This window comes from Callorhinchus milii, unplaced genomic scaffold (assembly GCF_018977255.1).
Source record: "Callorhinchus milii isolate IMCB2004 unplaced genomic scaffold, IMCB_Cmil_1.0 Scaffold5, whole genome shotgun sequence".
Classification (NCBI taxonomy): domain Eukaryota; kingdom Metazoa; phylum Chordata; class Chondrichthyes; order Chimaeriformes; family Callorhinchidae; genus Callorhinchus; species Callorhinchus milii.
In genome coordinates, this window is record NW_024704746.1 from 26,300,637 (window position 1) to 26,444,815 (window position 144,179).

The 144,179-nt window shown below is 42.3% G+C and overlaps 4 protein-coding genes and 1 non-coding gene across 6 annotated transcripts in view; 2 read left to right on the plus strand and 3 right to left on the minus strand.

Moving 5' to 3' along the window:
• Window positions 1-15,303: 15,303 nt before the first annotated feature.
• itpr2 (inositol 1,4,5-trisphosphate receptor, type 2) lies at window positions 15,304-86,654 on the plus strand. Its single transcript, XM_042335022.1, has 57 exons — window positions 15,304-15,317; window positions 16,433-16,503; window positions 19,995-20,107; window positions 21,061-21,147; window positions 21,741-21,899; window positions 23,111-23,209; window positions 23,294-23,377; window positions 23,709-23,855; window positions 24,235-24,330; window positions 26,061-26,105; window positions 28,698-28,849; window positions 30,806-30,905; window positions 31,613-31,773; window positions 32,270-32,411; window positions 32,899-33,060; window positions 33,236-33,408; window positions 34,217-34,336; window positions 34,658-34,843; window positions 35,205-35,456; window positions 35,749-35,893; window positions 36,169-36,319; window positions 37,347-37,549; window positions 37,978-38,095; window positions 38,515-38,566; window positions 39,109-39,274; window positions 41,967-42,134; window positions 42,355-42,444; window positions 42,611-42,736; window positions 43,056-43,178; window positions 43,649-43,849; window positions 44,391-44,642; window positions 45,270-45,395; window positions 45,590-45,718; window positions 46,961-47,081; window positions 47,588-47,778; window positions 48,188-48,330; window positions 48,975-49,083; window positions 54,012-54,147; window positions 55,956-56,140; window positions 56,660-56,843; window positions 57,214-57,470; window positions 57,816-58,016; window positions 59,727-59,837; window positions 60,498-60,593; window positions 62,684-62,803; window positions 64,934-65,044; window positions 66,460-66,652; window positions 67,285-67,401; window positions 70,039-70,214; window positions 71,565-71,729; window positions 72,432-72,630; window positions 73,254-73,340; window positions 74,831-74,946; window positions 76,917-77,082; window positions 81,467-81,627; window positions 84,267-84,428; window positions 85,695-86,654. The coding sequence occupies exons 1-57, from the start codon at window positions 15,304-15,306 to the stop codon at window positions 85,779-85,781; spliced, it is 8,007 nt and encodes a 2,668-aa protein (XP_042190956.1). The 3' UTR covers window positions 85,782-86,654.
• Window positions 86,655-93,325: 6,671 nt separating this feature from the next.
• On the minus strand, window positions 93,326-101,752 carry sspn (sarcospan (Kras oncogene-associated gene)). Its single transcript, XM_007909022.2, has 3 exons — window positions 101,168-101,752; window positions 99,900-99,986; window positions 93,326-93,955 (listed from the first exon to the last, which is right to left on the minus strand). Exons 1-3 carry the CDS (start codon window positions 101,468-101,470, stop codon window positions 93,590-93,592), a joined length of 756 nt encoding a protein of 251 aa, XP_007907213.1. The 5' UTR covers window positions 101,471-101,752; the 3' UTR covers window positions 93,326-93,589.
• Window positions 98,753-98,824, minus strand: trnal-caa. The gene has a single exon. It is a non-coding gene; the product is annotated as a tRNA-Leu (tRNA).
• A 6,711-nt stretch (window positions 101,753-108,463) lies between the features above and the next one.
• On the plus strand, window positions 108,464-111,661 carry bhlhe41 (basic helix-loop-helix family, member e41). The gene is made up of 5 exons (XM_007909016.2): window positions 108,464-108,543; window positions 108,880-108,943; window positions 109,360-109,467; window positions 109,872-109,983; window positions 110,564-111,661. The coding sequence occupies exons 1-5, from the start codon at window positions 108,464-108,466 to the stop codon at window positions 111,532-111,534; spliced, it is 1,335 nt and encodes a 444-aa protein (XP_007907207.2). The 3' UTR covers window positions 111,535-111,661.
• A 9,129-nt stretch (window positions 111,662-120,790) lies between these two features.
• rassf8b (Ras association domain family member 8b) overlaps window positions 120,791-144,179 on the minus strand; it is a 30,780-nt gene continuing 7,391 nt past the window's right edge. Inside the window, exons 1-5 of one of the 2 annotated variants that reach the window (XM_007909026.2) lie at window positions 134,806-134,934; window positions 124,208-124,399; window positions 122,784-123,670; window positions 122,089-122,230; window positions 120,791-121,271 (exon numbers count right to left, since the gene is read on the minus strand). In XM_007909026.2, coding sequence (XP_007907217.2) covers window positions 121,150-121,271; window positions 122,089-122,230; window positions 122,784-123,670; window positions 124,208-124,313 — 1,257 coding nt within the window. In that variant the 5' untranslated portion in view covers window positions 124,314-124,399; window positions 134,806-134,934 and the 3' untranslated portion in view covers window positions 120,791-121,149. Of the gene's footprint in view, window positions 121,272-122,088; window positions 122,231-122,783; window positions 123,671-124,207; window positions 124,400-134,805; window positions 134,935-144,179 lie in introns of those variants that run through there. The other variant, XM_007909024.2, reaches the window with a different exon arrangement.

A 144,179-nucleotide genomic window follows, 5' to 3' on the forward strand; every position in this document is an offset into this window, starting at 1 on the left:
GCATGTGTTTCGCCCACAAGAATGTGCGGTCACTACACTGTACAGTATATTCTGTGAAGCGCTTTGAGACGTCTCGATGACATGATACGACGCTGTAACAAATGCAAGGATTATTATTATTATAGCTATTTGGCAGGAAAGACAGCCACAAAAGCTCACTCTGCAGAAGAGTTTTATTTCGTTATTCCAGGGAGGAGGAAACATCTCACCGACTGACTCCACTAACTTTGGAAAAAGGCCACTAGGCCACTAATTCCTTTAATCACCCAAACCACCCACCCACCCACCCACCCAGATCACAGGCTTGTCACCCACCTCCCAACAATGCAGTCATCCACATTTAATCAAGAAACAAACAAAAAGGTGCAATAAAAGGTTTACAACCGGAAATTTCTAAGAATACACGAGTCACAACGTTGCTCGTTTCTGTGTTGTAGGTGTTGCATAGAATTTGACTGTGTTAAGTGCTGTTTAAACTTGTTTGTATGAGTGTGTGTGTGTTTCTCTCTCTCTCTATCTATATATATATACACATATCTATATAATTATTAAAATACCCGTTCTCATCCAGAACCAAAATGACACGGTCATAGATTCCTTTGACTGGGGAAAGACAAGTTATATTTGTAGATATAAGTATTTGTGAAAAGGCAACGTTATAGATTTGAGCAATGTTGTCTATTTTTGGGAGAGAAGGAGGTGGTGGAGGAAGGAACGATAGAGAGATCCAAACATTCGCATTAACACGAGGTGTGAGTGAGTGAGTGTGTTGTGAGTGAAGGTGAGTGTGTGTGTGAGTGAGTGAGTGAGTGTGAGCCGCACACAATGTAAAATGGGGACTATTGAGAACAAGAATTGTCCAGGATATGAAGTAAGAGCATTCTTACCTCCTGTCATGACTGTATCATTTGCATAAAGGCCCCTAATCCTCTCGTATTGCACCACCGCAGAGACGAGCACAAACCATGAATCAAATCTAGTTTGATGTCTGTTGATTCCTGTTTCCCCTCATCCACTCACAGAGATTATTATTCCGTTGGCCTGGATGCTTTTTGGCACTCTAAGGATTTATTTGCTGGAGTTGCGAGACGTTTTGCTAACTTTATTGTACGTCTTGATGCGTTTTATTTCTCAGTGGCCCACCTGCTATAGTGGAATTATTGTCGTTGATAATAATGTTATGGTGTAGTGTACAGAGTTATTATCAGTTAAATACTGCCTGAAACTGTCTTGTTTCATATTCAGATCTTAAATATTATTTTAATAATAATAATCCTTGCCTTTGAATCAGAGGCTTATCACGTCGTTGAGACGTCTTAAAGTGCTTCACAGAATATACTGTAAAGTGGAGTGACTGTGTAGTTTGTGGGCGAAACACGGCAGCCAATTGCACACAGTAATACTCGTGGATTGAGTGACTAAATTATGTGATAAGGCGCTATATCAAATGCAAATACCATTGTTATTATTAATATTGCTATTATTGCTTGGCAGTATTCTTTGGAAGGGAAACACAAAATTATTGGTTATGGGGCCTGCAGACGTTTCTCAAATAGGGAATCTGGCCAAAAGGTTGGACCATCCTGATTATAAGCCATTAAGTCAGTGTTTTTAGTGTTGGTTATTGTTATTTTCAGGCAATTACATTTTATTTTTAGTTTCCAAACTTTGCCAACGTGTATCCTGTGAAGAATTATAGTTACAATTGGCGAGATCAGATAGGACTAATTTTAAAAGTAATGTGGGACGTTGTTTTTTTGTGTCTTAAGTCACTGTTTGTAAACTTGGAAAAAAACTGTCGTGTGTGTGTGTGTGTGTGTGTGTGAGGGGCCTTTCTATTATCGGAACAGGGTTAGGCATGATTGATGGAGAGGTACAGAAAACAGTTGAATTCTAAATAGACAGATTGATGTACTAATGTATGTTCCCACAGCCCTGCAGCGAGAAGGAGTTTTTTTGCCAGGGGAATTTATTGCTGTTGACTTTGTCTCTTGACTCATTGATGCACTAAACAGATCACTATCCCTTATCCCCAAAAAAGTGGTCACTCAAATCACGGCCGTTTGTGGGACGCTGCTGTGCGCAATTGGCTGCCGCGTTTCGCCCACAAAATGCACAATTGCAGTATATTCTGTGAAGCGCTTTGAGACGTCTTGAAGATGTGCTAAGGCACTGTATCAAACTCGAGCATTATTTATGTTGAGTTGAGTGGCCACAAAAAACATCCACAACACATTTGTAAACAAAACATCTTTTTAGCGAGTAATTGGCTGCCGCGTTTCACACACAAAATACACAGTCACAACATTTTACAATATATTATTAATAGGCATTAGGGAGTTTGGGACATATGTGCACCGACCACCAGGAAGGTGGAAGGCAAACTAGATGGACCTTGGTCTTTTTTCATGTATCATTTCTTATGTTATTATTAGCTGTAGCCATCATATGCCGCACTTATCAAAAAGGTGTTTAAAGAAACGCAGTGTATCATTGATATATCTACTCGCTGACTAAAGTGATAATATTACGTTTTATGCTCTGTGTGTGTGAATATATAGAGAGAGAGAGATTATAGTATTTACAGTTTAGTGTGAGAGAGTATCGGGTTTACACTGTTTTCAATCAAATATGTAACAACTTGAATTGCCAGGACACACTTGAAAACTGTATTCTTGAGAAGTCTCGAAGAGGTGATAATAATAATAATAATCCCTGGATTTGATACAGCACCTGATCACGTCTTTGAGACGTCTCAAAGCGCTTCACAGGATACCCTGTAAAGTGAATTGACTGTATACTTTGTGGGCGAAACGCAACAGCCAATTGCACACAGCAGCGTCCCCACACACAGTTGTGAATTGAGTGACCTTATTATTATTATTTTGTATTTTATTTATGCTGTATTTTTATATATATATGTATAATATATATGAGAAGGAGAATGCTAACATCCCCAAATGTCCTGTATCAGGTGCTCAATGTAACCTTAAGCAATAAATAGCACATCAGCTTGAGAATGTGGTTTAAAAACTCAATCTGCTTTGTTCTGACCTCAAAAGGGTGTCTCCACTGTCGATTGTCATTTTCCACGTGCGAAACAGACTGACCTTTCTGGGTGAGAATAGTGCTTCAGTGGAAAATTAAAGAGATTGTTTTGTGTTTTGGACCCACTTTAATTCAATAGGAATTGGCTCGAGACCCAACCTGTTATCACATCATATCCAGTATCTAGTGGATTGAACCCTCCTGTCAGTCTGATCAGTAGTAATCCTAAACTGTAGTGTAAGCCTGTAATATCTCAAAAGGCTTCCTGTAGCTCAGTGATTAAAGCACTCGCCTCGCAAGCGAGAGGACCTGGGTTCGATTCCCGGGCAGCACAAAACCTTCGGGAAGTTTCCTTACTCCACACACCTCTGATTATCGAACAGTCAGTAGGAACCAGTCGACTGGCAGATTGCTTTCCGGGGGTAATAATCCCTTCAGAAAAAATAATAATTTGGTAATGATAATAATGATGGATTAGCTAGAAATTGCTGTGGTTTAATCTGTACAAGAGGACCCTTCCCCTCACCAGATTTTGCTAGCCCTTTATTAATTCTCTATGAAGTTAAAATATTCATATCGATACAAGAATGTGAGTGCATTGTTTAACTGAGACCATTCCAAGACGATGTTTCATTCATAAAATAAATATTTAGCCCACAATCATATGCTTTTTAACGCTAAAACGTTTTGCCCACAAAATATACAGTCAATTCACTGTACGGTATATTCTGTGAAGTGCTTTGAGATGTCGCAAAAATGTGATAAGGCGCTGTATAAAATGCAAGGATTATTATTATTTATTATTAAACTGTCGGCAACTTCAGGGATAATTTTTTTGTTCCAACCATCAGATGAAACACCATTCTGAAGAATCTACCAATTTGATTGTAATATTTTGTGCCCTGACTCACTGCCTCACCCCTCAGGCTGCCGAAACCCTCACCCACACATTCGTCACATCAAGACTGGATTACGGGAACTCTCTCCTCATCGGCCTTCCCAACTCTTCCCTTCACAAGCTGCAGATCATCCCAAACTCTGCAGCTCGTGTACTCTCACGCACCAGGCTCCGTGACCCCATCACTCCCACCCTCGCCCTACTCCACTGGCTCCCCATCCCCCAGAGGATCGAGCTGAAGATCCTCGGCCTCACCTTTAAGGCCATCCATGGCTTTGCCACCTCCTACCTCTCTGACCTGCTGACTCCCTACCAACCTGCCCCCTCCCTCCGTCCAGCGGGCTCCGGCTGCTCCGTGTCTCCCGCCCGACCCGCCCTACCATCGGTGGCCGGGCTTTCAGCCTCTCTGCCCCCACACTCTGGAACTCCATCCCACAGTCCCTTCACCTCGCTCCCTCCCTCGCCTCCTTCTATCTCAGACCCTCCTCTTTGATAGTGCCTTCGGTCGCCCTCCCACCGCTCTGCCTTCTCTCACCCCTACCCCACTCCCCCCCATGCTCGGGTCCTGACCCCTGACTGTCCAGCACCTCGGGACATCCTCCCGACATGAAAGGCGCTCTATAGATGTCATTGTGTTGTTGTTGTGCTGATTCGCAGTTGCGAGTCACTGTGTAATGTGCCAAAATATGCACTTTTAACAGCAAAGCAATATTTTTGCACATTTTACTTTTCTTTTCAATATTCTCAACTTTGAAATGTTTATGGAGGTGAACTGAGGCCCTTAAGCGAACCTTTGGAATACTTTTTGTATCGGGCAAGCAATTGGACATAATAATAATCTGTGCATTGATAATCGCGCCTTATCACGTCTTCGAGACGACTCAAAGCGCTTCACAGAATATACTGTAAAGTGAAATGGGCGAAGCGCGGCAGCCAGTTGCGCACAGCAGCGTCCCACAAACAGCCGTGGGTTGAGTGACCAATTTGAGTGACACTCTATCTGCTTGAGGGAGAAGCTGCCACGTGTTAAAATGGGTCATCGTGTCGGCAACGCTCAGCTGTTGAAAGTAAGATGTACAAAGTGAAAGAAAGCTCTGATCTTAGCCATCAGGGTATGAACACAGGGATCGACCCAATGGTCTGAGAACTAAGTTATGTCAACAAACATTATGTCAACAATGAGTAGCATTGTTTGTTGACATAATCTGTTTTCTATTATGCATTAAGAGCTCTGGAGATAATAATAAATCTTGCATTTGATGTAGCGCCTTTCACATCGGGAGGGCATGTAATAATAATAATAATAATCCTTCAACCTTATCACGTCGTTGAGACGTCTCAAAGCGCTTCACAGAATATAGTGGAATCCAGTGGAATGAATCCTTTTGAGGCTATTAATTAGGCAGCTTCCTGCAGCAGTTACCACAGAGTTACATTGATCCGAACAGCTCAGGTCATTGGTGCTTCGGTGCTGCAGTGCCCTGAAACTCAGCTCAATGTAAAGTTTGATCATCAACTGACAGTTCTTAATAATCCTGGCACTTGGTACAGCGCCTGATCAAGTCGTTCAGACTTCTCAAAGGGCTTCATGGAATATACTGTAAAGTGAGTTGACTGTATATTTAGTGGGTGAAACACGGCAGCCAATTGCACACAGCAGTCGTGGATTGAGTGACCAAATTATTATTGTTTTATTTATTTTTTGGAAGGGATTATTAGCCCCCAGAAAGCGATCTATCAATTACAAACAACTGGATTCTTATTGCTAGGTAAACAACAACAACAAGGTTACATTTGTGTAGCGCCTTTTGGTGTGTGGAGTGAGGAAACTTCTAATGTTTTGCTCCCCAGAGGAATGGACAAAGCGAAGGACAGATTTTCCTGATTTGGTAGAAGGATGAACAGCTTCAAGTGGCTGCTGAACCCGAGTGCCAGTAAAGTGCTTTGCATTGCTACTGCACTGGTCTTCTCCAGAGATTAGCGACTATATAAGACCTGAGTGTCAGCCAGATGCCTCAGCCTATTTCATAACCAGTTCTCTAGTAGCCCTGAAGCTAAATATATTGTTGTTGATGGATATTCCACAAGGAACATTTAAATTTCTTTATTCTAAATAATAATTATAATCCTTGCATTTGATACAGCGCCTGATCCCGTCGTTGAGACGTCTCAAAGCCCTTCACAGAATATACTGTAAAGTGGGTTGACTGTATTTTGTGGGCAAAACGCGGCAGCCAATTCCGCACAGCAGCGTCCCACAAACAGTCGTGGATTGACCATAGGTCATTGAGTGAACAATTTAAAAAAATGATAATTTGGTCACTCAATCCACGACTGTTTGTGGGACGCTGCTGTGCGCAATTGGCTGCTTTGTTTCGCCCACGAAATTTACAGTCAATTCACTTTACAGTGTATCCTGTGAAGCGCTTTGAGATGTCTCAACAATGTGATAAGGTACTAAATCCAACGCAAGGATTATTATTTGCTAGTTTAGTTGTGCAATGCCATGATTTGACTAGTGTGCATAGCAAGATAAATTGCTGAGATAAATTTCGGCAGGATAGATGCAATCCAGAAAGATTTTCCCTTTTAACGACTTAATAGCTTAATTAGTAGATTGACTGTAGTTTGCATAGGAGGAATTCCACTAATAACATAGATATAAAGCAAATGCAAGGACAATTGTAATAAATCTGGCTCAGCCAGTGGTACTTTCACCTCTGAATCAGAAGGTTGTGGGTTCAAGCCCCTTTTGGTACTTTTGACACTCAATGCAATGTTGGAGGTGTTGTCCTTTGGATGAAATGTTGAAACTGGGGCCCCATTTGCTTGTTCAGGTGGATAGTTCGGCCACAAATCATACAGTTACTACACTTTACAGTATATTCCATGAAGCACTTTGAGATGCCTCGATGACGTGATAAGGCATTATGTCAATTGCAAGGATTATTATCATGTTTAAGGTCCCGTATTGCAAGACTTTATATCCCTCGTCTCTCTGTCAGGCTGCAAGGAGAGAATATCATTTGGTGAGACATTGTATAATTTCCAGATATGAAAGCCAATTGTAGAGCTTTTAGCAACCGTTTCCCAGTTGGAATTTAAATCTTGTCTTGGCGTGCTTGTGTAAGACGTTTATTTCTTACACTAATAATTAAACATTAATTTGCAATCCCCCAATGTGGCAGGAAACTATGTTAATAAACTGTACTGTTATTAGTGGGAGATAAATACACTATTTAACATGTTGATAATTTGGCAGTTCTTTAGACTTTAAACTGTCACATTTGCTGATACTTAATAATAATCCTTGCCTTTGATACAGCGCCTTATCACGTCGTTGAGACTTTTCAAAGCGCTTCACAGAATAGACTGTAAAGTGAATTGTCTGTATTTTGTGGGTGAAAATTTGGGTCAAAGAAAGGGTTTGTGTAACTACTTCCTGCCAAGCGGGAGTCATCAGAGAGAGTCAGGAGACATTCTGCTGGTACAGGAGCCATTGCTTAGGGCCGTGTATCCAGTGGAATGAATCCTTTTGAGGCTATTAATTAGGCAGCTTCCTGCAGCAGTTACCACAGAGTTACATTGATCCGAACAGCTCAGGTCATTGGTGCTTCGGTGCTGCAGTGCCCTGAAACTCAGCTCAATGTAAAGTTTGATCATCAACTGACAGTTCTTAATAATCCTGGCACTTGGTACAGCGCCTGATCAAGTCGTTCAGACTTCTCAAAGGGCTTCATGGAATATACTGTAAAGTGAGTTGACTGTATATTTTGTGGTGAAACCGGCAGCCAATTGCGCACGACAAGGGTTCCTACTTACTGCTGGTAAACAGAAGCGTGTGTGTGGAGTAAGGAAACTTGCCTAAGGTTTCGTCCTGCCCGGGAATCAAACCCAGTTCCTCTCGCTTCATAGGCGAGGGCTCTAACCACTGAGCTATGGGACTCCACAAATGCAACTGGTCCTCATACTTTAACACTCTCCCAAGTCACTAAAACGAGAATGTGCTCCCCATAGTGCAGACTTATCAGCTGTGTGTGTGTGTGTCGCAATACTTATCGATGTCTTACCAGCTGAACAATCACATTGGTGAATATGACCAATTTAATTAAAGGCTTCAAATAAAGCTTCAAATCAGGTACACAGCCAGCACTGCGCAGGGCGGTGTGGAGGGTGTGGTAATCAGTGAGGTGGTTGATGAATGTAAAGGTTTGAGCAGTTTGGCTCGGGTTGTTACCTACAGCAGTAAAGAGATTGTTGATTGATGGCTTTGTTGGCTTTGCTTGATGGGTCCAATGTTGAATGCTTTAAAAAGAGAAATTTCTGGGAATGAACTTGTCATTTGTTCCAGGCAGTTTAGTTCTAGACAGTGCTGATAAAACAGTGGCTTGTATAAACTTTACATTTTATTTACAGTATATTCTGCGAAGCGCTTTGAGACGTTGCACCATAGGAACAGGAGGAGGCCAATCTATAAGATCATGGCTGATCTGCATCTCAACTCCAATTAGCTTAACTTGCCCTTGCCCCAAAGTTGGCAAAGTTGCGACTTGTTTTTCTGCCAAAGGATGTGAATTGCTGCTTAAACCTACACTGGAAGAATCACACGGTAATGTAGGCCAAATAGCCGGTGTAAAGTGCAGCAGAGCTTCAGGTAGTCAGTGTCAACTACAGCAACACACAACAAATTGTATTCATACATCACCTTTTACAGCGGGAGGAGTTTTTTTTATACCCCACAGTTTCAGTGCTGCAGTAATATTTTTGTTATAATAATAATAATTATCCTTGCATTTGATACAGCGCCTTATCACGTCTTTGAGACGTCTCAAAGCGCTTCACGGGATATACTCTAAAGTGGAGTGACTGTATATTTTGTGGGCAAAACATTTTTCTACGAAATTAAAGATAAAATGAGTACCTTTTTGATTTATTCAGAAAATGCTGGGAATTAGAAACATAGGCACAGGAGTTGGCCATTCAGCTTGTCGAACCAGTTCTGGTATTTAATTAGATCACGACAAAGCTTTTCATCTCACTGAGAAATATTTAATAAGAGTATTGCAGTGCCACAGTGGAGAGAGCATCCAAACCAATTAATGACAACAGCACATCTCTGCTTTCATTTGCAAGTCGAGGATCTTAAACTCTATCCAATTCACAGCATTTTCTGTGAGGTATAGTGACTGTGCGTTTGTAGGCAGCCAATTTGCGCAAAGCAACGCTCCTCAAGCAGCTGTGGAATGAGTGACCAATTTTATTTGGGGGATTGTTGGCCAGGTTACCAGGAAAAACTTGTGTATTTTTAAACAATACCTCTGGAGCTTTGGCATCCACCTGAACAGTCAGGTGGGACCTTGTTTTAACGTCTATTTGGAGGATGGCACCTCCAACAATAATAATAATGATACCTGCATTTGATATAGCGCCTTATCACGTCATTGAGAATATACTTTGAAGTGAATTGACTCCTATGTTGTGGGCGAAACACCGCAGCCAATTGCGCACAACAATGTCCCAGAAACATTCATGGATTGAGCGACCAAATAATTAAATTTTTTTTTAGAAGCTTGCCTAAGGTTTTGCCTTGCCCGGGAGTTGAACCCAGGTCCTCTCGCTTGCTCCAACTACTGAGCTACAGGACATGGGGATCTGACTCGGAGACGAGAGTGTTACCTACTGAGCTCGGCAAGCAGCCGACGCTGGAGAATCCTGCTTGACTGGGTTCTGTGGGTCGGTGTAACGCAATCGAAAACCAGTTCCCCATTTAAAATGCCTTCTGACAAAGGGTCGTGGACCCGAAATGTTGACTCACTTTCCTTTCTCCAGAGGTACGGCCTGACCCGGCCTGACCTGCTCAGTGTTCCCGGCCACTTCCGTTTTTGTCCCCATTTAAAAATTCGACACATGATATTTTCAGCTGTTTTGTGGGACTTTTGTTCAGGTTTTATTGTATTCGCTCACCACTTGTGGAGTTTCCTCGTGGGTATTTTAATCCTGGTGATCAGCAATAATTTGAGATTTGCTCTCCAGAAGGTGGAAATTGAGCAAGAAATGTGTTTCCTTTTTTNGTTGAAAAAAAGAACATCACCAGAGGAAGGCTGGAGCGAGAAAGAGGAATTTGAGTTTCTAATGTTTGTTTGATGTTGTTACATCGTTAATGAGACCCCCAAACGAAGAATTATCAAAGCTGTATTTTGGCCCAGGTTTAGTCGAGGATTGTTTGCCGAGTGTTTGTTTTCGTGCGTGCAGTAATTCGGTGTGGAGTTCTGCAGCTTAGTGGTTAGAACACTCGCCTCGCAAGTGAGAGGAACCGGGTTCGGTTCCTGGGCGAGGCGAAGCCTTACTCCACACCCCGCTGTTTACATTTAGCAGTAAGTAGGAACCCGGTTATTAGTCGATTGGCGGATCGCTTTCCCGGGGCTAATATTCCCTTTTTAAAAAAATTGTTTGATCATCCCAACCCACGGCTGTTTGTGGGACGCTGCTGTGCACAATTGGCTGCCGCGGTTCGCCCACAAAATATACAGTCAATTCACTTCACAGTATATTCTGTTAAGCACTTTGAGACGGCTTGAAGAAATAATGAGGTGTATTATCAAATGCAAGGATTATATATATAGTATTGTATTCTGTTAGTGCAATTAGTGATATAACATTTGTATGCGCAAATTTATTGTAATATTAACTGACCAACTCTTAATATATTAGCAATACCTGCTATTTGCAGTTTCTGCCGGTTTTAAAATGGTTTCTTCCTAAATGCTGCTTGAAGCTCTTTAGAGAGAACCTCAATGTTTAACATACTAACCAATTTCTGGAACCCTGTTGGGAATATCACCAATTCACCTACTGACCTTGTACAAGCCTAAAGGGCCGATTGCTAATGTGAAACAGACCACTGATCTCAAATAGTTCTCAAAACTGCTTGCAAATGGAGTTGTTAAAAAAAAACTCCAGTAACTCCAATGCCTAAAGCGATTCACTGCCTATAAAGTGAGCGTTTTTATTAGAATTCAATGAGCGCAGTGTAAACACAGGACTATCATCAGTACAACCATTATCTATAGTAATAATAAATCTTGCATTTGATATAGCGACTGTTTGTGGGACGCTGCTGTGCGCAATTGACTGCCGCGTTTTGCCCACAAAATACAGTCAATTCACTTTGAGTACATTCTGCGAAGCGCTTTGAGATGTCCTAATGATGTGATAAGGCGCTGTATCAAATGCAAGTATTATTATTATTATTATTATTATCATTATAAACAAATCACCCACTGTTCCTACTCTGGCTGCGCTCACTGCTTGAAATGCATGTAGTTTAGCAGTTTCTAAACACCACAATAGAAAAAAATGGTTTCCCTTCTCTTTGTTACCCACGTGCAACTCTTTGCCCTACAATCTAAAGCGGTTCATCTGGTCTTAAAACTTGCGTCATTCGTCTGATTATTTGCTGAACTGTCACAAAGTAGGCATCCCGGAGGCTGGGTGTGTTTGATCATGTCCTCTGTTAAGCATGTTGTGTCAGGAATCGAACATGCAATATTTTTTTGGCCGAAACTTCATGAATAACTTCTCTTTTCTGACACTCGTTTCCTTTCCGTAACTGTCGCTGTTGATGTAAAACTCGAAATTCCACCTCGTCCTTGTCTTGTCAGAATGTTTTTGATCTGAACAGTATATATGATTATTTTGCAGTATAATTTGTGAAGCGCTTTGCGACGTCTCAACAAAGTGGTTTGATATAAGCGCCTTTGATAGGAGAGCACAAAAAACATACAATTTGGACGAACTTAAGAGGTTTGAACGTTAAGCTTTATGAAGAGAAACAAGACAGGTATTTGACAAAACATGTCCACAAACTGTTGAGCACATGCTTTTCAAAATTAAAGTATTAAGTTTCAAACATTCTGACTCATAATCTCCTTCAAATAATCGCTCCAAAAATATTTGGTCACTCAATCTCAATCACTCAATAATATAATATTATTATTATTATTATGTGTTTTTGTTTTGGAGGGATTATTACCCCGGAAAGCGATCTGCCAATCGACTAACAACTGTGCTCAATTGGCTGCCGTGTTTCACCCACAACAACTTGCACTTATATTTCATTTCAAATAATAATAATCCTTGCATTTGACATAGTGGCTAATCACGTCTTCGAGACGTCTCAAAGCGCTTCACAGAATACATTGTAAAATAATAATAAATGATAATCCTTGCATTTGATATGGCGCTTTTCACGTCTTCTCGACGTCTCAAAGCGCTTCATAGAATATGCTGTAAAGTGAATTGACCGTATATTTGTGGGTGAAAAGTGATGGACTGTATAATTTGTGGGTGAAATGCAGCAGCCAATTTTGCACAGAGGTGTCCCACAGTCGTAGATTGAGTGACCATTTTTTTTGGAGGGATTATTACCCCTGAAAAGTGATCCACCAATTGACTAACAACCAGGTTCCTACTGACTGCTGGTAAACACTGAATACAGGTCAATTTCTGTACCTGTATTCAGTGTGAAAAATGACAGATATTCTGAAATGCATAACGACGCATTTTAAAAACTTAAAAAAGGACATTATGTTCTTAAACGATTAACGTAATTGACATTCCATTTGTTGTGGTCAACTACAACCTAATGACGACATTCTGAAGGTTGTTAAGGAGAACAGCCCATGACTTCTGAATAGCACAACAGAAATATAAACTTTCCAATCTATCGTAAAATAACCTCATCATAAAAGCAAGTCACTTTCCTTTGAACTTTGCACCTACATTTAGTCAAAAAGCTGCAGTTAAACATCAAATGGTTGCTTTTCATTGTACAGAGATAAGGGCCAAGGTCCATATAGAGTATTTATAGTACAAGTAGGTCTTAGAATTCAGCAGTGTTGGCTCCCAGGATAGCAATGTGCTCAGCTAATGTTCTGTGAAGGTCACAATACTCACAAGCCCTACTGTGTAAAAACAAAGGCAGACTGTTCACCTGCAATTCTACTCAAACCAGAACCAATGTAGGGCAACCCAGTTACCATGCAGTGGTTTGGATCCATAAACCAAGTCCCGACCCCCTCCCCCCACTACAAGGGTGTCCTGTAGCTCAGTGGTTAGATCTGGGTTTGATTCCTGAACAGAGTGAAACCATGGCAAGTGTCCTTACTCCACACGCATCTGTTTATCTAGTAGTAAGTAGGAACCCGGTTTTAAGTTGATTGGTGGATCGCTTTCTGGGGCTAATAATCCCTTTGAAAAATACAAGCAAAAACAATTGGGCACTCAATCCACAAGTGTGGGACACTGCTATGTACACTAGGCTACAAAATATACAGTCAATTCACTTTATAGTATATTCTGTGAAGCGCTTTGAGACATTTAGAAGACATGAAAAGCGCCATATCAAATGCAAGGATTATTATTATATTAAATCAGCCATCCACGGATTTTAGATCATGTTTTTGGCTTCAGAAACTTTGACGATAAATTTAGGCTTGAATGGGTTAAGCAACAAATGAAAAAATGTGGTAAATTATCTGTTAAACTAGTCAGTTGTGCTGCTAACATGGAAACTTGGAACTGAAAGAGTGACTGAGTGACTGACCAATTATAGTTTGGCTGGATAAGAAATGACATTACTTTCTGCTTCAGTGGAATTTAAGGATTTATGTGGGGTGAAAGATTGACGAGGCTTTGGGATACCATTGTTTGAAGTATTAATTGCAATGCTGTATGTATCTCGCGAGTTTCCTAGTTTCGTTCAGCAAAAGACACAATCTTTCTGTCATTCTGTCTGGCTGCTTAAATGGAGCTCACTTGATGAACACGAAAAATAAAGTGTATTGTCTCCGTCACCTCCTCCCCACCCCCAGTCCATTTAACATTCTGCTCTATCTTCACAACCATCCCTAAGCAACGTTGGCCTACAAAGTGCACAGTTACTGCACTTCACAGCCAAAATCCTGTGAAGCACCGCGTGCCATCTTCCCAATGTGAAAGGACTATATCAAATGCAAAGATTATTATATTGTTAAGAAAGTGATAGGCAGATTATTTATCTTCTGGAGTTCACCCAAATACCTTTGCTGTGTAAACGACTTTGAGATGTCTCTCCCACAATGTAAATAGAAATCATATTGTATAAGATGGTGCTTTAGTTAGTCACAAAGATGATTTTCAAATATTCCCTCCATCGTTGGGGAATCTATAATAATAATCCTTGCACTTGATGCAGCGCCTCACCACATCTTCGAGACGTCTCAAAGCGCTTCACAGAACATACTGTAAAGTGAATTGACTGTAGATTTTGTTGGTAAAATTCAGAGCGAATATAATTTCTTAACCACTGAAGTGAACATTGCTAAACTCAAGCTAAACGGGTAACAATCAACATGATTTCAACAAAGGCTTTTGATTTGCTGCCCTAAATCCTATTTCAACAGGGATTTTTTTGTTAATGGTCCTTATTAAATTGCATCCATTGTGGGACAGTTTCTAAATGCAGCGCACACACATTCACTAGCAGTCTGTAGGAACATAAGAACGGAGAGGCATTTCAATCTGTCAAACCTGTTCTGTAATTTATTCAACTGTAGCACTCCTCATTTCCCCACCTTTTCTCCATTATCCTTAATACCTTTTTCCTCTTGTGAGATAAGATCAACAACAACAACAAAATTATATTTATAGAGCATCTTTCACGTCGGGAGGACGTCTCAAGACCCCGGAGTCAGGACCCGAGCATGGGGGAGGGGTGGGGTAGGGCTGAGGGAAGGCAAAGAGGTGGGAGGGAGACCGAAGGCACGATCGAAGAGGAGAGTCTTCAGACCGGCCTTGAAGGAGGCGAGGGAGGAAGCGAGGCGAAGGGACCGTGGGATCATCGTTCATGTATTCATCACCACCCACAGCAGACAGGATTCAATCTCCACACTCAATGTTCATTTAGTTTCCTTATTGATCCGCCTGCTAATCACCCACAACATATACAGTCAATTCTCTGTAGAGTACAGTATATTCTGTGAAGCGCTCTGAGACGCTAGTCTGCGTGGATGAAGCAACTCATTTCACATGGTGCAGTCTTTTTGGAAAATAATGCCAAATTGAACCTATCATGTATTCTGCTTTAAAATGTGACCTGTTTTGAAGTATGTCTTAAGAGCAAACACAGCTCCATATTATTAACTGATTTGCAAGCCGTGTTGCTCTTAAAAAAAATTACCCACAAATATACACAGTCACTGCAGTATATTCTGCGAAGCGCTTTGACGATGTGATAAGATTCTGTATCAAATGCAAGGATTATTATTATTACAACACACATTTTCCGAGGACTGATAGCTTGACCGACCTCCTGATAAATGGGATGTCTTGGGTGAGTTAGGAATCGAAGCAGTTAAAAGGGAATTAATTAGTTTGTTCATTTTCTTATGGAGTTTTCAGTTAGAGGCTGTTAGCAATGTGTTTCAGGACTGTTTATACACTGTTGACTTATGGGCCTGGTCTGGACCAACGTGACTTAAGGTTACTTTCTTTTCCATTGTATTTTCCGGTTGTCACCAATCGTATATCAATCAAGGTACACAACGATCTTTTATTGTGTGACTTTTTGTTCTGTTGAGTTCACCTAAGGTGCATTATTGCTAAAAGGACAAATTTTCACCCACAAAATACGCAGTCAGTTCACTTTACAGTATATCCTGTGAAGCGCTTTGAGACGTCTCGATGACCTAATAAGGCACTCTATGAAATGCAAGGATTATTATTATAATTAACTAGAGGGAATTAACTGTTATTCTCTGTAAAATAGATGGTTAATAACTGGAGCATATTTAATTTAGTGTAATATTGATCATATGCGCTTTTCTGCCTAGTTCCGCTATGTATTGTTTTTCCCACAAAGTCTTTGATGATTAAAGTCCATTTTTCCTGTGGTTCTTCCAATCCTATATTCTATAGGAACCCAAATAGAAAATAAGCACGTGCTTTATGGAGCTGATATTATCAACTATTATAATATAATGCAATTATTCTGGAGGATAGAGTTCAAAATTCTTGTCCTTGCCTTCAGAGAAGCCCTCCACGGCCTTACTCCTTCCTACCTCTGTGCCCTGCTAACTCCATAACACCCTAACTCCCTCCATTCCATGTACCCCCGCCTGGCCCCCCCACCATCGGCGGTCAGGCCTTCAGCCTCTCTACCCCCACCCTTTGGAACTCCATCCCGCAGTCCCTTCCCCTCGCTCCCTCCCTCGTCCTCTTCAAGGTCCATCTCAAGACCTTTCTGTTTGACCGCACCCAAGCCAGCCTCCTACCCCCACCCTCCCCGCCCTCCCCCCCTCCTGATCCCAACCCCACAACTCGGGTCCAAAAAACCCCTGACTATCCAGCGCCTTGGGATGTCCGCCTGACGTGAAAGGCACTGTGTAAATGTTACCTCTTGTTGTTGTTTTGTTGCTGTGAACACTAACGACAGTGTGTTTGTCACAGGTTAGTGGACGACCGATGTGTGGTTCAGCCAGAAGCTGGAGATCTGGCCAACCCTCCAAAGAAATTCAGAGGTTAGTGCTTGTAGCTGGCGATTGTCTCAAGTTATTTTTTTGTATTACCTTCTATACTGGGATAATGGGAAAAAAAGATCAGTTTGTTCATCTTGGGTGATATATATTTTGATACTATAATCCCCCCCCGAAAAAAATTTGGACACTCAATCTACGATTTTTGTGGGACGCTGCTGTGCGCAATTGGCTGCTCCCCACAAAATACACCGTCACTTCACTTTACAGTATATTCCGTGAAGCGCTTTGAGACGTCTCGTTTCTCTCTGTATCGTGCAAGGATTACTGTTAGAACTTGCATTTATATACTTCCCCGTCCCGCGGTGTAGCGTCCCAGAGCGCTCAACAGTAACGGAGCACGATGCGAGCTGGGGGGAGAGGGGAGGTGACTGTAAAACTAACATGACTGAAATAATTCCTTCTACATTAAGAAGCAAAACTGGTTGATTTAAAAAAAAAGTACTTTTGTTTTCTCTTCCTTCCTGCCAACAAACAGTTTGGATCTGCTTGCAGCTGCATAGTCTGTTAATAATAAAACTCTGCAAATTTAGTACAATAGGGGGTGGATTTGCATGTGGTTAGATGGAGATGCACTGTTGGATCAACTTTGATGTACACAGAGGTTTCAGAAAGAGTTTGAGAAAATATGTCTTTATGAGGGCAAAGTAATAATAATAAGCTCTGGGACACTACCCTGCGTGAGCGGCACTATATATAAATACAAGTTATTGTTGGAATAATAATCCTTGCGTTTGATACAGCGCCTGATCACGTCTTCGAGACGTCTCAAAATGCTTCATAGAATATACCGTAAAGTCAATTGACTGCGTATTTTGTGGGCGAAACGCGGCAGCCAATTGCGCACCGCAGCGTCCGTCCCACAAACAGCCGTGGATTGAAGTGTCCAAATTATTATTTTTCAAAAAAAAATGTAATTTTAAGTCGATGTGAAAAAAAAATTTGGGAGATGCGTAAGTTTGCATTCAGCTGCGATGTTTCTTTATAGATTTTCTTTTATTTATATTAAAATAAAGACACCTCTCACCATTGTAATCTAACACTGACACTTATGCCAGTTGATGTGCTACTGAAACCACCTTCTCTCAGCGTGGTTGAAATATGAGTCTCCAATACAGATTGTTTCAGAATGTGTTGCTGAACTCCTTTATGTTTTGCAAAACACTTGTTGCAGTGAACCCTTTCTCTCTGGGCTTTTGCATTTAGTACCTCTGTATAAATACAGGTTTTCTAACAATTGATAGTAGACTTACAATTGCAAACCGTTGAGTCCTGTAGCATAGTTGTTAGCATGCTCGCCTTGCAAGCCAGAGGACCCGGGTTTGATTCCTGGGCAGGGCTAAACATTATCCAGGTTTCCTTAGTCCACAGGCCTCAGTTTACTTGGCAGTAAGTAGGAATCTGATTGAGGGTAATAATCCCTTAAAAAAATTACAATAATAATTTGGTCACTCAATCCACGACTGTTTGTCTGACATGGCTGTATACAATTGGCTGCCACGTTTCACCCACAAAAATATACGGTCAATTCACTTTACGGTATGTTCTTTGACACGTCACACTGAGGTTGATGAGGTGCTATATTAAATGCAAGGATTATTATTACACATTTTAATTCAAACGCAAAGATCATCATTTCGTCGCTTCAATACTGTTTATTAACGTCAGTGGATCTTTTATTTTTCACTCAGCATTTTTGTTGATAAACTTCAGTGTGAAGTTTCACTGCAGAAGTGGATCTTCTGTAATTTCTGAATGAAATGGAACAACTTGGATATTTTACAGAAGTAAGAGAGCTGCCTATATTGTTGGTTCACTGATCAATACTTTACATGGAACGCCAGCACTTATTGAATAGTTCAGGCCTTCCTTACTCCACACGCCTCTGTTTGCCTCGCATCATAATTTCGCCCCCAATCCACGACTGTGTGTGGGACGCTTCTGTGCGCAATTGGCTGCCACGTTTCACCCACAAAATATACAGTCATTCCACTTTTCTGTATATTCTGTGAAGTGCTTTGAGACGTCTCAAAGTTGTGATAAGACGCTATAACAAATGCAAGGATTATTATTAATGTCAGTCTTTTCTCTCAACCTCCTGTTAGTATTACTCGTCAATTATTGATTTACTTCCCTCTTAAACACTTCCTACTGACTCTGCATGAGCTTTCCTGTGAGGAAGTGAATTCTACAAAGCCACAACTTTTGAGCGCTGAAATATCTTCAGATTTAGGCACTGACAGGCCGAACTCTCATTTGAAGGTTCTGCCCCTCTTGTTTCGGATCAGTTGGACCGTAACTGGTTTTGCAAAAAATTCTATCTAAAGTCAGTATTCAAATACAAGAGCAAAAAGCGTGTGTTCATTAATCTCCTCAGAAATAATGACTGCGGGTTTCATTTCGGTGAGGTTTGAAAGTCGACTGTTAATGTCGTGCTGTAATGCTGGCCAGCCAAGAGGAGGAAGGATGGTGGATTTTTACATGGAGGCTTGTTAGACTGTGAAATGTTTTACCCCAAAAGGGCTGCGTTTAAAAAGGGAAACTTGTATAAAAATAATCGTATTTAAAAGGAAAACTTGGCGCCCTGTGAGACACTTTCATAGGAACAGGAGTAGGCCATTCAGTCTGCTCTCTCCGCCATTCCATGAGATCACGACTGATCTGTACCTTGACTTCAATTACCCGCCTTTAGCTTAGTGGTGAGGCGAGTGCTCTAACCACTAAGCTATAGGACTTTGAGACTACAGGAATTTGCTGGAGTTTCACTCTAAGCTGTTTTTTTTCCCTGATGTTTTAAACCTAAAAGTGACATGAAAGTCTTATTTTAGGGAAAGCATGAATGCTGGGTTGAGAAGCAGAGTTAGAAACAAAGGCAAGGGTTTGTCTGCCTTTCCTCTCAGGCAGGGTGCAGTGGGTGGAAGGGAGGAAACTGATAAAAATGCATAAAATAAATGTTATTTTCTAGCTATTTTGCTTCCCAGAGAATACGCCCAAACAGTTATTTATTCCATGACAATAATCGGAGTCCTGTATCATAGTGGTTAGAGCACTCACGTCGCAAGCGAGAGGAACCAGCTTTGATTCCTGGGCAGGGCGAAACCTTCGGCAAGTTTCCTTATTCCACACGCCTCTATTTATCTAGCAGTTAGTAGGAACCTCATTGTCGATTGGAGGATTCCGGGTAATAATCCCTTCCCCCCAAAAAAATAATTTGGTCATTCAATCCACAACTGTTTGTGGAACGCTGCTGTGCGCAATTGGCTGCCACGTTTTGCCCACAAAATGCACAGTCGATTCACTTTTCAGTATATTCTGCGAAGAACTTTGAGACGTCTCAACGACGTGATAAGGCGCTGTATCAAACGCAAGGATTATTTATTATTATGCCAAAGAAAAAAAGAATGCTTCCTCCAATTTTTGTCTAGTGTTTTGAGAAAGAAATGTTGCATCTTGATTTTTTTTTTTTGGGATGACAGATTGCCTTTTCAAAGTATGTCCCATGAACCGGTATTCAGCGCAGAAGCAATACTGGAAAGCAAAGCAGTCAAAACAAGAGAACACAGAAGCCACTTTGCTGAAAAAGCTACAGGTACCTGTACATCCACTTGTCATCCAACTGTTACCCAATGAGTTCTTATCTGATTGGAAACACAATCTGGAACAGCCATCGGTCCATTTATATCCTGTGAAGCACTTTTCAGACGTCTCAATGATGTGATAATGCAACAAAAACAACAACAAAATTACATTTGTATAGCGGCTTTTGTTGTTGTTGTTTCATGTCGGGAGGTCATCCCAATGCACTATATCAAAAGAAAGGATTATTATTATTCTGATGATTCAGAATAGTTTTAAGATGACTTCCATTTCAGCTAAAAACTTGACCTCTAAATAAAGTGAGGTTTGCATATGTCTTATACAGTAAACCTTACATAAGTGGTATCAGTTTAATTTAATACGACTTGTGCAAAGTATGAGTTATGTTAAACTTGCATAGAATATAAACTCTTGACCTGGATTTGGGCAGATGTATGATTTAGCGATCATACGATTTATACAGATCAGATTTATGCGGGTTTTACTGGATTTACAAAACAGCCCTGTTGTCAGTTTAGCTTCTTAAAGATAATTTGTTTGAAATTAAATAAATGTCAGTAATCATTCTTCTGAGTTCTTATACACACAATGCTGTGTCCAAATGCTGATTATCTTGGGTTACTTATAACTCGAAGCTGGGGGCAACTTTGAAAAATGTAAAAAATGTCAAATGAATGCTTAACATCAGGGATCCAAACAGAAAATGGTACAAATACAGCAAATTATAGGAACAGGAGTAGGCCATCTGTACCTCAACTCCAATTACCCGCCTTTTCCCCATATCCCTTGATACCCTGACCTAACAAACATCTGCACCTCAGTCTGGACAATGTAAATGGATCCAGTCATAATTCACAGCCTTTTGGGGAGACTTGATGAGCATATGAAAGAGAATCTGGGATCAACGTTTTATGTGACGTGGTAACTTTGAATGTTTGATTGCAGCATGCGGCAGAACTGGAACAGAAGCAAAATGAGTCTGAGAACAGGAAACTGCTGGGAGAGGTAGTGAAATACAGCAACGTCATTCAGGTACAGTTGTGTGTCGTCTATGAACATTTCTTTGGCATATTTTGTATGTGTAATGCCAGCACTCATAGCTCAGTGGTTAGAGCACTCGCCTCGCAAGCGAAAGACCTGGGTTCGATTCCCGGCAGGGCGAAACCTTGGGCAAGTTTCCTTACTCCACACTTCTGATAATAATCCCTCAAAAGAAAAAAAACAATAATAAAATTGGTCACTTCAATCCACGACTGTTTGTGGGACACTGCTGTGCGCAATTGGCTGCCGCGTTCACCCACAAATATACAGTCAATTCACTTTACAGTGTGTTCTGTGAAGCGCTTTGGGACGTCCTCCTGACGTGAAAAGCGCTATGTCAAATGCAAGGATTATTATTATTCTGTGAAGCGCTTTGAGATGTCTAGCAGACGTGAAAAGCACTATATCAAATGCAAGGATTATCATTACACCTGGATAGGGAATAACAACGACACAATACATTTACGCAGTGCATATCATGTCGGGAGGACGTCCCAAGGCAGACAGTCAGGTGGAGGGCAGATCTGAATGATTCGCAGCTGAGTGTTTTAAACGTGAATGTTTGTGTTTAATCTTCACTACAGTTACTGCACATAAAAAGCAACAAGTACCTGACAGTGAATAAGCGACTCCCGGCTCTGCTTGAGAAGAATGCGATGAGAGTGTCTCTGGACGCAGCTGGCAATGAGGGCTCGTGGTTCTACATCCACCCTTTCTGGAAACTCCGGAGTGAAGGCGACAACGTATGTTCGACTCACACCTACCATATAATGCACACAAGGTGCTAAACAGACTCTTGGATTGAAACCACATTTACACATGCAGCCAGTGTGGAGACCGGGCCATTCACTCCATACTGTGGGTTGGTTATATGAGGCGGGGTGGGCTAACTGTCTGGCCCTGGGGCTGATTTCATCCAGCCCTTGAACCATTTCACCAACCAGTCAAAACTTGCCTTGGAAAATGACTGTTAAAATGATGAAGTGACATTCCCATGGCACTGCGTGATGAATTTCCAGGGTTCCTTGAAATCACAATTTAAATTTGACTCGATTGTGATGGTGCTATCCTTCAGAACTTTTAGTTAGCTCCTCCACGCAATCCTGTTTATCAGGGCGGGAGTATTTGATCTGCATTGGATAAGCTATAATGTATAATAAATAATGGTTTGGGCGTTGTGTGCAATAAGTGTGTTTCTGGAGCTCTGGTTTGGGTGTGAGACTGAGAGACTGTTGATGACTTGCCAAGGGCAACAGTGACTTACACCCAACCAATCTATTGATCAAAACATGTTTGTTCTTCATAGGGGCTTGCATGGGATGCTGTAAATCTTTCACCAGTTCTTGGAGTTGTGGAAAAATGGGCACCATAAACAAAACAAGCAGCGATTACTCTGGTTGCTAAGCTTTTGTTCATTGAGTATGAACAATGCCAGAGACAAACGGTTAAATAAATTAAAAGTTTACTTCTTTCTATAGGACTTTGGAAAACACTTCGGTGACTTTTAAACTCTACAGATCAACAACAACAAATGACATTTGCACAGAGCCTTTCACATCGGGAGGATGTCCAAAAGGCGCTGGACAGTCAGGGATTTGGACCCGAGCTGGGGGTTGGGATCAGGAGGGTGGGGAGGGTGGGGGTTGGAAGGTGACCAAAGGCCCGGTCGAAGAGGAGGGTCTTGAGACGGGCCTTGAAGGAGGTGAGGGACTGTGGGATGGAGCTCCAAAGGGTGGGGGCAGAGAGGCTGAAGGCCTGCTGAGCAGAGGGAGGGGATAGGCCAGTATGGAGTTAGGAAGGTCGGGAGGAGCAAGGCTGTGGATCTACAGTTCCATTGCAATTGCTCAAAACAAGTCTTGGTCCAATCTAACACAATATGTTTTGTGAACTTGATGTTTTTTGTTTGAGCTAATAAATCACAAAACCTCCCTTACCTATTGTTCTCCTACTGTAGGTGGTTGTGGGAGATAAGGTGGTTTTGAATCCTGTTAACGCTGGACAGCCATTACATGCCAGTAACCACGAGTTATTAGACAATCCTGGCTGCAAGGAGGTAAGTCAATATCAGCAAAAATGTCTTGAGTTCTCTACTGTTCAAGTCCTGTAAAGAAACTAATTGGAACTCTTCCCTAACCAGGTCAATGCTGTGAATTGCAACACGAGTTGGAAGATAGCGCTGTTTATGAAACACAGTGATTACAGGGATGACGTCCTTAAGGGGGTCAGTATGTGTGTGTGCGTTTTTGTTTTGTACTTGGAGGCTATTTATCTCATATATTAATTGTTGTAGAGTCCTGTAGCGCAGTGGTGAGAGCGCTCACCTCGCAAGCGAGAGGACCTGGGTTCAATTCCCAAACAGGGCAAATCCTTGGTGACTCAATCCATGATTGTTTGTGGGATGCTGCTGTGCACATAAAACATACAGTCAATTGACTTCACAGTATATTCTATGAAGCACTTTGAGACGTCTCGAAGATGTGATAAGGCGCTGTATCAAATGCAGGGATTATTATTATTATTATAATGTGACCCATTTGCTTGCTACTCTGCAGGGTGACGTAGTAAGACTTTTCCACGCTGAGCAAGAAAAATTCCTAACCTGTGATGAATATAAAAAACAACAGCATATTTTTCTGAGAACGACCTTACGTCAGTCAGCGACTTCAGCTACGAGTTCAAAAGCACTCTGGGAAATAGAGGTAATAGATAGTTGAAAACCCATGTGGATTACATAATGACATTAGAATTTGTTGGACGAAAGAAGACCGAGGTCCACCTAGTTCGCATTCCACCATCCTGGCAGTCGCTTGCACATGTTGTGTCCGATTCTACACTGTATCCCATGATAAGATTTCCTAAAATAAATGTATCTCATTTGCTTTTGGAAGCTTTGGTTCTTGGCTTCCCCATTCTATTCTAGTATAAGCTCTGGCCCGGGCTGGCTGGGTCGAGGGCCTTGCTTCCGTGCTGTACGTCATTTGTAGCCTTTGCTGAATATCCATGTTGTAGTTGAACATCCTTGTGTTCTAGTGTTTGATGGTATTTGGAGTTTATTCCTTTAATCTCCTTCTCTGGCAGGTGGTACATCATGACCCGTGTCGAGGTGGTGCCGGCCACTGGAACAGTCTCTTCAGGTTCAAACATCTGGCTACAGGGAACTACTTGGCTGCGGAGGTGAGAATACTGTTTGATACCAACAACAACAACAACTTGCCCCTCACGCAGGGCCGAGTCCCAGAGCGCTGGACAGTGGCGGAGCATGCCACCGGGCGGGGGGGGGGGTGGAGGTGACCGTAGGCATGATCGAAGAGGAAGGTCTTCAAGTACAACCTGAAGATGAGGATGGAGAGAGCAAGGCAGATGGATAGAGGAAGAGAGTTCCAGAGTTTGGGGGTGGAGTGGCTGAAAGCGCAGCCACTGATGGTAGAACGGAGGGTACGAAGGATAAGCTGGAGGCCGGAGCCAGTCGAGTGGAGGCAGCGGGTAGTGGGTTGGGGAGTGAGCAGGTCATTTCAGTTGAACAGACCTGTTCAGTATGGGGAGGAATCCTAGAGGAAGGCACTTGAAGCACTTTGCCCACGAGACAAGAATCTTGGAATGGAGCAAATTGGAGTAACTATGTGAGGTTATGTCAGCTGATCTGGTTTTACCTTTATGATCTGTGTCGACTTACCAAATACTACTACAATTGGCTGCCGAGTTTCGCCCACAAAACACACACCAATTCACGCAGCTGAATGCAGAAGCATCTCTACATAAAAGAAAATAAATTAATTTACTTTAAAATATATTTTTTTAAATAATAATTTGGTGACTCAATCCATGACTGTTTGTGGAACACTGCTGTGGTAATTGGCTGCCACGTTTTGCCCACAAGTACACAGTTAATCCAGTTTACAGAATATTCTGTGAAGCGCTTTGAGTCATCTCAACGACTTGATAATGCCCTGTATCCAATGCAAGGATTATTATTATTATAAATACCATGACTTTAAAAAAATTATAACCGTATCGGAGAATGTGGTGAAAATAACTTTTGAACAGCCAGCTTTTCTCTTACAAGATCCTGATTCACACTTATTTTGCTCGGCTATTGGGTAACGTTGTAGAGAAATGACGCCTGTTTCTCTTTGTGTTTTGTTGAGCTTTGTTCATGCTGCATATTTGGCAGTGAATAAACAGACTGAGTATCAGAGGAAGTGGTTTCACAATAGTGTAAATTGTTCTGGGCTTGCTCGCCTGTGATCTGTTGAAAGTTCTTGAGCAGCCCAGCTTTCAACAGGGGCATTGGTTTGCATTTATGTTGTAATGGGCCTACAGTACAAGCATTTCTTTAATAACGTGGACAAAAACTATCGCCTGAATTCAGACTTGATTGTAAAACTGGGACTTTTGTGGAGTCCTGTAGCTCAGTGGTTAGAGCACTCACCTCACAAGCGAGAGGACCTGGGTTTGATTTCCGGTCAGGGCGAAACGTTTCCTTACCCCACACGCCTCTGTTTACCAGCAGTAAGTAGGAACCTGGTTGGTTGTTTGTCGGTTCGTGGATCACTTTTCTGGGGGTAATAATCCCTTTTTAACAAAAATTGGTCACTCAGTCCACAACTGTTTGTGGGACGCTGCTGTGCGCAATTGGCTGCCGCGTTTCACCCACAAATATACAGTCAATTCACTTTACAGTATATTCTGTGAAGCACTTTGAGACGTCTCAACGACGTGAGAAAGCGCTGTATCAAATGCAAGGATTATTATATAACCAAATACTGTGGAAGCATAGATTGAGAGGGAGAAAACTTTTGACCTTTTTCAAAAAGTTTTGAATGCTGAATAATTATACTCGTGGCACTGTTTAATACAGTATTTGTGTATCATTTAATTCTACAATATGTATTCACTGTATTTAGATGAACCCACATTATCGAGATGAGCATTTAGAAACAAAGAGAATGGTAAGTGAAAATCTTACATTGGAGAGACAAGTTTACATCTTTGGATATTATGAAACGACTGAGTAGTTGTGGAATCCTGTAGCTTAATGGTTAGAGCACTCGCCTCACAAGCAACAAGACCCGGGTTCGATTCCCGGGCAGGATAAGTTTTCTTACTCTACACGCCTCTGTTTGCCTAGCAGTAAGTAGGAACCCGCTTGTTAGTCAATTAGTGGACTGCTTTTTCAGGGGTAATAATCACTTCAAAAAATAACAATAATAATAATCATTTGGTCACTCAATCCACGACTGTGTGTGGGACGCTGATGTGCCCAATTGGTTGCCGCGTTTCGTCCACAAAATACACAGTCAATTCACTCTACAGTATATTGTGTGAAGTGCTTTGAGACGTCTCAAGGACATAAGGCACTATATCAAATGCAAGGATTATTATTATTATTATTACAATGTCCTCTTATCGATACACACGTCCCTCTACACAAAAAGCTAATCTATGAAAGAGCCAAGCAAGGTGAGAAAAATTGACATATCTGACACATTCCTACCTTCTGTTGATGCTGGGTTGATTGGCAGTGAACTAGGCCAACATTCCCTGGCTGAGTGACATTGGATAAAATCATGAGCCGTGAACGAAACTTAATGCTTGATGTGGCTGGTTGTCAAATGACTGATCAGGATGTGTCCAATTACTTAGAGAATCCAATAAACCAGATGAAACTGGCCTTGTGACGGAGCTGCATTGCACTATTGTAGGGATGAATATATTTTATATTACTACAGACGCATTTCTCTACTAATAATATATCTGTACTGTCTGGGCATAAATATGTGCAGTTCTGTAGCATATTGGTTAGAGCAGTTGCCTCGCAAGCGAGAGGACCTGAGTTCGATTCTCGGGCGGGGTGATATGTCAGGCAAGTTTCCTTACTCCACATACACGCTTCTGTTTGCCTAGCAGTAAATAGGAACCCGGATGTTATTTGATTGGTGGATCGCTTTCCCGGGGTAATCATCCCTTCAAATTTTTACAAAAAAATAATAATTTGGTCACTCAATCCATGACTGTTTGTGGGACGCTGCTGTGCACAATCGGCTGCCGCGTTTCGCCCACAGAATATACAGTCAATTCACTTTACAGTATATTCTGTGAAGCCTTTTGAGACTTCTCGAAGACGTGATAAGGCGCTGTATCAAATGCAAGGATTATTATTATTATAGAAAAGTCAACCCTCCACTTTGTGGGTCCTCCATATCCTTTGATATCCTTTGTGTTAGGTCAGGGTATCAAGGGATATGGAGTAAAGGTGAATAATTAGTACAGATCAGCCATGAACTAATAGAATGGTGGAACGGGCTCGAGGGGCTGAATGGCCTCCTCCTGTTCCTATGTTCCTACATTCAGGATTCAGAAAGTAGACATTTTCTCGAACAGACGAAAAGGAAAAACATTATTGCTCAACACCTAAAAATGCTGGAAATGCGCAGTTAGCAATTCGTCACTTAAAGAGTGCGTGCTTGACTCTTAATCAAAAACAGGTTCACTTTAGATGAAAGGCGTTTCTCATGAGGAATTGCACCTGAAGCAAAAAGCATTTATTTTCTTTAAAGACGCTGACTTGCTGAGTGTCGGTGCCAATGTTTTCTGTTCGTACAATTCCCTCCAGCTATTCCCATCCTGGGCCAGATACAATGGGGCGGGGCGGGGTGGGGCGGGGCGGGGGGGGAAATGAAATCAGCCCACGGGCTGCCAGTTGGACAATCCTGTTCTAGGCAAACTATGGTGTTCCCCTGCCAGATAGTCAACGTAACCTTGACCATGTTAATGAAACTGGAACCAGGCAACAAAGATACCCATAGCAGCTGAGTGGTTGAGAGCGTCACCTATAGGCCAACCCAAATGATTGCTGCTCACTCAATGGCAGAAAACTTACTGTGTAACATTTAACTCAAAAAATATTCACAGTTGTTGGTTGCTATGGACTCCGAGGGGAGACGAGGAGAAATGTTTTTTTACCCAGAGAGTTGTTACGGTCGGGAATGCGCGGCCTGAAAGGCTGGTGGAAGCAGATTCGATAGTCGCTTTCAAAAGGGAACTGGATAGGGACTTGAAAAGGAAAATATGTGGGGCTTTGGGGTAAGAGCGGGGGAGTGGGATTAGTTATAATAATAATAATAATCCTTGCATTTGACCTAGCGCCTCATCACGTCTTCAACATGTTTCAAAGCGCTTCACAGAATATACTGTAAAGTAAATTGACTGTATATTCTGTGGGTAAAGTGCAGCAGCCAATTGCACACAGCAGCCGTGGATTGAGTGACCAAATTCGTCTTATTATTTATTTGTTTGTTTGTTTGTTTGTTTGAAGGGATGATTACCCCTGGAAAAGTTATCCGCCAATTGACTAACAACTGGGTTCCTACTTACTGCTGCGTAAACAGGCATGCGGAGTAACGAAACTCGCCCAATGTTTCCCCGGCCCGGCAATCAAACCCGGGTCCTCTCGCTTGCGAGGCGAGTGCTCTAACCACTGAGCTACAGGACTCCACATTTTCAGTGCTAATTGAACTTTGATCATTTTGTTGCATTTTTAGACTGAAGGAGATATGCCACCAGCCAAAAACAAACGTCAACAGACCGAGAAGATTGTGTTCACCCTGGTATCAGTGCCACATGGCAATGACATAGCATCTCTGTTTGAACTCGACACAACTACTCTACAGAGAGCTGATTCGTTAGTGCCGAGGTAACTGCTACCTTTGGAACAATAATTGACAATGTTTTCATATCAACTCATTGCCTAATCTTGAATCTGATATTGTGGATGGTAACATTATAAAACAGAAAGTCTTTTAGTCTTTCAGGGGAATGAATACAGTAAAACCCACACAAGTCTGATCTACAAATCGTATTATCCCCCAAGTCGTATATCTGCCCAAGTCTCGTTCACGAGTTTATATTCTACGCAGGTTTGACATAACTCATTCTTTGCTTAAGTCATATTACATGTATAACCCCAACTGATACGACTTAGGGTGAGATTTTCTGTACTGAACAATGTTTTAGGCTTAATGCTGCCACAATGATATTGTACTTGAACCAATGAATATAACTGCAGGTTTTAGTAAGTTTTGAGTAAAGTTTTCACGGATTGTCCTGATTGTCAAACCTGATGTTTTGTCTAAAGCACTGAGGAGCATGTGGAGAAGTTACTACAGCCTCCAACTCCCACCTTATCTTTACAATGCTTTGATAAATGTTCTCCTTCTTTGGATTAGTTTCTTTCTGGTCAGCCGGGTGTCTGACACGCACAGAAACCTGTCACCGTTGCTTAAGAATCTCCAAACCAGCTGAGATTTCCATGCATCCCGCCTACACATGGAAATCCCAGAGAGAGATTGTTGGACTGGAATGCTCTCTCTCTCTCCCCCCGGAGGGACACATCCTGTTTACCCAATTCCGGAAAGTATTAGGCGCAGGTTGTCAAGCGCCAAGGCTTGGGGGGAGCCCAGAGTTGCGTTGGGGAAACTGCTGGAGTCTGACCAGCTAAAACCTCATAGCTTGCCATTGATATCACTGTCTGGCCAGCTTTCCCACTGCTTGTCCAGCTGGGACCAATTGGATTAGTCATGTCCAAATTGAAACAAAGGGGAATAGATTACTGAAAAAGCACGAGCGAGCATTCATAAACTTGTTCCCAGGGAAACAATATAATGTGTTTTGTTTACCAAAGCCTTATTTAGAAAATAGTTTTTCAAAAGCTCCTCAGTTTGAAATGGCCTGTGACGAGATGTTGATCACATGTTAGAAGGCTGCAAACCAGACACAAGAAGGGTTCAATATTAGATTCCCCCGGACTTGCTGCCAAAGCTGTCGAGCTTCATAGAAACTTAGTGAATGAGCAGTTGTTACCGAATTGAAGTCATAACAACCTATTGTTTAGTTGCCAGTTTGAATTTGGACCTCACACACAATTGGCATCAGTTGGGGCCATACATTTAATATGACTTCTGTAAAGTAGGAGTTATGTCAAACCCGTATAGAATATAAGCTCTTGATCGGCACTTGGGCAGATGTACGACTTAGCGATTATACGATTGATACAGATCAGACTTGTGCCAGTTTTTCTGTAATTGCAACTCCAATCCCCTGGCGAACGTTTAGAAGAACATTCATCAATATATTTGGGAGTCTTGGATGGGGAATGGTAATGTGAGCTTGTGAGAACATGCCCCTCTATTGGTGAGCTCTACATATAATCTTTTCAGAACAAGCAAATATTGGACCATGTTAAAAAGCTTCTTGTCCAATTAGATTATCTATACAAGATACCACTTACCATCTTCAACAGTGACCTGCTGAGTACTGTTTGCTTCACTGACGATGAAGCTCTTTAGAGGGTGAACTGTATGATAAATACCACCGATAGAGTATTTTATGGAACCAAAGTTCTCTCTTTTCACCCACAAAATACGCAGTCAATTCACTTTACAGTGTATTCCGTGAAGCGCTTTGAGACGTCTCGATGACGTGATAAGACTCTATATCCAATGCAAAGATTATTATTATTTGCTAAATTCATGCTTAACCTCTCATTTCTAGCACGAGTTACCATATCAGCCAGTTGTGTCATATCAAGGCAGGCAGATGACTTTTATTGTTGGTTTTTTTACTATTTTATATGACTGTTGATTTTCTTTAGGAACTCCTATGTTAGATTAAGACATCTTTGCACAAACACGTGGGTTACCAGCAGTAACATTCCTATAGATGAAGAAGAGGAGAGGCCAGTTATGTTGAAGGTAAAATACATATCTTGACAACTAATCTTTCTGAATATTGTTGCTAAAAGATAGACGCCCAAGTTGTATTACTATTTCCTGTTTTTTTCTGTTATTTATTGTGAAATAGTCTTATTGCAGTGATACCAAGACAGCTCTAGATAACTTCCGCACAAATAAATGCTATTGTTACCAAATGCTTCTTTAGGGCTGCATTAAAATAAGTATTCAGTAGATGAATTGTATGATTTCGCCACCAAAATATGAATTGTATTGTTTCACCCACAAATATACAGTTTATTAATTTTACAGTATATTCTGTGAAGCGCTTTGAGATGTCTCGAGACGTGATAAGGCGCTATATAAAATTCAAGTATTACTATTATTACTATCCTGTCCACATTCAACATCCATTCAAGGCTACTGGCTGGAATGGGAGACATACCTGTTTTTCCTGCTATTTCCTTTCTTGGTTACACCCTTAAAAATGGATTTCCTATGGATTAAATGTGTGTAAAAAAGAAATAAAATAATAAAATAATAACGTAGTGTTTCAGTAGCATTCAGTCACTATAAATGTAGACTTTCATAACATAAAGTTATAACTTTATAACATAACATAACATAACATGAAGTGTTGGACTTTCATAACATTTTCTCATCTTGCTAGTAACCAAGAAACAAGTCCTAATAATTTGTCGATTATTATCTCTTAATTGTTTTTAAAGATTGGAACGTGTCATTCCAAAGAGGATAAGGAAGCCTTTGCCATTGTGTCCGTCCCGCTTTCTGAAGTGCGAGACTTGGACTTTGCCAACGATGCCAGTAAAGTGCTTTCAGCGGCAGTGTTAACATTGGAAGACGGTACCATCACACAGAACGAGAGGAGGTCTGGGGAGCAAAGCTTTCAAATTGTGTTGGAAATAAATAATCATCCTCACATTTGCATTTACCAGAATATTTCATGTGTTTTTGTTGAGTGTAAGGAAAGTCGTTTCACTTGTGGTACAGCCACAGTGCTGTGATATTCTCTAAGCCGGGGGTGGGGACAACCTTCTGGCTGCTGAGGGCCGGATGCCGTATTTGAGAAACGTCTGTGGGAAGCATAAGCAATATTTTTGTGTTTCTCTTCCAGAAACATAATGTAACATTTACGGCTTATGGGGGTGGTGGGCTGGATGTGGGCGCCAGTTGGACCACTCAGCTCTAAGCTATGAAATCCATTCTTGGTGCTGTCGCTAACTGATTGCTGACATAGGATTAAATGTGCTCACTGGAAAATATCATCCTGAACTTGCCCACAGTTCGCTGGAGGGATGGAGTGTGGCTAAACTGGAAGCTAAAATAACATTCAGTGGAGATGTAATACATTAATTTACCAACAGGTTTGTCACCAAACTGCTTGAGGACCTTGTGTTCTTTGTCGCTGATGTCCCCAACAACGGCCAAGAGGTTCTGGATGTAGTCATTGCCAAACCAAATCGAGAGAGACAAAAGTTGATGAGAGAGCAAAATATTTTGAAGCAGGTAAGATAACTTTCCTAATATGTGGAATTCTAACACAGCTGAAATGGGGGAGTGGGGCGGGGGGTGGGGGAATAATGAATGGGGTACCTCAAGGGTCTGTGACCCCTATCATGTCTGTAACCTTTCTGGTGTTGTAGGGTGCTGTTTTGTGTACAGAAGAGGGCTTTAAAGGCCTCGTTTCCGGGCTCCATGAGATGTTTAATGAAATGTGGACTGAAATAGCGTTTATGAAGCTACGTTTGAGTTTCACAGACTAGCAATAGAAAGATCACCTTGAGCTATTGACCCTTAACTAACTAACAACCAGTGAGCTCTGTTATAAGACAGTATTTTGGGGCCTGTAACATCTTAACCAGTGGTATAGCAGGAGATGATCGCAGGTCAGAACTTCTGTTAATAAAGTTGCAGTTTATTTTGTGGCTAAAAACTGGTCCTTACTTTATATGTAATTATTCACATTAGGTGACCTGTTTCTTATTTCTGATAGATCTTTGGGATTTTGAAAGCTCCTTTCAAAGACAAAGAGGGAGATGGTCCAATGTTGAGACTGGAAGATCTAGGAGATCAGAGATATGCTCCCTATAGATACATCCTGAGGCTATGTTATAGGGTTCTCCGGCATTCACAACAGGACTATAGGAAGAATCAGGTGGGAATGTTTCATTGCTATCAGAATGTTTCATTGCTATCTATTGTATAGTTTGGTACATGACATGTCAAGCGACTGCCGGGATGGTGAAAGACGAATTGGATGGACCTTGGTCTTCTTTTCCGAACACAAAATTCTACTTCAGCTTTTCCTAACAAGTGAGCATCTATTTCAGGAATACATTGCCAAGATGTTTGGCATTATGCAGTCGCAGATTGGATATGATGTACTGGCAGAAGACACCATTACGGCTTTGTTACATAACAATAGGAAACTGCTGGAGAAACATATCACAGCCAAGGAAATAGAGACATTTGTAAAGCTACTGAGGAGGAACAGGGAGCCAAGGTGGGATTGTGTTTTTTTTATGTAATATTTATCACAATAAATGTAAACATGGAGTCTTGTAACTCAGTGGTTAGAGCACTCGCCTCACAATCGAGAGGACCTGGGTTTGATTCCCGGGCAGGCAGAGCGAAACGTTAGGCAAGTTTTCTTACTCCACACACACACGCTCTGTTTACCAGCAGTAAGTAGGAACCTGGTTGTAGTCAATTGGCGGATTGCTTTTCCAGGGGTAGTAATCCCTTCAAAAAAAAAGTAAAAGAAATAGTAATAATTTGGTCAATCAATCCTTGACTGTTTGTGGGACACTGCTGTGGGCAATTGTCTGCTGAGTTTCTTCCACAAAACATACAGTCACTACACTTTACAGTATATTCTGCGAAGCACTTTGAAATGTCTCGACGACGTGATAAGGCGCTATGTCAAATGCCAGGATTATGATAGGATTATCATGAGTAACTACTAATCTTTGGAAGATCACAGATTTAAGTCACGCTCAGATAGGCTTACCTTGCACTGGATTTGTGGAATAACGTTCGTGGAGATTACTGTCCTACCTCAGAGCCTGAGGAGAATGTTTGTGGTACAGTCTGCCAGGCTACTCAATAAAAAGGGATAAACAGTTCTGCAAAATAAAATGCCAAAATTGCAGCTCCCAAGAAAAAGCAATAATAAAAAATATGCTAAACATATTATGTAAATTTAACACAGTCGGCACTTACTGTAGAAATGCATTTTCCAAGGGATACAGTGGGTTGGTGGTGAAATTGATCCAAAAATGTAAGTTATTCTGACATTTATTTCCTTGCAGGTTTCTGGATTACTTATCCGATCTTTGTGTGTCGAATAACATTGCTATCCCAATTACTCAGGAATTGATCTGCAAATTTATGCTGAATGCCACTAATGCTGACATTCTCCTTCAAACCAAGTAAGCAACTCTTTGTAATCTCCTCGGATTGTACATTGATCAGTTTGTGTTCACTTCATTGTAGTTTTGTGCCCTCAATGACGCTATGTGCGTTTTGCCCACAAAATACACAGTCAAAAAACACTTTACAGTGCATTCTGTGAAGCGCTTTGAGACGTCTCAATGACGTGATAAGGCGCTATATCAAATACAAAGATCATTATGTCACAGACATCCAGCGTACCAAACAAAAATAGTTCTGTGCTTTCAGTAACTAAAATATCATTTAACCCCCTCTCCCTCTCCTCTCCCCTCTCCCTTCTCTTCTCCCCTCTTCCACAGATTGTTGACAAACAATGGAGACTTCAATATAGAAAATTCCTTGACTCAGGAAGATATTGATGAAGACGAGGTTTGGTTGTACTGGATAGATGGTCAGAAGGAACCTCACGGCAAGTCTATCAGACACTTGGCTCAAGAAGCCAAGGAAGAAAACAAAGATGCCAAAGATATACTCACGTATTATAGGTAAAACATTTTCTTTTTGTATCAAATTTTACATTTTATTTAAATATACTTTTACTTTCAATATTCCACGGCTGTTTGTGGGACGCTGCTGTGCGCAATTGGCTGCTGCATTCCACCCGCAAAATATCCAGCCAATTCACTTTACAAAGTATTCTGTGAAGCGCTTTGAGACGTCTCGAAAACATGATAAGGCGCTGTATCAAATGGAAGGATTATTATTATTATGATTGGGTTTATTTGCTCCCATGAATAAAGCATGTAAACATTTGCAAATTTTCAATGTTCCACTTACAGATTGTTTGGCAGTAACCGATATCTGAGTTTTCTCCTCGTTGCATGCAAATTTCTCTGCTTTCTGCAGGTATCAGTTAAACCTGTTTGCAAGGATGTGCCTTGATCGACAGTACCTGGCCATCGATCAGATTTCCACCCAGCTGGGAGTGGACCTTATCCTTCGCTGTATGTCAGATGAAAACCTCCCCTTTGATCTGAGAGCTTCCTTCTGTCGGCTGATGTTACACATGCACGTGGACAGAGACCCGCAGGAATCAGTCACCCCGGTCAAATATGCTCGTCTTTGGACAGAAATCCCCACCAAGATCACAATACATGAGTACGTGTCGCACTTACACAACTACTCCTCCTGTTACACTGAAATGTCGTGTTTGCAATGGGCAGGGATACGATAATTATTTCTCCCACAAAATATACCAGTTAATTCACTTTACGCAGCCTGCGATTGAAGACGAATTCAGAACAAATCTGCGGAAACACTACTTGCAGTGAGCTTGCAGTAAATGTACGGAACAGGCTCCCTGGGGAGACGCTGGAAGCAGAAAGTGTCAGGAAAAAAAAATATGGGGTCATGTTTTATTTCTACCTCTTTTTGTATTCCTCTGCCCCAGGTATGACTTGCTGACTGACACCTCTCGCGATGACAAAAAGAACAAGTTTGCTCTGACCGTGGAGTTTGTGGAGGATTATCTTAAGGATGTGGTCACTCAACTCTTTCCTTTTGGAGATAAGGAGAAAAACAAGCTGACATTTGAGGTACCTTTATTTTTATTTTTTTGCCTAATATTCTTTTAATTTGGCCTAATATTTCTCGTTTTCCACTGGTTGTGGGACGCTGCTGTGCGCATTTGGCTGCCACGTTTCGCCCACAAAATATAGTCAATTCACTTTACAGTGTATTTTGTGCAGCGCTTTGAGACGTCTCGAAGACGTGATAAGGCGCTGTATCAACTGTAAGGATTGTTACTATTATTTTGTAGTGTTTGCTGTATGAATGCGGCCTGAACTGAGCAAATTCTTTTTCCTTTTAGGTGGTGAATTTGGCACGAAACCTGATTTACTTTGGATTTTACAGCTTCAGTGAGCTCCTAAGGTTAACCAGAACCCTGCTCGCAATCCTGGATTGCGTTCAGAATCCCATGTCTCCTTACGTGGAAAGATTAAGTAAACTGCATGATGGAGGTGAGCATAGAGCAACCAATGCACTTGACTGTAAAAGTGCTTCGCTTGGCTATTCTTTGCAGTTTTTAACTGGACGAATTGTTAACCTCGAAATATTTGTTTCACAAAAAAAAATTGCCCGCAAGCATACAGTCGATTCACTTTGGGGTATATTCTGTGAAGCGCTTTGAGACGTCTCAACAACTTGATAAGGTGCTATATCGAATGCAAGGATTATTAGTATTTTATTATGAATTAGTGCTTCGATACAAAATAAATTATCTAATTTTACACCGGCATTCTGAGGTTCAATGCCCCCGATTTTTAAACAAAGCACATTGCTCCTATTGTGTTGTCAATCTTTATAATGTTGGTTTAGTTCCTTGACACACGGCCCCTCTCACTTGCTTCTGGGTCAAGCAGTTTCTGGCCTTACACCAACATTTGCGATTTCGCCCTCAAAATACGCAGTCACTACACTTTACAGTATAACGGAGTCCTGCAGCTCAGTGGTTAGAGCACTCGCTTTGCAAGTGAGAGACCTGAGTTCAATTCCAGGCAGAGGGCGAAACCTTGGGCAAGTTTCCTTACTCCACACAGAGCCTAATAATAATCCCTCCAAAGCCAAAAACAATAATAAATTGGTCATTTTCAATCTACGACTGTTTGTGGGACATTGCTGTGCGCAATTGGCTGCCGCGTTCGCCCACAAATATACAGTCAATTCACTTTACAATATGTTCTGTGAAGCGCTTTGGGACGTCCTCCCGACGTGAAAAGCGCTATATCAAATGCAAGGATTATTATTATATTCTATGAAGCGCTTTGAAACGGTCTCGACGAGGTGATACGGCGCTATAACAAGTGCAAGGATTATTATTGGGAACGGGCAGCAGTTCGTGGACCTGAAACATTGACTCTCTCCATGGATGCTGCCTGACCTGCTGCGTGTTCGCAGCGACTTGTGTGTGTGTGTGTGTGTGCAAGGATTATTATTATTAGCTCCAGCTCTGCCACTGCATGTAATTGATTTTCCTATGCGTTAAAGGGAATAACGTGATGAGAACAATTCACGGAGTGGGAGAGATGATGACACAAATGGTCCTGAGCAGAGGCTCCCTGATCCAAGAATCTCTGCCGGAAAACCAGGAACGCCAGGCTGGCAGCGCTTCGGGAAAATCCCTGCACGCCTTGGAGAACGAAGATGTAACAGTTATGGATACCAAACTAAAGATAATAGAGATATTGCAGGTATGAATCATAGGACCGTAGAACCTTACAGCACAGAAGGAGGCCATTCGGCCCATCGTACCTCTGCTGGCTCTTTGAAAGCTCTACCAACTCTACCCTCCCTCCCCCGCTCTTACCCCATACACAGCCCTGCAGCTGTTTCCTCTTCAAGTCTCTATCCAGTTCCCTTTTGAAAGCAACTATCGAATCTGCTTCCACCAGCCTTTCAGGCCGTAACAACTTCTTCCCCATTTTCAGGTCGCGCCTGAAGACCTTCCTCTTCGGCCATGCCTACGGTCAACCCCCCCCCCGTGTGGCGGTGTCGTGCTCCGCCACTGTTAAGCGCTCAGGGACGCTATCCTGTGTGAGGGGGCGCTGGGTAAATGATAATTGTTGTTGTTGTAATGGTTTTCTTCTGTTCTACTTGTGAAAACAAAGTTTTCTTTTAGTTTATCCTTAGCGTCCGGTTGGATTATCGGATTTCCTATATGTTATCAATCTACAAGAAAGAATTTGGTGACAACACTTCTGGGGATTCTACTTCTAGTCCGAGTACAGACACACCAGGTAAGTCATCTTTTGTAGGTAGTAGCTGATATTTTCTCTTTGGTGTTCAGGTTAGCAATGCTTACTAGTTTACTTCACTGAACTTAGTCCCTCCATCACCCCAGTCCTCACCAGCCTCCACTGGCTCCCTATCACAAAACGGATCGATTTCAAGATCCACTCACTCGTCCACAAATCGCTTCATACCCTGGCACCTCCCTACCTCTCCGACCTGCTCACTCCCCACTCCACCAACCGCTGCCTCCGCTCGGCTGGCCACCAGCCTCCTGCTTGCCCCTTGTGCCCTCCGCTTGGCTCGTCGTTATGCTCCGCCATTGTCCAGCACTCTGGGACGCTGCCCTGTGTGAGGGGGCGCTGTGTAAATGCAAGTTGTTGTTTTTGTTGTTCTTCTAAAGTTCATTGCTCTTTATTTTGTACAGTACCAGATCTTGAGGCAATTGGTGAGCAGGCAGAAACCATGTTTGCTGGAAGGTATGAACATTGCTTTTTTTTGTAATCAAATCTGCTCTAATTTTTTGATGTAATTCCCCCTCCAGATTATTGTGGTGTGATATCTGTTAAGGAACCAAAATTCATTATGCTGTATTGCCCCAGTCACACCACACTTATTGTGAATGCAATCATGTAGAATATCACGCAATGATAATATTAATAATAATCCAATAATCCTGGCACTTGATACAGCGCCTTATCATGTTGTTGAGACGTCTCAAAGCGCTTCACAGGATAAACTGTCAAGTCAATTAACTGTTTTACAGGCAGAATGTACAGCACATGGTATTTCATGTGAATCCAGTCTTATGAAAAACGGAACATTTTAATGGTCAGCAATATGATGAATAATACTACTTGCATTTGATGTAGCGCCTTGTCATGTCGTTGGGATGTCTCAAAGCGCTCCTTTGTCTCATAATGCTCTATCGCCACAGATGTTTTTTTATATATTAAAATGCCATTCTTGCTGGGAATAATCTTACAGGTGTGTGTGCATGGCTTTCCCTTTGCTTTTGTAGCCAAGAAAGAAATGCGGTGGAACTCGATGATGAAGGAGGAAGGACATTTCTACGGGTTCTGATACACCTGATAATGCACGATTACCCTCCTCTGGTATCTGGGGCCTTACAGCTGCTGTTCAAACACTTCAGTCAGAGAGCAGAGCTTCTTCAGGCTTTTAAACAGGTAACACTTTCCCGGTAATTTACTGTATCTGTTCTCTTATACAGTATAACCTCAGATAAGTCGTATCAGTTGGGACCATACATTCAATATGACTTATGCAAATGTGAGTTATGGCAAACTTGCGTAGAATATAAACTCTTAAACAGGACTTTGGCAGATGTACGTCAAGCTCTCCGGGATGCTATCCCACGTGTAGGGCACTATATAAATACAAGTTATTGTTGTTGTTGACTAAGGAAGCTCCCTCCTTGTCGGCCTTCCCAACTCTTCCCTCCACAGGCTGCAGATCATCCAGAACTCTGCAGCCCGTGTCCTCTCCTCCACCAAACTCCGTGACCCCATCAACCCCACCCTTGCCCGGCTCCACTGGCTCCCCAACCCTCAGAGGAGAGAATTCAAAATCTTTGTTCTCACCTTCAAGTCCCTCCATGGCCTTGCTCCCTCCTACATCTCTGACCCCCTGACCACCTGTCCGCTCCCTCCAGTCAGCGGGCTCTGGCCTGCTCCATCTCCCACCCGACCCCCCCCTACCATCGATGGCTTTCAGCCTCTCTGCCCCCACCCTTTGGAACTCCATCCCACAATCCCTCGCCTCGCTCCCTCTTTTGCCTCCTTTAAGGCACAATTCATTACCCTCTTTTTTGACCGTGCCTCCAGCCACCATCCTACCCCCTTTGCCCTCCCTCATCCTGCCCCCCACGCTCAGGTCCTGATCTCCGACTGTTCAGCACCTTCCGACGTGAAAGGTGCTTTACAAATGTAATTTTGCTGCTGTTGTTGTTGTTAGACGATTATACGATTTATACAGATCGGACTTATACGAGATTTGCTATAATGGCCTTCCTTCATTCCTGGTTTTCTATTTATCTGAATTCCACTTTTTCTGCGCATTCACCATTTTTCTTACATGATTTTATTTTGACCGTTTGCTATCCTGTTTTCTTAACTTTAATGTTCTTTTCTATCCGTGTTGCTTTCTGGTTGATCACAATAGTTAGCGCTTGGAACTTTGGATGGATCGGTGAGTATTGAGTCTATTGTACCTGTGCAGTCATATAGACAAGTTGAATATAGAGACCACAGGGTCTTAAGCAGCAAAGACTTAAGACATGTTCTGGGAGGACCTCTATATGGGCACCAAAGAAGAACGAAAATGGGCAAAGAACTGTTAGTAATTCATTTGCTTTGAAAATACCACATTATTCACTATATTTGGGTGAGCGGTTGAGGAGAGAATAGGCTTTTGGATGAAATCAGGTTGCCTGGAAAGCTGCGTAATCAGGTACTTGGGATTTCCTATTGTAGGAACATAGGAACAGGAGGAGGCCATTCAGCCCTCGAGCCTGTTCCTCCATTCTATTAGATCGTGGCTGACCTGTACCTCAACTCCAATTACCCGCCTTTGCCTCATATCCCTTGATCCCCTGACCTGACAAACATCTCCACCTTAGTCTTGACAACGTGAATGGATCCAGCCATAATCCACAGCCTTTTGTGGGAGGGAGAGAGTTCCAGATTCCCACTGGCCTTTGGCTGAAAAGCTGACCCTGATTTCACTCCCAAATGGCCTGACTCTAATTTTAAGATCATGGCCAGAGCAAATAGTTTTCTGTAGCTACCCTATCCAATCTTATTATTATTATTATTATTTAATTATCAAATCTAACTTATGAATTAAATCACTGTTGCTTGTTCTAAATCCTCTGTGGGTTTATTAGAGGTAATCCCTGGCAATATAACACAATGCTTTCTTAACTGAGCACCTGAGGACTATACTGAGGGTTTCATACATTTCAAATTGGTCATGCAAGATTTCACAAGACAGCTCTGCATTTTTAAGAGTGTTTCTTTACGACAATAATGACTGATTAAATTGGTCGGGACACAAAGATTTTCAATTGCCTACTTTTACCCACAGTTTATTGAGACGCTTCCAATCCAACCACATTTTTTTATTGTTGCCAAATATTATTGCGTGTTTATCAGCACTCATTTAAATGTAGAAGTCGTATATTATTCATATAAATATTTTCCAAATAACATTGCCCGAGGCTAACATAGGACAAGGCAAGGAGTACCTTAACTTACTTCAGAGGCTTTGTTCATCCAGCCCTCTCAAGGCTATTTTGAGTTCATTTTTCTCCTCCCAGCATTATTATCCATTACAGCTATTACCTTGTGTCATACACTGTACTTACTTTTCAACCTGTGGATGTAACATTTTTTTAAAAATTCAGTTAGGTTTATGTCCAAGCTCTATCGTTCAGTGTTAAACTTGGGTTTCAAAGTTTCTATCAAATGCAGAAAGCCATAATCCCATAAACACAAGTGCAATACAATAGAAAATTACATTTGTATAGCGCCTTTCATGTCGGGAGCATATCCTAAGGCGCTGAACAGATCATCCAGTAGCTCACATGGGGATGGAATGAAAAAACAATTCCAGGCAGTTTACAGAAAGTTTAGCATAAGTCTTGGATATTATTTAATATATTTCTCCCACAGAATATAAAGTCAATTTATTTTACAGCACATTCCTGTGAAGCGCTTTGAGACGTCTCGAAGATGTCATGAGGTGCTATATCAAATGCAAGGATTATTATTATTTTAATATATGTGAATTGTTCTGGAACAATGCAGATTATTTTTGGCCGGTAATGTAGCCTTGTACTGTTCCCAATTTCTGTTCCAGGTCCAGTTGCTAGTTTCCGCTCAAGACGTGGACAACTACAAACAGATCAAAGTTGACCTGGATCTCCTGCGATTAACAGTAGAAAAGTCCGAGCTGTGGGTTGAGAAAAAAGGCAGCTATGGGAGCAGCGACACACAAGCAGAAGGCGCAGAGGAGGTGAAGGGAGAGGTCAGTGCGAAGTGGAATCTGTAGCTGACAATCGAGTTGTGCGTAGACTTCATGTAACCAGTGCACCACAGGGAACTGGTTGGAGCAGTCGTCTCGCAAGCGAGATGGCCCGGGTTCGATTCCCTGGTGATGCTAATGATCCTTTTAACGATTCTATTGATTCTGAATGTATTTTTGTCGACACACTGAGCTTACCTTGACTTCGATCTTGTTGATCCAGGATCCAGGCATTTTAAGTCCCGTGCAAGATGGCAACAAGAAACCGCAAATAGACAGCAACAGCAGCAACAACTACAAGATTGTCAATGAAGTAGGTCACATTGGGGTCCATGTGCTTCTCGAGGATTGTGATCATATCTTTACACTAATATAACATGTTGATATTGTTTTTACATAAAGTGTAGCATTGGGACGTCCTCTCGACGTGAAAGGCTCTACGTGAACATAATTTGTTGTTGTTGCATTCATCTTTTCAGATTTTAATTCGACTCAGTAAGCTCTGCATCCAGAACAAAAAGAGCAGAAATCAGCAGCAGCGTTTGCTGAAGAATATGGGCGCTCACACAGCCGTGCTGGACCTTTTACAAATCCCTTATGAAAAGGTAATCTTGCCCTTAAACTCTGGGACTGAAATACATTACTGTGGAATCCCGTAGTTTAGTGTTTAGAGCATTTGCCTCGCAAGCGAGAGGACCTGGGTTTGATTCCCAGTTAGGGCGATACACTGGGCAGGTTTTCTTACTCCACACGCCTCTGTTTACCAGCAGTCAGTAGGAACCCGTTTGTTAGTAGATTGATGGATCACTTTCCAGAGGTAATAATCCCTTCAAAAAATTTGAATACTAATTTGGTCACTCCCAAGACCCTATATTAAATGAAAGGATTATTATTATAATGCTAATTATTCTCTCTCGACTGCAGACGGATATTAAAATGAATGAAATCATGGAATTGGCCCATGGGTTTGTGCAGAATTTCTGTGCTGGAAACCCACAGAACCAAATCCTTCTTCATAAAAACCTCAACCTCTTCCTTACACCAGGCGTGAGTACATGTTTCTACCTGGCACCATCTTCATAGGCCAGTTGTTATGTTTGCGCAGAACACAGTACTGTTGCATTATTGACGGTCTTGTATTGATTACCTTTTAGAATTACCCCGTTGTAATAATTTAAGCTCAAGGTACACCTTGTCATGGTGATGCTCTGCGTGTGATCATTTGCTGTGCGCAAATTGACTGATGCTTTCACCCAGAAAATAAGGTCACTACACTTTACGCGGATATCTTACACTTTACATTTACGTACGTTTAGAATCCCCCAATATTTTTGTGTATGTTTTAAACTTAGTCCTGGGGGCATAATAAGAAGCTTTGTCGTTTCACTTGTCACTTGTCACTTGTCGTTTGGTCGTTCGCGAAATATCTATACTCCGTCTCATAATAATTCTCGATGGTATTCTGTTCTACTCTCTGTTGCCCTGTGAGCTGAAATGAACGTTCCTTTGTGTTGCAGCTCCTGGAGGCAGAGACCTTGCGACATATCTTTATGAACAATTACCACCTCTGCAATGAGATCAGCTTGAGAGTGCTGCAGCACATTGTACATTGCATAGAGACACATGGTCGCCATGTGCAGTACCTTAAATTTTTACAGACAATAGTGAAAGCAGACGGGAAGTATGTCAAGAAATGCCAAGATATGGTGATGACAGAGGTAACGAAAGTTTCCCCTTAACTGCTGTAGTAATCGGTCCCTCTGCGAAACTGAGATGATTGTCGTGCAGTCAGTGGTTAGCGCGAGAGGACCCAGGTTCGATTCCCGGGCAGGGCAAACCCTTAGGCGAGTCTCCTGACTCCACACACACGCCTCTGTTTACCCAGCAGTAAGTAGGAACCCAGTTGGCGGATCGCTTTCTGCGGGGATTAATTCCTTAAAAGTAACGTGGTCACTCAATCCGTGACTGTTTGTGGGACTCTGCTGCGCACAAGTTTCGCCCAGAAAATACACAGTCACGACACTCATCACATCATCGAAACGTCTCAGAGCGCTTCACAGAACACATGTAAAGTGTGGCGATTGTGCATTTTGGAGGAAAATTTTGCCCACAGAATACACAGTCACTGCACCTTACAATATTTTCTGCGAAGCGCTTTGAGACGTCTGAACGACGTGGTAAGGAGCTATACCAAAGGCCAGGGTTATTATGATGATGATGATGATGATGCTGCTGACACTGATTTATGCGTCTCTCTAGCTGGCTAATGGGGGAGAGGATGTGCTGGTGTTCTACAATGATCGTGCGTCGTTCCCCGTCCTGTTACAAATGATGTCGTCAGAGCGAGACCGTTCCGATGGAAGCAGTGCCCTGGCTTACCACATGACTCTGGTGGAGCTGCTGGCAGCGTGTACGGAGGGGAAGAACGTTTACACTGAAATTAAATGCAACTCCCTCCTCCCCTTGGATGACATTGTGCGAGTGGTCACACACGAGGACTGCATTCCTGAGGTAAAGCCAACAGCAACAGCTTGCATTTACACCACGCCCTTCACGTGGGGCAGCGTCTCGGAGCGCTTAACGGTGGCTTGACGCCAAGCCGGGGGTGGGGGGTGAGGGAGGGAGGGAGGGAGGGAGGAGGTGACTGTAAGCACCGGCAACGAGGAAGGTCTTCAGTTGTGATCTAAACGAGGGGACATCTCGGTTGTTGGAGAGGGAGTGTGTTTTCATGAATCTCGAGCCACAGAATGAGTTGGTTCTACCTTTAAATTCCCAAAGTGCCAATTGATGTTTTAACCCTTTGACGTTCTGAGTAATTTTTCCACCCAATGTTAAGAGTGAAAGGCTGATGTTTGCGAGACTAACTTGTTTGCCAAAAGGCTGTCATCAATCCCTATGGAAAGTTGACGTGTTCATAGAATTTCATGTGAATGTCTTTTTTTTTATTGACGATGAAAGCAGATCGCCCACAAAATACACTGTCAAGTTACTTCACTTTCCAGTGTTTTCTGTGAAGCGCTTTGAGACGTCTCAACGATGTGATGCGGGGCTAATGCAAATGCAAGGATTATTATTATTGTTATATTGATGTGCCAATTCTTTTGTGGAATGAGAGCAACAAAATGTTTTGCTTTGCAGGTGAAGACAGCCTACGTTAATTTTGTTAACCATTGTTATGTGGACACGGAGGTTGAGATGAAGGAGATTTACACCAGTAACCATATCTGGAAGCTTTTTGAGAACTTTATCGTTGACATGGCCCGGGTAAGTTTCTTTTTAAAACAACGACGGTTTGTATTTACACAGCGCCCCTCACCCAGGGCAGCGTCTCAGAGCGCTGGACAGTGGCGGAGCACGACACTGAGCTGGGGGAACAATAATAATAATCATTATTATTGTTACTATTATTATTCTTATTATTATAATAACCATGTGATTACTGTGTTATTTTGTGGAAGGTGTGTAACACTACCACTGACAGGAAGCATGCTGACATTCCGTTGGAGAAATATGTGACAGACACGGTAATGAGTATTATCAGTGGCTTCTTCAGTTCCCCGTTCTCAGACAACAGCACAAGTCTGCAGGTCAGTCACGTTTCCTGAATGCTAAGTTAAGCTCACGACTGTTAAAATAAAACGCCAAACACTGCAGATGCTGGAAATCTGAAACAACAACAGAGGTGGCCGGGACCACTCAGCAGGTCAGGCAGCATCTACGGAGAGAGGAAAGTGAGTCAATGTTTCGGGTCCACGACCTTTCCCTATTCCCAAAGGACACAAGCCACGTTTTACCCTGAGCCGTTACCGCTATGCAAATACCCATTTTAAATGCAGAGAGCAGACAGTTGCAACATTGACTGTGGGCTTTGTTTTCTGTGCGCACAGCTCACTTGTGACCTGGGTCTAAATTAATATGGAAATGGGGAAAGAAAGGTTCAGACAAAGAGCTTCTGTACACGTTGAGACTGGGCCCCGGCCACTGATTTTAATGTGGGATTTTCCTCTTTTTTTAATTAAAGGAAAAGGGCCAACAGGAATGTTTTCTGTTCGCAATCTCATCCATTTTACACGATTTTAATGTGGAGTCCTGTAGTGTATCAGTTAGAGCCCTCGCCTCGCAAGCGAGAGGACCTGGGTTCAATTCCCGGTCAGGACGAAATCTTAGGCAAGTTTCCTTACTCCACACTCAAATAAAAATTTTGGACTGTGTGTGGGACGCTGCTGTGCGCAATTGGCTGCCATGTTTCGCCCACAAAATATACAAACAATTCACTTTTCAGTATATTCTGTGAAGCGCTTTGAGACGTCTCAACGACGTGATAAAGTGCTATATCAAATGCAAGGATTATTATTATTAACTCGCTTTTGCATTGTATTTACTTACTTACAACACAAACAAAGAACCTGTTGGACATATTTACGCTCCAGAGTATGCACTCTCACCAACAGAAGGTAGAATTTAACCAGCGATTATTACTTACTTGTCTAAATTTGGAAGAAAATGTTTTGCCATGTGAAAATGATATCATCTGCACTTTTTGCTTCAATACTTTCATGAAAACTTTCATGAAAACCAGGTTACCTATTGCTTGGGTAATATGTGAATTTGAATCTTTTGAAAGTAAAAAGTAATGATCTGATTATGCTTGAAGCTATGAAAAATGCATATGATGTCGGTTTTATATTTCTGTTGTGATAGAGGCAGATTAGCTGTTGTACAACTTAGCACAAGAAATGTTTCTACACATGAGCATGTTTTGGTAACTGTTCAAATAAAATAGTGTTGAGTTTTTTCACGTTAATATTTTCATTTCCCCAATCTTGTAGACACACCAGCCAATATTTATTCAACTGTTACAATCAGCATTCAGAATTTACAACTGTTCCTGGCCAACCCCATCTCAGAAATCCTCAATCGAGTCTTGTATAAAGACTTTGTCTGATGTCGGTAAGTCAACTGCTAGAGATTGGCATTAGCAACATGATAATGATAGTAGAACATAAGTATTTACTGGCGAAAGAAGACCAGGTCCATCCATTCTACCATCCTGGCAGTTGCTTGCACATGTCCAGATTGTATCCTGAGATATTATTTCCGAACAGAAATCTATCCAATTCAATTTCAATAATCAACACTTTCTGCTTCTGCCGTCTCCCGAGGGAACCTGTTCCGTATGTTTACTACTCGCTCACTGAAATAGGTTTAAGCATGGAGCATGAACATTTTTGTACCTTTCAACAACAACAACAGTTTACACTTGTATAGTGCCCGTCACATCGGAAAAACGCCTCAGGGCACTGGACAATCAGGGTTTTTTGGACCCGAGCTCGGTGATGGGGTCAGGAGAGGTTGAGGGCTGGGGGGGAGGGGGAAGAGGAAGGTCTTTAGACAGCACTTGAAGGAGACAAAAGAGGGGTTGAGTGTGAAGGTAGCGTTTGACTGTTTAATTGCAGCTAAAAACCGAGCGATCGCAATCCCTGTGGATTTGGACGGTCAGGTCACTACCCTGTTCATGAAGAGCCACTCCAACATGGTGCAGAGGGCAGCGATAGGCTGGAGAATGTCCGCGCGGAGTGGGCCTCGCTATAAAGACGGCACAGGAGCACCAGCCTGGGATTACAGGAACATCATCGAGAAGCTACAGGTGTGTCAGAGAGAGAGAGAGACTCAGAGAGACAGCAAGTGGGAGGAGGGGTGGGTTTAAGAGAGAGAAGTGGAGTAGCGAAGGAGAAAACCTACTCTTTGCGCCTAATACTTTCCGGAATTAGATAAGCAGGATGTGTCCCTCCAGGGAGAGAGAGAGAGCGTGTTCCAATCCAACAATCTTTGGGATTTCCATGTGTAGGTGGGAGGTGTGGAATTCTCAGCTTGGTTTGGAGACCAATGTATGGTGGTGATAATGATTGACCATACTTGTGTACGGTCGATTATCTCTCAGCTGATGGAGGAATGTCACACTGGGTTGCCAATGGGAAAAGAGGAGAATATGTTAATAGTTTAAGCGTATTAATATTGACAGTATAATCTAAAGGTTTACATTCATTAATTCTCAGGATATGGTATCTACCCTCGAACAACAATTTCAGCCAATGGTCCAGGCTGAATTCTCCTTGTTGGTTGACGTGCTGCACAGCCCAGAACTACTCTTTCCTGAAGGAAGTGATGCCCGATTTAGATGTGGTGCCTTCATGAGCAAGTAAGTCGTAGAATCTCACGGCACAGAAGGAGGCCATTCGCCCAACGCGTCTGTGCCGGCTTTTTGAAAGAGCTACCAACTAATCCCACTCGCCCGCTCTTACCCCATAGCTCTGCACAGTTTTCCTTTTCAAGCCCCTATCCAGTTCCTTTCTGAAAGCTATTATCGAATCTGCTTCCACCAGCCTTTCCGGCAGAGCATTCCAGACCATAACAACTCTCTGGGTAAAAAAAATTGGCCTTGAGTTTTGCTCCTTGGTCATTTTAGGAGTTTTATGTTAATGCACGTTGAGGAATTACAAATGTAATGTTGAAGTTACAAAAAAACATAACTATAAGTTACTCAAAAATAACTATTACATTTTATTTTTGATGGGATAAACACTGAATAAAACAAACTCCACTGAAATGATTACTCGTTGATCAATGGGTTCACTGTTGGTGGAATTATAGTGGTGTTCTAGTTATAAAAGCCATACATTAAAGTATCTTTTGATTTCAAAATACATTAAGAAGCAAATGTATGTTTTTTTTGCATTATTTAGAAAGCTCAATATACCAAAAATTATCTTTCTGTGTTTGCTGCAGTATTTCTTTGTGGATTTTAAGGTGAGCTTATATCTCATGCTGCTATTTTAATTTCAGGTTAATAAACCATTCCAAGAAACTGATGGACAAAGAAGAAAAGCTGTGCATTAAAATTCTTCAAACTTTGAGAGAAATGCTGGACAGAAAGGATAGTTTTGGAGAAAAGGTAAGTTTAAATGCCGGTTTTACATAATTCTGATTAAAATCGTATGCGTTCAAGCATTGTGATGTTGCGGTGCGCGTGACACCACTAGTGGGCACTCTTGACTAAATCTCTGTTGGTTACTGGTTCGCTGGAAATCAGAGTAAATGTTTTATAGAAGTGCAGTTTGGGTGTGTTAATATCTCCCTTAAGAATCCGGTTGCTTAACGTGCTTAAGAAACTTAAACTGTAAACCATTCAAATTGTATTAAAATCTCACAGTAGATTTTGTGTTAAAGTGATTTGTGCTCATGAGGTTTTTGCTCACACTGAACAAGTTTACAATTCCTCGACTCGCGCCTAAATCCTTCGTTAAATATTGAGGTGGACATCAGCAGTCTTTCAGCCCTCGGTTAAAATTAGCTTTGCTTGTTTAAATCAATTGGTTTGTAAATGAATAAACTGGTTTGTAAAATTAATTCTACGCTGATTTCACACGTGGGATGAATGTTTCGAAATCCTGGAATTAATTGATCAATCCAGAATATCACACGAGGGGCAGAAATGTCTAAAAGGTTTGGCAATAACAACAACAACAAATTACATGTGTATAGCGCCATTCACGTCGGGAGGACGTCCCAAGGCGCTGGACAGTCAGCGGATTGCTGGTAGCAATGAAGCGCAGTTATTAGGTGGGGGGGTGGGTTTGGGGGGCAATTTTGTATGTTTCTAGCTCTGAAGGAAGTGAGGAGTTAATGGACCTTTAGTGTTAAAAGTTGGTTTGATTGTCCCCGTGTTGCGAGCGAACGGTTTCCCTGGTTCTGTTGTTTGTCAGTGGTCGGTCTCTGGTTACAAGGAACCATCTTAATTTGTTGTCAGCGCTTTGGGAGCTCATCGTGTGTTAACATCAGCCTGCAGTTCCCCGACCCTACCTTACCCTACCCTATCCCGTGGCTCCACAACACGCCGGGTGAATTAATGAGTGTTTACATGGCTTGCAGTATCCCGAGTTTTTTTAAAAAAAAACCGCTGGGGTGTAGAAGCAGATCAGCATGTGACTGTACATGTGAACATTGTGTGCGGCTGGGAGATGTGAGTCGTGATTGGAGAGGATGCCAGCTGCCAGGAATATGAGGTGACTCAGAGTGCAACCTGCTCAGCCAACAACAGCATGTGATTATATAACGGGCCGCAGTGTCTGGTACTGTGGTGCGCTGGGAGCACGTCACGTGTTAGGCAATGCTTTTGGCCGTGAAATTAAATTGCTGCTTGATCGTGCCTGTGCATTACATGAGCTTTCATTTACACACTCGAGAGGGAATGTGTACACACGAAGCGACTGAAGGCCTTGCCTTCTACCCGGTTTTACTCAGGGTTTCTGCATCAAGGCAGGAATCCTATTTCCAGTTAGTTAGGTAGAAATGATTAATACACCAATTCTGCCACCAGAGAAACCTGAACCAGCTCCTGCTTATTTTTAAACCTTCTCTGGTTTCTCCTCTCCTCCCTCACCCCGCCCCCCCCGTCCTTGTTGAAAGAAAAAAAACCGTCAGGGGAGAATGTGCTCCTGGGCTCCTGCTTAGCTGCTGAGTCTTGGATCTGACCCAGCACAGTGTTCCTGCAGCAAATCCCGTTGCTGCTCCCTGTTACGAGGCATAAAATACTTGGAAATCAGATGCTACGTCAACGCCCATATAGCCCCACCGCTCCTCCGCTCAGCTGGGCTCCAGCCTGCTCCAGCCCCCCCGCCCGGCCCGGCCCGGCCCGGCCCACCATCGCCAGTCAGGCCTTCAGCCTCTCTGCCCACACCCGTTGGAACTCCACCCCACAGTCCCTTCGCCTCCCTCCCTCCCTCCCTCCCTCCCTCCCTCCTTCCCTCCCTCCCTCCCTCCCTCGCCTCCTTGAAGGCCCGTCTCTTGGACCGCGCCTTCAGCCACCCTCCCACCCCCACCCTCCCCGCCCTCCACCCCTCCTGATCCCAACCCCCAGCTCGGGTCCAAACCCCCGACTGTCCAGCGCCTTGGGACGCTCTAAAGGCTGGGGGCAGAGAGGCTGAAGGCCCAACTGCCAATGGTGGGGAGATCCAGGGGGACATGGAGCAGGCCGGAGCCCGCTGAGCGGAGGGAACGGACAGATTGATATGAAAGAGTTTAATTGAGATTTTATTGAAGTTTCTTTTGTATTCATTGCTAGTTGACAGAAAAGAGAAGTTTGCATAGTTATTTTTGGCAGTTGGACTAATATACAAAGACCTTTGACTCCTGTAACATGTGATAATGACTTGGCTAAACACTGCCTACAATATTATAACAGCTGGTATTGTGGGGATATAACCAGTATAAAACATCTAACAATACTGATTAACTGATAAGAGGCTCATTGTTGCATTTCTATGCCAAATCCACATATATTTTGAGGTTGGGTATTTTGTTTACTAGAGTGTTGGGAGATTGGTTTCTCTGTTGCCTTCTTTCTAATAATAATAATCCTTGCATTTGATATAGCGCCTTATCATGTCTTTGAGACGTCTCAATGCGCTTCACAGGATATACTGTAAAGCGTAGCATCTTATATTTTGTGGGCGAAATACCTACTACGCAATGATAAGTACTCTTTGAGGCGGTAAAATGTGATGTGGAAATGAATTTGTTTCTCAGAAACAAATCAAACTTCATTTCTTCCTGTGTTCAGTGTAAATGCTTATTTGGATTTAAGAGCAGATTTTGTAGCCTTGTGGTTAGATTTACCATCTAAATTTTAACACTCTTTAAGATTACTGTTTTACAAAAGCATTCATGTGTTTGTAGCTTTTCCACCTCATTGTGAAACAGCAAAATTTTTCCATGTGGAACAGTTATTTGCCTTAAAAGTATCAGGCATGGCTATAACATAATAATAATTTTGTTATAGCACCTTATCACATCATTGAGATGTCTCAAAGCGCTTCACAGAACATACTGTAAAGCGAAGTGACTGTGTAGTTCATGGGCAAAACCGGCAACTGATTAATTGTGCACAGCAGTGTCCCAGCAACAGTCCTGGATGAGTGACCACATTTTTTTTCTTTTATCTTATTTACCCCCGGAAAGTGATCCGCCAATCGATTAACAACTGGGTTCCTACTTACTGCTAAGGTTCACAGAGCCGTGTGGAGTAAGGAAACTTACCTACGGGTTCGCCCTACCCGGGAATCAAACCCAGGTCTCTCTCGCTATGTTATGAGACTCCACAATAACAACAAAATCTTTATTACATTTTACTTTAACATATGACCGTTGCAGCCTGGTGACCAGTTTATTTGTTGGTGAGTGTTTTTTTTTTAATTGGACTGAATTAAGAAAGCGTCGTTAATCCTTGCGATAGAAGGAGGTACGATCGGGAAAAAATAAGAGATATTTCAAAATGTGACTTCTTTTCCCCCCCTGCATGTAGTTTGTTTTGTAACTAAAACATTTCTGAAGAGTAATGAAGCGTTTACAGTGCGGGAATGCTTTACTGCTAGGTTGCTTCACTCCCTGTGTTTGTGGTTGATGTTAATCTAATTTGGACTGATGCTCGGTGTTTAGAATAGGCCTCGGGCCAGTAATACTGCTGCATAAATTGAGCATGGCAGCTGCTGCTATAAACCTGGGGGATTGGGAAACGTGTTCAAGTCTGGGTCATTCTGACCTCACCAAAATATGATCTTGGGGAAACGAAAATCTGAAGCGTACTGATGAGAAGTCATGTGTCTAGACTGACGTGGGACTGAATTGATGGGCTTTAAGTGGGTGGCATTGCGTGGGAGCACCTTAAACTGAACAGAATCTGCCATCAAAAAAATTAATGATCTGAACTGCGAAGCGTGATTGCTTCCAGGCCAAGTGGCTGAAGAAGGAGAACAAAACTTATGTTTTTTTCCAACAAAATATTAGTGGATACGTTTATACATCATGGTTCAGATTGCAATCCCTCTTCAGTGAATCGCAAGAGCCACCCACTCTTGATGATAATCATAATAATTAATATAAATAATAAATAATAATGATACAGCACCTTATCAAGTTGTTGAGATGTCTCAACGCGCTTCATGGAATGTACTGCAAACTGGATTGGTAAGGCACTATATCAAATGCAAAGATTATTATGTATTTATTTCCTACCTTTTCTATTTCCCTCCCCACATGTAGGGCTGTACCAGTGGCAGGATTAGAACAGTAATACATTGATTTTTTTAAATAGATTGCCAAAATTCAGGCATTAATTAAGATATTTTAATTTGCAAAATTATGGTTAGCTAAATGATGTTGTCTGATGCCGTCTGAATTTCCCCAAGCCACAAATTGGAAGTTGTTACTGTAGTCCACAGTGCACATTATTTAATTCATTGAAATGCACTTGAAAATATCTCTGTAATTTCACTTGAATCAATATCTCTACATATGTACAACTTGCATCAATCTGACACTACACAAATGACCCAGGCTAGACTATTCATTAGTCACTGGATCTCTGTGGCTAACATATTCAAGCGCCCTGGGACGCTACCCTGCGTGAAGGGCGCTGTATAAATGCAAGTTGTTGTTGTGGTTATCTTATGGCATTTAACTGAGGCAACAGAGTTTTGATTTATCCATGTCAAGTTTACCTGTATTATTGCGAAGAAATTATTCACTTTTTTGAGTGAGGTGATGTGCCAAGAAATAGCTATTACATTATTTTTTTGTGTGTGAGATCTTGGGGAGAAATTCCTCACTTTAGAAGTCGAGCACTTTTGTTCGCAATTACGTCAGCCCAAATATAAGAACATTCTATATACTTACAAAAAAGCACGATATTTCTCATAGTCTTAATATTTCATTGCATTTTTTACTGGCTCAGTCATTAAGCTTCAGGGTGCAAAATGTCCTTTTGATCTGAAGTATTGAATCTTCTTCTTCACACCTCGACGGTTTCAATCTTTCTTTTTACAGGGCACTGTTTTGAGGAAGATCCTTCTAAATCGTTACTGCGGTAATGTTCGCAGCGTGTACAAAGGAGAAGGGCACAGCAGTAACATCAGTAGCTCAATAACAAATGCAAGTTTCACCAAGTCTTCACAACCCGGAGGTAAATCACAGCAGTTCTCTATCTTCAGAGCAGATCGAAAGTGATGAAGTGCGTAAATTTATCCGGGCTTTAAAATGAAAATATCTGTCTGTATGTGCTTTGTTTTGCTGTGAATGGATATTCTGTTCACTGCGTTCATCCCCCAAATAAAACTGGTCGCTCAATCCACGACTGTTTGTGGGACGCTGCAGTGCGCAATTGGCTGCTGCGTTTCACCCACAAAATACACAGTCACTACACTTTACGGTGTATTCTGTGAAGGGCTTTGAGACGTTTAATGACGTGATAATGACGTCTCAGAGCGCTTCACAGATTATACTGTAAAGTGTAGTGACTGTGTATTTTGTGGGCGAAACGCTTTAAGGGGACTCCCAATCTGGCTGGTGGCCAGGTTATATTGATAGGCGTTTCTATGTCACTGACAACTGTTTCCAAGGATCATCCTGATTCATGTCGGTGATGATTTAGATCCAGTTTACTTGTGTTTGCAACGCACACAGGTTTAATTTCTGGATGGATCCAATTTCTCTCGCAACTATAAATAAAAGCGTGCAAAGCTTTTGCTGTAGAACAATTTACCAAACAAGCTTATTATTTGTTCCCTTCACACTATTCCATGGTTCCACTATACGTCTAGGTGCCACAAAGCACGGCCATTTACCAAAATGTGACTTTTACTTTTTCTCTGGTGATTTTCAATGTGGCCGTCAAAATCGTTCTGATAATGAGTAACTGGCTGGAATCCATCTTTTACATTGAGCAATGTGTCCCTCCAGCCAACAAACCTCACAGCATTGGTACTTTACTGCATTGCAGTCCTGTAGCTCAGTGGTTAGAGCACTCGCCTCGCATGCGAGAGGTCCCAGGTTTGTTTCCCGGGAGGGCGAAAAGCTAAACAAGTTTCCTTACTCCACACGCTTCTGTTTAACTAGCAGTAAGTAGGAACTTGGTTGTTAGTCGATTGGCAGAACACTTGTCCAGTAGCAATATTCCCTTCCATTTTGTTTTAAAAAATATTAATTTGGTCACTTCAATCCACGACTGTGTGTGGGACGCTGCTGTGCTCAATTGGCGTTTCACCCACAAAATATACAGTCAATTCACTTTACAGTATATTCTGTAAAGCGCTTTGAGACATCTAGAAGATGTGATAAGGCACTATATCAAATGCAAGGATTATTATTATTGTTATTATTGGCCTCGGAGCTGCGATCACATTGTATTTGCGATGACAGGTTGAGAAATGGGATACAGAAAGCATTTATTTTATTTTTAGTAAAAGTTAAAGGTAAGATGAGTAGATGGCATAGCTGATAAATCCAACACTGAAGTCCAGGAGGCTTGGGACTGGGATGTATGTGCTTTCTTTTCTGCTGAGGAGTGAGAAGAAGTTTCTCTTGTAGCTGCCTGCCACAGAATAAAGGGGATTTTATTTTTCACACCAATTCACGCTGAGTGGTTAGAAATAAATCAACTGTATGTTTGAATGAATGCAGAGAAAACATGATTAACTCTGTAATCCTGTAGCACACCAGGACTCTACTTTGCGTGAAGAATGCTATCTAAATGCAAGTTGTTGTTGTAGCGTATTGGTTAGAGCACTCACCTCACAAGCAAGAAGATCTGTGTTTGATTCCCAGTCGGGGCAAAATAGGCAAGTTTCCTTACTCCACACATCTCTGTTTACCCAGCAATAAGTAGGAACCCGATTGTTAGTTGGTTGGCGGATCATTTCATGTCCCAAACTATATACTGTATAGAGTCGAAGGCAGCAAAGCTGATCCCGAAAATATTCTTATTTTATACAGGTGCATCTCCATCTGATTCAGACAAGTCTGGAATCACCATGTATGATATTCAGTGTCACTTAGAGAGAGAGGGAGCGTCAGAATTGGTGACTGATCTTATCACAAACACAAAAAATAGCAGAATATTTGAAGAAAGCATCTTGCTTGGCATTGCGTTGTTAGAAGGAGGAAACACCCAAATACAGGTGAGGCACTTTGTCTTGATTAAGCGCTTTGGGACATGCTCCTGACGTGAAAGGCACAACATGAATTAAAATTTGTATTGTATTAATCTTTTCAAATCCCTTCATGCTCTGGCACCTCCCGACCTCTCCAATCTGCTCACTCCCCAACCCACTACCCGCTGCCTCCGCTCCACTGGCTCCGGACTCCAGCTTGTCCCTCGTGCCCTCCGTTCCACCATTGGTGGCCGCGCTTTCAGCCACTGCGCCCCCAAACTCTGGAACACTCAATCCCTCTGCTTTGCTCCTTCCTTCCCCATCTTCAGGTCGCACCTGAAGATCTTCCTCTTCAACCTGTGCCTACGGTCACCTCCCCCTCTCTTCCCAGCTCAGTGTCGCGCTCCACCACTGTCCAGTGCTCTGGGACGCTGCCCTGTGTGAGGGCGCTGTGTAAATGCAAGTTGTTGTTGTTGTTGTTGTTGCAAGGTCTTCAAATGAAATGGCCGACCTATTTTAATCTACATCTTTTTTTTCTGACATTAGAGTTCATTTCACCATCAACTGAATGATCTGAAAAAGTCGGAGAAATTCTTCAAAGTTTTCTACGACCGCACAAAGGCAGCCCAGCAAGAGATCCGAGCAACCGTGTCAGTGAATACCAGTGATCTGAGCAGCAAGAAGAAAGATGAAGACTGTGAGGTTGTGACACCTGTTAGCAGGAGAAGAGGTAAAACAGGATTAATCTAAGGTTTCTATGTAGGTTTTCCGGGCAGGGTAAAACCTTAGGCAAGTTTCCTTATTCCACACGCCTCTGTTTACCTAGCAAGAAGTATGAACCCGGTTGTTAGTCGATTGGGAATCGCTTTCTGGGGATAATAATCCCTCCAAAAAATAATACTAATAATTTGGTCACTCAATCCACGACTGTGCGCAATTGGCTGCCGCGTTTCGTCCCCAAAATACAGTCAATTTACAGTATATTCTGTGAAACGTTTTGAGACGTCTTGAAGACGTGATATGGCGCTGTATCAAATGCAAGGATTATTATTGTTTATACAGATCCGATTTAGTTTTACTGTATAATGTGTTGTTTTTAGTTAAGGATTCACCACTTCACTTAAAAGAGGGAATACAGGGCCAGTTAACAGAAGCTTCAGTTGCCACCTCCAAGGCTTACTACATGTACAGAAGAGAGATGGATCCAGAGACAGACCTGGCATCTGTGGGCAATGATGGGTTAGGAGCTGAGGAGAAATCTGCAGATGATGACGTGATGAGTCCCACCATCGCTATCATGCAGCCGATTCTCAGGTTTCTTCAGCTGTTGTGTGAGAATCACAACAGAGAACTCCAGGTAAGTGTGTTCTTAAATATATCACAGGATTACGAGATTGGTTTGGATGAAGAAGGCCCGATGGTCTATCTGATCTCATCCGTCTGAAAACCTGCCCTCCCATCCTCCCAGCACAGAATTGAGGTGATTTTAAAATGTGTTCAACGTGGAGTCCAGTAGCTCAGTGGTTAGAACACTCATCTTGCGAGCGAGAGGACCTGGGTTCGATTCCTGGGCAGGGAATCAAACTGAACCGAGTTGTTTTTCAAACGAGTCCAATGTCGTGCACTCAACCACCCTTAAATAGTATTCCAAATAGCATCAACTTAAAATTTTATTTTGAGACCTTACGATTTTTGGTTCCAGAATTTCCTTCGCAATCAAGGCAACAAAACGAATTACAACTTGGTGTGTGAGACCCTGCAGTTTTTGGATTGTATTTGCGGCAGCACAACAGGTGGCCTTGGGCTCCTGGGTCTCTACATCAATGAAAAGAACGTACTACTGGTCAAGCAGACACTGGAGAGCTTGACTGAATATTGCCAGGGACCTTGTCATGAAAACCAGGTAAAACGATTCACCCACAAAACACACAGTCACTACACTTTACAGTATATTCTGTGAAGCGCTTTGAGACATCTCGAAGATAAGGCGCTGTGATAAGGCACTGTATCAAATGCAAGGATTATTATTATTATTGTTTCACATCCACCACATGAGACTTTTATCCCCTCCCTCCCTCGTCTCCTTCAAGACACGTTTCAAGACCCTCCTCTTCGATAGCGCCTTCGGTCACCCTACAACTACTACCCTCCCTGCCTTCCACCCCTCCTGATCCCAACCCTCAGCTCGGGTCCAAACCCCTGACTGTCCAGCGGCTTGGGATGTCTTCCCGACATGAAAGGAATAATCCAAATGTAATTTGTTTTTGCTGCTGTTTGTTGTTTTACTGTAAGATAGCAATAGAATGGACTGACTCATCAATTTGTAGAGAAGCATTTATTCTATCATCTAGTGGTGATGTGTTTAATATAATAAGCGGCTTTGCTTTTGGTCTCTCTAGATAAATGACTGCTGTAGTTCATTATTGTTAAGGCTGTAGTGTTTACATGGCAAATGGCAGAAATAAATTGGAATTTGAAAACACTTATTTAAGGCTGCATGTTGCCCAAAAATTGCATTCCACTATTCTGAATTTATATTGTTTGGTTCTCCGAAGAACACAATTAATCTTGTTCCAAAATATTTTTTGATCCTTAACCCCGCAAAGCTTTTGGAAGCAAATAATGATTTAAATTGTTAAAAAAAAGTTGCACTTTATCTACATAATGTATTTGTTGAATGCATTTAGAATGAAGCCAGGCAATAGTTCAGAGTCAAACTCATGAAACTGTAACAAACTCAAAAAATTCTGCTTAAAGCAGCAGTTTCACTTAAAGTACGTTCGAGGAAATATGTTTTAAGGACAACCTGAAGACCCATTAAATTTGAAGCTTGAGATTGCTAAGCCTGTGAGCTGACATTGCAGTGATTGACTTTCCTACTATATTCAAATCAATATTAATATTTAAATTTGTTGAACATAAACAAATGGAGAGAAAAAAATGCATTTGTTGGCACTCTTAACAAACCAAGATCCATTTTCCGCAAAACATATCAAATGTGAGACTTATTGTGTTAATATTGATATGAATGGCTTATTGACTCAATTTCAGTATTCACAGAATTCTACCTATTAAACCATTCTCAGACTCTCGGATAAAGCTTCCTGTCAAATTAATGTACTCTTCAACTGGATAATAGAGTGGAGTCCTGTAGTGTAGTGGTTAGAGCACTCGACTCGCAAGTGAGAGGACATGGGTTCAAGTCCCGGGCAGGGCGAAACCGTGGGCAAGTTTCCTTACTCCACACGACTGTTTAACTAGCAATACGTAGGAACCCAGTTGTTAGTCAATTGGCGGATCGCTTTCCGGGGGGTAACAATCCCCCCCCACCCCCTAATAAAATTGGTTGTTTATTCCATCCATTGCTGTTTGTGGGTGGAAAGTGACTGTTTGTGGGACGCCGCTGTGTGCGATTGGCTGCCGCATTTCGCCCACAAACTACACAGTCAATCCATTGTATGTAACATTGTATTTATGTTGTATGTTTTAAGAAGGGAGACCAAAATACCTTGCCTATAACATGTTATAAAGGGATCAGGAAAGGTGCCCTGTATGTCTAGAATAAACCTATTTGTACCAAGTTGTAATATTTGTTCAATGTTACCTTTGTCAGACTTGCATTACCACCCATGAGTCTAATGGAATTGACATTATTATCGCCCTCATCCTCAACGATATCAACCCCCTCGGAAAGTATCACATTGACCTGGTGCTACAGCTAAAGGTAAGAACATTCACACCTTTGGATAATAGTTTTTCTAGCTGCTAGTTTTTTTTTCTAACTCCATATTAATGTGTCTATTTGGCTTTTCTGGTAGCTCTGTTGGTAATGCTCTTGTCTGGAGTGTGGTTGTACCTGGATTCACACAGTTCCAGGAGAGTTGTAAGGTGTAAATTCAAATTGGCCCCAATAGCCCTGGAGAGGGATTAAAGAGGGAACATTAAGCCAAAGTTACTGTTGATTGGTTCCTACTTAAAAAGGATTGGGTGTGTGGTAAGAGGGTTCTCCTTGGGCTGAACTGGTCAGGCCGTGGAGTGTTGGAATCGAGCCCTCTCACTATGCCGGTCTCTAGTCCGGTTCCTGAGCCAGGAGGGGCCTCAGTGTCCCAGGGCTCTCACTGCTGATAGTCCGGCCCGGCTCATCAGTAGGACTTGGAAGGGCCGACCAGTCACTGGGGGCAGGGAATCCTCCCCCTCAGCTCCTGGTAACCCCACAGCCAAAGCCCTAACTAACGGGGAGGGTGGTCCGAGCTGGACAAGCAGTGGGAAAGCTTGCCAGGCAGCAATAGCAATGTGTGTTCATTTGTTGTTGTTCCAAACCTCATGAAAATTGCATTTTGCCTAATTTTGCTTTAAATAAATATCCATGTTCATATTTCAACAGAACAACGCTTCAAAGCTTTTGCTTGCTATAATGGAAAGCAGACATGACAGTGAGAACGCAGAGAGAATTCTGTATAACATGCGTCCAAAAGAACTGGTAAGCTTGCAGTGACTTTAGCAAATTCCTGTTTATAACTGTTTGGCAGATCTTTACGATCTCTGTGACACACTTTAACCGGCTGTAATTACAAAACCACAAATCAATTCTTTTCGCAACAACAACTTGTATTGACACAGTGCCCTCATGCAGGGCAGCACCCCAGAGCACTGGACACTGGCAGAGCACGACACTGAGCCAGGGGGAGGGGACCATTGGCACAGGTCGAAGAGGAGGGTCTTCAGCCGCAACCTGAAGATGGGAAGGAGGGAGTAAGGCAGAGGGATAGAGGGAGAGTGTTCCAGAGTTTGGGGGCATAGTGGCTGAAAGCTCGGCCACTGATGGTGGACCAGAGGGGACGAGGGACAAGCAGGAGGCCAGAGTCAGTTGAGCGGAGGCAGTGGGTAATGGGTTGGGGAGTGAGCAGGTCAGAGAGGTAGGGAGGGAGGTGCCAGAGCGTGAAGGGACCACACTTCAGTGGCAACATTTTTTTTTAACATTATGATGTTTTCCGCTGTTGCAAATAAGGTGAATTAAAGAAATCTAACTATTTGTGAATTGAAACCTCTTTCGAACTTTGTTACTAAAAGTGAACTTGAAGACATTAACTTACCAATAACTTTCGTGGTGACTATTTTTGCTGACTTTAATGTTAATAATTACAGTGGTTAGGTTTCTCTCGATCAAACACTGGATATCTATCCAAAATGGATGGGTCATGCTCAGCTATTTGCATGTCTTAGTAAAGCCATCAGGCAGTCACATCATTAACTGAAAAACTCATCATCCTCTGGATTTCTCTCAGAAATGATCATGCTGGGAGCCATCAGTGCACTAGAGGATGCAGTAGCATAAAAAAATCTGCAGTTTAAATAACTAACATGTCACCTCACAAACTTAACTTGATTTAGCAGCATGTAAGACTCTTGTATCTTCTCCTCCTTCACTGGTCTGGAGGGAATATCAATGGCCAAGCTGTGAGGTCTTAGCTGGTTAGACTCCAGCAGTTACCCCAACGCACACTCTGGGTTCCCCCCAAGCCTTGGCTCTCGCCAACCTGTGCCTAATACTTTCTTGAATTAGGTAAACAGGATATGTCCCTTCAGGGAGAGAGAGAGAGAGAGAGAGAGCGCATTCCATTCCAACAATCTCTATCTGGGATTTCCATGTGTAGGTGGGATGCATTGGAAATCTCAGCTTGGTTTGGAGACTCTTAAGATGGGTTTCTAGCAATTCATATGTTCTTATGAAAAACAACAAAATGACATTTGTGTAGCGCCTTTCACGTTGGGAGGACGTCCCAAGATGCTGGACAATCAGTGTTAAAAACAACCTCTTATGGCATCAAATCGTCACAAACGTTTATAAACGATTCAGTTGATCTCCTGAACCACATTTAATACTAACATTTCCCCGTTTGCCCATGCACCAGTTTGCACTTGTATTGCAAGCAGCACAAAGCTGAGTGTCACACCACCACTTCCTGCAGTTTGTCGGGAATAATGACAGATTGGTTTCAACTCAAACCCAGCGATCCTCAGCTCTACTGTGCATCTTGCATCACTGCCATGTGAAAGGCGCTTTCCGCTGTCAGATATACAAAATAACTGCCACATTAATCTTGCCTGATTCTCTTTAAAGCTGGGTGCTCTATTCCTGCTTATCTCCTTCGAAATTCTTGATTATTATCTTTAATACGTTTGAGCTTCATCAAGTTTTAATCAACACAGTACTGGATTCAACAGACCATTAAATAATATTTATTATTATTATTATTCCCATGGCACCGTTTGAAAAGAGAAGAGAGTTTCTCTCTCCTGGTGTCCTGGCCAATAAATCCAAACCAATAAAATTGGTCACTCAATCCACGACTGTTTGTGGGACACTGCTCTACGCAATTTCGCCCCCAAAATACACAGTCGCGACACTTTACAGTATATTCTGTGAAGCTTTGAGTCGCAATGACATGATGCGGTGTTACATCAAATGCAAGAATTATTATTACTAAGAGTGTCTGTTTGGATTCCTGTGTTCTACATACTGCTGCGTAGCAAAACACAAAGTTTATTATTTCATCTTTTGCCTCGCAGGTGGATGTCATAAAGAATGCTTACCATCAGGGAATAGAGGCAGATAATGATGAGAATATCTCCGAAGATCAGCTCTCTCCAATGGACGTTGGCCATAATATTTATATTTTGGCTCATCAGGTATATTGTAAAGTGTTTAAATGTAAAGTTATAGAAACATTGGACAAGTTTCCTTACTCCACACACTTCTGTTTACCAGCAGGAAGTAGGAACCCGGTTGTTAGTCGATTGGCAGATCACTTTTCCGGGGGTGATAAACCCTTCAAAATAATAAATAAATAATAATTTCCAAATAATAACAATTTGGTGATTCAATCCACGATTGTTTGTGGGACACTGTTGTGCACAATTGGCTGCTGCGTTTCACCCACAAAATACACCCATCAATTCACTTTACAGTATATTCTGTGAAGCGCTTTGAGGCGTCTCAACGACATGATAAGAAGCTATATCAAATCAAGGATTATTATAATCATAGAAATCTGAGCAAAGAAGGGGATCGTTTGGTTTGCTTACCGTTCCCCATGAGCTGTTACTTGACATTTATAGTACAGTTCTGTACTGTTCATTTTCAGCTATTTGGCACTTTGTATTAAATACCTATTTTATGTGTGGTTTCAGATAGATAAAAATGCCAAAAATAGGATGGAAACTCTTCTTAGCCAGTTTTTTGTTAAAAAAAAACACACACATTTTGGCTGCCTTTGACTTTAATGTTGGGCTGGCTGCTTTGGCTTGAAGTCAAAAGTATGATTTGTCACTTCTGTATCCTTTTCCCCTCGAGCGATTTTTTTCCCTTCGTTTCCCAGCAGCAGTTAGCCATTCCTGTAAAGTAAGTAACTGTTGTGTTTACCAAAGCGATTCCTGTGGTCAGAGAGGTCAGAGCCCGGAAGGTCGAGAGAACTTAAGTTAGGTGTAGTTACGATTAAGTTTTTTCCTATGATTACAACACAACTCGTACCTTATCCTGTTGTTTTACAGGGAGACTGTGTGTTTTTTTAAACTGTGAGGAGTGCACACGTTACGTTTGTTTATTTAAGTATATATATAAAAAGGCACATTTTGCATTGCCTTTTTAGCAAATGTTTTCGGTTTTCTTTTGAAGTGCGTTCGAGTTTGTTTTATGAGCGTTAGCTATTTGGCGTTGAACAAAATTCTTGCTTTCTGGCAAAATGCTGTGGTTCAAGTTGACCATTTAAGTGCAGGTGTGTGTACAGTATTTGAGAAACAGTTTGGCTGAAGTACAATTTCACAGAATCAGCCACAAAATGTACAGTCAATTAATTTTACAGTATATCCTGTGAAGCACTTTGAGACGTCTTCAACGATGTGATCAATGCAAGGATTATCATTATATATTTTACCCTCAAGTTTTGCTTTGGCCTAAAATCTACTCCCATTATGGTAGCAAAGATAATAATAATCCCTGCATTTGATAGAGCGCCTTATCACATCTTCGAGACGTCTCAAAGCGCTTCATAGTGTACAGTGAATTGACTGTATATTTGTGAGCGAAACGCGGCAGCCAATTGCGCACAGCAGCGTCCCACAAACAGTCGTGGATTGAAATGACCAAATTATTATTAGTATTTTTGTTTGAAGGGTATTAGCTGTGGAAAAGCGATCCACCAATCAACTAACACCCGGGTTCCTACTTATTGCGAGGTAAACGGAGGCGTGTGGAGTAAGGAAACTTCCCCAACATTTTGCCCTGCCGGGAATCAAACCCAGGTCTCTTGCTTGTGAGGCGAGTGCTCTCACCACTGATGTAACTGATATGAGGAACACAAAACTTCACGTTTGTTTAAAATCCACCATATTTCCTCACAATGTTCCTTGTACGCGACCAGTCACTGGGGTCAGGGAATCATCCCACTCCTGATAAGCAGCAGGTAAGCTTCCCAGACAATGCTCTCAATGGCCAAGCTGTGTGGGTTTAGCTGGTTAGACTCCAGCAGTTACCCCAACGTACACTCTGGGCTCCCCCCAAGCCTTGGCTCTTACCAACCTGCGCCTAATACTCTCCGGAATTAGGTAAACAGGATGTGTCCCTCCAGAGGGGGAGAGAGAGAGAGAGCGCATTCCATTCCAACAATCTCTCTCTGGGATTTCCATGTGTAGTTGGGATGGAAATCTCAGCTTGGTTTGGATTCTCTTAAGCAACGGTGATGGGTGTCAGACACCCGGCTGACCAATAAAGAAATTCCTTGTAGGTTGAAAATTGACTTGATATGATTGATTGTTTTACAGCTGTCACACCAAAACAAAGCTTTACAGCAGATGCTTAAACCAGGAACTGATCCACTGGATGAAGGAGACGAAGCTTTAAGATATTACGCTGGACATACTGCCCAGATTGAGGTACTTGCGTCTCTGAAAATTGGGGCCAACGACCTCTTTGTTTTTTTGTATAAGTTGATTAACAGAGGACTGGATGTGAGGGGGAAAGGAAAGCTGGATGTGTGGGGGTGGGGGGGGATTGTCAGACCCCAAGGTTCAGAGAGCGTGTGAGAGAAAGAGAGAGAGAGGCCAGAGAGGTTGAGGAGGTCAGAGCTGGAAGCAAGGAGACATTAGCTCTCACTGGGAGGTCAGGAGGACGGATTCTGCCTTATCCATATTAAACCACAGGAAGTTTTGGCTCTGCCAGGCTCAACCATTAATAATTAATTGCCTTCCCTCTGAAAGCAGAGATAACCTCACACATGGAGCCTTCCATCAAACTCTCTTAACGTACTGTGGTTTGCACGCCCGCCAATGTGTTCTGCTTTTGAAATCAAGATCACGTCAATTGTCAAACCTTTGTTAGTGAGTGCAGCCTCGCTTAGAACAAAGGCAGAACCTATACATACCAGTTTGAATAACATTTGAGTTATTGTACTGCTGTTCAACTCAGGAGATCACAGTTCTTTTGATCTCTCCAGCCTTTCACCAGCCATAGCGCCTCTCCCCTTACATAGATACTTTAAAATGTTAAAGTGCGGTTCCTATTATGTTGATCAGACAAGGAAATTACTCCAGCTATTTGCCTCCTGTGGAGTTAAGACTTTAAGCTCCCAGTCTGTGAGCTGTCTACCACATACCGTTAGGTTGACTGCATCATGTTTATGGGCCATGGTTATATAACCCTTAATTTGCCTACATCAGAACCAGCGGTTAGTTTTATCAAAAGTTTTATCCTGGCTCCCAGCATTGTTAGCTCTTACCCCTGGACACGTATCAGGGAACAACAATAAAGTAATGTATCTGTAGGAAAGTAAGTAATTGTAATTGTAAATTGTAAAGAATTATGCCCTGTTACAGATTCTGAGGTGTCATCTGCGGTGTTTGTTAACTGGGTTCCTTGATAAGAAATCTCCAAAAAGGGATTACAACTTTTTTTTTCAACTGGGGCACTTTAACTCGGAAACTCTTAACTAGAGTTCCAGCTATAATAGAGGCTTTATAATTCGTATGATTCTAAACCATTAAGAATTTCACCCTCCCTCTCGATTTATGATAACACCTAAACATGAAGATTATGCTACGGGCATGAATTCTCCTTTGCATCTCATTCCAAAATATTAATTTTATAATCTTAATATTAAAAAAAGGTAATAATCCCTCCTCCCCCCCAAATAATAATAATTTGGTTACTCACTACACAACTACTTTGGGGACAAAATATAGTCAATTCACTTTACAGCATATTCTGTGAAGCGCTTTGGGACGTCTCGAAGACGTGATAAGGCGCTGTATCAAATGCAAGGATTATTATTATTATTGTTATATATTCTCAGATTGTGCGACATGACCGAACTATGGAGCAAATTGTATTCCCCGTTCCTAATATCTGTGAGTACCTCACAACCGAGTCCAAATGGAAGGTGTTAAATTCAACTGAACGAGACGAGCAAGGCAGCAAAGTCAACGACTTCTTCCAGCAAACCGAGGACCTATACAACGAGATGAAATGGCAGAAGAAAATCAGAAGTAAGTATTCAGAGTCAGCTTCTGGCTCGTGGTGGGACTCAAGCGTTTTAGATCTTTAGACGTCACCATTTTTTAAAAATATTTTTGTCGCTCTTATTTTTAATTATTTTATTACTTGTGGTGTTTAGTCCTTCAGTAAATGCTGTAAAATCATCCAATTTCATCCAGTTTTTCACATGCTCACAAACTTTAAGTAGGAACCTGGTTGTTAGTCGATTGGCAAATCGCTTTCTGGGAGTAATAGTCACTTCAAAAAAAAGTAATGAATCATAATTTGGTCACTCAATCCACGACTGTTTGTGGGACACTTCTGTGTGCAATTGGCTGCCGCGTTTCGCCCACAAAATACACAGTCACTGCCCTTTACAGTGTATCCTGTGAAGTGTTTGAGACGTCTCAACGACGTGATAATGCAAGTATCAAAATGCAAGGATTATTATTATTATAATAACTTCACTATCCTGTATTCAACTCCCTTCCTTCAACTACTCTTCAAAAGACTAACTTTAAAAAGAAAATGTCTTGCATCTTTTTTTTCCCACTGTTGAGTTTTCTGATATGAGAATCAATTAATTCTTGCTTGCTTCACAGTGAGATTCGCACAGTTTGCTAATGCTCTGTTCCTTCTTTAGATAACCCAGCGCTGTTTTGGTTCTCAAGAAACATCTCTCTGTGGGGAAATATTTCGTTCAACCTCGCCGTGTTTGTAAATTTAGCCGTAGCACTTTTCTATCCATTTGGAGATGAAGGTAAGAACATAAGAACATGTTGCCATGAGTCCTGTAGCTCAGTGGTTGAGCACTCGCTTTGCAAGTGAGAGACCTGAGTTCAATTCCAGGCAGAGGGCGAAACCTTGGGCAAGTTTCCTTACTCCACACAGAGCCTAATAATAATCCCTCCAAAACAAAACAATAATAAATTGGTCATTTTCAATCTACGACTGTTTGTGGGACATTGCTGTGTGCAATTGGCTGCCGCGTTCGCCCACAAATATACAGTCAATTCACTTTACAGTGTGTTCTGTGAAGCGCTTTGGGACGTCCTCCCGACGTGAAAAGCGCTATATCAAATGCAAGGATTATTATTATTATAACATAAGAATTAGGATCAGGAGTAGGCCATTCGGCCCCTCGAGCCTGCCCCGCCATTCAATAAGATCATGGCTGATCTATTCTAACTCCACTTTATCCCCATCTCCCTTAATCCTTTTATTTACAAGAAATCTATCAATCCATACATTAAATACATTTCAAAATCATGGCAAATGAACTGCTTATAATGGAAACATAGGAGCAGGTCGAGGCCATTCAGTCCCTCGGACCTTATAAAGTCTGGTTGAACTGCTCACTTTTTCATGTCAGCTAGAAAACATTTCAAATTACTTTGAATTAATGTTGTACCACATCTGTCTGAGCTCACATAGAATCAAAGAATCTTACAGCTCAGAAGAAGGAGGCCATTCGGCCCATCGTGCCTGTGCCTGCTCTTTGAAAGAGCTACCAACTCCAGCTAGTCCCACTCCCCCGCTCTTAGCCCATACATAGCCCTGCAAACGTTTCCTTTTTAAGTCGCTATCCAGTTCCCTTTTAAAAGTTATCATTGAATCTGTTTCCAACAGCCTTTCAGGCAGTGCGTTCAGACCATAACAACTCTGGGTTAAAAAAAAGAATTCTCCTCGTCTCCCTTCTGGTTCTTTTGCTATTTATCTTAACTCCGTGTCCTCTGGTTACTGACCCACCCGCCAGAGGAAACAGTTTCTCCCTGTCTACTCTATTAAAACCCCTCATCATTGCGAAAACCTCGATTAAATCTCCCCTCAATCTTCTCTGCTCTGAAGAGAATGTCCTCCCATTGTTGTTGATAATGATTTCTGTGATCGAGACAAGCCAATTATTTGTAATTCTCAGAAGCTGAGACCAGGCACATTTTGACATATATAAAAAAGCTCCCTGAAGGTGAAGTCAAGCAAGCAGGCTTCCCGGAGGTGATTTCATTTGTGTTAAAGCTGCCTCCAGGAACAATATCTCGGCACTAGCAGAGCACTGATAGGAGCTAGACATGCAGTGTACCTGCATATACCTGGCAAAGCTTCTGAAATAAAATTTGTCCTTGATATACTTTTCTTACTCTGCAAAAAGGCCACATTTGGGTTGACTATTGCATTGCTGCCTCAGTAACTTTATCTGTGTTCGATGCTTCTGTTGTAGATTCAATTATAATAGTTTCGCCCACAACATATACAGTCAATTCACTTTACAGTATATCCGGTGAACCGCTTTGAGACATCTTGAAAACGTGATAAGGCGCTGCATCAAATGCAAGGCATATTATTAATTAATTAAAATAAAGACTGCAGTATGATCAGATAACTAAATGCCACGTGTGCCTGAAAATATTAGGTGGTTTTGTAATTGTGGTTAAGATTATAAGTTAAAATGGTTGCAGTTAAACTAAACTTGGCTAGGTTTTCAAAAGGATCAGATGTTGACAGGTTATTTTATCAGTTGAATAACACAGCACCTGTTGGCTGGTAATGCTGAATATAAATGAACCTTATCCAGATTGCAATGATCATTAACTGCATTAAGCTGTTGTTCTTGTCCAGTTCAAAATAAATTGCTTTTAAATGACTTGATATTACCTTCACATCAAATTAGACATCCTTCAGTTCTGAGACAACGGTTTTTCAATCTTCTCCAATAATAAATTCCCCATAAGCCAAAGGAATTGTGCAATGGAATTTCATCCACAAAATATATAGTCAAATCGCTTTACAGTGTATTCTGTGAAGCACTTTGAGACATCTCGAAAACGTGATAAGGCGCTGTATCAAATGCAAGGCTTATTATTAAGACTGATCCCTTCATCATATACACAGTATAAATGTCTCTATTGACAGCTATTTTGCTTTAACTTTGGAAAAAAATGAGTACTTTAGATTTGTTTTGTGCTTCAGTGCAAAAGAATTCCTGAGTGAGTCCACTGTTGTGCCCAATTGACTGCCGCATTTCACCCACAAAATACACAGTGAATCCACTTTGCAGTATATCCTGTGAAGCCTGTCAATGATGTAATAAGACGCTGTATCAAACACAAAGGATATTATTATTATTATGATATTGTGGTGGAAACTCCTCCTGTATGTGTTGTCTAGCAAAAGTTCGCAATTATATTTGATCAAAAGAAAATCTAAAATGAAATTATTTTCATTAGAAATGGGTTTGAAATTGAGAAATAGTTGAACGCAATGGATTGTCATTCACACGAAAGGTTTATTGTGTTGCGTTAATTGAGGCTTCGTCCCTTTTCCTCTGACACTGTGGCTCTCCTATTACATTAAATATCTGATTTAGTAACCCACTGTTTTTTTGTCTCCCTTCCTGCAGGAACACTCCCTCCACTGTTTTCATTGCTGCTATGGATAGCAGTTATAGTGTGTGTGGCAATGCTTATCGTCTTACCCAAACCCCATGGTATCAGGCCGTTTATTATATCTGTAATGTTCCGGTCTATATACACAATAGGACTTCGGCCGACACTCATACTGCTGGGTGCCACCAATGTAAGTAGCAATAGTTTGCCTGGGTAAATCATTTTACATGAATTGGCACTATTATCCCTGAAGTCCTGTAGCTCAGTGGTTACAGCACTCGCTTCGCAAGCGAGAGGACCTGGGTTTGATTCCTGGGAAGGGTGAAACCTTAGGCAAGTTTCCTTACTCCACACGCCCCTGTTTACCCAGCAGTAAGTAGGAAGCCGGTTGTTAGTTGATTGGCGGATAACTTTTCCGGGGATAATAATCCTTTCTAAATAAATAAATAAATAAATAATAATTTGGACACTCAATCCACCATTGTTTGTGGGACACTCCTATGTGCAATTGGCTGCCAGGTTTTGCCCACAAAATTCACAGTCACTACACCTTACAGTATATTCTGTGAAGCGCTTTGAGACATAGAGTAGACGTGATAAGTCGCTATTTCAAATGCAAGGATTAATTATATGTTTGTCAGTAATATAGCAATGGGGTGTAGCTCAACACCGCAAGACACTGCATAGTGAAGTGAGTTAATCATAGGACCATCTCTGGCAGGAGCTAAAGGGTTGACATTGATGGAAGGCAAATTCCAATAGGTCACCACAGCACCACAGGGAGAAAATCTCATTACCTTTCCTATTTGTTCGGTTAAAAAACTAGTTGTTGTCAGGTTGAATAGCCGTAACCTAAACCATGACTCCAAGTGACAATCTCTCATACTTGATAACCCTGTCAATTGTGCTCAGTTATATACAGATGATGGGAAATTGCTTTGTTAAAGAAACTTTGGGTTTTTAGCCTCATCACCCAACGGTAGCTACAGGAAAGGCAAAGCCTCAGAGCTCTGTCCTACAATCAATTTGTCATCTTGTTGAGCCTAATATTTTCCAGTATTACAACAACAACTTGCATTTATATAGTGCCCTCCATGCCAGGTGGCGTCCCAGGGCGCTATTAAGTAAGCGGGATGTGCCCCTCCAGGAAGAGAGAGCGCATTCCATTCCAACAATCTTATCTCTGGGATTTCCATGTGTAGCCGGGATGCATGGAATTCTCAGCTTGGTTTGGAGACTCTTTCCGCATGTGTCAGACACTCGGCTGACGAGAAAAACGTGTAACGTACTCCTACATCTGTCCGTATTAATGAACCGTTACTTGATGAAAATGTAAAATTACCCTATCTTTAAAAAGTTCCACTATTAGACATGTACATTTGTTGCATATTTCTCCCCAGGGAGCCTTTTCCATACATTTACTACTCGCTCGCTGAAATAGTGTTTCCCGCGGAATTGTTTTGGAATTTTCCCCCTTCAATTCGTTTGACTCCATTCATTCAATCAATGATTAATTTTTGTGTTTTCTTTATTTCTTTAGCTGTGCAATAAGATAGTGTTCCTGGTCAGTTTTGTGGGAAACCGTGGAACATTTACTCGTGGCTACAAAGCAATGGTGATGGATGTGGAGTTCCTGTATCACGTTGTCTATGTCATTGTGTGTACACTTGGTCTCTTTGTCCACGAGTTCTTCTACAGTTTCCTGGTATGTCGTGTTTCTAAACGTCTTTTCTTAAGAAAAAAACATGATTGCGATGATTTGTTACCAAAATGATGAATAGAAAAAAAAATGTCTGATAATAATATTTACAGAAATGTATTATGTAATAATGTCGCTACCCAAACAAAAAAAAGTGTTTTTTTTATTATTTGGAAACCCTAAGATAATGGGACACTGCTGTGAGCAATTGGCTGCCGGGTTTTGCCCACGGAGTCATGTAGCTCAGTGGTTAGAGCACTCGCCTTGCAATCAAGAGACCTGGGTTCGATTCCCGGCAGGGCAAAACCTTGGGCAAGTTTCCTTACTCCACGCCTAATAATAATCCTTTAAGAAAAACAAACAATAATAATTAGGTCACTCAACCCACGACTGTCTGCTGTGCGCAATTGGCTGCTGTGTTTCACCCACAAATATACACTCAATTCACTTTACAGTATATTCTGTGAAGCGCTTTGAGACGTCTCGAAGACGTGATAAGGCGCTGTATCAAATGCAAGGATTATTATTATTATTATAATGTGTTATGTTCTGCCCTGGTCCTTGCAATCCGTGTAACCATTCAACCTAAACTACAAACCATTGCGCTGTTTGGGTTCATTTTGAGCAGTTTTCAACCCCTTTCAGTGTAACGATTCTCACTGTGTTTTCTTTGCAACTCAAACCTGTGTTATTACTATTTGTTCTCAGCTCTTTGACTTGGTGTACAGGGAAGAGACTTTGCTCAATGTTATAAAGAGCGTAACACGAAATGGCCGCTCCATCATTCTGACCGCAGTCCTGGCTCTTATCCTTGTGTATCTCTTCTCTATTGTGGGATTCCTGTACCTTCAAGATGATTTCATCATGGAAGTTGACCGAGTCCAAGAAAACCAAATCCCGCAGTCAGGTAAATTCGAACTTGTTTATTCACTGCTAATGCTGAAATGATTAGTGTGGCATTGATCAGGGCTATGGGGAGAGCGGGGGAGTGGGGTTGATCAGGGCTATGGGGAGAGTGGGGGAGTGGGGTTGATCAGGGCTATGGGGAGAGAGTGGGGGAGTGGGGTTGATCAGGGCTATGGGAGAGAGCGGGGGAGTGGGGTTGATCAGCGCTATGGGGAGAGAGCGGGGGAGTGGGGTTGATCAGCGCTATGGGGAGAGAGCGGGGGAGTGGGTTGATTTGGAAACTCTTTTCAAAGCGCCGGCACAGACACGATGGGCCAAATGGCCTCCTGTGCTGTATAATTCAATGATTGTATGAAAATAAAATGTCCTTACAGTCTGGTCACTCGGGGGAGGCTGGAGACCTACAGTCTGAATGTTAAAGTTAGCCGCAGTGAATCACAGGAAGACACATTTATTAATAATAATAATCCTTGCATTTGTTACATTTGATCACATCTTCGAGACGTCTCAAAGCGCTTCACAGGATACACAGTAAAGTGAATTGACTGGTATTTTGTGGGAGAAATGCAGCAGCCGATTGCACATGGCACAAGCACAGCCTCCATTTTGTTCTTTTTGTTACAGGTCAAGAACGTGGTTATGGCTCGATTTTCAGCAGAAAGGAGGATGTGTGTCAGGAGAACTGCTCGAAATTGTCTGTCACAGATCAAGGTTAGCCAAGCAGACAATGAATGATCTTTGTGCATGTTTCACCTTTGCAACAACAACACATCAACAAGTGATGTTTACACACAGCGCCTTTCGCATCGGGAGGACGTCCCAAGGTGCTGGACAGTTAAGGCTTTGCCCCGAGCTGGGGATTAGGATCAGGAGGAGTGGAGGGCAGAGAGGGTGGGGGTAGGAGTGTGGTTGAAGGCGCGGTCGGAAGAAGAGGCTTTTGAGACAGTCCTTGAAGGAGGCGAGGGAGGGAGTGAGGTGAAGGGACTGTGGGATGGAGTTCCAAAGGGTGGGGGCGGAGAGGCTGACTGTACCCCAGTGGAAGTGAAACGGAGAGGAAATTAAAGGCGAAAAAAGGTTTGAGAATTACAGATATGGGAGGCTTTTGCATGCCAGCATGAAATCCCCTGTTTTAGGTTCATTCACACAATCACTTCATTTTTGTTGCTTGTGTGTTTTTTATGTGGTCGATAAGCTATATGTGAGTTTGCAAGCGAGGGGACCTGGGTTCGATTCCCGGCAGGGCGAAACATTATTCAAGTTTCCTTACACTACACACCTCTGTTTACCCGTGGGGTAATAATCTCTTTTTTAAAAAATAATATTTTCGTCACTCAACCCGACGCTGCTGTGCGCAATTGGCTGCCGCGTTTTGCCCACAAAATATACAGTCAATTCACTTTACAATATATCCTGTGAAGCGCTTTGAGACGTCTCGGAGACATGATGAGGCGTGATGGCAAATGCAAGGATTATTATTATTTAGGTGCGCAACAACCGGAATTTGGTAGCTGTGGAAAATGGCTTCTGTCAGACAGAATCCACTGAGTCATTTTGTTTCCAGACATTGAGGAAATCACCCGTCTGGCTTTCTTGTCTTTTTCTGAAAAAGGTGAAGTTTGCAAATGTGATATTAAGAGAGATAAAAAGTGTGCCCTATTTTTAGAAGTTGGGCTGATTCACGAGGCTGATAATGAGTCAGAAGTCATTTGAGAGTCAGCAGTTTTGTTGGGTAACACAATTCTGCTTTCAGTGATTCGGGAAATAATGTATGAAATATGGGGTTAATTTACAGTATCTTCTGTAAAGCGCTTTGAGACGTCTCAATGACCTGATAAGATGCAGTATCAAATGCAAGGATGATTATTATTATTAATAATAATAGTTTTCTGTTGCTTAGTTGTGTACATACATGTGTACCACATCCAGGCTTGATTATTCTAACTCCCTGCCTGTCAGTCTTCCCAACTCTTCCCACCACAAATTGCAGATTATTCAGAACTCTGCAGCTCATGTCCTCTCCCGCACCAGGCTCCGTGACCCCATCACCCCCACCCTCGCCCGGCTCCACTGGCTTCCCATCCCCCAGAGAATCGAGTTCAATCTTGGTTGGGAGTTGTGCCCATGGTAGATGTTTGCATGTCTTAATGTAGTCACTATTTACGACAGATTCACTACAAATAAATGTCCTTTTTTCACCACAGAAACGACGAGTGAGAAGACGTGTCAGACTCTACTGATGTGCATTGTTACAGTGTTAAATCAAGGCCTTCGCAATGGAGGGGGAGTGGGTGACGTGCTGAGGAAACCTTCCAAAAGCGTATGTACAATGGCGTTCAACAACAACAACAACAACTTGCATTTATATAGCGCCTTTCACGCAGGGTAGCGATCCAGAGCACTTGATTCGGGGCGTTCAAGCCATCACAAATGTAATTCTAGTGTAGTGTCTAACTAACATTTAGCTTACAGCAAGGCTGAAGAGTCTGCATTGTGCTGATTGGACAATCTCAACCATCAGTAAGATATTCCATATGTGAACGTTTCAGATTCTGCAAATAATTAAAGGCGGTGTATACCGCGCAATTATTTCTTAGAATAAAATGTTTTTGTGATTTTCCTTGAAACATTTCAACCCCATTGACTTACTGTTTTTGTTTGTTAACATCAGAGTCTCTTTAACATTGTGGTTTAAATGTAGAAATTCACAATTAGGAATGTGGCCAGATATACTGGAATCATTGTCCCTGTCCTCTTCACCCCCATCAACACTGTTCTTAATGTCATTGTCGGTGGCCAATGCAACTCACAGCTTCACCCACAAAATATGCAGTCAATTCACCTTACAGTATATTCTGTGAAGCTCTTTGAGGCTTCTCAATAATGTGATAAGTCACTGTATCAAATGCGAGGATTATTATTATTGCTGTATGTCTTGCTTAGTGAACTCAAGAAATATTTTCCACTTAATCATCAGTCAAAAGGTGAAATAAAAACAGAAGTGGCCGGGAACCCTCAGCAGGTCAGGCAGAATCTATGGAGAGAGGAAAGTGGGTGAATGTTTCAGGTCGATGACGTTTCATCAGAACTGGGGGATGTTGGAAGGGAGCAGATTATGAGGACAAACCGAGAAGGGGGCGGGGAAAGAAAGACAAAGGAAACGTTGAGGTGGAGAACAGAAGAAGATGATATCAGAGGTGGTGATGGTCCAAAACAAAAGAAGACAATAGATTAGAGAAACGCTGATGTAAGCGAACTGGAAGTCAGATACTCATCTTTACTTAAAGGATGTTGGTTGGCATTAAGGATGGTGTCTGGTGGGGTGGGAGGGTGGGGTGGGAGGGAAAGAGATTGGCCTCCAGACAATCTGGGTACATTCCAAAGTGATTCATTCCGAATTTCCAGATTTAAAAAAAAAATTTTAACTAAGAAAAATAATAATAATTTAGCCACCACTCAATCCACGGCTGTTCGTGGGGACGCTGCTGTGCACCATTGGCTGCCGCGTTTCGCCCACAAATACACAGTCCATTCACTTTCCGGTATATTCTGTGAAGTGCTTTGAAACATCTTCTCAATGACATAAGGCGCTATTTCAGAGATGTGCTACCAGAGATATAGCGTCTTACCACGTGGTTGAGAAGACAGCTCAAAGCGAGGATTATTATTAAATTTAACCCATGTTTGACCCTGTTATAGCACAGAAGCCATTCCTATCCCTTTGAACATTTGTCCATTTTGTTCTGCATCTATCTCGATATCTTCCAATACTGTATTAAGCAAGTACACTTAGTATTATTATTACTATGTTAACATAAGAACATAAGAGCATAAGAATTAGGAGCAGGAGTAGGCCATTCGGCCCTTCGTGCCTGTGCTCCGCCATTTAATAAGATCACGGCTGATCTTCTCACCTAACTCTGATTACCTGCCCTGTCCCCATATCCCCTAATTCCTCTATTTTTCAAGAATCTATCAGTCTCAGCCTTGAAGATGTTCAAGGACTGAGCATCTACAGCCTTCTGGGGGAGTGAATTCCATAAGTTCACTACTCTCTGAGTGAAGAAATGTTTCCTCAACTCTGTTCTAAGAGGCTGACCCTTAATTTTAAGACTGTGACCCCTGGTTATAGATTCTCCCACCGGGGAAACAGCCCCTCAGTGTCTACTTTATCAGCCCTTTAAGAATCTTATAAGTTTCAATGTTTTAATGTTTGAGTTTAATTGAATTTCGATGCTGTTTTAAACACCTGTAGAAGCTGATAATAAATATAACTCTCTCTTGTTTTAGGAGCCCTTGTTTGTTGCCCGGGTTATATACGATCTTTTATTTTTCTTCATTGTCATCATCATTGTGCTGAACCTCATTTTCGGTGTTATCATCGACACGTTTGCTGATTTGAGAAGCGAAAAGCAGAAAAAAGAGGAAGTCCTCAAGACGAGCTGTTTTATCTGTGGTATGTTTGTCTTCCGTGTCTCTTCTACGCTCCTACCCCCACCCTTCCCGCCCTCCACCCCTCCTGATCCCAACCCCCAGCTTGGGTGTGGATCCCTGACTGTCCAGCTCCTTGGGACGTCCTCCCGACATGGAAGGCGCTGAGTAAATGTCACTTGTTGTTGTAGCTATTCTGCAGGTTTTAGTCCGGGAAGCCAGCGCGCAAGTGCTAGCGCACAGGAAGTGAAGTCGTCGGTGACCATGTTTCAGGAAGTGACATCAGCTGCGCTTCTTTTGCACAAACCAAAGCAACTTGACGACCTGGAAATTGGCTAAACTCCCACACATTTTTGCCGTGTGGGAAGCTATCCTGTCTACATACTGAAATCAAAGGGCACCCGCCTTATAAGCCAACCCACTTTATAAGAAAGCGGCTTGTAACAAGATTGTACTACACATAGTTTTTGGGGGCAGTGGTTGTCTGACACGTACGGAAACCCATCACCTTTGCTTAAGAGTCTCCAAACCAAACTGAGAATTCCCCACATCCCAACTACACCTGGAAGTCCCAGAGAGAGATTGTTGGAATGGAATGCGCTCTCTCTCTCTCTCTCCTCTGGAGAGGCACATCGTGCTTATCTAATTCTGGAGAGTATTAGGCACAGGTGGGCAAGAGCCAAGGCTTGGGGGTTGGGGTAACTGCTGGAGTCTAACCAGCTTAATTGCCATATATAGTATTGTGAGGTTCTCTTAGTCAGTTTTCATTTTACTTCTGAGAAAAGGTCCTGTTTGTGTTTAATAATGTATAAATTACCGTTATCGCAAAAGCTGTTCTAGAAGACAAATGACTAGATTATAGTACTATCAGTTTGGGAGAATCTGGTCACTTGAGTTTTAAAACCATTAGCTTTCTCAACCAAATGCATAATGCAATAATGGTTTGTTTCAAGTGTAAGAAACCAGACATTAAATGTCTTTGGGCGTCATGCATAAAGTGTTGTAAGACGGAATACATTAGAGACATCTACTCTACGCCGTTTCCTCTGTTAATGATCCATAAACATGGATTATACAGCATTTAGAGCCATGCTTGTCGAGGTGTTCCAGTGAAGTCCCACTGTAGTTTAGCTAAGCACTTCATTTGCCGGGTAATGTTAAATCTTATAAATATTAATACAATTTGAGTGATTGGCCTGTACATCTCTCAGTCGCTGTCACAAGAACTAATTGAAACTTAAAAAGGAGGATCCAGTTTCAAACAGTTTTCAACAACTTTCAGCGCAAAATCTAATTTTAGGAGCGCATACTGCGAATATTTAATTATTTTAAGAAAAACTCATAGTGAAATAGATTTTCTATTTGAATCGAAGCAAAAATCAATGAAGGTTATGTTATCAGGATATCAGCATAAAATAGAACTATTTTATGTCTCTCCTCCCACTTGATAAAAAGAGATTTGAAATCTCACTTGGATTTCATAGGAACAGGAGTAGGCCATTCAGCCCCTTGAGCCTGTTCTGCCATTCTATTAGATCATGGCAGTTGCCGTGTATTCAAATACACTAAACTTCGCAATGGAACTTGGGTTCAGAATCTAGATTGAGGGGGAGCGAGGGGGAGCGAGGGGGAGCGAGGTATTGTCAGGAGTCAAAATTCTCCAGATGCTGGAAAACCGAAATGAAAACAGAAGTTGCCAGGAACACGCAGAGGTCAGGCAGCAGCTATAGAGAGAGGGAAATGAGTCTTCCTCTCTCCATGGGTGCTGCCTGACCTGTCCCCTGGTCCCAGTGACTTCTATTGTTAGAGGTGTTGACCTTCAGATCAGGCATTATATCCAGGTCTCATCTGCCTGGTCAGGTGGACGTTAAAGTTCCCATAGCACTCGGACGCCTGTCTATTTCTCTGTGTCCTGGACAATCATTCAGAGAAATTAGTCATTCACTTCATGGCTGTTTGTGGGTCCCTCATGGGTGCGAAAATATCTGCCTTGAACAGCGTTCTAGACTTAACACGGTTGTTTAAGGTTCCAGTCATCATTCTGTCCCTACAGAAAATAAAGGCTTCACCCTCGAAAACAATGGATAGGCTGTTGAGTGGTAAGGAGTTATGGTGGCTGTGCATGGCCTGTTTATTTACTATCATCCAGTATTGTCCTGACTTTAATTTTATTAATACTGCACTCCTTTGGTCTTGTGTGTTTAATTAATACCGCTTGCCTGTTAGCTCTTATGTTTTCTTGACCTACTGTGCTGTGTGGAGGAGGTAAAATCACCTGCACTGTACAGTATATTGTTTGTGTTGTGATCTCTCAGACACTATTGACAGTAGGATTATAGTTTGTCAATTTAAGAAAAAGAAATTCACATTCCCAGTTGGAATTTCAATCTCCTCGCTACACTGTGAAGCGCTTTGAGATGTCTCGAAGACATGATAAGGCGCTATATCAAATGCAAGGATTATTATTATTATTTGCTGCCGTTTGTTCAACAGCACCTTTATCCTGTCCTACTCAACTTGTGAGAGTGGTGTGTGTGTGTATTTACCTACATAGTGGAGTCCTGTAGCTCAGTGGTTAAAGCACTCACCTCACAAGTGAGAGGACCCAGGTTTGATTCCCGGGCGGGTCAGGGCGAAACCTTAGGCAAGATTCCTTACCCCACACGCCTCTCTTTACCAGCAGTAAGTAGGAACCCGGTTCTTAGATGATTGGCAGATCGCTTTCCGGGGTTAATAATGCCTTCCCCCAAAATAATAATAATTTGGACACTCAATCCGCTACTGTTTGTAGGACGCTGCTTTGCGCATTTGGCTCCTGCGTTTCACCCATAAAACACACAGTTAATTCACTTTACAGTATATCCTGTGAAGCGCTTTGAGTCATTTCGACAACATGATAAAGCGCTGTATCAAATGCCGGGATTATTGTTATTTACTCAGGGATTTTAAGTGCTAAAGTAACACAACTCGGAACACAGGAAATAGCTTTAATAAACCATTCTGCATCTCGGTGTATAGATGACTATTATTAAATGTAAACAACATATAATTAAGGATATTGTCCAATGTTAAATCGCTTTGGACATACTCAAAGCTACTCTGTTTTCCACTTGCACTTTTGAACTCTCTGTGCAGATAGTTCCTTTTTAACGTTTGCGAAAAAATCCCACAAACTGATCTTTCATGGAGTATGGTGTCATGACCACACTGTCCTCTACACATTAAACCTTAACACATTGCTCACAGCAGTGATTGTGCCAAGTGCACAGGATCCTGTTTATTCTACATGCTATGGATGAAATGTGGCTGAGTAATTGCTTCATTGTAAGTTCCACAGAAATATTGAACTGAATGTCATGTACAAGAGAGTTACTGTCTGCTGTGTAGGTTCATTCTGCGTGGAGTCCTGTAGAGTATTGGTTCGAGCAGTTGTCTCGCAAGCCAGAGGACCCGGGTTCGATTCCCGGGCAGGGTGAAACCTTAGGCAAGTTTCCTTACTCCACACGCCTTTGTTTACCTAGCAGTAAGTAGGAAGCGGTTGTTAGTTGACTGGTGGATCGCTTTTCCGGAGGCAATAATCCCTTCAAAAATAAATAACATTTTAAAAAATCATAATAATTTGGTCACTCAATCCACGACTGTTTGTGGGACGCTGCTGTGCGGAATTGGCTGCTGGGTTTCACCCAAAAAAGTACAGTCAATTCACTGTACAGTATATTCTGTGAAGAGCTTTGAGACGTCTCGAAGCTGGGTTAAGGCACTGTATCAAATGCAAGGATTATTATTATTATTCTGTTAGAATGGATTCTGAAAAGTGAGAACTAAACTCAAACATGAGGTCAAATAGGTCACTTTAACAGAGCTTGTTTTAAAAAGGTACAGGTTTTATTGTGTTTCCTCTCGGGGACAACTATTAGATTTGACATGTGGTTGAATTTTGTCTCAATTAGCCTGTGGCGAATCTGAGAATGTATATGGTTGAGATTAATAATAATTATTATTCATCTTTATTGCCTTCCAGTTCACACTAACCAGCTCTATACACCCTCAAACGTTACCAGCACAGATATTCAGATAACCTGGATAACAAGTCAAGTAAAATGCATGCAAAATTCAATGGATTTTTAAAACTGAGAATGTTTATAATGAAGCATTAAACCCCTTTGCTTGGTGAGCCTGACCCCCCTCCACCCCACCCCACCTTGTTGATCAGAATTGCACATCACATTCCAAGCCTGAAGTTTGAACCACATTCCTTCCTTTAATAAACAGAAAGCTGCCTCGGTGCCTGTTACCGAGCTTTGATTTAGTCACAAGAAAGAACAGCTATTCTGACCGTGTTAAAGGACATCGTATGTTTTAAGAAAAAAAGTTGCTAACTCTACTTTTTTTTCCCCAAACTTTTAAAGGACTTGAACGAGACAAGTTTGATAATAAGACGGTGTCGTTTGAGGAGCACATCAAATACGAACACAATATGTGGCACTACTTATACTTCATAGTTTTAGTCAAAGTTAAAGACGCAACTGAATACACGGGACCTGAAAGCTACGTTGCACAAATGATCAAGGTAAGTTCTTTGGTTTGTTAATGTCGTAGTTAGTGTACCATCACCTCCTACCTCCTCCCCTCACCCCCGGCTCGGTGTCAGGCTCCGCCACTCCAAAGCGCTCCGAGACGCTGCCTGGCTTGAAGGGCGCTATAGAAATGCAAGTTGTTGTTTAATTGCAAGAGTATTTGCTGGTTTTATTCTTTTATTTGAAAATTGAAACTGTCCATTGAGGTCAAGGATTTTCGTGGCGGGAGATAATGGGTATTTTTAATGAGAGAGAATAATAATTTGGTCATACAACCCACGACTGTTTGTGGGACGCTGCTGTGCGCATTTGTCTAACACGTTTCGCCCACAAAATGTACACTCAATTCACTTTACAGTATATTCTGTGAAGCGCTTTGAGACATCTCGGGGATGTGATAAGACGCTGTATCAAATAATAAATAATAATAATAAACCTTGCCTTTGATATAGCGCAAATACGAGTATTATTATTATTATTAATGGCAAACTTCACTCTCCTGCAAGTTGACATCATGTTGCTGGCTGGCACTTTGATGGAACAGGTTTCAATAGTTGACGTGGAGTAAGTAATCCGTAGGTTTATCTATTCTCCCTTCGCAGAGGAGGTAGAATTTGTGTGTGTGGGCTCACAGCGTGTTGGAACAGAAAGGACATAAAAGACTGAATATAAAATATCTAGCTCAAATGGTTAGTTACCTTTTAAGTGAAACACTTATTAAATATTCTTATATAACCGCTCTTGAATAAAATGCTTTCAGCTGAGTCATACCATTCTCTGCTGAGAGGAATGAGTGGGTTTAACAATGGAAACCAACTTTGAGTGAATGACTGTCGAAATTCCTTGTATCTTTTTTTAAACTACTGATTACCTGAATACAATCCTGTATCATTCAAGAATTGTAGTATGAGACTGCTTTGTGCTGTGTGCTTTTGTTCAATCAAGTGGCACCACTTGTTAGTATGTTAATGTAGCCAGATTCCTTCTTGTGTGAAAGAGGTCTGAGCAGGTAACTTGCATTATCATCAAAATCAAAACAATTGGAGTCCTGTAGCCCAGTGGTTAGAGCACTCGTCTCGCAAGCGAGAGGATCTGGGTTTGATTCCTGGGCAGGATGAAATGTTAGGCAAGTTTCCTTACTCCACAGACACACAGACACACACACACGCACGCCTCTGTTTACCTCGCGATAAGTAGGAACCCGGTAGTTAGTCGATTGGCGGATCGCTTTTCCGGGGGCGATAATTCCTTCAAAAANTTATTAATAATAATTTGGTCACCCAATCCACGACTGTTTGTGGGACGCCGTCATGCGCAATTGGCTGCTGTGTTTCGCCCGTAAAATATACAGTTAATTCACTTTACAGTATATTCTGTGAAGCGCTTTAAGATGATTCGATGACGGGATAAGGCGCTGTATCAAAAGCAAGGATTATTATTATTACAGTAATGGACCATTAAGAAAGAAAATGAAAATAAATGGGGACATGGGGCTAAAATTCAGGATTGAATGTTGGAGCTATAGTAGTGCTATATAGTGCATACATTAAAAAATAGACTCATAATAATAATCCTTGAATTTGATATAGTGCCTTATCAGGTCTTTGAAAGCTCCAAATTTACACTGTATTTGCATAATAATGTGTACTTATTATGTCACAGTTTTTAATGGTGGAACAAGGTTGAACTACTATATATGTGTCCTTTAGCATTTTAGTGGATGAGTAATAGTATTATGAGAGATAATTGCCAGCCAGTATTTTTTCTGTTTGGACTACTTTGCACGATTCTAATTTTAACACGTTCGGAATAACTTTTCCGAGCCCTGATGTGATGACTCAGTAGGGAAATGCGAGACTGTGTGATGTGATGCTGAACAATGGACAAAGAGCTTTCCAGGTTACACTTTGGTTTATTGGAGTTTAGCTGATGTCAGATGGAGGTGACAATAGGGGCAATGCAATCAACGTTGATGCCTGTGAGGAAGGAAACAAATCAGCCAGCGATTCTGCTCTTGATCGCTATCCAGTCACCTCCCTCTCCCCTTCTGGGAACACTTGTGATCGTATGTCTTTGTGTTCTTTTTCCTGTTATATTATATCAAGAGTCGTGTAGTCCAGTGGTTAGAGCGCTCGCCTCACAAGCGAGCGGACCCGGGTTCGATTCCCAGGCAGGGCGTAACCTGAGGCAGGTTTCCTAACTCCACACACGCACACGCCTCTGTTTACCAGCAGTAAGTAGGAACCTGATTGTTAGTCGATTAGCGGATCGCTTTCCAGGCGCAATAATCCATCAAAAAAAAATGTGGTCAACTGTTTGTGGAACGCTGCTGTGCGCAGCTGGCTGCCGAGTTTCACCCACAAAATATACAGTCAATCCATGTTACGGTATATTCTGTGAAGCGCTCTGAGACGTCTCATCGATGTGATAAGACGCTTTATCAAATGCAAGGTACGTTATATTATAAGGTAAATTTCGCCTAAAATTCTTATCATAAATATTTAACTATTAATGTAATTCATAAACCTTCATTTATTGTTAAAGTAACATTTAAAACAGCAGTCTCCCACAAACAGTCATGGATTGTTATTATTATTAATTTTATTTATTTAACTCTCACTGTTGGTTACAGGAAAATAATCTGGACTGGTTTCCGCGGATGCGAGCTATTTCCCTGGTTAGTAACGAGGGTGATAATGAGCAGAATGAAATAAGAAATTTACAGGAGAGACTGGAAACCACAATGAACCTGGTTGTACAGCTATCGGGCCAGCTATCGGAACTGAAAGAACAGGTAAAAGAATTATTTTCTTTTTTAATAGGGTTACTATTGTTTACCCAGCCACACAAGACTCTGTACCCCGTCACCCCAGCCCTCGCCAGGCTCCACTGGCTCCCAATTAGCAAACCGATCGATTTCAAGATCCTCTCACTCTCCTGGTACCTCCCAACCTCTCTGACCTGCTCACTCCCCAACCCACTACCCGCTGCCTCCGATCGACTGGCTCCGGCCTCCTGCTTGTCCCTCGTGCTCGCCGTTCCACCATCAGTGGCCACGCTTTCAGCCATTGCGCCCCCAAACTCTGGAACTTTCTTCCTCTATCCCTCCCTCCGCCTCGCCCCTTCCTTCCCCATCCTCAGGTTGAGCCTGAAGACCTTCCTCTTCGACCATGACTACGGTCCCCTCCCCCCCCCGGCTCGGCGTTGTGCTGTGAAGTGCCCTGGGAAGCTGCCCAGCGTGAGGGGTGCTGCGTAAATGCAATTTTCTCGTTCCCCAGGACATAAAGTGTGGCTGCTTGAGCACTAAATGGGGAGAGGAGGGTCGGTGAGAGGGAATTGGCAACGATATCCGTCTCAACCCACAAAGCACACAATGTGTTCACTAGTAAACTGCTGCGTTCACGCCAGATGTGGAGACATCTGGCACAGGCTGTTCTCTCCTTCGGGGAGAATCCCGATAAAACCTGCTTCACAAGTCCACGTTCCCAGTCCACAGTTTAGAGATTTGATCTCAGGTTCTTCTATCTACAGAACTCTAGTGGCTCAAAGCAAATTGGTGCCTTTTTAGCGTCTGCGTTTAAGGACAGAGAAATAATGTGAAGCGGATACTCTGGAAAATAGTGAGATAGGTACCGTAAAAGTAACAATAAACACTTTTATGCTTGTTAGTAGGACAAGGGCGGTACACTTTTCCTGTAAGGTGTTAACGAAACAATTTGCATAGGCTTACAAACAGTAGGAATACAATGGAATTGCTTAGTTTTGATATAGCGCCTCATCACATCGAAACGTCTCAAAGCGCTTCACAGAATACATGTAAAGTGTAGTGACTGCATTTTGTAGAAAAATGTTGGCACACAAAATGCACAGTCACTAGACTTTACAGTATATTCTGTGAAACACTTTGAGACGTCTCAAAGACATGATAAGGCGCTATATCAAATGCAAGGATTATTATTAGATTATTATTTTCTATGCTTCCCATCTACATATGGAAACACGGAGACCCTTGGCATTGCCACGGATAAATGACTAACATTTCTGCTGTTTTATTCTGTAGATGACTGAACAAAGGAAAAATAAGCAGCGGCAGGGCTTTTTGGGAACAACTTCATCTCATGCGAATCATCATATGTCACCACATTGAAGCCCGTGGGGGGACAAGAATATTCACATTGTACTTCCACCCAAAAAAACATCATATGGGGAATGGTTCGGGGAGGGCGGGGGAGAAGCTATACATGCTTTTTCTTGTTGAGATCCTTTTTTTGTGAAGGTATTGCCAAATGGACTGTTGAAATGTTTAGTATTTTTAAACTCTTTCCTGAGCCAACTGGACTGAATATTAATGGGTGACATGTTTGTTTACCTCTTGATCATCTCCATATTGCTTCGACAACTCTATATGTTAAGCTTAAATCAGGGACCAGAATAATTTGATTGAGTTGGAAAAAAGGGATGAATGGATTTCCAAGCTACAAGTTCTGGATTCCAGGAACGTAACCGCTGGGAATTAACTGGACACAGGGAATGATTCAGAAATGCCTGTTCCGCTAACTACATGTTTGACTACTGGTAAAAAGGGACTTTTGCTCTTTTTAAAACTGCTTTTAATGTATTTAACTTGTGGTGGTTAACCTATTTACTAAGGCACAAAACAGCAAAGATATTTTTATATTCCGAGCCGATTTTAACTACAAGAGACATTTTAAAATAATAGATTTGTATAGTAATGAAATGAGAGGAATGACCAGAACAAATTGCTGCATTGAAGAGACAACAAAAGTTTGATTTGTTTTTTTAAAAAAAAGTAATATTTATATAGGTCTGGTTGGAAACTGTTGTATAAATTGTGATCTGATAGGCGTTGGAAATCTCCAGTTAACTCATTACTAGGAAGCCTACTTTAAATGGTATTTCAATGGCCTTTTAAAAAGGGTGTAGATTTTAATTCATTATGTTTCGATGATGATGTATATTTGTACCCGTTCAACTAATAAAACGCATCATTTTTTAGTGATAATTATTAATCAAATTGTGTATTACATGTTGGGAGTAATGAGTGCTTTCAAATGACTTTGGTTGCTGTTCTTTTCATTGTTTTTTAATGATTTTCCTCCATACGTCAGTGAAAATTACTTGCTTAACAGTCAGTAACTTTTAGTTCAAGCAGGTGTTTAAGAATCTGATCCACCCACACATATGGAGTTTAAATACTATGTGCAAAATGCTCAAGGTGTATTTTATTGCTGTATTTACCTTCAGGGTCTTGTGAGCAAAATGCAATAAGATTGAGAGGAAAAAGTCACAAGAAAATGAGATGAAATACATTGTTAAAATATGGGAAAAAATCCTTGCTTCTGTCCAGCGAGTTAGTTTTATTCTTGGGTTGTCCTTGTTAGTTCTTAGTTATCAACAGGTTAACTTCAGAGATCACAACAACCTCCCAATTTGCAACTGGTTCATGTTGATAATAATGTTGATATTTCCTGTAGTAATAACTTCTGGCAGGAAATAGACCAATTGATCTATCCAGCCTTCCCATTAATGCTGGTTTCTCAGATGTACAATACTGAACAACTGTTTTTTAAATATAATTTTGTAAAGCAAATCTGTATATTAAAAATAAACAACTGTTTAAAACTAAATTTAAATTGTTTCCTTCAACGTGTATAATAATAATCGTAATCCTTGCATTTGGTGTAGCGCCTCGTCATGTCCAGCAGTTTCCCCGACGCACACTCTGGGATCCCCTCAAGCCTTGGCTCTTGCCAAGAATTAGGTAAGCCGGGGGCGTTGCTCCAGGGAGAGGGAGAGAGAGCGCATTCCATTCCAGCAATCTCTCGCTGGGATTTCCATGTGTTGGTGGGAGGCGTGGGATTCTCAGCTTGGTTCGGAGACTCTTAAGCAACGGTGATGGGTTTGGGGGAGAGAGTTCCAAAGCTTAGGGGCTTAGTAGCTGAAACACAACCACCGGTGTTAGAGCGGAGGGGACGAGGGACAAGTAGGAGGCCGGAGCCAGCAGAGCAGAGGCAGCGGGTAGTGGAGTGGGGAGAAAGCGGGTCAGAAAGGTTAAGCAGCATTGCTCCCTCCCCATCATCAATAGTTTGCCACAATTTGCTATCCATGTTCAAACATGGGCAAAGTTATCATTTGGCAAAAATATTAGAAAGAAAGAAGATAATTCAGTTGGAACCTGCCTTTGGTTATTCTGTGCTTTTGTCTTGAACGGTTGTCCTCCAGAATGGAATAATAATAATAATAATAATAATAATAATAATCCTTGCATTTGATAGTCTTATGTCTTCTAGACGTCTCAAACCGCTTCACAGAATATATTGTAAAGTGAATTGACTGTACACTTGTGGGTGAAACTTGGCAGTCAATTCCACGCAGCAGCGTCCCATAAATACTTGTGGATTGAAGTGATCAAATTATTTGTCTTCTTGAGGGATTATTATCAGGTATGTGGAGCAAGGAAACGTGCCTAAGGTTTCGCCCTGCCGGGAATCAAACCCAGATCTCTCGCTTGCGAGGTGAGTGCTCTAACCATTGAGCTACAGGAATTGTCGTAGTTATCAAACTCCTCTATGAAAACAACATGCCACATCTCAGGGTTTATTATAGCCCTTTCCCGCCCCAGCCCAGTAGGCAATACTTTGATGCTCTGGCTGTATTCCACGGCTTGCATTGATTTGATAAGGTGTCTGTGTCAAATTGACACCAAAAGTGTAGGGAAACAGCGGTGTAAGTAACGTGGCCTTGATTTATAGAGCCTTCAGCTCCCCTCTCGACTCTCTACCCCCTCCTCGCTCCCTCCCCTCACCCTGACCATTTCCCCCCTCCTCGCTCCCTCCCTCCCCTCCCCTGACCATTTCCCCCTGCTCGGGTCCTGACCCAACTGTCCAGCGCCTTGGGACGTCCTCCTGACGTGAAAGGCGCTTTATAAATGGAATCTTGTTGTTGTTGATTTGGGGGTTCACCTCACCTCCGGTAGGTGCTTTCAGACTGAAATCGATGTGTACAGATCCAGTATATCTCCCGCATATATGCAAAGGCAACTTCTTAGCATGATAGAATGTTACAGCACAGAAATAGACCATTCAGCTCAACATCCTGCACTGCGTTTATTATAATTATAATAGTAATAATAATCCTTGCCTTTATCACCTCAAGGCTGGACTATGGGAACTCTCTCCTCGTCGGCCTTCCCGGCCCTCCCTCCACACTGCAGGTCATTCAGAACTCTGCAGCTCGTGTACTGTCCCGCACCAGACACCGCGACCACATCACTCCCACCCTCGCCCTCACCCTCACCCTCGCCCTCGCCCTCACCCCCACCCTCGCTCGCCTCCACTGGCTACCCATCCCCCAGAGGATCGGATTCAAGATCCTCATCCTCACCTACAAGGCCATTCACGGCCTCGCTCCCTCCTACCTCTCCGACCTACTATCCCCCTCCCTACCCGCCCGTACCCTCCGTTCCTCTGGCTCTGGTCTGCTCCACATCCCCCGCCCCAACCGCCCGACCATCGGTGGCCTTCAGCCTCTCAGCCCCGAGGCTCTGGAACTCCATCCCCAGTGCCTTCGCCGCTTCCTCCCTTTCCTCCTTCAAGGCCGGTCTCAAGGCCTTTCTCTTTGACCTTCAGCCTTCAGCTCCTCTCTCGACTCTCGACCCCCTCCTCGCCCCCTCCCTTCCCTCGCCCCCCTCCCCTTCCCTCCCCTCACCCTGACCATTTCCCCCAATGCTCGGGTCCTGACCCAACTGTCCAGCGCCTTGGGACATTCTCCCGACGTGAAAGGCGCTCTATAAATGCAATCTTGTTGTTGCTTCACAAAATATACCCTAACCCTGTTCCTCCTGTTGAACAGGATTTGAGTCTTCTTGTGAAAATAATATATATTTAATGATAGAAAATTGTTATGTATTTTACCAGGAGAAAAACTTTGAAATCAGTTGTAAACTTACCCCAGATTGCTGTTGTAAGGTATCATGTGGCAGGTAGAATGTGGTAAAATTAGAAAAAGATTACAAGCTGATAGCTGATATCTGACACGTAGATTCACGTTTAAAAATAAAAGGCAACCTAGAAGATTAATCGTGGGGTCACATTTCTTGCATGTTTGCTACTGTGTAGGTTCAATTAAACTGTGCCATGTGGTACACCGATAATAATAATCCTTGAATTTGATATCGCGTCTTATCATGCCTTCGAGACGTCTCAAAGCGCTTCACAGAACATACCGTAAAGTGAATTGACTGTGTATTTTGTGGGCGAAATGCGGCAGCCGATTGCGCACAGCAGCGTCCCCACAAACAGTCGAGGATTGAGTGACCACATTATCATTTTTTTTAAGGGATTATTGCCCCCGGAAAAGTGATCCACCAATCGACTCAAAACCACGTTCCTACTTACTTCCTACGAACCAAAGTTGTCTAATGTTTTGGCCTTCCCCGGAATCAATCCCAGGTTCTCTCACACGCTGGGCAAGCGTTCTAAGCACTAAGCCACAGGACTCCACTAACCCGAGGAGGCGCAGAAAGTGATCCATAAAACACAAGATTCCCTGTTTTGTAGGTTTATTTTTTTTATTATAAACGTAGCAGTGAGAAAATAAACCTTTTTTTTCGTTATAACACAAACACTTCATCGAAAATTGTTTTCCTTTAAGACGGCTGTTATTAATACACACACCCAATGTCCAGAAAGGGTTCGATTCTTGGTAGAATATTGGCTGAAAACAACATAATTAGAGAATCGAAATTATCCCAAGCAAAGTCTCGAGGTTTATAAATAAAACTTTTTGAAAAATAAATGTCATGCTGTACGAGTTGCTGAACTAGTAATATGGATCACATGTTACATTTGAGATGTAACCCAATCTGCGCTCAGCAAACGTGCTGTTGCTGTGTTCCACATGACAGCGTTAGTGTCTGTTGTAAATAATCCCCCAGAAAGCGATCCGCCAATCGAGTAAAAACTGGGTTCCTACTTACTGCTCAGTAAACAGAGGGGTGTGGAGTGTGGAAACTTGTCTAAGGTTTCACCCTCACCGGGAATTGAACCCGGGTCCTCTCGCTTGTGTGGCGAGTGCTCTAACCAATATTTAGTTGCTAAGAAAGGAAATCCTGCAAAACGGACATTTGTAAATAACTGCAACGAAAGCGACTAAGCAAAATAAAAGGGTTAAAAGCGATTCAGCAGAGAACGCTAGTCTTGCATTAACTTGAACTTGCTGTAAGCAGTTTAATGGCTTGCGTTACTAGTTCTATCATGAAAATAAGAATCGTGAGGCTGTGATTATTTTATACGCTCGTCTTATTAAAATACATCGAACCTCTGTTTACATTTGTGATGATAACCTAAAGCTGTCAATGCTCTCAAAGTCCCCCTTAATGTCCCCCTCCCCTCCCCGCCCTCTCTCTCTCCCGTAAAATAAAATCTTTTTTGGATTTTCCAGAAATAGAGCTGACTTTAAAGTATAAACAAATGCACAGCTCCTGTTTGCACCCTGGAAGAAACAGTACAAGGTTTTCTTTATTACAGTATTTTGACCATCGATTTTGACCACTTTTTTTGATCTGTTTTCCCCTTTCATTTATTTCCCTCGCAAATAAACATCTGCCCACGTCCTCGGATAATAATAATAATAATAATAATAATAATAATCCTTGCATTTGACATAGTGCCTCATCATGCCTTCGAGACGTCTTAAAGATCTTCACAGAATGTACTGCAAAGTGAATTGACTGAATATTTTGGTACTGTATGAGATGCCGATAAGAGGAGCCTGGGGCAAAAAGTTGCTGACTCCCTGCGTTTGGAGTTCCTGGTGTGTTGTGCGTACAATGCCTTTCTCTCTGTGATATTTTCAGGCCTGACTCCAAGTGTCTGTCGCTCAAGCTGAACTGTAACAAGGCCCAGATGGTGATCACATGAAGGCACATTCTGAATCAGTGGAAGTGATTTAGCAACTTAAAGTGGCTGAAGAAACCTGGCTTCTCAGGCTCTGTGAGGCCGGTGCCAGAACTCTGTATTTAATAATCTTTGCATCTGATACAGTGCCTTATCGCGTCTTCGAGACGTCTCAATGCGCTTCACAGGATATCCTGTAAAGTGAATTGACTGTATTTTGTGGGCGAAACGCTGCATCAAATTGCACACAACAGTGTCCCACAAACAGTCGTGGATTGAAGTGACCAATTTATTATTTTTTTTATTAAGTATGGAGTGTAGTGAGTCTTTAGGGCTCTTTTCCAATGAGATCTGGAAGCAGTTTGCTCTGCCAGGAAATCAAATGGGTGGGGGAAAAAATTAACTGATACGTATAGGAAATAATGGAAACCAAATAAGAAATGAGATTTGGGGGAAAAAAAACATTCACCACAAATGTAGACTGGAATTATTTCCCTTTTCCCATTTGGAGAGATTGACTCTCCTTATCCATTGCTATGTTATTATAATGGCCAAAGGTAAAGTTCTCCAAATCGGATACTTCTGGGAGATCTATTAATTAGGAATGTAGGAACAGGAGGAGGCCATTCAGCCTCTCATGTCTGTTCCTCCAGTCTATTAGATCATGGCTGATCTGTACCTCAACTCCAATTACCCGTCCTTGCCCCATATCCCTTGATAATAATAATAATAATAATCCTTGCATTCGATATAGCGCTTTTCACGTCGGGAGGACGTCCCAAAGCGCTTCACAGAACACACTGTAAAGTGAGTTGACTGTATATATTTGTGGGCGAACGCGGCAGCCGATTGCGCACAGCAATGATCCCCTGAACGAGCAAACATCTCTCCACCTCAGTCCTGACAATGTGAATGGATCCAGCCATAATCCACAGCCTTTTGAAGGGGAGAGTTTCAGATTCCCACTACCCTTCATGTGAAAAAACTACCTCCTGATTTCAATCCTAAATGGCCTGACTCTAATATTAAGATGATGCCCCCCTTGTGCTGGATTTCCCCACCAGAGGAGATAGTTTCTCTTGCAATAGTAGCTACCCTGTCGAGTCCCTTTATTATTATTAATTGCTGCTGATATTACGATACTCCCTGACTCAGTGACAACAATTCTTTAACATGTTCTGAGCCAACAGGATATGAATTTTGAAATCTTATTTCTGGCTTAAGTCCTTTTAACACGTTACAATTTTTTTTTACAAAATTATTAAAAAAGTCCTGCAATTTTAGTATCAATAAAACGTTGCCAAGATATTACTATTGCAAGACTGATACAAATACGCAATACAAAAGCAGAATTTTTGCAAAACTTAATTTTAAAAAAAAACAGGGTTGCAGGTCATTTTCCTGCAATGACGGTTACTTTTGAAGTCGTTAACGTTTATATATTTATCCTAAAATCCTTGCGTTTGATACAGCGCCTTATCACGTCTTTGAGACGTCTCAAAGCGCTGCACAGAATATATTGGAAAGCGAATTGACTGTGTATTCTGTGGATGAAATGCGGCAGCCGATTGTGCACAGCAGCGTCCCACAAACATGGATTCAGTGCCCAAATTATAATTTGTTTGAGAAGGATTATTACCTCCGGAAAATGATTCACCAATTGATTTACAACCGGGTTCCTACTTACTTACTGCTGGTAAACGGAGGTGTGTGGAGTAAGGAAACTTGCCTAAGGTTTTGCTCTGCCCGAGAATCAAATCCGGGTCCTCTCGTTTGCGAGGAGAGGGCTCTCACCACTGAGCTACAGGACTCCATAAATGTCCTTGGCAACATTTTTGAAGTCATCTATAAAAGTCTTCTTTTTTTTTCGAATACCTAAAACACGTTGGATTACTGGTCATAAATGTTGCCCACATTCATTCATTAAAAATCAAGTTAAAAATAGTAAGTTATACAAACAGGCCACAAACATCCACCAGATCAAATACCAGATGATGGCGTCTTGCAATCCTCTGGTCAACTTCAGAGAATATTTAGGTTAAACATTTTGTTGCTGTTTGTCAATGGGTACGAGAGATTGAAACCGAATGCCCACAAAGAATACTTGGTATCTGTGTTTCCACATCACATAACAACCCCAAAGGCAGATTAAACCCGCGGTAAAGTTCAGAAACATCTGTAGCAGGAGGTAGATTTTGAGAGTTCTCGTGACTACTGAGCAATCTGCAACATCGCTGTAATGAAAGATCCGGGCAATCTTATCATCTGGGTCCTGCTTGCACACACACTCGTCCAAATCCATCTCGCAGCTGAAGGTGGTCATCTGGTTATAATGGTATGCAGCAAAAGCCACCGCTGATATGCAGAGGATCAGCCCAAAGGCACACAGCAAGAAGTAGGTGAGCTGTGGGAAAGAACACAAGATGTTCCAGTTCAAAAGTCATGCTTTAAATCATCTTTAATCTGACCAACAGAGTCTTCATTTCTAATAATAATAATCATTGCGTTGGATATAGTGCCTTTTCACGTCGTTGAGATACTGTGAAGTGAATTGACTCTATGTTTTATGGGCGAAACATTGCAGCCAATTGCGCACAGCAGCGTCCCACAAACAGTCACGGATTGAGTGACCAAATTATTTTTTTTTTAGGGATTATTACGACCAGAGGTAAACAGAGGCGTGTGGAGTAAGGAAACTTGCCTAAGGTTTTGCCCTGCCAGGGAATCGAACCCAGGTCCTCTCGCTTGCGAGTCAAGAGCTCCAACCACTGAGCTACAGGACTCCACATTAATAGTGACTCCTGCTGGTAACTGGAAATCAGTCACTCTGACCTAAGGGGAACTCCACTAATTAAAATAATTTGCTACAGTTCGTTGCATTTTGGCACACAAACTTGTGAGTATTAAACATGGTATCGTGATCCCATCTAATCCTTTAAAGCCCTGTCAGTTCACTTGGCAGCACTCTCGCCTTCAGGTCAGGAGATTGGAAGTTCAAGCCATACATTGGGACTTGCACTCACAGTCAACTGTCACACTCAGCTCCTGAGCCAGGAGGGGCCACAGTATCCCAGGGCACTCACTGCTGATGGCAGCACAGCCCGGCCTGGCTTATCCATCAGCAGGACCTGGAAGGGCCGACCAGTCACTGGGGGCCGGGAATCCTCCCCCTCAGCTCCTGGTAACCCCACAGCCAAAGCCCTAACTAACGGGGAGAATGGTCCCAGCTGGACAAGCAGCGGGAAAGCTTGCCAGCACTATCAAGGGAGTTTTAGCCGGTTAGACTCCAGCAGTTTCCCCAACACACACTCTGGGCTCTCCCCAAGCCTTAGCTCTTGCCAACCTATGCCTGATATTTGCCGGAATTAGGTAAGCAGGGGGCGTCCCTCCAGGAGAAAGAGGGAGAGAGAGAGCATTCCATTCCAACAATCTCTCTCTGGGATTTTCATGTGAAAGTGGGATGGATGGAAATCTCAGTTTGGTTTGGAGACTCTTAAGCAACGGTGATGGGTGTCCGTGTGTGTCAGACACTCGGCCGGACAAAACAAATTGTGCAGAAATGGGGAAGAGGAATGGGAGAGCTGCTTTGTCAAAGGTGCTATCACAACATCACACAAGATAACTAGAGAGGTTAGGAGTGAAGAAGTCCCTTCAATCATTCAGATGAGATGTTAAACTGAGATTCCATCTGTCTGTCGAGGTGAGCATGAAAGATCCCATAACACTAGTCAAGCTTAATTGGTGTTTCACTTCACGAATGTGTGTGGAGCCTCGCTTGAGTGGGTTTGCCTTCCAGGAGGATAAATTAAAGTATTTAATGGGATTTTGCTTCACTTGGCAGTGAAGTACTTTTTTCAGATATTTTGACCTGCTAAGGCAATATAAAAGTGCAAGTTCTTCCTTTGTAAATGGTTTACAAAAGACTGGCCAAGGTAGTGATAACCGGGAGGCTGCAGGACTCCACGCTACATAATCTCCTGCCATGCACAGTTAAGGAGTTTCTGTGTGTCCTCGTGCCTTGTTCACTTACTACAGCGTAATGCATCATCCAGCATTCTAAACACGGTGAACAGCTTTCACATCTCGTCGTTGTAATTCTTGTTGTGAGTAATTCTCATCGCAAAGGTACAAAATGATTATGTTACACACAGTCAATTCACTTTACAGTTTATTGTGTGAAGCGCTTTGAGACGTCTCGAAGCCGTGATAAAGCACGATATCAGGAAATCTGAAACACACCGTGCAGTCTATTCTGTGTGCCGACACTTTGATTTAATCCCGTGTTTTTGTAATAGCGAAAGGGACTCAAAAGCTAGCTGGTACAAAGTGCAAAATAATGTGCGAGTAAACATCCTGTGCAGAGATATTTCAGGATTTTTATCAGACAAGGTCACGTTACACACCGGGAAATGTGAGTTTTACATCTTTGATATCGCTTCTTGAGGAATGAAATGTCTTGGCAATCACAGAAACCTTTCTTCTTCGAAATAGATATCGTTACTAACTTTCCAAATCAATGGCATAATAGTGATGAATTGCACAAGATAAATAGAGCTATTTTAATGCTAGGTGCAAAAATATGATTCCCGGACAGAGCAAAAGCGTAGGCAGGTTTCCTTACCCTACACACCTCTGTTTACCTCGCAGGAAGTAGGAACCCGGTTGCTAGTCGATTGGCGGATCACTTTTAATTTCTTCTTAATACTGTTAAGGATTATTATGAAATTAAATCATTTGCTCACTCACTCCATTACTGTTTGTGGGACGCTGCTGTGCGCAATTGGCTGCCGAGTTTCGCCCACAAAATACACAGTCAATTCACTTCATAGTATATTCTGTGAAGCGCTTTGAGACATCTCGAAGACGTGATAAGGCACTATATCAAACACAAGTATTATTATTATTATGTACAGTAAACAGGCACACCATGAAGGCACGGGTCTGAAGTGAATGTAGATGTCAAGGTGTGTAAGTCATAACTTTGGCGGCACAAAGAAGCATTGTGTACAGACTTTATAGCGCCAATATGGCACTAACAGAATAACTGGTTAAAAAAAAAGCTTGTTTGCATTAAACATTTTTGTGTGAGCAGTGAGGCTTTCATCTCATCACCCCCCCCAAAAAAGGCCATCAAATTTACAGAGTATTTCCACACTCCAACCACATCTACACGTGCCAAATTGGACATGCCAGTCTAGGACTAGTACCATATATTTCGTCCCCTCTAGTAAAAAAGATGGATTGGGCTGTGGAGAGAGAAAGATGACTGGGCTGATAAAAAAAAGCCCATGGAAAAAATGTCACATGTTACCAATTATATACCACAGTATTTTACTGATGCTGAATCATTACCCTGTTGTAGATTTTATTTATTCCAAATGTGGAGTCCTGTAGCTCAGTGGTTAGAGCAATCGGCTCGCAAGCGAGAAGACCTGGGTTCGATTCCTGGGCAGGGCGAAATATTGAGCAAGTTTTCTTACTCTACATGCCTCTGTTTACCTTATCGAAATTTCTGAGGGTAATAATCCCTTCAAAAATAAATGAATAAATAAAATAATAATGATTTGGTCACTTCAATCCACGGCTGTTTGTGGGACGCTGCTGTGTGCAATTGGCTGCCGCGTTTCACCCACAAAATATACAGTCACTCCACTTTACAGTGTATCCTGTGAAGCACTTTGCGATGAGGCGTTGTATCAAATGCAAGAATTGTTTTATTATTAATATTATTACTGTTTTTCTTGCCAGCCCTGAGGAAGAAAACACCTTGCCACTTGATTTATTCTCTTCTGGAAAAGTTCTGGGAAATAGTGTGAATCTAGACCCAGGAGAATTCCTCCCTCTGTGTGTCAAATCATCAGTGGGTGATTGTGGAGAGAACCACAGAGTGACTGACCCCCTGAAATGCCGCACGTCCATCCTCTGAGGCCTCATCTCTGTGCCTTTCCACACGTCAGACCCATTTCTGGGACGGGAGCCAGAGAAAGAAAATTACATCTAAGCGAGGCTCGGGTGAAGTCTGGCTGAATGTGAGTAAGGCCGGCGGGGGATGGTGGGAGCAGAGATCACGAGTGTGATTTGGAAGCGCTCTCTGGCTTTTCCTGCAAGTGTGGGCATTTGTGTGGGTGGGATGAGGGGGTAGATGACTACATCCCTGGCCCGTAAACATGGTTTGAGGTCATTATTTCCTTCGTTTCTTGAAGTGGCTGACATCAGATACATGGATTGAGATCAGAAAGTTAGCCAACACAAGTTGCTTATTTTAATTCGGAATTGATGGAGTCGGGATCCATTACCTTTGAATTATAAAAATAATAATATTTATCCGATAATAATCCTTGATATAGAACCTCACATATTAATAATAATTTTTTTAAGGGATTATTACTGCCAGAAAAGTGATCCACCAATCAAATAACAAAGGTTCCTACTTACTGTTAGGTAAAGAGAGGGTGTGGAGTAAGGAAACTTGCCTAAGGTTTCGCTCTGCCCAGGAATCGAACCCGGGTCCTCTCACTTGCGAAGTGAGTGCTCTAACCACAGAGCTACAGGACTCCACAAATATGCTGTGAAGTCGAGTGACTATGGAACTTGTGGAGAACCACATGAGGAACGTGCTTCGTTACTCCAGGCAGTAGGTCAGAGGTTCGGTACAGCTAATTAATGACTACAAGTAAAACACGTGCTAGGGTTTTTTATTGTTTTTATATTTGAAAATAGTGACTCCGTGTGCAAACAAAAATCATGTGATTCCGCATTTGAAAGCACATTTCCTCTTAAATCACAGGAACAGGATTGATCCTAAACGCAAAACTGTGGTAAAAGGTAAGAAGTAAATACAAGTTGCTTTTTTAATTCAGAGATGGTGGAGTCGGGGTGCATTACTTTTGAATTTAGAAAATAAAATCATAATAATAATATTGGTTATATTTGATACAGCCTTACAATGTCGTTGAGATGTCTCAAAGCACTTCACAGAATATACAGTAAAGTGAATTGACTGTGTATTTGTGGGCGAAACGCGGCAGCCAATTGCGCACAGCGGTGTCCCACAAACGTGGGTTGAGTGACCAAATTAGAGAAAAAAAATTGGGGAGGGATTGTTACCCCTGAAATGCAATCTGCCAATCGACTAACAACCGGGTTCCTACTCACTGCTGATAAACACAGGGTGTGGAGTGAGGAAACTTGCCCAACGTTTCGCCCCAACCGGGAATCGAACCCGGGTCCTCTCGCTTTTGAGGTGAGTGCTCTAACCACTGAGCTACAAGACTCCACTAGTGCCTTTCATGTCGGAAGGATGTCTCACAACGCTCACAGGATTCACTGTAAAGTGTAGTGACTGTGCATTTTGTAGGAAAACATGTTTAGATTGTTTTATTTTTGCTTCTTAGTTTGTGGCTGTGCCAGAGCCCATCTATGGCAGTTCCCTCCTGGTCCTTTGTTGATAACTGGCACTGTTCCTGTTGGAGATTAGCTCCAAGTGAGGCTGTGCTAAGGTACAATCAACTCAGTCATTCAGTAAACAATGGACTAAAGGCAGACCACATAAACAACACTGTGAACATATTTGCTTGGAATGTTTCCCCCCTTCCCCATTATAACAGGCCACAGAAATCTGTGACACCACTTGGCATTTCCCTGCAGTGTGTTGACCCAGTGGGTCAACAACAACAACAACAATTTTGCATTCAAGTATATCCCAGGGAGATGGTGGAAGCCGAAAGTGTTGATTCTTGCCAAGGACAAATGAGAAAGCTTTCTGTTAGGGAATAATATCTTGGGATGCGGTGTGTAGTTTGAGACACGACATGTGCAAGCGACTGCCAGGTTGGTGGAAGGTGAACGGGTTGGACCTTGGTCTTCTTTTGTCCAGCAAATTCTTATGTTCTCACATTAGGAGGACAAAATATACAGTCAATTTACTTTACGGTATATTCTGTGAAGCGCTTTGAGACGTCTCGGAGATGTGATAAGGTGCTGTATGAAATGCAAGGATTATTAACGTGCTTCACAAAGCTGGCTGGGAGCCTGACCTGGGAACTGGGTATATGGGGCCTTTCATGTCGGGAGGACGTCCCAAGGCGCTGGTCAGTCAGGGATTTGGACCTGAGCTGGGGGTTGGGATCAGGAGGGGTGCAGGGCGGGGAGGGTGGGGGTCGGAGGGTGGCCGAAGGCGCTATATAAATGTAAATTGTTATGGTTGTAAATGAAGCCAATGCAGTATTAGTGCCAAGCAACTTTGCTGATGACCCAATTATTAAGCATCACTTATCTGGTTAACAAGACTTGACTGCCTGCTGATTGGTTTATGATTTGATTTGATTCCTGTATCAAGCAGCGATTACCTTGATTATGAACTGGAGCAATGTCTGTTCATCAATCTGGTATATGATGCAGTACATGTAGAAGCCGAGGAAACCAGCTACACAGACCTGCAAAGCAAAAAAAAAGGATATGAAGCAATGAAACATTTCTATTATAAAAGGAAACATTGTAGGATAGAATATTTTCTAATTGCCTCTTACGTACAATAATAATAATAATAATCCTTGCATTTGATTAAGTGAAGCCAGAAACGTCGTTGAGACGTCTCAAAGCTAAATAAATAGTGGATTGTAATTGTAATAAAGCGCACTGAAAGCTTGGCATAAGATTTGAATGGCGAGACAAAGCAAACAGCCAGAATATTTATATTAGAGATTCCGTAATACGATATAAAATATCAATTTATACATTTTTTAATCATATATGTATATTGTTAGAAGGATCGTAATACAATATAAAATAGCATTTCGCCTTCAACATACACAGTCTCAACATACACAGTCAATTCACTTTACAGTATATCCTGTGAAGCGCTTTGAGACGTCTCAATGACTTGATAAGGCGCTACATCAAATGCGAGGATTATTATTATTATTATAATACGCTTCTAAAAACTCACAGAGCCCTATTTGTTTAGATTAGTGACATCCTGTGCCTGAAAAAAATGGAACTGGTATCTGAATGAAACCTGATCTATTTACCTTCGACCTCTGACATTTTCATGTAACCCCCGCGGTGTAACTTGACACTTGGTGGAAACTTGCTCAGAATGCTCCAGTGGGTATCCTGAATTAGCTATTCACCGGCACAACATAAAGTCGGGAACCTTGGCTCGGCTTTTGCTCATTGTGACAAAGTGACAGCTCCTTTCCTGCGATTGTATTCAGTTCTTACATATAAAAAGAGAACTCCTCACCCTGTCTCCCTTTCGTCCACAGAATACACAGTCAATTCACTTCACAGTATATTCTGTGAAGTGCTTTGAGACGGCGCTATATCAAATGCAAAGACCTTTTCTTATTACTTTCTGGCTGTTTATAACGCACTGCGCTCCCGCGAAAACACTCAAGATTTTAGACAGAGCAATTCACGAAAGTGGAAATGCTATTTTGCCCGGTACTGTAACTAGGAATCAAATATTTGAAGCGGGCGGGCAACACTGATGACAAGCCACGAAACACGTTAGGTAGCAAAACAACGACAAGGACTATCATTTATATCGCGCCCTTCACACGGGGCAGAGTCTCGGAGGATCTCAGGCAGCGATGCTCAAACAAAAGGGACTTACGATGATGCCAACCCAGTACGGAGTGTCCCTGACCAGCAGAGAGGAGCTGGTGCTCTTCATTATGAAGGCGATCACTGTGATAGTGATGCCAAAGGCCAGTTGTAGTAAAGCCAGGACCACGGGGAACCGGCAGCCACAGCACACATGAGGGTCCTCATCCTGTGCAGCTATCTGGGCTGTTTTCTTGTCGACCTTTTTCTTCTTCTCTGTGGATCCTCTTGTCTCTCGCTCGGGCTCGCTGGTTTTCAGCTCTCCCGCCTTGACCTGGGGCCCTGATCTGGCGTGTTTGTCCTGAGTTCCCATGGTTTCTGTCTTACTTTGGTTTGAATGGAATTAATCGATGGAGGCGATGTGTGAGCTGGGGCATAGGGGGGTGTTGCAAATCGATTACACACAGGCGCGCGAGTCCTTCACTGACTCTGGACTAATATGGAAAAGATTTAAGGCAGATCTGAAGCCCTTCGAATCCCACATATAGACCAGCGAGCGAGAGAGAGAGAGAGGGGGGAGGTCAGGGGGGATTCAAACACACCACAAACAGGCATAGACTTGTCGACAGCAGCATGTTGCTCAAGGGGCAATTTGGCGTTGTTTTTTTAAAAACCAAAAGGAAAACAAATAAACACCACTTTGCATACTGTTTCCGCGCAGTTGTTAAAGAATGGAATTTGGTAATCTGGAGAAATTATCAGTGAAACAAGTAACACATACACAGCAATTCAAAACTATTGTATTCCCTTCTTGGTCTATTGAATGATTCCAGCGAACTCTATTTGAGTGAAAGTGTGTGTTGCTTCAATTAACTGAGGATAAGCAAAGATCACATATTTCCCCTTTGTTTTCCTGTACAGACACTTCACCATCACATTGTTTCACCCACAAAATACACAGTCAATTCACTTTACACTATATCCTGTGAAGCGCTTTGAGACGTCTCATAGACATGATAAGGCGCTATATCAAATGCAATGATTATTATTATTAATAATAATATTATTATTATTAATAATAATATTATTATTATTCCGGGATCAATTGCAGCCACTGGTTTGTTTCACTGCATTCTTTATCCTACCTTTAGCACCATTCAGGACTTAAACCTTGGGCAAGTTTCCTTACCCCACATGACTCTGTTCACCTAGCAATAAGTAGGAACCTGGTTGTTAGTCGATTGGCGTATCGGATTGCTTTCCGGGGGTAATAATCCCTCCCAAAAAAATTTGATTTTGTCACTCAATCCACGGCTGTTTAAGGGGACGCTGCTGTGTGCAATTGGCTGCCGCGTTTCGCCCACAAAATATACAGTCAGTTCACTTTACAGTATATTCTGTGAAGCGCTTTGAGACGTCTTGAAGATGTGATCAGGCGCATTTACCTCTTGCATTTACCAAAACAAAAAGCTCCCAAACAATGCATTTCAATAGTTTGGCAAAACGAGTTGCAGTTTCTAACCCCGTGACTCACTGAAGTTTTCAACATGTAGAAACTTGACCAGTTGTGTGATGTGATAAATATCTATACAAGTGAGACTGTCTGCGTAACTCACATGACACATAGTCACAAGTGAGCTTTAATCAGCCTCATGTGTTTTACTCTCTGTAACAGTTATAAATGAGCCTATTAAGAAATCAAAGTTATCAATGTGCATCGTAACATAATGCGAAAACAATAACAACATCAAACTCTGCTTGGATCGCACCCTTCGTTGAAAACACGTCCCAGGGCGCTGGACATACAGGGGTTTTGGACCCAAGCTGGGATCAGGAGGGGTGGAGGGTGGGGGATAGGGAGGAAACAACAACAACTTGCATTTATATAGCGTCCCTTACGCAGGGCAGAGTCCCAGAGCGCTTGGAGAACAGAGGCAGGTGGAGTAAGGAAACTTGCCTAAAGTTTCGCCCCGCCTTGGCTGGGAATCGAACCCCGGTCCTCTCGCTTTCGAGGCGAGTGCTCTAACCAATAAACTACGCTACGAGACTCCACATATTTTGTTATATTATAAGCCCCCAATTTCGTTTCTCTCTTGTGTTTGACATCTTCTGCTTCTACCTGGTTCTGTTTTCATGGGTGCCAATTGCCTTTTGATATTAATAATAATAATAACCCTTGCATTTGACATAGAGTCTCATCAGGTCTTCGAAACGTCTCAAAGCTCTTCACAGAATACACTGTAAAGTGAATTGACTGTGTATTTTGTGGGCAAAACCCATTCATGTATCTCAAAAAGGACAAAAGATCCTTTTTTTGGTTCTTCCATCGTAAGTACATAAATGTGTTTCTGGGTTCATTACCCAATAGACTTATACAACTCAGATGTTTATTAATTAACTTACTGCCAACACAGCAAAATATTGTTGACAAGCGAAGCTATATAACTGATGATTTCCAACTTTACTGAATGGTATTGGCACACACAGTGTATCATAGAAGGCTTTACAGTATTGATATGTTGCCATTATTTATGCATAACTAAGTGATGTGATGTACGTTATTGAGGAGTCATAACGTACATCACATAACAGACTAAGTGTCAGCAGTCAACATTTCTCGAGGTGCTGTTGCCCTGTGAGTCGATAATGATAATAATAATAATATTCCTTGCATTTGATACAGCGCCTTATCACGTTTTCAGGACATTTCAAAGCCGTTTCACAGAATATTCTGTAAAGTGAATTGGCTGTATATTTTGGGGGCAAAACGCGGCAGCCAATTGCGCACAGCAGCGTCCCACAAACAGTCATGGATTGAGTGACCAAATTATTGTCTTTTTGTTAAATTTACTTAAAATTTCCCTGGAACCTAATTGTCCCCTACAAAATCCTAATTCAAGCACAAACACTTTCAATAAGATTTCCGGGGGCACTTTTAAAATATAGATGAAACTTTAATACGATGTTTAACAGTGATGATTAAAGACAGGAAAAGACGGCAGTGGGTGGGTGGAAAGGGGGGTAATAGTGTCAAAAGGAAATCAATTTGCCTCCAAAGTAACAACTGTGTATATCTCAGAAAGTAATGTTATGTTGCCTTCTGAATTTGCTGAGGTATGTGTGATGTTATGTGCATACGTCTGACCAGGGTTTGATACCTACTGTTGTACACGTTCAATAGACAAACTTTGGTTGCCTCGGGACATATGTTGCAATGTGGCACAGAAATCCCACTGATAATATTCATCATTTTTGAACTGCGATTATCTGCATCCTAGAAAAATAAGGTGTATTGTGGCAAACTATAACAGCAACCTTTTACATTGCAATTCGGGAGGTTGTTTCAAAGCAATTAATAATATAATAATAATCCTTGCATTTGATATAGCGCTTTTCACATCTTCTCGACGTCTCAAAGCGCTTCACAGAATAGACTGTAAAGTGAATTGACTATATATTTGTGGGCGAAATGCGGCAGCCAATTGCGCACAGCAGCGTCCCACACACAGCCGTAAGCGAGAGGATCCAGGTTCAATTCCCGGTCAGGGCGAAACCTTAGGCAAGTTTCCTTACCCCACGCGCCTCTGTTTACCAGCAGTCAGTAGGAACCCGGCTGTTAGTCGATTGGCGAATCACTTTCTGGGAATAATAATCCCTCCGTGACTCAATCCACCACTGTTTGCAGGACGCTGTTACGCACAATTGGCTGCCGCGTTTCTCCCACAAAATACACAGTCACTACACTTTACAATATATCCTGTGAAGCGCTTTGAGTCGTCTCAACGGCGTGATAAGGCGCTGTATCAAATACCAGGATTATTATTATTATTATTATTATTGTTATTAACATTCTGTTGGCAAACCTTCAGATTTGGTGTCATGTTATTTTGACATGAAGTTGTGTATTGTGCTGTGTTCTTGACAGTTAAATAGAGAATGTAGATGGGGCTAAATCATGTGAATTGGGAAACACCATGTGATTACATGTGACTGACTTTAATAAACACACTGATTCCATCAAATGCTCATCAAATGAATTTCCCCCACCCAGGAATCAAACCCGGGTCCTCCCGCTTGCGAGACGAGTGCTCTAACCACTGAGCGACAGGACTCCACAAGTATGGTGTGGTGGTAAATAACGTAGGGACTACTAATATTAAAGTAGCAATGAATTAATATGCGTATACTGTAAGCAAAACTCCCAGTAATGAGAAACAAAAAAAAGCAGCAAAATAATTTTTTTGGTGGGGACAAAAGACAAATATTAAAAAGTATAAACTATACGAAAAATAAGTCGTCAGGTGAAGTAACCACAAATGATACAAACATTATTATCATCTTCAAGAAATGAAGCAAACTTAATAAACGTGGACATAACGTCAATGATGCATTTGTAACACAAGGATACAAGTTGAAAGAAATAACAAATTAATATAGAGGAACCGATGAGCTCAAGGCAGTACATGAATTGCCAAGCTCGAGGGAAGGCCTCCTTCCTTAAACAAATAGAAGGTGTGGGTTAACAGTCACTGAAACAGTAGAAGTTAATCTGAAACCATCACACAATCTCGAGTTTGGAAGTTTGAAAAGATTTTCTCTCAATAGCTGCAGCCACATTATTACTCTTTACACACGTAAAGCATTGTAACACACACAGTAAGCTGATAATGTATTAAAACACGCAGTGGCTGCTCAGACCACTAAAAACAAAGTACATTAAAGTTCAAAGCGAGTTCACTGTATTGTATTTCAGGGTACTAACGCTCAGTCTTGTCGGGCTTTTATTTGTGGTATGCGTCATTTAACCCAGTTAAATGAGATTTGTATTGCTTTTAATATTCTGGGTTTCTGGATTACTTTACACCGACATGCCACAACGAACACCCTTAGAAAAATGTACTGTATTGTGCGTGATGGGGTAATGCCTTGCTACAGGCGTGTGCAAGACAATTAAAATGTTTTCAGGGTTAAATTATTTCTTTAAGTCCAGTGCATTCCTTACAACCAATGAACATTGTCTATACTATAACCCGGAGGAATTTATTAGAGTTTGACAGGGAGAAAGCGTTGGAATAGCAACAACCTTGTCCCTGGTCCCCTCTGCTTCACCATCGGTGGCCGCACTTTCAGCCGCTAAGCCCCAAAACCCTGACCACTCTCCCTCTATCCCTCACCCCTTCCTTCCCCATTTTCAAGTCGCGCCTGAAGACCTTCCTCTTCGACTGACCTGCGTGAGGGTGGTGGGGGGGGTGTAAATGCAAGTTGTTGCAGTTGTTAGTGTCATTAAATGTGTTTGTGCTTTGACCATTTAAAGCTAACTGTTGCATTGCTGCTGATATTGCCCAGCTCTTATGTCAATAATCCGATGTATAAATATTTGGTATTCCACGCACTGACATGGTTAGAAGGACAGTAGCCCTTTTTATTGGTCAGCACTCAAAAAAATGTTTAAAAGTCTGAATTCATTTAGCAATTGTATTGAACCTTTGCATTAATCCCCCCCTAAAGCACAGCCAGCCCACACCGTGTGGATTGGAGACTGCGCAAACAGTAAGTAGCTACAGGAAACCACAGTAGTGCGCAGTCTATGGGGATTTGTGAAAGTTAGCTTTTACAAGACAAGCAGAGACTATAGGTTAATAATAAATTATTACCGGGATATTGGTCCCCAAATGGAATACTGTAGCTCAGTCTTTCGAGCACTCGACTTGTAAGCGAGAGGACCCGGGTTTGATTCCCGGGCAGAGTGAAACCTTGGGCCAGTTTCCTCACTCCACACACCTCTGTTTACCAGCAATAGATAGGAACCCGGTTGTTAGTGGATCGGCGGATCGCTTTTCCAGTGTTAATAATCCCTTCAAAATTTTTAAAAAATATATAATTTTTGGTCACTCGACCTATGACTGTGTGTGAGACACTACTGTACGGAATTGGCTGCTGCGTTTTGCCCACAAAATATACAGTCAATTCACTTTACAGTATATCCTGTGAAGCGCTTTGAGACGTCTGGACGAACTTGTTAAGGCGCTGTATCAAATGCCAGGATTATTATCACTATTATAACCAGAACACGTGTGAATAGCAGGTATTCACTGAAGCCAGTCAAGGTTTCAATGTGTGTTGTGTGAGTGAGTGAGTGTGTGTGGTGTGTGTGTGTGTGTGTGTGAGAGTGTGTGTTGGGTGGCGGAGTCTCCATCACGTTGACAGCCGTGTGTTTCCTCTTGAAATGTGATCAGGGAGTAAAGTCCCAGCTGAGGGAAACGTGCTTGGCTCCCTATCACTGATCTGTCTCTGCGTTATATCTGCCTGGGTTCAAGCCACTCAGTTTAGCAGCCTTACAGCCTTACACGCACTGCGCAGCTCAGTCCCCAATGCCATTACATTATTCTGTTGTACGTACAAGCGGAAAGCCAGCCAGCCCAGTGTGTGCTGTGCATTAAAAGCAAATCACTAAATCCTGTATGTGCATTGCATTGCTTGTACCAGACATGAATCAAATGCCTGACCACATTAAATGTCCACCCACCCCCTCCCAACCAACCAAAAGAAACCCCACCAATAAGCCCTCTGAACAGATGCAAAATATGTTTATTATTTTTTTACCATTTAATTCAGGTACTGTACAAGCAATCCATATTATATATAATATATACTTCTACAGACATCACAAGAATAAATCTAGTACTTGATGCATCACAGTCAAGAGGATAGATATATAGAGAGATAAGATAGTTAGAGATAGAAGATAATGGGGATGGTTAAAGAGAAAAGAGTTATAACATTATAAAAAGGGGTTTTCTCCCCCAAAAAACTTTCCCCACTTCAGGAAGAAAACAACACAAAAAGCTGCAGATTTCTCCATCTCTCTCTCTCTCTCTCTCTCAGGCAAACCTGTTTTGGTCAGTTCCATTTCTCAATAGGGGTCGGTTGAGAATATCTGAGATAAAACAGTACTGTTCTGCTGGATTGGGAATCATTTTTTCTAAAAAAACAAGTATTTGCAAATGCAGGACTGTGTGGTTGATCACTGCAGAAGGGCTGAGAGGTGGGCTGTTGGGCTGAAGTGAGAGAGGGTTAGAGTTAGGTTAATACTGCATTTCCCTTCACTGAGGTTTCCAGGTTCCTCTCTCTCTCTCTCTCTCTGTGAATAGTCAGTCTGTGCTGTGTCTGTGGGTGTGTGAGAGCAGTGAACACCAAACACTGTCTGCCCACAGCACAGTGAATGCACACAGAGAGGAGGCTCCTGTCCCTGTCCCTCTGTATATATACTGTGTACCCACACTCACACCATCCCAACACATCACTGCATCTCTGGATACTTCGCTATCCTCTCCCACACACACACACACAGAGACAGAGCAATACTATGGAGGATAATATTCCTGGACTGCAAACCCCAGTTTGCTTGTCTGAAAGGAAGTTATTGGACAACGCAGACTTTATTGGGTGAGGGTTATTATTATTATTATTACTGTACTCTTATTTGTTTATCTTTGCTCTGCTCGTCTTCTGCTGTCGTGTCGTTTCATCCACAAAATATACAGTCAATTCACTTTACAGTATATTCTGTGAAGCGCTTTGAGACGTCTCGAAGATGTGATGAGGCGCTGTATCTGATGCAGGGATTATTATTATTATTATTATTATTATTATTATTATTATTATTATTCTTGTCTGCAGTTTGCAGCTTGCTATGCTCCAGTGAGGGCGTGCAAGTCTAGATATACAGTATATGTTTTTATATACAGTATATATTTTGTTGTTTATTTTTATTATTGACAGAGTAGAATACCCTTCCATGTACATGTTCAAGTCAAAACGGGGGCTGAAGCGAGATGATAGTAAGGTAAGAATAGTCTTTTTTTATTAGTTTATTAGTTTTATTAGTTTATTCGTCCCTTTTTTTAAGGGGAAAAATACTTTTTTAATTAGCTTAAAAGTGGGATACTGATTATTATTATTATTGCCCCTAAAGTTGCTTTTTTATTTGAGCAAATGATCATAATTTATTTGAAATTCTGCTCTCGTTATTGGAAAAAATTATCTCGATCTCACTGTACTTTGTGATTTGGTTTCATGTGTTTTTTTATATATAAATTGCAACACAGTTTTGCTTTATATTTTTTCTCCCTGGATTTTAATTTCACTTTTTGTTTAACCCTTTCAGGAATGTGTTTTTTTTTAATATAAATGTGCAATGCAGTTTTACTTTATTTTTGTTCCCTTTTATTTTAATTTCACTTCTTTATTTAACCCTTTCAGGAAGCCTACAAACTGCCACATAGGTTGATAGAAAAGAAGAGACGGGATAGGATTAATGAATGTATTTCACAGCTTAAAGATTTGTTACCAGAGCATCTGAAACTGACGGTAAATTACTGCGTGTCTGTCTAAGTGTTTACTGTTTGTCAGTATATATATTTGTTATCAATGCGTTTATTTCTGAGACGTGGAAATAAAATGTAACCTCTCCACTATGCAGCTATCTCAATAAGCATTAAAATACAGAATAAAAAGTCGTTATCAGCTGTGAGGCTATGACCAACTGAAATGTAAAATAGTTAGTTAGTCCACGTGTTAGGAAAACAAGTGTGATGTTAATTTAGATTACAGTTGGGGTGTGTATTGAGGTGCCTCTGTGTTGTATTATGTTTTAATATTAGATGGTCATTTGCAAAATAAATTTTAAAAAAGGTAAAAATGTGTTTGAAATGTTATATTGTAAATTGAACAAACACAAAAACAAACAAAAAAACGTCCTTCCTCTCTTTAAGACACTGGGACATCTGGAGAAAGCGGTGGTGCTGGAATTAACTTTGAAACACTTAAAGGCATTATCTGCCTTAACCGAACAGCAACATCAGAAGATAATTGCTTTGCAAAGCGGTGAGTGAGATTGCCGTTTAGATATTGAGGCTTTAGGCAAATGATGCATATGTCTACACTGTGTCTCCATTCCTGGATAGTAATGGATTTGCTGTTGTTAAGAAAAAAATATCTGCACCATCAGAAATATATTAATAATAGTAATAATAATAATCCCATGAATAGCAATGTGATAAATATTCCCCCCCAAAATTAGGGGGGAATTTGGGGCAGAGGGAAATATTATAATAATAATAATAATCCTTGCATTTGATACAGCGCCTTATCACGTCTTTGAGACGTCTCAAAGCGCTTCACAGGATATACTGTAAAGTGAATTGACTGTATATTTTGAGGGCGAAACGTGGCAGTTAATTGCGCACAGGAGTGTCCCACAAACAGTCGAGGGTAGGAGTGACCAAATCATATATTTAGTTATTTTTCGGGGAGGGGGATTATTATCGCGTCTTCGGAGCGCTTCACGGGACACACTGTAAAGCGAATTGACCGTCTATTTGAGGGTGAAGCTACAGTTTGGAGTTTTGCTACTTCACCGGTTGTATTTTAATCCGAATGTTGTTTATTTTGGGTGCTTGATTAGGGGACGGTTCACTGAAATCTCCTCTGCAGTCTGACCTGGATGCTTTCCATTCGGGCTTTCACACTTGTGCCAGGGAAGTACTGCAATACTTGAGCCGCTTTGAACACTGGACTCCCAGAGAACAGCGCTGCGCCCAGCTCATCAATCATCTGCAGAGTGTTTCCACCCAGCTATTGCCGCAGACTCCCTCCGCCACCACCATCAACAACAACAACAGCAGCAGCAACAACAACAAAGCTTCTGTGTCCGAGAGAAGACCTGGCCCTGCGAAAGCAGAGACTCACAGCAACAGTGGGAACTGCGTACCTGTCATCCAGAGAACGCACACTGCAGAGTTAAACGAAAACGACACAGACACTGACAGCGGTTACGGCGGGGAAGGCGACAGGGATAAATGCGAGGGGAGGAACGAGAAGGAATTCAGCCGCGGGCAAAGGGCTTTCCCCACTCTATGCACGAGCCACGAGCTGCCCAGCCGGGATCTGCACATCAAACAGGAACCCGACAGTCCACCGACCAAGAGGGTGAAGGCTGATGGTGCTGCGGCTGGTGGTGGTGGTGGAATGACTAACCCAGACGTCAGGCAGGAGGACTCTGCTCTTAACTCTCTGATGGGAATTGGCAGCGTGTCTGCTCTTGCCCAGCAAACTCCTTTCTGTCTCCCCTTCTACTTCCTCTCCCCTTCGGCTGCAGCCTCTTACCTGCCGTTGCTGGACAAGAACAGCCTGGAGAAGTTCTGGTGCCCGGCCCCCATCCCCGTCATCTACCCCGGCATTCGCGGCCTGCGTGGCATTCCCGCTCTGGCGCACGAGAAGCTTGGGGGTCCCTTCCCGCTGCTGTCCCAGAGGGTCTTGTCCCCGGCGTTGGGCACAGCGACAGCCAGGGCGGACTCAACTCAGCAACAGCTCGAGTCGGAGAGAGTTTCGAGCCCGGCTCGGGAACCACCACAGACGGGAAACGATCCGTCCTAAAGCCATTGTCCAACTAGACTTTGCTCTCTCAAAAAAAACATGGAACCCTGGCCGTAGAGACATTAATCGGGTCACTTTTCTGGGCGTAATAATCCCTTCAAAAAAATAATAATATTAATAATTTGCTCACTCGATCCACCACTGTTTGTGGGACCCCACTGGGCGCTATTGGCTGCCCCATTTCGCCCACAAAATCTGATGACAGTCAATCCACTTTACGGTCAATTCTGTGAAGCGCTTTGAGACGTCTCAAACTTGTGAAAGACCTAGTTTTCTCATAGACAACTTGCTGTTGTTCATATGATTGCTTTCAAAGATCCTTCTGATGAATGGAAACCAAGTCAAACCAGGCTCTTTGCAATATTATACTGTAGAATGATATGTGAAAGCCCCAAGATGTTTAAATAATACTATGATGTTTACAAATGCACCACCCCACCCCTTCCCCAACCCCCATTTTTCTTAAGGATTTTTAATGACCAAATATATTAAAAAGAAATAATACTTGCAATACATACTGCAAAATGTCATACAACCTGGGCTTCCAGCAGATAGGAAAATAAGCCTAAATATGTAGTGGTCCCTATCGGCAGGTTTTATAAAGAATGGGGGGAGGGGAGATAGCAAACCTGATGGGATTTCCTACGCTCAGCCTGAACACGTACAGACAGACAGACATGCAGGAGACAGGAGTCTATTTTTTTGTTCAGCCGGGTGTCCGATACACATGGAAACCCATTACCATTGCTTAAGAGTCTCCAAACCAAGCTGAGAATTCCACGCTGCCCTCCTACACATAGGAATCCCAGAGAGAGATTGTTGGGATGGAATGCGCTCCCTCTCTCCCCCTGGAGGGACACATCCTGCTTACCTAATTCTGGAGAGTATTAGGCGCAGGTTGGCAAGAGCCAAGGCTTGGGGGGAGGCCAGAGTGTGTGTTGGGGTAACTGCTGGAGTCTGACCAGCTAAACCCACACAGCTTGCCATTTGTCTCGCTGCCTGGCCAGCTTTCCTGCTGCTTGTCCAGCTGGGACCACCCTATCCATTAGGGCTTTGGCTACGGGGTTAACAGGAGCTGAGTGGAACTTGTTTTTAAGGAGGATGAAATGGCCAAATGTGAAATGGCCAAACTGACCAGTGTTCAAAGCATTGCTGAATCTCACGCTGGTGGTTGAGCTAAGGCGACTGATGTACCCCGTGAGAGCTTTGGTTTGCAAAAGGTTAACATCTCCAAATCTCATTGATGAGCCAGAAGGAGCTCTTCATAGCTTTGGATTCCTGAAGATCTGACATGTCTTGTCGGAACCAATTCAATGCTAAAGGAAACAGACATTGCACCCCCTCTCCCCGTGTCTGGGAATTATTCTAGCCTGGTTATACATTGTATTGATTTGTGAAATGGTAAACCGCGGAGTTGACCCACGAGGACACGGATTCAGGTCCAGTTCTTACCTGATTGAGCTAGCGGGAGTGGTTGATAAAGCTACCAACCCCACCCCACCCCAAATTGCTACGCTTCGCTCCAAAACTCTGCTCATGTCTGTCTAACCTTAATTCTCACATTCTGCTTTTAAATCTCGTGTTAATAAATCAAGTAAAATAATAATAATTTGGTCACTCAGTCCACGTCTGTTTGTGGGAACGCTGCTGTACGCAATTGGCTGCCGCGTTTCCCCCACAAACTGCACAGTCACTCCACTCTGCAGCACGATCTGTGAAGCGCTTTGAGACGTCTCGATGACGTGATCAGGCACTGTATCAAAGGCAAGGATTGTTATTATTTTCATTAATCTCATGTGGCCTTCTTCAGATATGAGATTGACCGGGTTTGGTCTGTTTACCTCCTCCACCAACTCCCACCACCCACTCCCTTCAGAATCAGTCAGGCAATTGCAAACCGCAGAGAAGCAAAGCCTTCTCACACAGACTGGCGAGATGATGGTCTCAGTAAGATGTATTTTTAGTCGTTGCCAAGGCAGCTGTTTGGTGATGCTGTGAAACGTTATGTAAGTCCTGAGCCACCGAAGCCCCTTTTTACTGAGTGTGTGAGACACCAGTCTATTTATCTATCCATTCTGGTACGTTAGTGCTACTGTTGCTGCTGTTTGCCTGAAATCGCTGCAATCTTATCCTAAAATATTGTGAAAAATATATATATTGCCTAAAGTGGCTTTGGTTTTTGTGTCCATGTAAATAGTTTGTGAATAATCCTGAATCTTTGTCCGATATGCTATTTTTGTAGGGGATAATTATATGTGGTAACCACTGAATACTTTTACGTTTCAAAAGGAAAATGAATTTTATGAGGAACTGTTGAACAATGTTTGCACTTTTGGTTAGTGCTTCATGCTTATGCGGTCTTTAAGTTATTAAAAAAAAACTGTCTGCATCACAATCGATCTCCGGTATCCTTTTTTTTTGGTAAAGAAGAATAAAATATTTTTGCACGGACGATACCTTTTGTACAGGCCTGTGACGTATTGGTTAGAGCCCTCGCCTCGCAAGCGGGAGGACCGTGTTCGATTCCCGGGCGAAACATTTCCTCACTCCACACGCCTCTGTTTACCAGCAGTAAGTAGGAACCCGGTTATTAGTCGATTGGTTGGTTGCTTTCCGAGGGGTAATAAATCCTTAACAAAATACATAATAATAATCACTCAATCCATCACTGTGTGTGGGACGCTGCTGTGCGCAATTGGCTGCCAAGTTTCTCCCTCAAAATATAGAGTCAATTCACTTTCTATCCTGTGAAGTGCTTTGAGATGTCGCAAAAACATATATCAAATGCAACGTTTATAATTATTGTGACTAGAAAGAATCAAACACACAAAGAAAATACTAAAGGTTTCATTATTGTGTGTTGAGACTGCTTCAAGTTTAAGAATATTCTTTTAGTTAGTTAACGATATGGTTTTATTAAGCTATAACCATCATCAATAATTCTAACAAGACACATAAAATCACATATTTGTGCCAAGATATGCAAGATCATTAAATCCAGGGGAACATTTATTAAAATATACAGTCAATTCACTTCACAGTATATCCACGCACAGTTGCATGTTGGCAGCAGTGAATCTGCATTGGCTGCTGCTCACATTTCTGTGCATTTACCACACAAATCCCGACCCCAAACTGGACTTGAGGTACAGGTCAGCTATGATGTTATAGAATGGCGGAACAGGCTCAAGGGGCTGAATGGCCTCCTCCTGTTCTTATGTTCCTAAATTAATGACTGTAACTAATAACTCATCATTTGGAAACTGTAATCCCAATTTCCAGTTCAAGTGATAACGAAAGGCGGGAGCTTTCATTTTACAGTTATATCTTGAGTTTTTTCGGTTAGATTACTGCCTTGTAATAATCCCAGGAAGGCATTAATAACAATAATATAATAATCCTTGCATTTGATATAGTGCCTTATCATATCGTTGAGACGTCTCAAAGCGCTTCACAGAATTGCTCAACACAGACAGACAGACACAGAGAGAGACAGACACAGCGAGACAGACACAGAGAGACAGACAGACACAGAGAGACAGACAGACACAGAGAGACAGACAGACACAGAGAGACAAACGCATTTTTAATACATTTTTAATTTATTAAAATTGAATTTATTATTTGATAATAATAGTAAGATCAGAGGGTTCTTCCAAGAAGATTACAAACATTGCTCTTGGGGTAGAGTAATGATTAATGATATATATATATATACAGTATATCCACAGTCCAGGGTTTAGCGAGCCGGGCTGTGAGTGAGTGAGCGAGTGAGTGAGTGTTAGCAAGGTCCCTGATTGACGCCGAGTGGGGGTGGGGGGGAGGGGGAGAGGAAGGGTGCCTGTCACGTGTGCTCACACATGCGGCCACACGCTAGCTGAAGCACGTGTGTGTGTGTGGGTCACACGGGGTGAGCAGACAGACTGGCTGCTGCACAGCTTTCACTGCAACACGATCACATGATGACAGGCTGTGGCTCGCTGCCCCTCGCTCGCTCTCTCTCTCGCTCGCTCTCTCCCTCCCTCCCCCTGACTGCAGCATTGAGCACACAATACACTACTGTCTCCTGTTCTCACAGCACAGCACTTGTTTGTTATTTGCTTACAAGACGTGATAAGCCTCTACACCAACAACAACAACTTGCAGTTATACAGTGCCCCTCACGAGGGGTAGCCTCCTGGAGCTCGATTAATAAATGGCTTATTAAATGCAAGGATTATTATTATTATTAAGTGTGATTTAAACACACACATTTCTCTCTCTGTGTATATATATATTTATATGTAAAACATTGGTATATATGTGTATTTGTTGGGCGACTGTCTGTGGGACGCTGCTGTGCGGAATTCGTTGCCGTGTTTCTCCCACAGAATATATTCACTTCACTGTATATTCTGCTTTGAGACGTCTTGAAGATGTGATAAGGCGCTATATCAAAAGCAAGGATTATGATGATTATTATTATTATATATTTTTGCAAAAATGTTTCCTCAATTGTTCTCAGATCAAATGTTTATTTATCTTTATTCAGTAAAGTTTTCAACAATCGCAATTTAATAAGAATAATCCTAATTCTTATTGCATAATAATTATTATTGATTTATACAGATATTTTCTTATTATCATAATTATAACTCAAATTTATATAATATAAACGTTATAGCAATTATGAAATAATAATTATTATAATTTATTTATCATTCCTCCCTCCCACAGCAAATGTGCACAATTAATTATCACTTCTGCTATCTCTGCTTATTATTTCCTTCTAAATTCTTCATTTAATAATAATAAATAATAATAATCCTTGCATGTGATACAGCGCCTTTTCACGTCGTTGAGACGTCTCAAAGCGGTTCGCAGGATATACTGTAAAGTGAATTGATTGTCTGTGTACTTGTGGGCGAAATGTGGCGGCCAATTGCGCCCAGTAATACATACCTACTTTCTAAACTAACTGAATTACCACGATTAGATCTGATTTCAGTATGGATAAGCCAGATGTTGCTGTATTAATAACCGTTTATGGTTGATGATTATGGCCGGTGTTTTGCTTTTAGACTGTTTCCTGGCTGAAAAATTGTCCAGAAATTACAACAGCAGGTTGTAAATTAAAACACTGGCCCAAAAGGCTTTTAATTGGCCTCAGGGACACTTTGTTTGATTGGATTTGGACGGAAATCCTGCATCTTCAACATCACTTCTTCAACCCTAATGTGACCAGGTCAGACTTTGATGTGATTTATGTGCTGATCAGATGTACCCCCTCCTTCCCCTCTTTTAGATCATGACTGAAGACCTTACTTGGGAAGGTTTAAGTGTTGTCATAATATTAATTGATTGTAATTTCTATGGTTCAGCATCAGGATGTTTTCTGCAGATTAGAATGTGGTTTAATTGCGTTGATCAAATCCGTCGACCGGCCATATTAAAATCAAGAAGGGAAAAGCGATCTTCCATAATCTTTGTTTGTATCAATTCTACATTGATATGTATTTGAACCGAATGATAATAATCCCTTAAAAAATGTAATAATTTGGTCACTCGATCCCCGGCTGTTTGTGGGACGCTGCTGTGCGCAATTGGCTGCCGGGTTTCGCCCACAAATAAACAGTCAATTCACTTTGCAGTATATACTGTGAAGCGCTTTGAAACAACCGGATAAAGGTGCTACATCAAATGCAAGGATTATTATTATTATTATTATTAATGAATATCAATCCAATCAGATACGGTTCAGACATATTCAGCAGTTGGGAGACCACAGCACAGATGCAGCTTGGAGTGTTACTGTCACCTGGTGGTGAAATACAGGGAATGTGTTTGAGCCGAAAGCTTTCAGAACACCAGATTTTATGCCCTGTTTAAAACTTTTTCTTCCCCCACTCAGGTGTCTGACACGTGCAGAAACCCATCACCGTTCCTCAGGAGTCTCCAAACCCAAGCTGACAACTCCACGCTTCCCTCCGACACATGGAAATCCCAGAGAGAGATTGTTGGGATGGAATGCGCTCTCTCTCTCTCTCTCGCTGGAGGGACACGTCCTGTTTACCTAATTCCGGGGAGTATTAGGCGCAGGTTGGCGAGAGCCAAGGCTTGTGGGGAGCCCAGAGTGTGCGTTGGGGTAACTGCTGCTTCCCCTTCCCATATATTGGAAAAATAACATTTTCCTTTGAATTTTTTGCCCTCAAAAGAAATCCCCAATTTCCCTTCCTCTCTGGCTGGTGGACGCAGGTAGGTTATGTGACTGGTCGGCAAGTTTCTCCTACATCACCTACAGATTCCCCTAATGGCGAAACCTTTGGCAAGTTTCCATACTCACATGCCTCAGTTTACCTCTATAATTGTGCCCACAAAATACAGCCAAAACCAGTGTCCGGTGATCCCTGTGAAGCGCTTTGAGATGTCTAAACAACATGATAAGGTGCTATATCAAATGCAAGGATTATTATTTGTATTATTATTATAATTCCATTTTCTCCCTTTTGTAAAGACTCACCAATATTTTCTTAGTATTCCTGACAATGTGCCTACATGTCTCTTGTGTTTTCTACTCTGTGTGGTTTTCTTGCTGTTCCTCCTGTGGTGTTTCGTAATTTCTGAATCCTGGAAATGTTTGATTTTCTTGTTTGCTAACCTTTTATCAGCAGAAACAAATGCAAAGCAATTCAACTTCAGAACCAACAACGGTTAAAATGAGCATACAATATTTTATTTAATTTATCTGTGGAATTAAAAGATTATAGGTTGGCATCTTCATTCGTTGTATTTATTCTCGGCTGCATTTCACAAGAGCAGGATGTTACAGATCAGAAAAGCACGGTTGCAAATTCCCAACAATAAGTCATGAAATGAGTCCAGAAAAGTTTGCCGTTGCCATTTTACAATACTTTCTTCTTTGCACCTGGTAACAGTCATTCCATGTTTGCGTCTGAAACAATAAGTGACGCAAAGTCTGAATAATTCAAAGCAACAGAACTGAATAAATAGCAATTACAGAATGATCATTCTGACAACTCCCGGCAATGGGTAACAATCTTCCCAAACAATGACACAGACCAGGATGGTCCAACTGGCGGCCCACGGGCCACATCTGGCCCACAATCCAATTTCACCCCACCCCCCACTGCCCCCCACCCCTCCATTTCATCTGGCCCATAGCCGGCCCAATGTGATGTTATGTTTCTGGAAGGGAAACACAAAAATATTGCTCACACGGTCCACAGACGTTTCTCAAATAGGGATCCAACCTTCAGCAGCCAAAAGATTGGACCCCCACTGACACACACCATCACGTACCAGGACCTTGTATTTATCATGTTATACCTTGACATAATATAAAGTCATGTTAAAAAAAGAATTTATATTAACTGTGCAAATCAATATACAATGAATAGTTGTCAAAAATACGATCTGAATGCTTGGTTTACTATATACATAAACACTGAAAATAACCCAGGTTCTCTTTGCCGTGGCCAACATGACAATCCCCCCTCACTAACCACTTTCTATTTTGCATTCTTTGATATAAAACTACAAATGGCTTTTCATCAGTTTTCAAGTGAATGTTAGTATTTGAACATTGGTTGTGCTCTAATTATCAGGTTTATTAAAATCTCAAACGTGCGGCTGGGAGTTGGATCAACAGATTACTTTTGTGATTTTGCATAAATTCATAACCGTAATCATAAACACAAATTAAAATTTCTCATCTTCAGACAGACAAAATAGATTTTGTTGATCCATTCCAGCAGTCAAACTGTATCCTATTCATTTCAGACAGCGATATCAACGGCCAAGCTGTGTGGGTTTATCTGGTTAGACTCCAGCAGTTACCCCAACGCACACTCTGGGCTCCCCCCAAGCCTTGGCTCTCGCCAACCTGCGCCTAATACTCTCCGGAATTAGGTAAACAGGATGTGTCCCTCCAGAGAGAGAGAGAGAGCGCATTCCATCCCAACAATCTCTCTCTGGGATTTCCATGTGTCGGTGGGAAGCCTGGAAACCTCAACTTGGTTTGGATTCTCTTAAGCAACGGTGATGGGTTTCCGTGTGTGTCAGACACCCGGCTGACCCCAAAAATGTTTTTAAAATGTTATTCCTAAGGTTCTGCGCATTTCATTAATTGTAAATAGGTCATAGACAAACAGAAGCATTGCAGAGATCAGCTTTTGTTTACAAGTCTAAATAGGGTTAGGATAATACACGCTTACAGAAACTCAGCACTTTTAAACTGCTTGGGCGATTTGGATATTTGGTACAGAATTTCTGAACTAATGCCCAGTAGAGAAAAAAAACAAACAAAAAAACATTGTCAGTAAAGCACGGTTGCAAATTTCCAACATGAAGTCGTGAAACAAGTACAAAAAACTCTGCCAGTGCAATTTGACACGACTTTCTTCCTTTGCAGCTCACAAAAGGGAGAAAGGTTAACATTGTGCATTCAAGTTAACACCAATTCCATGCTTTCCTCTGAAACAATAAGTGACTAAAAGTGTGGTTCTATCATAATTTTGTGGGGCATTTACTACATAAAGGATCGATAGGATTGTAGCTTTCAATAAAAGCAGCATTTAGATACCATTAGTGAGTCATAGCTTATGTAATTCTTGGCAAAACATCATTCATCTGTAACCAGAGTATATAAAAGCTGAGCAATCATCTTATTTTTAAGTTTAAAATACTGACACAATGAGGAAGTTTCCACCATTATAATAATAATTCTTGCATTTGATACAGCGCCTTATCACGTCTTCGAGACGTCTCAAAGCGCTTCACAGGATACACTGTGAAGTGAATTGACTGTATATTTTGTGGGCGAAATGTGGCAGCTAATTGCGCACAGCAGCGTCCCCACAAATGCATCGAGTGACCAAATTATTATCATTATTAATTTTTCCGAAGGGATTATTATCCCTGGAAAAGTGATCCGCCAATCGACCAACAATCAGGTTCCTACTTACTGATGGTAAACAGAGACGTGTGGAGTAAGGAAACCTGCCCAATGTTTCCCCGGCCCGGGAATCAAACCCTGGTCCTCTCGCTTGCGAGGCGAGTGCTCTAACCACTGAGCTACAGGACCCCAATTAATGAGTGGCTGGTAGTTTTTTGAGTGGTGTGTATCTACTTGACCAGGTAATTGAGGGAACACTCACTTAAAAAGGTTAACACAATGTATAAAATTCAGTTGCTGTTGCTTCTCATCCTACAGATGTAAAATGTCAGTCGATCAATAAAACCTATGCATCATTTCACATTGGATATAAACTGAATACGCAGTATTCATCTTTATTGGCATCTACATTCGCAAATTACTTCAGTGACAGTTCGTGGCTGACGGTGATGAGTGGAGAAGGTTTGAGAAGCCTTCATGCCGCTGTTTTGCCCAGTCAATAATGGTTTGGCTTATGGCTGATCTGTTCTCCAGCGGCAGTGAATTGGCAGTTCGATGGCTCAATAGCATGGATCAGCACTGCAGATAGCAGGTAATCAACAAAGATAAAGCCGGGGCTGGTACTGTCGCTAATAGATTCTTTTGCGGTGATGAAGACAGCTGGAAGTAGAGTATAATGACGCCGTTCAGATAGACGGCTTCTTGCAAATAGAGGTATGTGGTCATACATAGATACCCTCTGGGTTAAACCCTGACGTGAGGGGGTTCTGAAGAATCCGCAGATTACTGGGCAGTTGTCGTGATGAGTTAGGACGTCTCAACGAGCCCGTCAGGATAGGTGGCTCTGGAGAGAGAGAGCGAGAGAGAGAGATTACATTAAATACGTAAACGCAAGGTTAGGTTTCTGTAAAGCGTATTATAAAAAGCTCCAACTGAGCAAGTTAAGTTTCAGCATCCTCCGGTGGAAAACATTGGGTACTACAGCACACATTTTTTTTCACAAGGTTTACGCACGAGGAACATTATTAATTTAAATCTTACAATTTTGATTTACGGACGAGATTGCCTCTGCTGGGCAAGGAATCACATCTACACGCAAGTGCCAAGCGCAAGGTTAGGCCACTTTGCAGATTCAAACGCACCAAATGGGATGTGCGCGATTGGGCTGCCGCGTTTCGCCCACAAAAACACACAGTGTATTCTGTGAAGCGCTTTGAGACGTCTCGAAGACGTGAGAAGGCGTTATATCAAATGCAAGGATTATTATTATTATTATAATAATGCATTACTCTTGCTGGATAAAGCGCCATAGAGTTCTGATCCTTTATAATAATAATCCTTGCATTTGATGTAGCGCCTTATCACGTGGTTGAGACGTCCCAAAGCGCTTCACAGGAAATGCTGCAAAGTGGAGTGACTGCGCATTTTGTGGGCGAAACGCGGCAGCCAACTGTGTACAGCAGATATAAGATGTAAGATGTATAAGGATTTGCTGGTGAAAGAAGACCAAGGTCCATCCAGTTCACCTTCCACCCTCCTGGCAGTGGCTTGACATGTCGTGTCCCAAACCATCTATTGCATAGAATACAAACTATATATTGTATAAGATACAAGACATATACGATGTCCAAGATAGAGAAGAACGTGTGTGGAATGATCACCTTTCTTGTGTTGCTGCGAATGTTCTTCATCCATAGGTTCAGCAGGCAGCACTGTGACTTTTGTTCCCGTCTGTTGGATGAATTGCTGCAGATTAACTTGCCTCAGTTCCTTTGTGAGCAGCTCCAGTTCCATTTCTTTCTCCTGTTTGGAACAATAATTTACAGCGGGTGAAATGGGCAGAGAATTTTTTTTACAAAAGAAAAGAAAAATACATTACAACTATAGGGAGCAGGTTCCCACTCAGTTTGGGCTTCTTACATTTCCAAATAAGGAACTCCTATGGACCATCCTCTCCTCTGAATTCATACAGGAAGGAGCGAGGGAGAGAAGAGGTGTAAAACAGCAGTGGATTGAGTGACCAAATTAGTGTTGTTATGATTTTTGGGGGTGTGGGAGATTATTACCTCTGGAAAATGATCTGTCAATCAACCAACAACCTAAAATAATAATAATCCTTGCATTTGATGCAGCCCCTTATCACGTCTTCTAGGCGTCTCAAAGCGCTTCACAGAATATACTGTAGTGACTGCGCATAGTTGTGGGCGAAACGCGGCACCCAATTGCGCACAGCAATGCCCAACAAACAGTCGTGGATTGAGTGGCCAAATTATTATGTTTTCTTTCTTGAGAGATTAAATAATAAATTTCCTCAAAAACCTAATAAATAAAGTACAAAAACTATCAATTATATTACCTGGAACTTCTTATTGACTTGTCCCAACGTCCTCTCTACAGCCTTAAGGCTATTCTCCAGACGTGTCGTGTGTTGACAATTGATCTCAATCTCTCCCTTGATTTTAACAATGTTCCCTTTCACCTCTTCCTCATTGAGCTGAGATTCCTGTAGCTCTTGCCGAAGCTTCTCGGATTCAATGCCGTTCTGGATCCTCTGGATTTTAGCCGAGTATTCCTTCAGCTTATCCTCACATTCCCGAGTCCTCTCCACCACCTCCTCCAGCTGGTCCTTCAACTGCTTCTCGTTCTCCTCTTCGATTTGCCGCTCGTTATCCCAGAACTCTTCCTCCTGGATCTCGACCCTGTTTTTCTTGATCACTTGCTCCAATCTCACCACATCATCCTCCACATTCAAGCGGGTCCTGCCCTCCCAATATTTGGTCTCGCTTTTATTGGACTCCAGTTGGCTTTCGAGTGACTGAAGTCTGTCCTTCTGTAAGTGAACCAACTTCCTGAATTCCTCGACTGTGTTTTGGGAGTTCTGGACTCTGTGCTTGATCTCCGATTCCTTACCCTTGCCGAAGATGTCTATCAAGCCTTTGGGTCCAGCTGTAAAGGTCAATGATTTCCTCTTGGGTTCTTTCCTTCGTAAAGATCTGTCGTTGGGGGGCCTTAGTTTAGCCAGGGGTGGGAGGCTCTGTCTGTATAAAGTTCTCTCAGGCACGCGGGCGATACTGTCTGAGTTGGGACGCTCACTGAGAGAGGGTCCGGTGCGATGTAGGATTAACTGCACATCGCAGGCATATTGTCCCCATTTATTCAAGGCAGCTAAAGGATTCTCATTAGGTGCGAGATGTCGCTCTGTTTCCCGCCACTTCTCCACCAGGGTATAGCGGCCAGTCCGTCCTGAGAAAAGAAAAAAAGGGGAAAACATTAAAAGTAGTGAATACAGCTAATTCTCAGCTTTATAATAATAGTAATAATAATAGTTGCATTTGATACAGCGCCTTATCACATCTGCATCTCAAGGAGCTTCACGGAATATACTGTAAGGTGTAGTGACTGTGTATTTTGTGGATGAAATGTGGCAGCCAATTGCGCACGGCAGTGTCCCCCACACAGCTGTGGATTGAGGTTGTTAGTCAATTGGTGGATCGCTTTTCCGGGGGTAAAAAATAATAATTTGTTCACTCAAATCACGACTGTTCCTCCACAAAATATTACAGTCACTCCACTTTACAGTATATCTCGTGAAGCGCTGTGGGACGTCTCAAAGCCGTGATGAGGCGCTATATCAAATGCAAGGATTATTATTTTATTATTTAATTAGCAAAATGTTCAGGATAACAAATAATATTTGTTGACTTTGTAAAATACACGTGGCAGGTCGCAAGCTCAGCAACACATGTGCCTTGATGCCAGCACAAACAAATAGTATCTTACCTATGGCTTGAGCAAGAGCAATGACAACCTCCTGACATGTTGTAGCTTCTGTCACCCCACAAACAATCCGCTGGGCTCCATCTACCCATACTTTCAGCTCCATCATACACCATGAGAAACAGTCCCACACCTCATCAGCTTGTCATGTCATCCTCACAGGCCAGGGGAGAGGAGATGTACCAGGCATTTAGTCTGTAAATGTCACAAATGATATCAAAAAACATCACAAACTCACAATTTTAATAATAATAATCCTTGAATTTGATATACCGCCTGATCACGTCTTTGAGACGTCTCAAAGAGCTTCACAGAATATACTGTAAAGTGCGGGCAAAACGCGGCAGCCAATTGCACACAATAGCGTACCACAAACAGTCGTGGATTGAGAGACCAAATTATTACAGCCATTAAGACAGTCATCTTTCATTATCTTCGAGATGAGGTTGCCAGGAGTTCACTGTGATTTTTAGATTGCCCTAGAAGTGAAGGTTAATTTACTGAGAGCTTGCCTCTCTAAAAAGAGTCTCTTCTACGGGAAAGCAGGTGGAGACTAGACTGGGAATCAGCAAGGAAAACAAGCAAACCAGTCAGTCCCTACCTAGTATTGCTTCAAAAGCAGCCTGCCTTAAACACGTTAGATGTGCTTTATGGAGAAGGGTCCATTTTGAATGTTGCTTGGGGGCTTCGGAATAAAAAATACCATCAACAACAACTTGCATTCATATAACATCCATCATGAAGGGCAGAGTCCCAGAGAACGTTATTTTCTGTTACACTGAATGAAATTTTAAACTCATTTCTCTCTGTGGTACGATTCAATTCTAACTCATTTTAGCAAATTGCAGTCGTTCACCTGTAACTATTCTATTCAATATCATAAATTAATGTTATATTCAATGTCACAAATTACATATAAATATTATATTCAATGTCATAAATTAATGTTAACATTTAACATTAATTTATGACTTTGAATGTAATCGTTACGAGTGAACGATTCCAATTTGCTAAATCATTAAGAAGTGTTCCTTCTCACTTCTGCTTAATAAATTATTAATTATTATAATTGGTCTTAATAGTAATCCTTACCTTGGATACAGCGCCTTAACACGTCTTCAACACATCTCAAAGCGCTTTAAAAAATATACTGTAAAACTGAATTGACTGTATTTTGTGGGTGAAACGCGGCAGCCAATTGCGCACAGCAGCGTCCCACAAGCAGTCGTGGGTTGAAGTGACCATTTATTAATTTTTTTGATTATTGCCCCTGGGAAAAGCAATCGTCCAAACGACTAACAACCGGGTTCCTACTTACTGCTGGTAAACAGAGGCGCGTGGAGTAAGGAAACTTGCTTAAGGTTTTGCCCTGACCAGGAATTGAACCCGGGTCCTTTCGCTCTAATCACTGAGCTATGTTGACTGGTTTAGCTCGGCTTAGCTTGGAAAAAGCCTTCCAAGGTCAAACGGCCTGTCACAAAGCACGGTCTAGGCTCAGACATGAAGATTAGCGACTTGGGTGAGTTGCCTTGGGTGAGAGTTTCTGGTACCTATAGAACATTGTGTCAGCATGAGTCACCACCGGGGAAATACTTCACCATTGAACATTCAGGAGTAGGGAATGGGGCGTCACTGGTGGGATACAGTACAGGACAAGTGCTTTACAAACCCAGTATTTTAACATGAATTTACGACACTGAATAGAATAGTTACAAGCGAATGATTGCAATTTGCTAAAATGAGTTACAATTTGAATTGTACCACAGAGCGAAATGCGTTTACAATTTCATTGTAGCTCAGTGGTTAGAGCCCTCGCCTCGCAAACGAGAGGACCCAGTTTCAATTCCCGGATACGACGAAACTTTAGGCAAGTTTCCTTATTTCACACGCCTCTGTTTACCAGCAGTAAGTAGGAACCCGGTTGTTAGTCGATCGGTAGATTGCTTTCCGGGAGTAACAATCCCTTCAAAAACATAACAATAATTTGGTTATTCAATCCACGACTGTTTGTGGGACGCTGCTGTGTGCAATTGGCTGCTGCCTTTCCCCCACAAAACATAGTCAATTCACTTGACAGTATTTTCTGTGAAGTGCTTTGAGATGTCTCAATGAAGTGATAAGGTGCTGTATTAAATGGAAGGATGACTATTATTATTATTGTTATTCAGTGGAACGAACGCAAGGAGAAGAACTCAAAAATATTCAAAATAAAATACTGTATCACTGGCAACCCGCAAGGCAAAGGGACACTCACTAGTCAGCAGGATTTAACACAAACATCAAGCTAATTTTAACTGTCACCAGCAACCCAATAACAGCTGCCGTCCATCAAGAAGGCTCATATTCTTTCCTCCCAGGGAGCACATCACCGAACAAACAACTGGGAATGAATTCTTCAGGCATAGCATTAACAAACGGGGGTGAAGCTGCTATCTTATTAAAAGCAAAGCCAACTCCCTCTCTGAAATTCCTGGGTCAGCAGGCGAACTGGACAAAGCAAACATTCTCGCTGACTAAACCAACGCCCTCAATAATAATAATAATAATCCTTGCAATTCATATAGAGCCTTATCACGTCTTCGATCGGCTCAAAGTGCTTCACAGAATATACTGTAAAGTGTAGTGACTGTATATTTTATACTCTAGCCTCGGCCAAGTCGTCCTTCTACTCCAGGATAATCCTGGAGGCGAAGAACAACCCCAGGCTACTGTTTCCCACCACATCCCGACTCCTCCGTCCCCCCCGCCACCCCGCGCAGGTCATCTCCTCCAACCTTCACTGCGAGGAGATGCTGGATTTCCTTGAATCCAAGATCAAGGGAATCCGCTCCGCGGTCACTTCCCCTCCAACTTCCACCCACCACCCACCCCTTCCCTCCCACACTCCGACTCCTACCCATCCTCCCCTACACACCTTCGTACCCGTTTCCCCACCCTCTGTCACTGAACTCATCCTATCCCTAAAACCAACCACCTGCTCCCTTGACCCCATCCCCACTCCACTCCTTATCTCCCAGCTCCATTTTCTTGCCCCACACATCACTGACATCATAAACCTGTCCCTCTCCTCTGGCTCTGTCCCCATTCCATTAAAAACTGCCATCATCACGCCCACCCTGAAAAAACCCTCCCTTGATGCGTCGCAGCTATCAAGCTACCGGCCCATCTCCAACCTCCCCTTTCTCTCCAAGGTCTTGGAAAGAGTTGTCGCCTCCCAACTGCGCTCTTTCCTCTCCACCCATTCTCTTTTTGAACCCCTTCAGTCAGGTTTCCGTGCTGCTCATAGCACAGAAACTGCCCTGGTCAAGGTCACCAATGATATCCTGACCATCTGTGACCAGGGCTCCCTCTGTCTCCTCGTCCTCCTCGACCTATCGGCAGCATTCGATACGGTCGACCACGCTATCCTACTCCACCGCTTGTCCTCCCACCTCAACCTTCAAGGCACTGTCCTTGAATGGTTTAGCTCTTACCTTTCCCACCGTCTTCACTTCGTCTCAACGAATGGCTTCTCCTCCACCCCCCGTACTGTCTCATGTGGTGTCCCTCAGGGCTCTGTCCTCGGTCCCCTCCTCTTCACCCTCTATATGCTCCCCCTTGGTGACATCATCCGCAAACATGGGGTTAACTTCCACATGTATGCGGATGACACCCAACTCTACCTTTCCTCCTCTACTCTCAACTCCACGACCACCGATGTCCTGACAGCCTGCCTGTCCGACATCGAGTCCTGGACGAGAGACAACTTTCTTCAGCTCAACGTGCGAAAAACCGAGGCCCTCCTGATTGGCTCACGTCAGCGCCTCCGCACCTCAGGCGCTGACACCATCAGCATCCAAGGCTGCACTCTCCACCTCTCAAAGCCAGTCAGGAACCTCGGCGTTTTGTTCGACCCTGAGCTGTCCTTTCTCCCTCACATCCGCACCACAACTGGCACCGCCTTCCATCACCTCCGGAACATCGCCAGACTACGGCACTACCTCACCCCTCACGCTGCTGAAACCCTGGTTCACGCCTTTGTCACCTCAAGGCTGGACTATGGGAACTCTCTCCTCGCCGGCCTTCCCGCCACCTCCCTCCACAAGCTGCAGGTCATTCAGAACTCTGCAGCTCGTGTACTGTCCCGCACCAGGCTTCGGGACCACATCACACCCACCCTCGCTCGCCTCCACTGGCTCCCCATCCCCCAGAGGATTGATTTCAAGATCCTCATCCTCACCTACAAGGCCATTCACGGCCTTGCTCCCTCCTACCTCTCCAACCTACTATCCCCCTACCTACCTGCCCGTACCCTCCGTTCCTCTGGCTCCGGTCTGCTCCACGTCCCCCGCCCCAACCGCCCTACCATCGGTGGTCGGGCCTTCAGCCTCTCAGCCCCGAGGCTCTGGAACTCCATCCCCCAGTGCCTTCGCCTTGCTTCCTCCCTTTCCTCCTTCAAGGCCGGTCTCAAAACCTTTCTCTTTGACCGTGCCTTCAGCTCCCCTCTCGACTCTCTTCCTCCTCCTCGCTCCCTCCCTTCCCTCCCCTCACCCTGACCATTTCCCCCCTCCTCTCTCCCTCCCTTCCCTCCCCTCACCCTGACCATTTCCCCCCTGCTCGGGTCATGACCCAACTGTGCAGCGCCTTGGGACGTCCTCCTGACGTGAAAGGCGCTCTATAAATGGAATCTTGTTGTTGTTGTTGTTTATGGGAGAAACACAGCAGCCAAATACGCACAGCAGCCAAATGTGCACAGTAGCTTCCCATAATCAGATTGAGTGACCAAATTATTAATGTAAATGTTATTAAAATATATTGGTTTGCAGTGTATGTGTCACTCAGCAGTGTGGGAGTGGGCCAGTCAGCCCCTTGAGCCTGTCCTGCCATTCTACTAGATCATGGCTGATCTGTCCCTCGACTCCAATTACCAGTCTTTGCCCCATATCCCTTGACACCCTTGACCATTACACAACATTGAGAACAAAGAAACTTCCAGCTAAGACACAATCATCTACACAATACATCTTCATAATAATAATAAATTGGTCACTTCAATCCACGACTGTTTGTGGGACGCTGCTGTGCGCAATTGGCTGCCGCGTTTTGCCCACAAAATATACAGTCAATTCACATTACAGTTTATTCTGTGAAGCGCTTTGAGACGTCTTAAGGGCATGCATGATAAGATGCTATATGAAATGCAAGGATTATTGTTAAAACCTAACACCATAGCTTGTCATCACACAATTATTGGCAACAGAGAGTGGAAAAAATCATTGGCAAGAGAGAGTGGAAAATTGTTACTAATACATGTCCAATTTTTGAGCCTACACCCTACATCTCAGACACGATAGGGGATACTCAAAAGTCTAAAGTTTCTTAAAAGCTATGACCTAATTCCCTCTCTCTCTCTCCCACCCTCCCCTTATGTTTTGCCAAATTTACTTTCAGTGCAATAAATTAACCCTGGATATGTCCAAATGCACTTTTGTTTCAACAAAAACAACAATAGATCCTTACCGTTGACAAGACAAATCACATCCAGCCAACAGAAAAAAAGAGTTGGGGCTGATATGGCCACATTTTAAAAAAAAAATCTCTGACCTATCTGGATTTCAATCGGAGAAAAAACACAAAAGAGCTTTAATTTCAGAAAATCCACACCATCTATGACAGTGGCATGTGCACATCAGTCAGAGTGCTGGACAATACCAGTTCCCTATATCTAAAGGGAATAATAAGTGCAGTCCTGTACCTCAGTGGTTTGAACACTCGCCTCGCAAGCGAGAGGTCCTGAGTTCAATTCCCGGTCGGGGCGAAATGTTGGGCAAGTTTCCTTACTCCCACACGCCTCTGTTTACCCGCAGTGAGTAGGAACCCAGTTGCTAGTCGATTGGCGGATCGCTTTTCTGGGAGTAATAATCCCTTCCAAAAAAAAACCAATAATAATTTGGTCACATAATCCACGGCTGTTTGTGGGACGCTGCTGTGCACAATTGGCTGCCGCGTTTCGCCCACAAAATACACAGTCAATTCACTTTACAGTATATTCTGTGAAGCGCTTTGAGACGTCTCGATGCTATATCAAATGCAGGGATTATTATTAATACTATTAATAATTGTAACATCAGCCACAGCTCCAGTTGAGTGTCAGCAATGGCAGAGGAGAGCCAGGGGTAATTGAGTGCTCTGCAGTTAAACATTCCGGTGTCTGGAGGTTTGGTGTTATCCCGGCTGCTGCTAAGGCTGGATTTCTGTATCCCTGGGGGTGAGCAGTCCCTCATGCTCCTCTGCGCTGAACTGTGACTAACTCAACATTAGAATTTCTCTGTCCACTCAATAAAAACAGCAACCCTGCCCGGCAGCTTACACAAGTCTAGTCCATGAACCAGATTAACTGTCAGATTTTCTCCCTCCCATCTCTGACTCTCTCCCTTCTCTCACTCTCACTCCCTTCCTCCCTTTTCTTTCTTCCTTCCTCCCTCCCGCCTCTCCTCTCTCTCTCTCTCTCTCTCTCCCACATGCACATTTAAAGCAAAGGTTGATCCAACCTTTCAGGCACGTAAATCACTTAACAAAGCACACACAGTCCAGGTTACAGGATTAACATCGCACTGAGTCCTGTAGTCCAAGGTGTCACGTTCTTCAGCTATCCCTGGCCGAGCTGTACAGTGCACAGGCAGCAAAGAACTCACATCAGCAGGTTTATGAAACCTGATCCGATTTACATTTTAACCATGCAAAAACAAGAGCTTGTTTTTTCGCAGCCAAGTCCCAGGACAAGAGGGGGAGAAAAAACAATTTTCTCAAAATGCAGGAAACGAGAAAGAAACCTCCTTTCTATGGAACTATTTTGTGAGGCGAGAGTTGGGAAACGGGGGAAAGAGACAGAAACAATATGCTTTCATCTCCAGAGGAACCGATTTCCTGACATGGAAAGGTTTACTGCACTGAGACAGGACTATAGGATCTTACAAGAGGCCACATCAGGGAGCACTCAAACTCGCTTAGTTTCTTGAACAGCAGCTCCCCAAACTCAGTGTGAAATGCTGCCACTGATAATAATAATAATCCTTGCATTTGACATAGTGGCTTGTCATGTCTTTGAGACGTCTAAAAGCGCTTCACAGGATATACTGTAAGGTGAATGGACACTATACTTTGTAGGCAAACGTGGCAGCCAATGGTGCACAGCAGTGTCCCACAAACAGTCGTGGATTGAGTGAACAGTTTTTTTCAAGGGATTATCACTTCAGCCTTCTCAGCAAATTTACGCCACAAACCCAGGGCACTTTTCTGAAAAGAGGGTCCATTTTTGTTAGAGGACTCGGGTTTGATTCCCAGGGCAGGGCAAAACCTTAGGCAAGTTTCCTTACTCCACACACCACACACCCCTCTGTTTACTTAGCAGTAAGCAGAACCCCAGTTGTTAGTCGATTGGCGGATCGCTTTTCCATGGTTAATAATCCCTTCAAAAGAATAAGAGGAATTTGGCCACTCAATCCACGACTGTTTTTGGGACGTGGCTGTGTGCAACTGGCTGTTTCACCCACAGAATATACAATCACTACACTTTACAGTGTATCCTGTGAAGCGCTTTGAGACGTCTCGAAGACGTGATAAGGCGCTGTATCAAATGCCAGGATTGTTATTAGATTATAATATTATTATTATTATATTAAGCGCTCTGAGAAGCTGTTTGGCGTGAAGGGCGCTATATGAATGCAAGTTGTTGCCGTTGTTGCTAACATGACAAAGAGGTGAAGTGATGGCAAGTCTGATCCATCACAAGTAAGAAGCCAGTTAAGTTCTTCTTTAAACCCACCTGTCTTCCAGGTGGCCTCACTACTGATTTCGGCTTGACAAGATCTGCCGAATCAGCTGTATTTGATTGCACTTTTGGGAGCTTGGTGTGGGATTATTCATTATTTCAATGCTGCCAAACATGAAGCATAACTGGAACAGAGACTCCAAGAATTTCATTAACTTCCAACCCAGGCTTTTTGGCTGCCAGTGACAGACAGCTTTGGGACTTCAATTAAAAAGCGTCGCTCTCCGTAGGAGGCAATTAAGGAATCTCACAATCCTCCTTGGAATAGTTTTGTGATAAGGCACTCAGTTTCCTTACAGAACAACGTGATTCATTTCGGTTCAGTAATGGAGCGAGATATTGCACGTCAAAAGTGAATGTTAACACTGCACTCGCACAGACACTAACTGCAATTAAAGCGCCACTTGAAATGTTACAGCTACCTCGCCTTGTCAAATTAAGCTTTCATTTTAACAGCTGACACCCCACGTTTAATATATAACTAGGTTTTCAAACAAGGAAGGAATCTATGCAAATTAGAAACTGAAGCAGATTTATATTCTGATTACAATCAAAAATAATAATAATCCTTGCATTTGATACAGCGCCCTATTATGTCTTTCAGACATCTCAAAGCGCTTCACAGAATATATTGTAATGTAAATTGACTGTATATTTTGTGGGCGAAACACAGCAGCCAATTGCGCACAGCAGCGTCCCACAAACAGGGGTTGGAAGGAAAACCTCCACGTATGGATGACACACAAAGGCCTCAAACCCATAGGATCCTCTGGGAGCAGGCGAGAAAGTACGAGAAACATTAAACTGCAGGATAAAACCGATGGACGTGTGCTGAGGAAACTAAGGCAAAGTGACACAGAGGTTTCCTGTTTTTTTATACAGAGTTCACTCTATTTTGAGGCGTGTCAGCTCTTTCTCTCCCTCTCTCTCGAGATAGTCTGTCATTATGTTCTGTCCATCACATCTTGCCAAATGTTTGTTTGGAAAGAGGGGAAAAGATACAGAAGCGAAGACAAAGATACAGGTACACTTGATCAGAGCGAGGGACCAGGCTAATTAGCTGCACTGTTCAGAATTCAAAGTAGTATTTTACAAAGCTGCTTTTCCCAGTCTTTTAATTTAAAAGGATTTGCTGTTAAGTGGTTTCAAAAATATGAAATATGAAAAAAAAAGAAAAAAAGTGCTCCTTGTTCTCTGAAAATGACAGAACTGAAACACATCAACATTGCAACTAGCGAGTTAATAGATTATTGCGCTGCACAGACGCAGCAATCAATTTGGAGTAATAATTAAAACAGTTGGTTTGATTTTATTGCCTCCCAGTATGGACCAGGAATAGGTGGAAAGTACAAACCCGAACATTATATTCCCCTTTTAATGCAAATTATTGTGACTTTAGGAACAGACCAAAATCTCAGCGCAACAATTGCTGCTTTCACAAAAGAAGGTGGATTTGATGTGCAAAATATGGCCAAAATTCCATTCAGTAAACAAACCTTTATTGTGGAGTCCTGTAGCTCAGTGGTTAGAGCGCTCAACTCGCAAGCGAAAGGACCCGGGTTCGATTCCTGGGCAGAGCGAAACCTTGTGCAAGTTTCCTTACTCCACACGCCTCTACCTCGCAGTAAGTAGGAACCCGCTTGTTAGTCGATTGTCGGATCACTTTTTCGGGGGTAATAATCCCTTCAAAATAAATAATTTTAAAAAAATACGTGCAAGGTTTATTTGCTGTTTCTGCTGCAGAGCCTGTACCAAATAAATGATTGTGATGTTGTAGCCCGGGGGATCAGAAAACCTTGAGATACAGTAAGGTTGGGAAGTCAGGAAATTAAAACATATGGTAGGGAAATGAGATAGAGAGTTCCCAGGGAATTAATGGTGAAACAGGCTCAACAGGCTAAACGGTCTATCACTGTTACCATTACCGCTTTCCGGGAATAATAATCCCTTAAAAAAATAATAATTTGGTCGCTCAATCCACGAGTGTTTGTGGGACACTGCTGTGTGCAATTGGCTGCCAGGTTTCGCCCACAAAATACACAGTCAATTCACATGATCTAATAGAATGGCAGAACAGGCTCGAGGGGCTGAATGGCCAACTCCTGTTCCTGTGTTCCTATGTACGTACCCATCCAACACTGCGATTTGGGATATCTACCCCTTGTGAAAGGCATTATATAAATATGAATTGTATTGCATTGCTGCTCAAATCTGGATGGCGGGGCTGAGAGAAAGAGAGAACTGTGTGAGAAGGGAGAAAGAAATAGGAAAAACAAATGCCAGAAAATAATAAGAAATGTAGAGTTTAGACTTTAGACCACTGGAATTTTCAACTGGTGCAACGCAAAGCTGGTATTTTGGAACGTGCAATCCACAAAATGGAGCAGATTTTAAATGCAAACATACACAAACCACACTTGGGTTTTAAGAGGCTAAACGTAAACCTTCTGTATGGTTAATCCCTGGGTCACCGCTGGCCAGGCCTGACAAAAGCAGGAAATACAAATTCATCTAAGCCAGTTGAAGTTTTCAAATACAAGGTTAAATGCTACATCTGCAACTCTTTTTTAAAAAAAAAACATTTTGAATATTTTTATTTCTGTGAGCGAGTAGTAAACGTACGGAAGAGGCTCCCGAGGGAGACAGACGGTGGAAGCAGAAAGTATCGATTCTTTCAAGATAGATTTCTGTTAGGAGACACCATCTAACTTTTAGACATGTCAAGCGACTGCCAGGAGGTGGAAGGCAAATTGGATGGACCTTAGTCTTCTGAAGCCGAGCAAATTCTTACCTTCTTTTCAATACATGTGTTCGTTGCACTCCTCTATGCTGTTGTGGAGAATAGGTCCCAATGCTGCTCAGTGAAGTAGTTCAGAGGTAAATGGTTCCAGATCTAAACAACCCTGGGCTAGGGAGAACCACATGCCTCAATTCTCCAAGTACCACAGAGTAAAGCCCGGCAGCTTGGTGGATTTCAAGGGAATCTTAAAAAAGAGACAATGTAATTTCTCTACCAAAGTTTAGGGAAAATTTCCTCTATGTCCTAATTTTACTTCTGTTGCTGTGGAGCCCCATAGTGGAGTGGTTAGCATGCTCGTTTCACAAGCGGGAGGACCCGGGTCCAATTCCCGGGCAGGGCGAAACCTTAGGCTGGTTTCCATACTCCACGCGCCTCTGTTTACCAGCAGTGAGTAGGAACCCGGTTGTTAGTTGATTGGCGGATCGCTATCAGGGAGTAGAATCCGTTCCCAAAATATAAATAATAATTTGGCCACCTTTGTGGGGACGCTGCTGTGCGCATTTGGCTGCCGGGTTTCACCCACAAAATATACAGTTAATTTACTTTACAGTATATTGTGTGAAGTGCTTTAAGACGTCTCGATGACATGATAAGGCGCTGTATCAAGTGCAAGGATTATTATTAATATTATAATTAATATGGTGTTGCAGGAAACCAGTGCATTAAACTCTGTAACACAGATTGTGACGTTTCTTTCAAGATTCTTCAAATGGCAAATGCCTGATCTCACCTGGGTCATGAGGGGAAGGTGAGCAATTCGGAGGAATTGACTTGATTTGCTCTCACATATTCTGCAGCCAATATAAAAGCAGTTCAACAAAGGTCTAAAGGCTGCCCTGGTTCCAAGTTGAAAAAGGAAATCCAGGAAGGAAAAGTGTATATGTGGGCTGGGAAGGGGGGTGGGGTGGGGGGTGAAAGAGGTCAACATCTGCTCTGACACAATGTGAGGGCAGATTGTTTATTCAACTGTGTAAGCACATTTGTTTCCCATATCTCTATCCTTGCCGCCAGAGAAACAGAGTCTTGCTTTAGAGATGCAATGAAGTGCCGGCCGAACTTTGACCATTGCCCAACACGTCAACTACAGCTGCAGTGTGTGTGCCGGCAGACAGCTTCCTGAGGTTACTGCAATGGTGTCTTTCGTGGTGGAACGTTCATGTGAATTGTGTAAAGGCCCACGACCAACAGCTGCTGGTGTTATTAGTCACAAAGATCAGGAGGGAGAAATTTACATGCTAACTCCCTGCTTGTCGACCTCCCCAACTCTTCCCTCCACAAACTGCAGATCATCCAGAACTCGTGCAGCTCGTGTCCTCTCCCGCACCTGGTTCTGTGACACCATCACCCCCTCCCTCGCCCGGCTTGATTCCCAGGACAGGGCGAAACCTTAGGCAAGTTTCCTTACTCCACACACCTCTGTTTAGCGGTCTGTGAGTAGGAACATGAGTGTTAGTCGATTGGCGGATCGCTTTTCCGGGGCTAATAATCCCTTAGAAAAAAATGATCCGTGACGCTGCCCCACATGAGGGGCGATGTGTAAATGCAAGCTGTTGTTATTTAGATTGTCGTGATTAATGAATATGATTGTGTGTCTTAACAATAAGTCACACTGGACTAAGGTGGTTGGTTGGTCGGGAGTTCAGTGTGTAACAAATCGTGTGTTAAATCAAATTAGCGCTGATCGGGAGTTGAACTAACCTGGATGTATTTATTTATTTATTTATTTATGCTGGTTCCCGGTTCTTATTCTATTTCAGATCCTGACCCGAAAAGATGTCAGTTTAATGACTCTGACATTTCAGTTGGTTTATGGGACAAATGAAAATTCCTTTGTTTTGGATTATTTTCGCTGCTCTGTTTGTTAGAGGAAGACAATATCGTGTTAATGGAGCTAAATATCGCTTCGTCCCATTTGTGCACCGTGGCTTAAAGGCTTAAAATAAATATTTACTGTGTTTGTGATCAGCATAATCAAATGATCAAGATGCACAATTGGCAAACGTGTCAGATGTTGACAAAATAATGGAACCAATTGTAAACCCCGACTTTGAAACTATCAAAAGGAAACTTTGTTAGTATTAATATTGTTTGGTCTCCACAAAACCCTCTCATTATGGGGAAACCTTTGTGTCTGTATGTAAATATAGGAGTCCTGTAGCTCAGTGGTTAGAGCCTTCACCTTGCAAACGAGAGGACCCGGGTTCGATTCTCGGGCAGGGTGAAACCTTAGGCAAGTTTCCTTACTCTACACGCTTCTGTCTACCAGCAGTGAGTAGGTACGTGGTTGTTAATCGATTGGCCGATCACTTTCCGTGGGTAATAATCCCCCACAAAAAACCTGGTCCTTCAATCCCCGGCTGTTTGTGGGACGCTGCTGTGCGCAATTGGCTGCCGCGTTTCACCCACAAAATATGCAGTCAATTCACTTTACAGTATACTCTGTGAAGCGCTTTGAGACGTCTCAATAGGGTAATATGGCCCTATATCAAATGCAAGGATTATTATTATTATTGACATAGGGCCATTGGATTTTTTCATGTAAGGAATTGTCTGCATTGTAGGTAGTTTACAGAAGTAGGTCAGTCAGCAGCTAATCCTATCTACTGCATTCATTACGGTCGCTGCCGGCAGAAAAATAAGCCACTTGAGAGGTTTGGTACCTAATCTGGTTGTTGATTGGCATCTGGTTTCTTAATCTGGTTTAAGAGATTGCTGAAATAATCCCCTTGCAAACAGGAGGGCAATAAATAGTGAACACAAATCTTATTTAGCAAAATCGGCAAACTCTCTTGTGATACCATTAGCCTAACACAAGCAGACCATTAAAATCAGCCTTCTACACAAGGACCTGCTGAACAGTAACACCATCTACTCGGATTATCCTCAGACTGTGCTATTGTCATGCGCTTGTCAGCTTTTTATTAGATATGGTGCACCACCATCTCAAAATTGGCATTTTGATATTCAGGCAGGGAGAAACCTTACTCCACACATTCGTCTCTGTTTACCAGCAATAAGTAGGAACCCAGTTGTTAGTCGATGGGCAGATCAATTTTCCGGGGGTAATAATCCCTTCAAGAAAAAATGTGGTCACTCAATCCACATGTGGGGACGCTGCTGTGCGCAATTCGCTGCCGGGTTTCGGCCACATAACACACAGTGAACTTACTTTACAGTATATCCTGTGATGCGCTTTGAGACGTCTCAATGACATGATAAGGCGCTGTATCAAATTCAAGGATTATTATTATTATTATTAGAGACACTCAGAGAAAAAGTACATATTGCAACAGGCTGCTTCCCATCCGGGAAAACAGCTGAACACTCGCAAACCACTCCCTTCCCAATAAAACGGCGTTATTTGATGTTAAACCCTAAATCTATAATAATTATCCTTGAATTTGATATAGCGCCTTATCATGTCTTCAAGATAATAATGATAAACCTTGCATTTTTTGATGTCTCAAAGCGCTTCACAGACTATACAGTAAAGTGTAGTGACTGTACATTTTGTGGGCGAAATCTGCGGAAGCGGTGGGCTGCGGCAACCATGCGGATTGTAAAACACTGTGCATTCAGTTTTTCTCCCAAGAAAGCGGCCACAGCTATTTAAATTGATCCCTTAAATAGGAGAGACCGATAGACAACCTGAGCAGCAGCCAAATGAACACAAAGTGAATCGTAGCCCTTTAATTCCAACATAAGACAGTGTGAGATGGTCTTGAGCTGAGAGCAGACCCCTGGAGTAATGGGAATGTAGATTAGCTTGTCACAGTCCACAATATTAAACACCACCATTCATTTTGTGCAGCATCACTGTGATGAGTGGGCCCATGAATAGTCGATAACACAACTTTACTTGTTCTTGAGATAATTAGCCAGACAGACTGGGGTGGGGGGACAGTGCTCATTAATAACTGAATGCATCTGACTCCAGCCTATTTGCAGCTTTTAGGAATCACTGTCATGAGGAGGATTCTCTTTAAAGCCATACCCAGAACTTGGAAAATATTTTACTGCAAATTCACTGCAGAGAACGTGGAAAATAAAAGCTACACAGTGCCTGGCAATGCATAGGACAGGTCGCTGGGTTAAAACACAGCCCAAACTAACACTGAGATCCTTTCCTTTCATCATTGTAGAGTCCTGTAGCTCAGTGGTTAGAGCACTTGCTTCGCAAGTGAGAGGACCCGGGTTTGATTCCTGGGTAGGACGAAACATTAGACAAGTTTCCTTACTCCACTCGCCTCTGTTTACCAGCAGTAAGTAGGGAACCGGTTGTTAGTCGATCGGCGGATCACTTTCTGGGGTAGTAATCCCTCAAAAACAAATGTGGTCACTCAATGCACAACTGTCTGTGGGACACTGCTGTGCGGAATTGGCTGCCGTGTTTCACCCCCAAGTACAGAGTCAATTCATTTTACAGTACCTTCTGTGAAGTGCTTTGAGACGTCTCAACAACATCAAAGCGCCCTATATGAAAGGCAAGGATTATTATTATTGCTGATAGCTTGCACAACCAGGACAGCTTCCAAGTCCCACAGCTTGGGGAAGGGAGTGTGGGGGGTGGGTGGGAGGGGGGTGGTATGGAGATGAAGGGGAAATAAGAGGATGGAGATGAGAATAAATCAGTCCCAGCTGTTAAAGGTTATCCCAAAGGAGATTTGGCTGCTCACCACAACCTTCCTCATTTCGAATGATCTGCATCCACCACATCAGGGAACGTAACATCCGAGCAAGTGCATTGCAACCAACATAGCAATTAGCCGTGCGATCTAAGAGTATGATTCTTCTGTGGCCATTCGGAATCAAACTGGTGCATTGCATTTCATTTAATTTCATGCATCCTAGAATACTAAACCCCCAGGAGATTCAGATTTTGTTTGCAAACCAACGGTACAAGGAAAAATGAATGAAAACAAGTTTTAAAACAGCTGGAATTAAACAAAAAGAGTTAAAGGGTTAGAATTAGAGATTAATGTTGAGTAAACAAAAGCAGTTTTTCCATTGGACCTTTTGACTATAACAAACAGCCTCTTCAATGTCCTCGTGGAGTCCTGTAGTGTATTAGTTAGAGCTGTCGCCTCGCAAGCGAGAGGACCCGGGTTCGATTCCCAAGCGAAGCTTTAGGCAAGTTTCCTTACTCCACACACCTCTGTTAGTCAATTGGCTGATCGCAATAGTCACTTAAAAAAATAAATAAATTTGGTCACTCAATCCACGACTGTTTGTGGAACGCTGCTGTGCGTAATTGGCTGCCGCGTTTCGCCCACAAAATACACAGTGAATTCACTTTACAGTATATTTTGTGAAGCGTTTTGAGACGTCTCAACAATGATAAAGCGCTGTATCAAATTATTATTATTGTTATTGTTGTTGTTTCCAACCATCCCAGCAATTAGTCTGCGCAAGAATCCAAATCTCATGCACATGTTGAAGCAGAAATGTTAAAGATCAGTCAAGCTTGTCCTGTGTGAATGATCCAATTTAGTCAGCTCAATGACCCCGAAATAACTGTGGCCTATTTACAAGCGTAAAGCATTAAAAACTTTTTAAGCAAGACGTGGGGTACAAATACAGTCACTACATGTTTTGAGATCTTTCAGTGAGGCAAGGCGCTATATTAAATGCAAGGATTATAATTACAAATCAACTTGCGCGAGATTGATGTACTATCAGTGGCGGGTGGGGGGGGTGGTAGAAAGTGGGGGTTAAAAATGATGTAATGGGGTTCTTCTGCAAGTAATCTCTATTACGTGAGCCATGAAACCCAGCAATAAGTTCTAATAAGAAATAGCCTTGCATTTACCAAAGGGTCTAGAATGTCAAAACATCTCAAAGCACTTAACAGATAATTGCTGTCATGTGCAGTGACTGTCTATTTGTGGATTTGTTTATGTTAAGTGCGTCAATGTGTGGAAACTTATACAAAAATTCTGTGGCGGGTTTAGAAATGGATATCAGAAGAAACCATTTGGTTCCATTCAATATTGAGCTTTGTTATTAATTACCACAAAGTAAATTAATAATAACAATCCTTCCATAATCTGTCCCATGTTCCCATGTGGTGCCTAGATCTAAAGCCAAAAATAATAACAATCCTTGCATTTGATACAGGGCCTTATCATGTAGTTGAGACGTCTCAAAGCGCTTCACAGAATATATTGTAAAGTGGAGTGACTGTATATTTTGTGGGCAAAACGCAGCAGCCAATTGCGCACAGGAGCGTCCCACAAACAGTAGTGGATTTGTAGATAATAGTTTATAAACAAATTCACTTAAAGACTAAAGTCTTTTGTCAGAAGTGAATAATTCTTATGTTATCTGCAATTCATGAAAATTCATCCAATGTCACTGTTTTTTGGAGAGGACACCTACCTGCCTTATGGCAAGGTAACATCTGATAGATGTCATCCCAGATTAGTTCCAATTATACATTTCAATATGAGAGAAGTAGTACCTTCACTTGACATTGACATATCAGCAGGAAAGAGCAGGGGAATGGAATCACAGCAGAACGTTCTAGTGGGGCACAGGCACACGGATAAAATAATAATAATAATATGCTTGCATTTGATACCGCGCCTTATTACGTCTTCGAGACGTCGCAAAGCTCTTCACACAATATACTGTAAAAGTGAATTAACTGTATATTTTGTGGGCGAAAAGCGGCAGCCGATTGCGCACAGCAGTGTCCCACACACACAGCCGTGGATTGGGTGACCAAATTATTATTATTTTTTGGAAGGGATCATTACCCCCCAGAAAAACGATCCACCAATCGACTAACAAGCGGGTTCCTACTTACTGCTAGATAAACAGAGGCGTTCGGAGTAAGGAAGCTTGCCCAACATTTCACCCTGCCCGGGAATCAAACCCAGGTCCTCTCGCTTGCAAGGTGAGTTCTCTAACCACTACTGTACAGGACTCCGCCGATTAAAAATGATTCATTCTATAAACAATCTTACGACACTTATTCTTTTGCAGTCAATCGTACATCAGAAGCACAATACTGTACAGTATTTGAAAAGCAAGTTGGATCAAAATAGCAGAACAGGACAGACAATTTAGACAATTCTCTCAAATAGTTATGAAGTTGATTGTTAACTTGTGGTTCTTGGTTTGGCTGTATTTCAAGCGTTGAGTGTTTAAACAGCACACACTGAAGCACACATTGTTCTACTGCAGTAATCAAATTTCTCACAATCTGATGTACAATTAGTCTGTCACAACACTACTTATAACAGCCTGTGCTCTTACACCACACCGACCTGTCTGCTCCCCCGCTCAGCAGGTTCTGGACTGCCCTACCATTGGAGGTCGGGCCTTCAGCCTCTCTGCCTCCACCCTTTGGAACTCCATCCCACAGTCCCTTCGCCTCGCCCCCTCCCTCGCCTCCTTCAAGGCCCGTCTCAAGACCCTCCTCTTCGGCTGCGCCTTCAGCTGACCTCCTACCCCCACCCTCCCTGCCCTCCACCCCTCCTGATCCCAACCCCCAGCTCGGGTCCACATCCCTGACCGTCCAGTGCCTTGGGACGTCCTCCTAACGTGAAAGGTGCCGTGTAAATGTCATTTGTTGTTGTTGTTGTGGAGCTTGGCTGGAGGGCACAGTTTTGCAGATGTACAAGGCTGAATGCCACGTACTAATAATTCTCTCCTATTAGGTGACATCTGCGTCAGTATTGTGCAATCGAGACTTTATCTTGTCAAAACTGATCTTAAAGGAAATCAAGTGTGAATAAGTCTGACAATTCTAAATACATAAACAAGAAGGAATCTCACTTGAATAATTTGCAGCTGACCAAATAGCACTAATTTCCATGCCTCGCCACTTTCTACATTATAGATACACACAAAGTCATGATGAAAAAGCATGGGATGATCCATGTCCTTATGGATGGAGAGAGAGAGAAATGTACACACACAAAATACTCTAACCTTACGCATCACTGCAAGGATTATTATTACTCATCCTTCAGATGAGACGTTAAACCGAGGTCCCGTCTGCCTGTTCTGGTGGACGTTATAGGTCCCACGACAATATTTGAAATGAGAGGGTGGTGGTCTCTCTTGGTGGCCTGGTCAACATTGCCCCAGATGAAATTGGTCACTCAATCCATGACTGTTTGTGGGACGCTGCTGTGTGCAATTGACTGGAGCGTTTCACCCATAAAATATACAGTCAATTCAGTTTACAGTTCAACCTGTGAAGCGTTTTGAGACGTCTCAACAATGTGATAAGGCGCTATATCAAATGCAAGGATTATTATCATTATTGTGGAAAGCAAATGTGTATAGCTAAAGGGATATGTGACAAAGAAAACTGGAACCAAATTGTCCAGTACAAAGCTCTGTTTTGGCTCCACCTGAAATAGGCTCCCTATAATTAATTAACCTGAAATAAATGCACCACATTAACTTGAAACACAAGGACAATATTGTTAGCAAATGAAAAGAAATGGGTGGAAGCTGATCACAAGTGTAACAGTGCAGGGAGGACAGATTTTAAGGCTGTAATCTAATAGAATGCATTTAAATGACTCACACTGCTTGAGGTTCACTCTCCCAAGATATTATCTGGACCTTATAATCAGATCACTGCTTTAAACATTACACACGCATTCACGTCCAACATAAACCCCATTTTATTTGCCAGGAATCAAATGCACCCTATGTTATAGAATACTGGCCTGTGGAGTCCTATAGTGTATTGGTTCAATTCCCGGGTAGGATGAAACCATAGGCAAGTTTCCTTACCCCACAGGCCTCTGTTTACCCAGCAGTAAGCATGAACCCAGTTGTTAGTCGATTAGCGGGCCACTTTCCCAGGGGTTATAATCCTCCCCACCAAAATAATTTGGTCACTCAATCCACGACTGTTGTGAGACACTGCTGTGTGCAATTGGCTGCCGCGTTTCGCCCACAAAACATACAGTCACTACACTTTACAGTATATTATCTGATGTGCTTTGAGATGTCTCGAAGGCGTGATAAGGCGCTACATTAAATGCAAGGATTATTATTATTATACTTTATATGGTGTTCAGCCAGAGTAATTTATCGCATGGGCATTATACACTTACAATGCACTTAATGTTTAGCTAAGAGAATTGTTTTCCCCAAACTTATCTGTCCTCTACGTTCATGTGCTTTGAGCAAATAGGAATTTGTATGATAATTTACCATATGAACTGCATACCATTTAAGCGCTCCAGAACACAACCCCGTGTGAAGGGAGTTATATAAATGCAAGTTGCTGCTGTTGTTGCATCACTTTTAGATATAACTTCAACAGTCGTCAACAACACTGTTGATGCTGTAAGGAGTGAAAGATTGAACAGCTGTAGTCAGTGTGCAGTCATCTA

What these genes read in the sequence shown, in the direction of transcription:
- itpr2 (XM_042335022.1), top strand. An exon ending in ACTACAAGATTGTCAATGAA is followed by an intron (nt 42,445 to 42,610) that starts GTAGGTCACATT and finishes TCATCTTTTCAG; the next exon opens with ATTTTAATTCGACTCAGTAA. An exon ending in ACCTCTTCCTTACACCAGGC is followed by an intron (nt 43,179 to 43,648) that starts GTGAGTACATGT and finishes TTTGTGTTGCAG; the next exon opens with CTCCTGGAGGCAGAGACCTT.
- sspn (XM_007909022.2), bottom strand. Translation starts at nt 101,470, where the DNA reads ATGGGAACTCAGGACAAACACGCCAGATCAGGGCCCCAGGTCAAGGCG. An exon ending in CGTACTGGGTTGGCATCATC is followed by an intron (nt 99,987 to 101,167) that starts GTAAGTCCCTTT and finishes TTTGCTTTGCAG; the next exon opens with GTCTGTGTAGCTGGTTTCCT. An exon ending in TGCTCCAGTTCATAATCAAG is followed by an intron (nt 93,956 to 99,899) that starts GTAATCGCTGCT and finishes TCTTTCCCACAG; the next exon opens with CTCACCTACTTCTTGCTGTG.
- bhlhe41 (XM_007909016.2), top strand. Translation starts at nt 108,464, where the DNA reads ATGGAGGATAATATTCCTGGACTGCAAACCCCAGTTTGCTTGTCTGAA. An exon ending in GACAACGCAGACTTTATTGG is followed by an intron (nt 108,544 to 108,879) that starts GTGAGGGTTATT and finishes TATTATTGACAG; the next exon opens with AGTAGAATACCCTTCCATGT. An exon ending in TGAAGCGAGATGATAGTAAG is followed by an intron (nt 108,944 to 109,359) that starts GTAAGAATAGTC and finishes TAACCCTTTCAG; the next exon opens with GAAGCCTACAAACTGCCACA.